We start from the raw sequence: 144179 nt of genomic DNA on the forward strand, positions 1-144179 counted from the left end.
AGTGTCCTCGTGGCGTTACAGCTGGCTTATATTCAAGAATCCAGTGTAGAAGTTGCAGTACATTGATCTAGCCTGAGAAGTTATGCACCATCATTTCTAGCATATTCTATTGGTCACCTAGGATCAAAAGGAGCAAGGATCAGGAGGGGACTGTCTTAGAACCTGGCTACCACAAACCCCTGCTTTGTCCACCTGGGATCATGGCAATGATCAAAATTTGTTATTGTAATGATAGCTGTCTGTCTTCTCTTTCAGAATTTAAGTTCCTTTACTGTCTGTGTTGTGTTACGTATTTTCTCTTTCTTAAATGCATAGGTTTTTAGAAGTCTTTTTAACTCCTTTTCATCTCTTCACTCTGAGTCTGGATTTGATGACTGCGTTAATTATTTGTTGCTGCAGAACAAACCACACCAAACCTTAGTGGTTTAAAACCACAATTGCTTGTCTGCTTATAATCATGTGGGTCAGCAATTTGTGCTGGGCTAAGTTGAGTGGTACTGTGACCATCTGTCTTGCCTGGGGTCAATCATATAACCCAAGTCATCTGACAGTTCGGATGGAGCTAGATGATCTAAGATGACCTCACTCATATGTCTGGTGTTTGGCAGGTTGTCAACTCCTTGATTCTTCATTATGTGGCCTCTCCAGCAGGTGAGCTGGAGCTCATTCTCATAGTGGTCTTAGAGTTGCAATCGCATCTGGAAGAGGCAAACCCCAGAGTGTAAACACATTTCAATTCTCTGCTTGTATTATGCTAGCAAATATTCCATTGACTAAGGGAAGTCACATGGGCAAACCCAGAGTCAAGAGATTGAGAAATTGATGTCACTTCCTGATGGGAGCATTGGCAAAGTCACATTGCAAAAGGGAGAGATACAGGATGGGAAGAATTATTATGGCCATCTGTGCAAACAGTCTGCCCAAATAGCTTTCCTCTGAGCCTTTGGGTAACCTTTCTTTATTTGTATCACCCTGTAAGCTATAAGCTCCCTGAGGCAAGGGCCATGGCTGGTTTATATTTTTCTATATATTTAGCACTTTTCCCACTGTTACATAAATATTAGTTGAATTGAAATGAATATAAAAACACTTTCAGGGAAAGAGATTGTGGAAAAGGCAAGTAGAAAATAAAATGGAAAGACTCATGCTGTATTGACAATTTTCAACTGGTTTAGTTATTTAAACAAAGCCTCAATCCAAGCATACTAAACCATTTGATTTTTAAAAATTACATTATTAGTTGTTTGCCTGAACTCACTACCTGTTTGGTCAAAAAGATTGGATAAATTGTGGGTGTGTAGATAAAATACAAGTATAGTATGCCAATCAACATCACACGTTCATATTGCTGGTTCACATTAGATGCTCAATAAAGCGCAGCTGTGACGTCTCTTGTTCAGTAATCATGGGACTGCTCCTGTTGCCAACTTTGCCTGTAGTTCACCAAAGTCAAGTTGCCCACGGTAAGATAATTTTTTTTTAAGATTATTGTTGATAGGTTCCAAAAGTGTATTAGGTGGTTAAATTCCTCATTGTTACCAATGGATTAGTGAGTCAAGCAATAAACATTAACTTATTAATGTCAGTAACACTTTTACTTTCAGTATTCAATCTAGTTTTATTTATGTTTTATCATCTGTGGCAGTAGTTTTCAAATTAAGAGTATGTAAATATTCAAAATATTTTGTTCTCAGAGTCGGGGAGGTAATCAAAAAATATTTTTGATAAGGCTGCATAGACAATCCAATATTCCCAACTTCTTTGTGTTTGACTAGAATTTTATTGACTAGAATTACAGTGTGTCAATTTGGATTATTTCGTCCTGATCAAAGTTATGGAATATCTGATTAATGAGAAAAAGAAAAGCAGATTGATGTGTATATATTGTAGCTTATTAAGTAGATCAACTCTTTCGAAGCATGAAGCCCATGGAAAGAAATAGTAAGAGGAGTTTACTGGTGAAAGCTGAGAGACTAAAGTCTGTATTAAGTTCCTTAACATCTGGGTGGTCAATATGGTTGTAAGTAATAGGTCTTATGAGAATTATGCAATTAAGATAGTTATAATGGGGACGGGTGTATTTATAATCTACTGTTATTTAAAAAATATTATCCCAAAATTTAGTGACTTAAAACAACAATAAGCATTTATTATCCTACATGATTTTTATGTGTCAGGTATTTAGACAAAGCATAATGGGATGACTTGTCTGTGCTCTATAGTGGCTGGAGCCTCAGCTGAAAGAATTAAGAGTCGGGGCTGGGAATAACTGAAGTCTTATTCATTCATGTGGTTGATGCCAGAGGATCTCTTTGGACTTGTTGGTCAGAACACTCCTACACCCTACACAGCCTCTTCCTGTGGCCTGGGCTTTCTCACAAAATGGTGGTTGGATTTCAAGGACAAAGAGAAAGAGAGAGAGATAAAGGGTGTGTGTGTGTGTGTGTGTGTGTGTGTGTGTGTTTGTGTGTGTGTGTGTGTGAGAGAGAGAGAGAGAGAGAGAGAGAGAGAGAGAGAGAGAAGCTGTATTGTTATTTATGACCTAGCTTTGGAAGTCATGCATTATCACTTCTGCTGCATTCTAACCATGTAGGCATTCATAAAGGCCAGCTCAGTTCTGGGGATGAGGAAATAGAATCAGTTTCTTGACGGAGAGTGACGAAGTGCTGGAAATGCATATGGAATTAGAAATATTATGGCCAGTTTTGGAAAATATAATCTGCACCCATGGAGCAGGAGTAATCATGATCACATTGTGTGTGATCATGAAATCTTGCTAGGGTTTCAAAAAATAATTATACGAAATTTTTGATCTGTGGTCTGAATAATGAATATGATTGGTAGTACTGAGCATAGCCAAGGATGTTGACTCCAGGGGGATGGTATTAATTAAAATATCTTTCAGATAATTCAGAAAATATAAGCAAAATGTTTTGTTATATTCATGGCATGTTTTTATTGCAGGTGACAAAAATTGAACTCAAATTGGTTCAATCAAAAAGAGTGAATTTATTAACTTGTATAACTGAAAATTTGGGGGACAATGCTAGCTGAGAGTACAAGTGGATAAAGACCTCAAATGATGTTGGCAGCAGGAATCAGTATCTCTCCGTATCTTAGCTTTGCTTTTCAGTTTTTATTGCTTAGGCAGGCTTTTCTCAATCTTGAAAAAAGAAGCCAGCAGCAATTCTAGGTTTATATTTTACCAGCTTAGCAACTCCCATTAAAAAATTGTCTCTTTTTCAATAATTCCAGCAATTGTTTGGAGTATTGAGACTGGGTAGACTCTGAAAAGGTGATTATGATTATACCAATCTTTGAGTGTTTATGACTTTGATTAGTAAAGCTTGAACCATGTAACATCCGGAGGGCTGGAGGTTGGGGTTGGCCTCATCTACTCTCATGAATCAAGAGGCATGATGTGTGTAATTGGTATATGCAGAGAATGCCTTTCACAGAAACTGTGGAAATATAATACTGACGAATTGATGTGGGCACTGGGTCCCTGACGAAAGAGCACTTTCTGGCTATGATAGACAGGATGGCTTTGGAGGTCACCCAGAAAAGACTGAAATCCCCAAGGATCAATGCTACAGGGAAGAAATTGAGAGCCTATGCTTGTTGATTGATTTAATAAGTTATATATCAATCTGACTTCAGTCTTATGTATTTATTTGACACTTAGTTGTTAAACATCTAATATGTGCCAGGAATGGAATTTTACATGTTTGGCTAGGATTGTAATTTTAGTTTAAGTGAGAATTAGAATTGTCTGGGCAGGTCTGGCAGAGGTGTGGTGTGAGTTAGTAAAAAACAATTGTATGAGGACCTCAGAGCCTCTTGGGAAGTACATTTGAGGGAAGGTGAAAGTCTTTGAAGTTGGAGGAGAGAGGCAAGTGCAGCATGGTGTCTCCCATTCAGATCAATTCCCTAGCCCAGTTAGCCTTGATTTGTGTATGAACCCCAGGGAAGGCAGTGGGATTAGAAGTCAATATTGAAGGAGCTGTAAGACAAATGGTAACACTGCACTGCAACCTCCTTCTGCAGAGAGAAACCCGAAGGAGAGAGAAACATTCTCTCACTTTGCTGCTGAATAGTCGGATGGCTTTGGTATCTTGAGAACTACAGTGTCTGGGATATGGTGGGAAAAAATAGCTCCCAGTAAACTCCTAACAGGCATAAGTTTAGGGTAGAGAGAGAGTATTTATTTATGAAGTTGTGGATGATATTCTTTGGGTTCCTTCGAGAACACGTGGGACCATTGCTTTTTTAGAATGGGAAAGTGATGGTCAGTACCATAAAATGTAGGTTTTTACAAATAAGAGGGACATTTGAGTTACATATAGTTTGGTATAGTTCAGTAATTTCCAGTACTATTGGAATATCTTATTTGTCCTTTATTAATACAAGGGGCTGTGGAGTGGACTGGACTTAAGAAGGATTAACCTTAAAAAGTCTGATTTTTGGACTGGTGCATTAAAAACTGTAATAACATCCAGGGACATGTTGGAAGTAGACACCATTATTTCTCAAATATACTGATTACATAATCTGCAATTTAAAAGAAGATGGCCATAATTATCTAATGGATTTTTGGGAGGCTATGTCAGAGATGTCTGGCCTTGTAAATGATCCCACACAGAAGATGATCAAATGCACTTCTCTCTGAACTGCTCTATTTTCAAATTTATTAAGGAAACTAAGGGAGCTTAATTAGCATAGTGGTAGGCCAGAAGACATAAAATAATAAAATGTTGAGATTACAGAATAGTGGGCTGTAATAAAAGTATGCTTAAAGTGTAACATAGAGGAATAAATGGAAATAGGCAAGTTCACAGAAGAAGACATTTGAATTTGGCTTTGAAAGATGATTTGAAGTTGACTAGATATAGAGATAATGAGGAAAGACCATCCAAGTTGGAGGAAACAGAAATGCAAACACATCAATAATCCCATGTTTGGAACAATGTGTAATCTTTTATATCTTGCTTATGAGTTTAAATTTTATCTTGTTAGACGTTAGGAGTCACAAAATGATTTAAATTGAAGAATGACATAATTTGATCTTTGTCTCAGAAAGATTGCTTTGACATAATTTTGGAGGTCTGGAGATAGAGAAGAGGAGAAAAGACTAGTTAAGCCTGTCATTCATAAGCAAGGCTAGCAAGGTCAAACTCCAAGCAAGAAATGATGAAGACTTTGATTTGGTCAGTGATGGGGAGCTGAGAGGAAGTGGTGCATTTTTGAGAAAGACTGATGAATTGTGTATTCATAAATCAGATAAGACACTGTATATTTCTATTTACCTAATTTTTATTATATGTACTTTAACATAGTTTTATACTTTAGATGGTTGGATGTGTTATAGCAAAGGACTCAAATTGTCTTAGTAGATGGTGGCTAAATATTCATCAAATAGCAATACTTTCTGTTGGGGTTTGCTCTTGAGTTTATTTCAAATTATATGAAAGGAGAGAGAATGAATGTGAAAAAGGAAATTAGTAGTCTACTGTATTTTAATATAGCATGGTTTTTATTTGAATATGCCAAGAAGATACAGAGTAATTGACAGTCTGATTTATTTATTTATTTATTTATTTATTTATTTATTTATTTATTATACTTTAAGTTCTAGGGTACATGTGTACAACGTGCAGGTTAGTTACATATGTATACATGTACCATGTTGGTGTGCTGCACCCATTAACTCGTCATTTACATTAGGTATATCTCCTAATGCTATCCCTCCCCCCTCCCCCCATCCCATGACCGGCCCTGGTGTGTGATATTTCCCATCCTGTGTCCAAGTGTTCTCATTGTTCAGTTCCCACCTATGAGTGAGAACATGCGGTGTTTGGTTTTCTGTCCTTGAGACAGTTTGCACAGAATGATGGTTTCTAGCTTCATCCATGTCCCTACAAAGGACATGAACTCATCCTTTTTTATGGCTGCATAGTATTCCATGGTGTATATGTGCCACATTTCCTTAATCCAGTCTATCATTGATGGACATTTGGGTTGGTTCCAAGTCTTTGCTATTGTGAATAGTGCCACAATAAACATACAAGTGCATGTGTCTTTATAGCAGCATGATTTATACTCCTTTGGCTATACACCCAGTAATGGGATGGCTGGGTCAAATGGTATTTTTAGTTCTAGATCCTTGAGGAATCGCCATACTCTCTTCCACAATGGCTGAACTAGTTTACAGTCCCACCAACAGTGTAGAAGTGTTCCTATTTCTCCACATCCTCTCCAGCACCTGTTGTTTCCTGGACAATCTGATTTTTTAAGAGAATGAATGAAAGCGTTCAAATAGGCTGCCCTTTGTCAGAATTTATGTAAGCATTCAGATTCTTAAGGTTGTGTTATTATACAACTAGGGAAAAATTTTCAATGTCAAAATGTGATTTAAAATATAAATATGCACTTAAAAATTTTGGAATAATTGACATATTATATGGGAAAGCCAAACTATGACAGTATTGTGACCTTCTTAGCTCTATTTCTGTAATATTTCCACTCTCGGATCAATCAAGTTCTTCAACTGAATGTTTAGTTCAAACTTAGATTCTGGAGACAGTCCTGTTTCTGATCGGAGAAAGTTAAGAAACCTGAGGAAGATAGCTTGGGAGGACCTATATTAAGTGTCTTTGGACAGGTATAGTCTGATCTAGTGTTCTTGATTTGTGAATTGGAATCCTGATACCAAACTCTAACTTGTGTCTCAGTTTCAGTGACGTGTTTTAATTTTTGTCCTATGTCTTAACCCTGCTTTGATAATTCATCTAGTATTCCTGCTACTTGAGATTATAACTCATACTTTATGTCTATCTAGAACTGAAGTCCTCAAAATCTGGGGCCATGCTATCTGTTACTACGACTCTCTGACAATCCAACTACCTTTGTCCTTGAATCAGCGGCCTCCAGGTGTCACCCTACTCTGTACACTGTCTACTGGGAGATTCACATCTATTCTATACTAGTAGCTGGATCTTATTGCTGGTCTCTTTTGACTTGTTCTGTCCATTTGCAGACTGTTCTCTGATTTCAAACCCTAACAGACCACAATCTCCTATATTTATGCTAAAATAATGGTTTTCAATTTTCCCCAAAATCTGTGGAAATGGTTCAAGTAGTCTATGTTTATATTTAATAAAATTTTACTTAACTGTATTTTTAATTATTATGAGCCCACCCCAAAGTGTCAACCCTATGGCAATAAAGCACAGATTCTGAAGTCAAGCTTCCAGGGTTTAAGTCCCAGCTCCAACATCACTCACTTGAGTGGCTTTACAGAAGTTGATTAACTTTTCATTATTTTAGTTTCCTAATCTGTGAAGTTGTTGTAATTAAATAATTTATTGTGGGGTAAAATAAGATTATTTATGTGAAGAACTCATCACAGTGCTTGAAACATTGTGTCGCAAATATTGTTATTTCCCACCTAATAACCACTCTTACTTTTTCCTTGCAAAGAGAACCCAATGTTGTTCTGGCTGCAACAGCCCCAGGAGTTAAGTCAGGATTTGATTGAGCTGAGATAGGATGCCACTTCACTTCTTCAGTGGGGGATCTAGGGTTGAGTGTATGAACAATGAACATAAGGAAAAGTCTTCTTTTCAGGAGTTTTGGGGAAAAGCATTACTCACTAATAAAATGTGAAGAGGAAAGACCTTCCTAATTTTGCTCTGCCCTCTATCTTTCTGCTTCAAATTCTGTCATTGGAAAACTTGCCAAGTAGAGCTACAGCATCCATCTTGCAACCCTGAAGCACCAAGATGGAGAATGAACATCAATGTGTTGAGGATAGTGGAAGGATGGGAAAAGCCTTTCTCTATGATGTCATTGTTGAGCCACTGAGCCAATTAAAGACATCCAAATTGTGGACATTTAGTTAAATTTACAAAAGTTATTATAGCCTAAACCAGGCATTGGCAAACTATGGCTTGTGGGCCAAATCTGGCTGTTTTTTTGTTTGTTTGTTTGTTTGTTAAATAAAATTTTATTGCAACACAGCCATGCCCATTCATTTACATGTTCTCTGTGGCAGCTTTCATGCTTCAATGGCAGAGTTGTTTAATGGCAACACAGAATGCATAGCCCACAATGAGTAAAATATCTACAATTTGGCCTTTTGCAGAAAGAGTTGTGGACACCTTGCTTAAATCAATGTTAATTATATTGTCTTCTGTTTGAGGTTGAAAGCATCATAATGGATACATTGAAAACTTTTAATAAATATTAACTATTATTGTTCTAGTAAAAAACACACGTGCAATGGAGTAACTTTCTTTTTCCCAGTTCTAGATAAATCTTCTGCCATCTCCTCTTATTTGAAGAGTATCCTGAGATGGTGAGAAAAATAGTTCATAATAAACAAAAAATTCTGTTCCCACTTTGCAGACATTCATATGTGGGAATTGAGACTTTTATTTATACCATAAAACCGAACCGAAAAAAATTAGAAAGAAATTGTATGTAAAGCTTATCTAGGGCTGCACCTGTCATATGTACTTCTGATTTCAAAATGAATGTTCACTAAAATACTTTCACTTTCGCCATTCATTATAAAAGTGGTTATAATGCATAACATTATAATGAGTATTTTATAAGGAAATACTACATACATTAACTTGTATTTACACTTTAAAATAGTCATCTATTTTACATTATAGGACACCAAGCAATATTGTACTTGAAAAAAATTGAAACAAATTCCATTCCTCAAAACACAGTTGAAAACCAAGGATGTAGAAATATTTTAGCTGCCTGTTTAACTTTGAAATCTTTAACTTTGAAATGAGGCCCTCTTATATGAAGGACCTCTTCAAGGAGAACTACAAATCACTGCTCAAGGAAATAAGAGAGGACACAAACAAATGGAAAAACATTCCATGCTCATGGATAGGAAGAATCAATATCGTGAAAAGGGCCCTACTGCCCAAAGTAATTTATAGATTCAATGCTATTCCCATTAAGTTACCACTGACTTTCTACACAGAATTAGAAAAAACTACTTTAAAGTTCATCTGGAACCAAAAAAGAGCCCATATAGCCAAGACAATCCTAAGCAAAAAGAACAAAGCTGGAGGCATCACGCTACTTGAGTTCCAACTAAACTACAAGGCCACATTAACCAAAACAGCATGGTACTGGTACCAAAACAGAGATATAGACCAACGGAACAGAACAGAGGCCTAAAAAATAACACCACACATCTACACATCCGGTCTTTGACAAACCTGACAAAAACAAGAAATGGGGAAAGGATTCCCTATTTAATAAATGGTGTTGGGAAAACTTGCTAGACATATGCAGAAAACTGAAACTGGACTCCTTCCTTACACCTTATACAAAAATTAACTCAAGGTGGATTAAAGACTTAAACATAAGACCTAAACCCATAAAACCCTAGAAGAAAACCTAGGCAATACCATTCAGGACATAAACATGGGCAAAGACTTCATGACTAAAATATCAAAAGCTGTGGCAACAAAAGCCAAAATTGACAAATGGGATCTAGTTAAACGAAAGAGCTTCTGCACAGCAAAAGAAACTATCATCAGAGTGAACAGGCAGCCTACAGAATGGGAGAAAATTTTGCAATCTATCCATCTGACAAAGGGATAATATGCAGAATCTAAAAGGAACTTCAACACATTTACAAGAAAAAAACAAAAAACCCCATCAAAAAGTGGGCAAAAGATATGAACAGACACTTCTCAAAAGAGGACATTTATGTGGCCAACGAACATTTGAAAAAAAGCTCATCATCACTGGTCATTAGAGACATGCAAATCAAAACCACCGTGAGATATCATGTCATGCCAGTTAAAATGGTGATCATTAAAAATCCAGGAAACTACAGATGGTGGAGAGGATGTGGAGAAATAGGAACGCTTTTACACTGTTGTTGGACATGTAAATTAGTTCAACCATTGTGGAAGACAGTGTGGTGATTCCTCAAGGCTCTAGAACTAGAAATACCATTTGACCTAGCAATTCGATTGCTGGGTATACACCCAAAGGATCATGAATCATTCTACTATAAAGACACATGCACACATATGTTTACAGCACTATTTACAATAGGGAAGACTCAGAACCAACCCAAATGCCCATCAATGATACACTGCACAAAAAAACGTGGCACATATACACCATGGAGTACTGTGCAGCCATAAAAAATGATGAGTTCATGTCCTTTGCCAGGACGTGGATGAAGCTGGAAACCATTATTCTCGGCAAACTAACACATGAACAGAAAACCAAACACCACATGTTCTCACTCATAAGCGGGAGTTGAACAATGAGAACATGTGGGCACAGGGAGGGGAACATCACACACCGGGGCCTGTCAGGGGGTGGGGGGCTAGGGGAGGGATAGCATTCGGAGGAATACCTAATGTAGATGACAGGCTGATGGGTACAGCAAAACATCATAGCACTTGTATACCTGTGTAATAAACCTGCACGTTCTGCACATGTATCCCAGAACTTAAAGTGTAAAAGAATAAAAAATAAGGCCCTCTTTCTTAAGATCTTTGTTTAGTGCTGGAGTGTTTTTTTTTTTTTTTTGTATCTTAAACCTATTGAAATGCTTCACAATTTACTTAAGAAAAAGGCACCTATCATTCTGGTTATCTACTCTTAAAATACCAAAAGGTATTTGTAATAGAGGAGTGGTAAGTAGTCAAGTTATCCCTACCACGAACTGCTAAGGGACCTTGGTGAATTCCCTTCAACTCTCCAATCATTTCTTTCTTATGGCAATACCTTAGCAGGTGGTGTGAGGATCAGAAGATAGTGGTTTCTTAGTAAACACTTATTATCTAATTTCATAATGGATTTGACACTACACTTATGATTTATAGCACATGTAGAGGTTTTGATGATTTTAACTGCAGATTGAAAAAAGTGGAGTCAAATAGGTTTTTTTTGTATTTGTTTTTAAAGCCTAAACTATTGAGTCTATAACAGGAAAAGAACATTATAAAATGAATACGTGATTGATCAAAAATAGCACATGTCAGTACCCCAGGTATAATAGAAGACTCTTGATTGCTTATGACAAAAAACAAACAAAAATACTAAACTTGGTTTTAGAAAAAAAATTCAATGGCAGATAAGCTAAAAAACACCTAGGGTATAGGTCTGTGAGGGCTCTGTGGCATGGTTAGATACAGGGGTCAAAAAGCACTTTTATCATCTTTCTCTCTTTTTCTCCTTTCCTTTTTCATTTCTTTGCTTGGCTTTCTATTTATTGCTTGACTTTTCTCTGTAGTAGCTTTATTCTTACCTAGGTTTTCTTCCTATAATGACGTGTGGTAAGTCCAGGATAACATCCCACCTATCTAGCAGTTCCTACAGAAGTCCCTGGTTATCATCCTCATCCTCCTACTGCTATGGACAAGGAGACCTAGTTCACATGTCCATTCCTCAAAACCAGTTGGTAGGCCTGCCCCAACCAAATTTCAAAGACTTAGAACAGAGTAAGGGCCGGCCTTGCAAAAGGAGAAGTTAGCTTCTGGCACAACAAGAAATTAGAATGCTGTGAAGATACTCATATCTCTCACTTGCTGAGTGCATGATCTTGGACAAGTTATCAATCTTTCTTCAGCTTTAGCTTCATCACTTCCTATTGATAGGAAGAGTTACTCCAGAGGTTTAGGTTGATAATTCAATGGCCTAAGGTATTAGAGAGTGTCCTAGAGTTGCTGGCATATACCCAGCTGGTAGGTACCCTTATTACATCTTTCCTTGCTTTCAGTAGCATGGAAATAAGATTTCGTGAGGAAGCCGAGTGTAAAATAGGAGCTGCTCTGAAATTCCTACCACAGGATCACTTTCCTTTTGATCTCATACATTTATACATGGAAATCATGAAAATCCGTATAATATTTCCTGTAGGTCTAGGCTACGTTAATGCAGCAAGCAAATATAACCTGGGGATAAGGTGGATAATTCAGCTCTTGTAGTCCGTTAGGAACAGTCAAATAACTCTATTTATCTTCCTGGTAGAAGATGTCTAAACCTAACTGTCATCAGGGATAAAAATGCCCGAAGGTGCTCAATACCTGTTACCTCCCACAGAATATTCGCCACCCCGGGCATAAAAGTCAAGAGGACTGTGGGACTATCAGTCAATGTGTTGATTAGTAATCTGCTACTCTCCTGTTTTGTCCTGTTAATGTGAGGACAAAAGCTGTGGTAGTATTGATACAACCTGAGGAACGCACAGCAATTTCAATGTGTCGTTCGTCGGAATGAAGCCATAGCTATGTAGCCTTACAAGTGCTAAAAGCAATTAGTTGTAACTGATCTTGACTATCAAAGAAATGCATGGGAGGCTGGTTGTGTGGTGTGGTATCCTTTTAATTCCTGATTGATTTTTGCTGTAGGTTATTTTTTGTAATTTTTCTAATAACAAACACTGGGTGACAATAGCTTTTCTTCAAGCATGTATTGTGATCTTTCGTTTCTTGGTCCTGACATAATCCATTAGTGGCTACATCACAAGCCTGGATAGAAACACAGAGCAGGTCAAGTCCCATTACAATAAAAACTTTTGTTTAACAAAATGGTTCCCAAGTCCTTCTGTGGCAGAATTAATTCAGGCAGCATGAAATAAAGTATTTTGGTATCATAAACGGTTTGGATTTTCTCTTTGAATTGCTCTTAAGTAATTATGAAATCATTCATTGCTTATTCAATAATTTAAAATATCTACTGTGTCTACTGCTTGCCACTGGGGTTCATGGCAATGAACGAAACATCTCTTCTCTGAGAGACATAATATTCTTTAGGATGGCAAAGACAATTGGATTAGTTTACTGAGACTGCCACAACAAAATGCCGCAGTCTGGGTGGATGAAACAACAGAAATTTATTTCTCACAGTTCAGGAAGCTAGAAATTCAAATTCAAGGTGTTGACAGGGTTTGTTCTCCTGAGGCCTCTTTCCTTGACATGCAGATGGCCACCTTCTCACTGCGTCCTCACACGGCCTGTGTGCACATTCCCTGCTCTCTCTCTGTATGTCCAAATTTCCTCTTATAAGGATATCAGTTAGAATGGATTAGTGCTCACCTTAGTGGCTTCATTTTGACTTAATCACCTCTTTAAAGGCCCCACCTCCAGTGTCACATTCTGAGGTACTGAGAGTCAGTGCTTCAACGTATACATCTCTGTGGGGGTGCATAAATAATCTCATAATAATGTAAATTAAACCAGTGAGTATGTATCACTTAAGCTGGTACCCCAAAACTATAAATAAAAATAAGGCAGGGTAAATGATTGGGTAGAATGCTGGGGAAATTGTTTTAAACAGGACAGTCAAGAAAATCCTGTCTATTGAAATAGCATTTGAACAGAGAAATGAAGAGAAGGAAAGAAGAATGGGAATATTTGGGGGAAAAGTGTTTTAGGCAGAGGGCATTGTGTTCAGTGTAGTAGAAAAGAGCCTAGAGGCTGATATGGCTGGAGAGGAAAGTGTCAGGACAGAGATGAGAGCAGAGGGGTAACTGGTGATCATCATGGAAAGTTGTAGAGGCCTGCTAGGAAAGGGTAACAATCTGCCGGAGACAATAGATTCCTAAACCCACAATCAAGGCTCAGTGTCTTATATGCTAGTGTAGGGCCGTGCGGGGTGTTGTGGACAGGACTGGCTACCTAATTTGTAGGGCCCAGTGCAAAATAAAAATGTGGGGCATCTTGTTGAGATGTGAAGATGGTGACATCAGGGTATTAAACCAAATATAGGATCATTCTCATCTCAGAGCTCTGTGCAACTGCACAGGCCACATGCCCTGGCTGTGGAAACATAAGAGAAAAATCTGGATTTACATACATGCTTCTTCAAAGGTAAAATGTGTGTTCAGAAGCTGGGTAGTCTTGTGGAAAGTGTGTTTCTGTGGTTTAGATTTAAAATCTCAGTTAAAATCCCAGCTTCTTTGCTTTCTACCAGTGAAACCAACTGGTTACAAATTTCTCATTTGTAACAAGACGATAGTGAACCATGTCTTATAAGGTTTGGTTTTGGTCCAATTTTGCCAAATAATGGTAAAAAATGTTGGGTAAAATACAGGATTCTCTCGTAGTCCATTTTGTGTTGCTATAACAGAATGCCTGAGACTGGATAATATATAAAGAAAAGAGGTTTATTTATCTCACGATTCTGCTGGGGGAAAGTGCTGGCATCTGCTAGGCTTCTGGTGAGAGCCACATGCTGGGTCAAAGCATGATGGAGAAGGTCAAAGGGGACAGGAACACGTGTGAAGACCCAAGTGGAGTCCTGGCTTTATAACAACCTACTCTTGCAGGAACTAGTCCAGTTTTGCAATAACTCACTCACTACTGCTAGAATGGCACCGAGTTATTTATAAGAAACCTGTCCTCATCATCCAAAAAACTTCCACTAGGCCTTTCCTTCCAACATCACCACACTGAGGATAAAATTTTAACATGCGTTTTGATGGAAACAAACAAATCATATCTAAACCATAGCATATTCCATAAAAAATCATCAAGTAATACATTTAATTTGCTTCTCTTTTACATTCTCTTTTGACATCACTTCCTTCCTATAATTCCTGAACAAGGAAAATGTTTTGTGAACTAATGGTAATGATTTACACTGGAAATGAAGATTATTCACCTTTTTATAAATGCAGGAAATCAGTCTCATTTATATGATACATTTTATTATGGGCAAGAAGCCCAGGTGTCAGATAGTGTTTGCTTTGTCCCATGACATAACCGAAAGTGTATGTTGATGGTCTTTATTACTCTGCAGTAATTATTTGGTAAAATGAGCCAATTCTAAGTGAGCCTCTGGTCTTGGCCTCATCCCTTTTGCTTCTTCCCCGCTTAGACAGTCATTTTCCTGTCCTTCTTGCCCAACTTTCTCCCCAAAAAGCAGCTGTATTTGTGTGTCTCATCCTGAGAGGGCAGGCAACTGGCTGCTATCAAAGTCACTCTGTGGCCTGGCCAGTGGGGAGCCATGAAGAACCATCTGCTGCAGAAATTGAGTGTCACCTCTGCAGTAGTCTTGTTTACAGAAAGATCATGGAGTTATTCTTAAACGAATATATGGTTTGCCAAAGAAAAGGACATAGTTTTAAGCAGTAAATAAGGAGAAAGCTGTAACCCATCTTGGTAAGCCTGCATACTTAGCTGCATGGAAATAGTTTTTCTGTAATCATGAGCAATGACAGCGGGAAGGCACACTGGAAACACACCTCCTATTGAATGCAGTCTCAAATATGAAAACATAAATGACAAGAACACCTAACTTGTGGATGAAAATCAACAAAAGTATTTGTAAAGTTTGTATTAATCATTTTAACTCTCAGAGCCTCCCTTTGTAGTATCATCCCAGTCATATCTATTGCCTCTAAGGCTCCAATTGCAGGGCGCGTTAAGGAAAAAGCATGGGCTTTGGCACCAGACTGATTTACATTCAAATCCTCACTTTACTTACTACCTGGGTTTACATGAACTTGTCAAAACCTCTTGCGATTGTTTCCTCATCTATTAAATGGGCATCATAATACCTACTTTAAAGGGTTGTTGGAAAATTTGGAGACAATCTAATGATTATCACAGGAAGAACTTGAATGTAGTAGATGATCAATAATCATTAGGTATTATAATTAGCCAATATTAAGATGATTGCTTTTCGTTATTCTTACCCATACATGAGTACAATAAACTTACTACAAGAAATATAGGCATCTGACTAAACATACAGTTTTAATGGTGGTTGACAACACGGCTTAAGTTAACTCTTACTTGAATACAATACAATGCACGTTTTTAAAGTGCCAATTATGGGAAAATCATTGTCCTTGCATTGGGAGGTACATAAACAAACCCTGAATTCAAAAGTTGGTGGAATGATCAAGACATGAAGCTACTGAACTGTTAACTATTTTGCAAAAGGACAACAGTTCATTTCTCTATAAAATACTCTTTGAATTCTTTCTGTAGGACATGTTGATATTTTAGTTAGTCATATTTCTTGATCATAGCTCCACTGAAAAACATTTCATAACTTGGTTAGGATTCAAAATTTTTATATTATTTTCTTTTTGGAAGCTGTCTCTCTGGTTGAGAACTCATTAAAAAAATGTATCACATATTCTTACCTAAAACTGAGATGTATCTTTCTTGATACTATTTCTAAATGAAAGCATGAAGATATTGAACCTAGCCTGGTGCTATAGGAAGAGAAGAACCACAGGAGGTATGAACAAAAATAAGAAAAAGACAAAGAGATAAGACTTTAAAATGTCAAGAAATGAGGAGGGAATAAAAGGAGCAGCTTTAGAAAGAAAATGATGCAAAAACTGGAAAAATATATAAGGGAAAATGAAAGGCAAAAGAAAAGTTAAGTAAAGAGAAAAGCAGGTGAAAAGGGAATTTATGTCAGAATATGTGGCCAAGTCATAAGATCTTTGTCTTACTTTTGGTCTGAAAGAGGATTTTCTTGCTTGAAAAAATATTTTTAATCCATGACATTTGTTTTTTACTTACATCTCTTAGAACATTTGAGAATCCTGGCCACTGATATATAAATCTATAGAATCAAACAAATTTTATGTAATTCTTGCTATTTTTAGAGATCTGCTGTTTGATCTCCTTTGAATATAATATTAGCAGTAGATTTCATTAATGAACACTGCCATTCACAAAACAGTCCCCTCTTCCAGTGGGGCAAAATTAAAATTGTATTCAGCTAAATGAGAACACCAGGAATCACTGCTGCTACTTTGATAAATTGTGAGACTGTTCTAATGATAAAATACTTTCTAGTTCTCTTTATAAACAGTGGGCTCTCATCCTGGAAATTCCAAGCCCTCACTGATGTCCAAAATAATAAGCACAATTGGAGGATTGGAGACCATTTTTCTCAGCATGGAGATGTACTCTTATTTCTCATCTCATGTTTTAAAGTGATTTTCGGAGGTTTTCATTTTGAGGCATAGATTCCGCAATAAAGTGTAGCACATCGTTGTTTTGACCACAGTAGAGTTGTGTTTTTTTAAATGCAGTTTGTTCCATCTTTAATTTTCTAAACAAGATTCTGAAAAAATTTCTGGGAAGTTTTCAAGGGAATGATCTTACATCTTAGCATTGTGTGGCATTTACATTTGTATAAGCCTACTATGGCTCTGAACAGAAATCTCAGTGAGTCAAAGAATAGGGTTTCTTTTAAAATGTGTTTATCAATAAAATAACTGGAAAATAAGTTTCCTTTCAAAGTTTTGAAATGACAACAACATCCTATTTGTCATGAACATGTCTGGCTGGTTAAAAACAAATAGAAAATTATTTTTATGTGTCTTCAAGATACTTTTGTAAAGATATTTTAAATTTGTATTTATTAATAAAAACCCAAAGTTAGAATACCAGTAATGCTTTTTTCTACCACCGTTATTTTCTTCTAGAAAATGCATATGATTAAAAGCAAATTTCCCTTTCTTCTCCTTAGAATACTGCTTTCCTTGATATTAATCTGACCATAAACAAAGCTATGAGACACTAAATCTGTTTCTTAGCACCAAAGATACAACACAGAAAATCATCAAGAGATCCTCAAATCAAATTTTGCTTTGGCTATCAAGATTGGAAAAGAAATGATAGGAAAAAAAGTTCAAAGCCAACAGGAAGCTCTTAGAAGTCAAGTGTTATTATTGTAGCGTTATCATCAGTCTGATTCATTGCAGTAGTAATAGTTGAAATTGTTTATAATCAAAGAGAAGAATGGAAGGACCACGTCATCGAATATTTTGTTGGGGCTCTTTAGGGCTTTTCACATGGAAGATATGTATTATATAAAATATACTAGTAAAAATTGATTTCTCACCCTTGGCACTATGTTTTTTTAAGACCTGTTAGCATATGTATTATTTTAAAAAGTAATTGGCTCCTAAGAAAGTAACAGATTTCGTTCAATAGTCTTCTTTTGAGTATTAATATCCTGATTAAACAAAAAATCTTCATAGTTCAGTCCCATGAACAAAGACTTCCCTTTAAAATGAACATTCTGTATCAACTCTAAATTAAGAACTTCTCCAGATTCAAACTCTGAATGGATTGTGTGACAGAGAATAGAACATGGACTCCTTAATCTCTATTCTTTTCCTTGTCTATTCTAATTTACTTGGTTGTATCACATTCCTAATTTCCCTCAAATCTTAGGGAAGACAGGAAAAATGGTCAAGTTAGGGAAGAAACGTGCAGACATCTTATATGGAGCCCATAGAATGGATGAAAAAATTAGAGAACAATTTTAATTTAAAATCAGTTCAGCTCCAAAAAGGAAAGGGTTAAGCCGAGAAGGGATAGGTCTTGGCATGTGAGACACGTTTGTTTGGATTTGCCGGTCATGAAGTATTTCCCTTAGTTGGTCCACATCAGTTATTTATTTCTCATAGGTTATTCTGCTATGGACATGGTCAGTGCTCTTGTAGAAATGCTAAGATTTTTGGGTGAGGCAAATGATATCCTCTCTACAAGGTCTCTATTGGTAGCAGTCTGTGGCTACTACAATGCTTTCTTTTCTAACCTGCTTTCCTTATCTTTGAATTTTGGAATGCTGCTCTGTATACTTGGTTACCAAGCTGATGTGTGTCTCTGGCCTGGATGCTTGCTTCTCCATTAATACTGCTTACCTGTTTTATTCCACAACCTTACCTTAAACTCTGATACAGTTGTGTCCTGATTCCTGATGTGGTTTTTCAATACTTTATTTTTCTCTCCACATATAACATACCTAGCTGTTGAGTGCCTGGGTTCTACCTCAACTAATAACTTCCAGGTATTATTCTGCTCTGATATTCTGTCTCAAGCTCTAGCTCTTACCATATGTTACTTGGTCTCTGTTCGTTACCTTCTCTCTGAGTTCTATTTGCCTCCTAGAGTTTCAGAACAAACATTTATGAATACGTATGGAAAGGACTTCTGGGTTCCATAAGAACACTGCTTTCCTCCTTATCAAGAAGCCTTGAACAAATTTTTCTTTGTCTTATAGCTGGTCGAAGTCTGACTGTCAATACAATCATATTTATTATAAAAGATAAGTCCCAAAGGGTAAATGTTTGGGTTTGATGCTACAGTCTTCTATTTTGTTTCTTCTAATTAATAAAACTTTGCTTCAGACATGGTGTGTGGGAACTGTGCTGAGTCTGAGGAAAAGCTGATAAATCTCTGAAAAAAATTGTGTTATAATTTTGTATAGTAGTGATATTGCTGCAGAAAAACAGGTGCCAACCAAAAAGCCTAGCTTTGAAAGAAAGCTTCATGGTTGAGTTATGAGACAGCTGGGGAGCAGCAAAATAGATATGGATCCATAAGCCCTGCAGGAAAAACAACTTTAATCAGGGCCTGACACATTTGGTGATTGTAACGAAGTCTCTTGGTATGTGTAAGCCCTGGATCAAATGGCACCAATTGGCTATTGACAAGCGTTCCATTAGTGCAAAACTGGATGAAAAACTGGCCGTTGCCCTGCACAGACTCCAATAATAAGAAATGAGGTTCTTGTACGGAAAGGGACTTAGTTTGTTTTCTAAAAACATATGTGCACTGGCCCAGGTGATACCTCTGGTGGACTGAAATTCCTCTAAGCTCAGCCTTCAGATACTACAGTGGCATTTAGTGAAATCTTTCCAAGTCTCTCCAAGTGACAGGCCTCTTTGACTCCTTAAATTGATTCCATGGTTCTGAATACCAGTAGCTAATGCTGACAGTTTGACCCAGGAGCAGGGAGCGTCGTCCTGCCCTGAGAGCCCCTCAAATGGATTTTACAAGGGAGTGGTGGATATTACGCTTCTAGGTGCGGTGAAGCGTGTTTCTAGCACTTTCCACAGATCATAAATTAATTTGAAATGAACTTCTCCCCTCCCAGAAAACACAATATCAGAGAAGGACTGTCATCATGGTTTTTCTGTAGCATAGTACCTGAGGGGGGAAAAATCATTTTCTCCTGCATTTGTTGACTGGACATGTGATTGGTGCCAAATGCTAGGCTGCCACAAATGTGTGCCATGTGTGTCCAATTCAAAATAATTTGCAGTTCGGTGTAGATTCTCCACACCGTCAGCTCTGAAACTGAAAGACTGGAAAGAGCTATGCATATTTTTTTCTAAAGATAGGTGTTATGTAAAGCCCCAAACTGATGTTTCAGGGACCCCAAATGTCCTGTCCTCACTGTTTCTGTAAGTGAGTTTAAATATAAGTGACTATTCTTGATAGTTACCTGGGAAAGATAAGAAGTAGTTTGTAGGACATGCAGTCTTATTTTATAATTATGTGTGGGCATTTGGCAAACAATTATAAAATAATATAGTATCCTCTCTAGTAGTAATGCTGCGAGGTAGAAGGCATAAAACCAATTTTGTTCTTCAGAACTTAAAATTCAGTGTTTCTTTCACTTGTGTGTAGCACCTGCTGTTTTATATATGATAAAATTTTACAGAATTGATTATATTAAACTTGGTTGATGTCATTAGTTTACTTTCATATTCTCTTTTCCTTAGTATATAGTAGGACCCATAGAAAACATATATGATTAATTGTACTATGATTGAAAGTGACTGTGAGTTAAAGAGAATAGGAAATATTGAGGTGGAAGAGAAAGGAGAAAGGAAAACAAAAGGGAGATGTGTGTTAGTAGGCAAGTATCCAGGTAATTCAATATCAACTACCTTTTTAGTGGCCTTCTTTTCTCCTGCCCAGATTTTCTCCTGATCTCTAGAACTTAACATCTAATTGTCCATGGGCTACTCTTTTAGTATGTTCCACAGGTGCCTCAAATTCAATGTCCAGACTGAACTATTCATTTTCGTACAAATATGTCATCCCTACATAGTTCCTGTCTTGAGGAATGGCACTACTATTCTACCCAGGAGTCATCTCAGATGACTTTGCCCACCTTCTTTGTCACTTAATAGTTATAAGCAGTTGTAGAGTTCATCTCCAAAATTCCCTGCACTTTTATAGCCAAGTTTCCTGCCTTAGCAGTTCTCACTGGATTACTAGGTGAATGGACTTGCTGACTCCACCACCCCACTACTTTAATTTAGCCTTTACTCTGCAGCCATAGCTTTTTAAATGCAAATTTGATTTCATCACTCCACTGATTAAAATTCTTTAACAGTCCTTTTAGCCCACAGGATAAATTTAGCACCCAATATTCTTTATGATCTAGCTGTACATGCTTCTCTAATCTGATTTCCTAACACTACAATCTGGGGTCTATTTATTATATGAAAAGCAGTTTTCAATAAATATGGTGCTGTTTCATGTTTCCATGTCATTGCATATTTGATTTTCATTGTTGGGAATGCCTTTTTGTGTTGTTTGTTTGGCACTTGGTTGGGGGTTGCACAGTTATCCATAGTGAAGTCACATTTCTTCATCTGCGAAGCCCCTCCTGGACTTATTAGTTTAAGTTATGCTTTTACTCTACTGCTCCTAGAATCATGTACATAATCCTAACATTGTGTCCATCCATGTTAGTTTAATTGCTGGTTTTTCTGTGTCCCTCATTTATTCTAAGCTCTTTGGGTTGAGAACAGTGCTTTTAACATTTTTGAGGCTCTGGTGCAGTATAGTTTCTGGTATATGATGAATACTCAATGTATATTTATTGAATGAATATACAAATGCAATGATAAAAGCACAGGTTCATTGCGATGATGGATGAATAACTCCCAGTTTGGAGAAAACATCTCTATTGTTTGGGGGCATTTGGCAATGCATAGACTTAAGAGCTGAAAGAAGATTTGATCTTAATTCACATTTGATTTGCACTTCTGGGGCATATTGATCTTGAAGAAGCCCATAGCAATTGGTGACTACTGTAAGGGAATATAGAAAAAAATGACACTCACGTGAAAAACTGAAGAGAGATTTTATTTTGTCCTTTCAGTCTTTGATGTATTGATACACTTAAATTTCCCTCGCTCTTTTCCTTTCTACCTTCTTCCCTCTCTCCCACCCTCTATAGCTTCTTCCAAAAGAAGTATAAAATAGTTGTATTAGAACATATAGGTTTATTTTAAAATTATTTATATATAAATATATGAATAAATACATATTTAGTCTTAAGTTGACTCTGTTAATATGTATGTATATGTATAAAATTTTAAAGAATTAGAATGTATTGTAATTCTATGTAATTACATATAATTCTATGCTGATGTTGGTAAGGATCAGAAAAGGAGTCTGGAACTGGAGAGGGAGAAAGGAAGTCACGTAATGGCAAAGCCAGAATATGTATTTTGAGAGCCAGTCTTAGGGGAAGTGGATGAAGCAGAGGTAAAGTGCATGGGGGAGGCAGAATGCACAGGGCCATAGAACTTCATTCCTCTGCCTGTCAAGGGGGATTTGGCTAGTGCAAGGGCAGAAAGAGCCAGGGCTGAGTGGTACACAGGGTTCCTATGTGTTCAGCCTGGAGATACCATGGACAGAGGTAAGGCCGGCTTCCTTTGTGGATTAGGAAACAAGGGACGTGAAGGACCTCTTCAAGGAGAACTACAAACCACTGCTCAATCAAATAAAAGAGGATACAAACAAACGGAAGAACATTCCATGCTCATGGGTAGGAAGAATCAATATCGTGAAAATGGCCATACTGCCCAAGGTAATTTATAGATTCAATGCCATCCCCATCAAGCTACCAATGACTTTCTTCACAGAATTGGAAAAAACTACTTCAAAGTTCATATGGAACCCAAAAAGAGCCCGCATTGCCAAGTCAATCCTAAGCCAAAAAAACAAAGCTGGAGGCATCATGCTACCTGACTTCAAGCTGTACTACAAGGCTACAGTAACCAAAACAGCATGGTACTGGTACAAAAACAGAGATATAGACCAATGGAACAGAACAGAGCCCTCAGAAATAACGCCATATGTCTACAACTATCTGATCTTTGACAAACTTGAGAAAAACAAGCAATGGGGAAAGGATTCCCTATTTAATAAATGGTGCTGGGAAAACTGGCTAGCCATATGTAGAAAGCTCAAACTGGATCCTTTCCTTACATCTTATACAAAAATCAATTCAAGAAGGATTAAAGACTTAAACGTTAGACCTAAAACCATAAAGACCCTAGAAGAAAACCTAGGCATCACCATTCAGGACATAAGCATGGGCAAGGACTTCATGTCTAAAACACCAAAAGCAATGGCAACAAAAGCCAAAATTGACAAATGGGATCTAATTAAACTAAAGAGCTTCTGCACAGCAAAAGAAACTACCATCAGAGTGAACAGGCAACCCACAAAATGGGAGAAAATTTTTCGCAACCTACTTATCTGACAAAGGGCTAATGTCCAGAATCTATAATGAACTCAAACAAATTTACAAGAAAAAAACAAACAACCCCATCAAAAAGTGGGCGAAGGATATGAACAGACACTTCTCAAAAGAAGACATTTATGCAGCCAAAAAACACATGAAAAAATGCTCACCATCACTGGCCATCAGAGAAATGCAAATCAAAACCACAATGAGATATCATCTCACACCATTTAGAATGGCAATCATTAAAAAGTCAGGAAACAACAGGTGCTGGAGAGGATGTGGAGAAATAGGAACACTTTTACACTGTTGGTGGGACTGTAAACTAGTTCAACCATTGTGGAAGTCAGTGTGGCGATTCCTCAGGGATCTAGAACTAGAAATACCATTTGACCCAGCCATCCCATTACTGGGTATATATCCAAAGGACTATGAATCATGCTGCTATAAAGACACATGCACACGTATGTTTATTGTGGCACTATTCACAATAGCAAAGACTTGGAACCAACCCAAATGTCCAACAATGATAGACTGGATTAAGAAAATGTGGCACATATACACCATGGAATACTATGCAGCCATAAAAAAAGGATGATTTCACGTCCTTTGTAGGGACATGGATGAAATTGGAAATCATCATTCTCAGTAAACTATCGCAAGAACAAAAAACCAAACACCACATATTCTCACTCATAGGTGGGAATTGAACAATGAGAACACATGGACACAGGAAGGGGAACATCACACTCTGGGGACTGTTGTGGGGTTGGGGGCAGGGGAGGGATAGCATTGGGAGATATACCTAATGCTAAATGACAAGTTAGTGGGTGCAGCACACCAGAATGGCACATGTATACATATGTAACTAACCTGCACATTGTGCACATGTACCCTAAAACTTAAAGTATAATAATAAAATAAAATAAAAAATAGGAAACACCGTGAAAAAAACTACCATTGGGTACACATGGGGAATGTCTTTTTAGCCATACCGAACTAATTATTAACATAAGAATTCCCAAAAGCTTTTTCTATCTCACCTATGCTCTGCTGATACTCTAGAGCTCTGGTAGTACTGAGAATGAGCGGTCAACATGCTAGATATCCCTTCTCTTGTAAACTCAGCTTCTTGGGTGCTCTCTTAAATTGGAGAGCATACATCTAGGGAAGAAAATGTATCCAATGCCTTCTGTGATGCCGGGTTCATGAAAACCCAACTGACACTGCTAGGGATTTGAAGGCATGTAAAGGGCTGGGTAAAGGGCTGAGTAGGATATCATTTGTAGGGTGCTTCTTACTTTGTTGTGTAAAAGGAAGTTGTTATATTAAGATTGCTTTCAAGATGTGGCTAAAAAGTAATGTATGTGCTTCAGGCAGGAAAAACAACCAATTCCTATTTCTAACCACTAGCCCAGGCACTTTAATTTACTCCTCCTAACTGCACTCTGGTATTAGTTTATCATCCTGATTTTACAATAGGAGAAGCTGGACTTCGCAGATAGTCAGTGGCAGAGCTGGGTTCAACCCGGGGTCTGGCTGACTTGAATCCTGTTCACATTCTTTTCTCCACTCTGCCTATTTGCTGTCACATCTTGGCTGGCAGCAGGAGAGTCAAACCTGACAGGGACCGTGAAAAGCCTGGAGTTTTCAGCCTGCTAGGCAAGCGGCGGTGCCATAGAGGTAAGTCCCTGTGAGCTCTGTCATTTATTTCTGTCTACTTTAAATCTCTTATCTGTAAGGCGAAAAGCATTTACGAAGCTTTCAGGAAAGTGCTTTGTGATTACCAGCACTAGCCGAGCAATGGCTTGCCTGTTTTTCACAGATAGCTGCAAAATATGTCTTTTAGGGAGAATTATCTGCTTTCTTCCACTTAGATTCATATACAAACACACCGATGAAGAAATATGTTTTGGATTCCCATAGTGCTAGGTATGAGCAGATAGTTGCTTTCTTTTTTTCTTTTTCTTTTACTTTTTTTTTTTTTTTGAGATGGAGTCTCGCTCTGTCACCCAGGCTGGAGTGCAGTGGCGCGATCTTGGCTCAGTGCAACTTTCGTCTCCTGGGTTCAAGCAATTCTTCTATCTCAGCCTCCCGAGTAGCTGGGATTACAGGCTCCTGCCACCATGCCCAGCTAATCTGTGCATTTTTAGTAGAGACAGGGTTTCACCACATTGGCCAGGCTGGTCTTGAACTCCTGACCTTGTGATCAGCCCACCTTGGCCTCCCAAAGTGCTGGGTTTACAGGCATGAGCCACTGTGTCTGGCGAGCAGATAGTTTCTATTCCAGGTTGCACTGAATCAGGTGAAAAAAGCAAGTAAACACTGAAAAACAAAAAAGTAAATATTCAGTTGTAAATAAACAAAATCCCCAAACCTACCCCGGTGACAAATTTCTGCCTTATGGTAATTGTTGTTAAGAGTAGGAAACCCAAGATGTAATTCCATTGGTATGAAATATCAGGTGGTCCCTACCAGTGAGACAAATATTTTTTAAGACCTTGAGAAAATAAGAATAGAATAGAAAGAATAGAAAAATAGAAATAGAAAAAATAGAAAAGAATAGAAAGGCTAATAGCTCTTTCTAACTTAAAAAAAAAGTGGCACTCCACATTGTGTACATATTTCAAAACATCATGCCTTACATGATAAATGATATAGTTTTTATCCTCAATTGAAATAAATAAACAAAAACAAAAATGACTAAAAGCATACCTAGCCCCTCTTTGTAGGGTCTACTTGGATGATATTTTTATCTTTGAAGAGAGAAAGAAGATGTTCGAATTGGCACCTCCCTTGGCCTGATGAGAGCTTAATCTTTAGTGTCCTTTGCGCTTTGTCCATGCATACTTCAGCTATGGGAGTAATTCTTAACAAATTGTACAGTTGACCTTCTATAAGCCAGCTCCTCCTGTATGATTAAAAGATTGAGTGTTGCATGAGAATGTGATGATTCACGAAGCCCTAGACACCTTAGACTCCTTGCTCTAATATAAGTTGTTGAAACACAGACCTGAGATCCTTGCTGCATTCTCCGGGTGGACCATGGGAGCCTTCAGACCTGGAGCCCAGGCCTTGCTGCAGCTGCTGTGCTTATACTCCTCCCGCCTAGGCTTCTGGAATCAGGGAATTCCTGAGGGAGGAAATTCTGAGTCTTCAACAAAGAGCCAGTTTTTGTATATTCCCACTGAAAAACTGAACATAACCTTTAAAGGGTAAAGAATCTCTTATTCTATGATTAAAAAAGTATATTCAAAGCCAACTGATTCTATTTGAAATAGCTCTTCCTTGCGAGGTGCATAGTTCTGGCTGGAAAAAGGCTTTAATAAGCCAGGCATGGTAGGGTGACTGCTTGGCTCTACTTTGCTTTGCTGTTGAAACATTAAGCGTAATCTGATGTGTCAATAGAGTCACCTCAGATACTCAGAATCATTTTAATTCCTCTTACCGTCAAAACATAGTGTCAATACTGACACAAATTGGCATTAAAAATATATGCGAAATCACCTGGAGAACAACACTTTTTACTGATAGGAGCTCTCTTTAAAAGCAGTTTCTGTCAAAGATTCAATTTGAACTCTTTTTTGGCTTTGAATTTTACAGAGCAGCCTAAAAAAAAAAAAAAAAAAAAAAAAAAAAAGCCCTGACCTGCTTTGCATCATTCAAACCTATCTGTGGAGGAAAGAAGCTTTTCCTTTGTATCTGACCCCATGGGAGATGCTGTCCATTCCCAACGTTGCCCTGAGACGGATGTGCAAGATGACACATAAGTGGATGACATCACTCATGGCTCATGATTAAATACTTCCCTGGGACTCACAAGATGTGTTCAGAAGAAAATGGGAAGAAGGAGTGGGTGACACTGACAACATTCTTATACATTCCACCTGGGTGCATATTTTTACTACTCTAGATAGATTTCAGGAGAGAATATGAGTGTACAAAATGAAAGAATATTGATATAAAAGCCTTAAATTTTAGTTTTGAGGGAATACAAACAAAAATATGCATATATTTGCCATATTATATTTCGTATGCTTTCTAATATATAGCACAAAATATGTAAATGTATGTGATGTGTAATTTGTAAAATATATGCAATTTGCAATATATATGTTCACTGTATATCACATATATGTAGTGTTCTAGATCCCCATGAAAATCAAAAAACTAGGACAAAATTTTATTTTTGATAAGTGACATATTTTTTGCTAAGTGGCATATTCAGATTACCTAAGTAGTATAACTACACATTCATTATTTGACTTTTTATAAATATATTGTAATGTTATACTTGATTTTTAAAAAAATATATTGTAATGTTACATTTGAAGAGGTGAAGTGTTCTTTCCGCGTTATTTAGGAAATTATTTATTTATTAAGGTGGGAAACCCATCAAATGTATGCTTATTGACATTTTGGCACACACAGTTGTTTGTTTTATTTTCTTGCTTTGCAAAAATCTTTAGGGAATAAATGACCTGTTGAACTGAAAAGTGAACATCATTGCGTTTCAATCTTTGAAAGCAATAGATTCTATCGATAGGAATGACCAGATTTTCTTTGTTGTTTGAAATTGTTGATCTGGTCATTCTTTTTCTAGTTTGCTCATGTTAGCAGGTGTTTCATGTGTATTTGTGTGTGTGTGTGTGTGTGTGTGTGTGTGTGTGTGTGTGTGTGTCTGGCAGCAAATCACTCAGCTGACCTTTTTCATAATCAACTACAATAAACGGAGTGTGTGTGTATGTGTGCGTGCCTGCACTTTTGGTGTGATGGACAGTTTGCTTAAATATATGGGAAAAGTTAATCCCTCTGCCCCTGACCTTTGGCACAGGAACCTTGTGCTTCCAGTAGAAAGTGTGGTAAATGCCAAGTCCTTTGGGCAGAGAATGTCTGCATTAATGTTTTCTATGCTGGAGCCTGAGCCATAGATTTTCTGTCAGCCATTCTTTGCACTGCGGATATGGAATAGGTTGAGCTGTATACAGAATATAGTGCCTGCTGCCATCTGTTTTGACACCCTGAATATTTTAACCCTAGGCAGTGTATTAAAGGAGAAAGTCTCCCAGTCCCTATCATGCATGTGATTGCCGTGGAGTACCGAAGGTGAAAGGAGCTGTGCGGTTTAATGTGATTGTCAAAGGGTCAGTTGTCATGTTAATTATCAAGAGCTGAGTGATTATGACACAAAGAGGGAGGAGGATGGACATGGTACATACCAACCTTGTAAATAAAGTTAACTCTTGATGTTCTTGGAAGCCCAAGGCTGCAACTCTTCAGCATCACACAGGCCTGGATGCAGCTCTGCATATGCTGATCTCTGTCTGGAATGCCTCATCACCATGAAGGTTTTGGATTACAGGGAATACGTGTTTCAAACAGGGTAAGGCAGCTTTGGCAGAAAGACCTTGCAGTAGGAGATGAAATGTTGCCAGTCTGGCATCTGAATTTAGCAGTTGAGAAGCCATTCTTGACTCCCCTACCTCCACATAGCCTCTATTGATTCAAAATGTAAACATCCCCCAGATCAATTGTTTCCGCTCCATCTGCTTTTTCATGGCCTTAGGTGCTCTCACATCTTGCCTAGATTAATTGCCAGATTATTGGAAGCTGCCTGTCCGATCCTTCTGTGTAATTTTGAAAATAATGCAAATCTGCCATGCCTTTCTGACCTGCGTGCTATTTTCACACACACCATGTCTTGCCCCTCCTGTCATTCTACATAACTCTCTCTCTCCATGTCCTATATTTAAATCCCACAGCTACGTATCATCTCCCTGGAAGCCTTTACAAGTCTGATTTAAAAGTCCTCCTTTGGGGTGTCATGGTACCACGTGCTTGTTTTGGTTATAGTTCTTCTCCTGATTTATTACAATGGTCTCTTGACAACTCCTGCCTTCCGGAACATAAGCTCCTTGAGGTGAGAGACCGTTATATTTTGTTTCGTATACCAGAGCTGGGCAAAGAGTAGTTACAAAATAAGAGTTTCTTAAATTAACTAACAAAATAACATGAATTTTAGAGTAGAATAGTACATGACAGACAGTAGTCCTGGTAGTTGGTCAGTAAAAGAGAGCATTCATTTAGGAGATGGTTGGTGACATACATTCATTCTCATAACTCTCCTCCCTGGACCTCTCTCATCCCTCACCTACACCAATCCTGACATGATCACTTGAAATTGACCTGGGTTAAATCATATAAATCTTTGTATTCCACCTTCTTGAATCAATTATAATCTTTAGTGTTGGTTGGGAGAGGAAGGCCCTTCTTCCTTCTTTCTCTGATTTCCAAGAGGGAAATGTCTTCTAATTATTCCTGGGCTTTTTTTCTTTTCTTTTCTTTTCTTTTTTTTTTTTGCCTCATCCCTTACAATTCCCCTTGGAGTGAGAAAGACGACTGGTTAGTTTGGGAATTGACTTAAGGATGCATCGTGTATCTCTTTACCCTCCTTTTTCTCTTGGAGCGTAGCTACACACAGGAGCATGCATTCTGCTCTGCTACCCCATGTCTTAAATTTTACATAACAGGCCCTCACACAGGGAAGTCTGGTGCTGCCAGTGACTGGATGAGGAGGACACTACTTCTGGTGCTCAATAACAGGGATTTAAATTTGCCAAATATACAAACCACATTCTCCAGGATTAGATTTATCAATATAAAAGGTGATATTTTGCTATTCTAACTGTCTTACTCTTTTGTTTTGTTGTATTTTGTATTTGTTTCAGAATGCAGGTGGAGAAGAGGGACGTGTTTATTGGGTGAACTTAGCTCAATGCATAGAATTTGAGAGTGAGGAGAAATCTTAGCTCTACTCCAAATATATTAATCTTTGAAAATTTCACTTCTGCTTACTAAAGAACAGTAGATCACTTTATGTTACTTAGAGTCAGTCATCATTGGAAACATTAATTAGGCTTATGTTTGAACAATGACCATGGTGGGATGAGGGCAGTGACAGGAGGTTAAGTGTAAGATGGAAGCCAGAAGGCCACAGCCTCTTTACATCCAGGTAAGCAGCAAGATTAGTACTAGCAGTGAGGGTTTGAAAGCAGAAGCAAGGAATGAAGATGTCTGTGTGTGTGGGAAGGATACAATGAGGATAAGTATGGAAATAAAGTAGGTTGTAGATACCAGTAATCCAAGCAAGAAAATATAGGTCAGAAATCCAGGGAAGAAACTTGGATAAAAGGCATACAGAGGCATAGAACATTAAGATGGTAAGATATCCTGTATGTCATCAAGTCTAAACATACATTCATTATTTGTATCATGTCTTAAATATTGTCACTGTACTATATCAGCTCTGTGTAGTATCTACCTTTTTCTCAGAGGCCCAGCCCTCACTATGTATTATCTTACTTTGTTCATTCTGTCTTTGGACCTCTCTAACTATTCTGCTTTATTTTGAGTCAAATCAATTTCTTTTGATTAATCTCTATGATATTTATCACTAACTGTGATATAGCTGAGCCATGGAATCTCATGGCTGAGAGGGACATAACATGATACTTTCTTCTGCCATAGTACCTAGAAGGATGAATATTATCCTAAGCACAGATGGCATAATTTCATTGTAAATATTGGGAGTGGCCTTAAAAGGAAACTGGTTCTGGTATCTGCCTCAGAAAATACAGCTCCATATTCACTAGGTTAAAATCCTTGTCTTTGGCAGACATTCACCAATTTGCTTGGTCAATATTAAATAACAAGTCAAGTCCTTCAGTCATCAGGGGATGACTTTTTCAGTTAACTTATCCTGGCAGGTGCCGTGGTTGTGCATTTTGTTTAGAGACAGCTGTTTTGTTGGAGCATAACTGAGCATTTTTTATGGCCACAGTAGGTGGCTGGTAAACCTCATAAGAAAGTATTTTAGACTCCTCCTCAACTGCACAACTCCACTCTCCTCCAAAAGGAAGTCCATCTATCTCATGGTCTGTGGTGGGTATTCTTGAGACTGTATCAAGCAGTCGTTCAAATGCTTGGCTTCAACAGTCCAAAGATGAGAAAAATTTTCACAAAAAGCTTAAACATATGCTCTTTCTATCTTCTCTGAGAAGTGGATGGCCCTTTGTTCTAGAGGAAATACTGATTAAATGACTAAACTTTTTAAACAGGGAAGATATCAACCACACTACCTTCTTATTTTCCAAAGCATGTGCATTTTTTCATCATATCCAATATCTTTAAATGCATTTGCCTTGTCTACTCAAACAAATGTCAGTGGCATGCAAAATTCCAGCAATTTGTAGCCTCCACTCTCTGATGTTCATTTCTATTTTCTCGTGTAAGTTTTGACAAACTTCTTCTGCTTACTCTCCTCCTTTCTATATTCTGATCTTTCAGAATACAGAATTCTTATCTTTCTTGCCTCAGGTCTCATTTTTCTCGTATCCCCTTTTGAACAAGTTTCTGCTTTAGCTCTTTGTCTCTGAGATCATTCTGCTGTTTGACTTTTGGTTCTCTGTATTGGAATCACTTATAAGGGACATGCCTACTTACTGTCCTTGCCAGAGAAAGGAATTTGACAGATAGAACCTCAATCTGTTGCAGAATCTGTTTCAGAATGCCATCACTACTGGCTTGAGAATACTTCATTTCTTACCAGATGCCTTCTTGAAAGGCGTGATATATAGGAATGTTGTATAAAGATTATACTATTGTCTACTATACTACTATATATGATTTACTTTTATTTCTCTTATATTATTAGAATACTAGGTATCTATATACTTGGAGTATACACTTGTCTATATAGTTATCTTGAATGAGTTATGCTTTAAGATTGTGCAGTCAGTTTTTTTCGAGGTTCACTAGAAGAAACAGCCTATATTGAACTTGTTTTGTTAACAGATTATTGAGGATATTGTCCACCATATCATACACTATGTTATACATAAACCTTCGGAAACATGCCTTTTAGTATTTAACAGGGGAAAATGCTATCTCTTCCCACATATGCTTTCTCCTTTTAATAATAATAAATTTACATTGCCAACAATGTAACTCATTACGTTCCCATTTATTTTGCTCCAGTTGCCAGGAAGCTCAGAACAAAATGTAATGGTTAAATGTAGCATTTGATATTCTAGTTAGTACAAATGCATTTTCCCTTTATCTGGGTTTTATATTTATATCTTATTAGGTTTTTTTTTTGTCTGTGTGCTCATTGTCTTAGTCTGTTTTGTGTTGCTGTAACAGAATATTTGAGACTGGGTAATTTATAAAGAAAAGAGGTTTATTTAGCTCATGGTTATGCAGGATGAAAAGTTCAAGGGCATGGCCCTGGCTTCTGGTGAGTTCTTCTGTGCTGTGTCATAACAAGGTAGAGAAGGTCAAAGGGGAAGTGAAAACATACAAAGAGAGAGAACCCGAGGAGCATCCTGGCTTTATAACAACCCATTCACAAGGGAAAAAATCCATTCCCTAAAGAGCTAATCCAGTCTTGCTACAGCAAGAACTCACTCATTGTCAGGAGAATGGCACCAAGCTATTCATAAGAGATGTACCCCCATGTCCCAAACACCTCCCAACGGGCCCCACCTCCCAATACCACCCTTCTGAGGATCAAATTCCAAAATGAGTTTTGGTAGAGACAAAACCAAAACAAAACAAAACAAAATAAAAAAACCATATCCAAACCATAGTACCAATAATCTCAAATTTACTTTTTAGAGTCAGGATACTATATTGACTTATAATACTTTCCCTGAACAATCCTCTTTTTTGCTTGGGAAAGATGTGATAAAGTCCTTAGAGACCTACTCTTAGAGTCTCAGAGCATCCTTGAAATATTTCATAATATAAGTCTCATTCTAACTCTTTGAGTACTTACAATGTACGTGGCATGCCACTAGATGCTATAAGTCATGCACAAACCAAAACAAACAAAACATAGCCCCTTTCCTCAGTTCTGCTGCTTTATTGCTGGGGCACAATCTTCTACAAAGTAGTAGGTTTTTAAGGACAATTGAGAAGTTGAAACAAACTATAGGAGGCTAGGAAACGTACAAATTGAGTAATGAGGGAAGGCTTTGTGGAGAAGATTTCGCTTGATCTGGGATTCAAACTGTGTATAGATTTGAGTACATGAAGCACACAAATGAGTGTAATGGCGTACTGGTAAACTGGTTTCCCCTTCCACTTCAGCAAAGCCCTGCTTTGCAGTGTTTGCCAGTTTCCATGGTGTAAATACTTCTGCTATGGCCAATTTGAAGCTATCAGTAATTTAACCACATGCTTGCAAAGTTCCTGAATATTTAAAAATTAGCTGTCATGAGCCTGTTTGAGCTGGGTTTAGCATACCACTGGATGAAGTCTTTATACGAATGTGATACTATGAGTAAGAGTTCAGATTTGTGAGGTCCCACTAAGGAACAGAAAACAGTCCTGACTGTCTGCATCTGGAGGTTCATATTGGGAAATGATGGCAAGATGTAAGAGTTAATTTGGGACAGAATTTGGAGGTTTTTGCTGTGCACTTGGGGTTTATTCTTTAGGATGTGGGAAGGTCTTGAGTACTTTTAATAGAGGAATGACAGGATAGAATTAATGTTTTAGGAAGATAGGCCTTTTATTATTTATATGCTGAGTGGTTTTAAGGGAATAGAGGGCAGCAGAGGTGAGACCTAGGAGCTTCTTGAAATGAAGTATGTATGAAGTAATAAGGGACCAGAGTTAGGACAGAAGTGGCCAGCATGGGAAGGGAAGACAGGTGAAAGGGAGGACAGTGGGGACAGTGCATCTCTGGTAGTATCGCATCAGCTGAATTGGCTTACAAGCTCTGACTGGAATCAACTGAGGGTTAACTTACATGTTTGGGGATTGATATTGGATGTTACTAGAACCTTCAGTGAGGCTGTGGAGAGAACACTTATGCAGATTCTTTACATGTGGCTGCTTGGTTTTATTACCGTATGCTGGCTGGATTCTAAAAGTAAGAGTCCAAGAGAGATAGACAGATGAAAAGCACATTGCCTTGTACAACCTGGCCTTGAGAATCATATGATGTCTTTTTCACTACATTCTATTTGTTGAATCAATCACAAAAGCACAGCTAGTTTTAAGGGAATGGAAAATGAGACCTCCACCTCTTGATGGGAGATAGCAAGGCTATAAAAGACCATGTAAGAGTGACACACAGGAGTTTTTCAATAAGTGCTTGCTATTATTATCATTATATGAGTTTAAGTGTCTCCAAGTAAACTAGTTCCCTCTGAAATACAGTGAATATTTTTAGTAACTGCCTGGTATGTTTTCTGTGTGTTCAGTAACAACCTTGAAAAGGTGGTTGTGTAGCTCTCATTAAGTGAATGATATAATTACTATTTGGTTCTATTACACAAGACTACAGACAATTTTCTTCTCTAAGAAGGGGGAACAAGATCTTACGTGTATGATGAGGTTGCTTTTATATTAATTAACTTGGACAAAGTAACATAATAATTGCAAACTCTTATTGACAGCTTCTCATGTACTAAACTCAGTAAATTATTTTTATCCATGATCTTGTTTAATCCTCACAAATAAACCTGAAGAGAGTATTATTAGCCCCATTTATGAAGGATAAAATTGAAGTTCAGAGAAGTGATGTAATTTGCCTAAGGTGACATTGTTAATTAATGAAACCTGAATTCAGTTCTAGAACTGTGTTCTTCCTCCCCTTCACGAGATGTATTGTATCACCTCTTCATGAGCTAGAATGTATCACCTCTTCATGAGGTGATATGGTTTGGCTGTGTCCCCAACCAAATCTCAACTTGAATTGTATCTCCCAGAATTCCAACGTGTTGTGGGAGGGACCCAGTGGGAGGTAATTGAATCATGGGGGCTGGTCTTTCCCATGATATTCTTGTGACGGAGAGTAAGTCTCATGAGATCTGATGGGTTTATCAAGGTTTCAACTGTTGCTCCTTCCTCATTCTCTCTTGCAGCTTCCATGCAAGAAGTGCCTTTTGCCCTCTGCCATGATTGTGAGACCTCCCCAGCCATGTGGAACTCTAAGTCAAATTAAACCTCCTTTTCTTCACAGTCTTAGGTGTGTCTTTAGCAGCAGTGTGAAAATGAACTAATATAGTAAATTGGTACCAGTAGAGTGGGGCACTGCTGAAAAGTTACCCAAAAATGTGGACATGACTTTGGAACTGGGTAACAGGCAGAGGTTGGAACAGTTGTGAAGGGCTTAGAAAAAGACAGGAAAATGTGGGAAAGTTTGGAACTCCCTGGAGAATTGTTGAATGGCTTTGCCCAAAATGCTGATAGCAATATGGACAATAAAGTCCAGGCTGAGGCGGTCTCAGATGGAAAAGAACTAGTTGGGAACTGGAGTAAAGGCGACTTTTGCTATGTTTTAGCAAAGAGACTGGCGACATTTTGCCCCTGCTCTAGAGATTTGTGGAACTTTAAAGTTGAGAGAGATGATTTAGGGTATCTGGTGGAAGAAATTTGTAAGCAGCTCAGCATTCAAGAGGTGACTTGCATGCTGTTAAAGGCATTCCATTTTATAAGGGAAGCAGAGCATAAAAGTTTGGAAAATTTGCAACCTGTCAATGCGATGAAAAAGAACATCCTATTTTCTGAGGAGAAATTTAAGTCAGCTGCAGAAATTTGCGTAAGTAACGGGAAGCCGAATATATTCCCAAGACAATGGGGAAAATGTCTCTAGGGCATGTCAGAAGTCTTCATGGCAGCCCCTCTCATCACAGGCCTGGAGGCAAAAATGGTTTCACGGGCCCAGCACAGGGTCCTGGTGTTGTGTGCAGTCTAGGGAGTTGGTGTCCTGTGTCCCAGCTGCTATAGCCATGACTACAAGGGGGCAAGGTACAGCTTAGGCTGTGGCTTCAGAGGGTGCAAGCCCCAAGCCTTGGCAGCTTCCGTGTGGTGTTGAGCCTGTGGGTGCACAGAAGTCAAGAATTGAGGTTTGGGAACCTTTGCCTAAATTTCAGAAGATGTATGGAAATGCCTGGATGTCCAGGCAGAAGTTTGCTGCAGGGGCAAGGCTCTCATGGAGAACCTCTGCTAGGGAAGGTGGAAGGGAAATGTGAGGTCAGAGCCCCTGCACAGAGTCCCTACTGGTGCACCACTTAGTGGAGATGTGAGAAGAGGACCACTGTCTTTCATACCCCAGAATGGTAGATCCACCGACAGCTTGCACTGTGTGCCTGGAAAAGCCACAGACACTCAATGCCAGTCTGTGACAGCAGCTGGGAGACAAGGCTGTACCCTGCAAAGTCACAGGCGCAGAGCAGCCCAAGACCATTGGAACCCACCTCTTGCATCAGAGTGACCTGAATGTGAGACATGGAGTCAAAGGAGATCATTTTGGAGCTTTAAGATTTGGCTGCCCTGCTAGATTTCAGACTTGCATAGGGACTGTTGGCCCCTTTGTTTTGGCCAATTTCTCCCATTTGGAATGGCTGTATTTACCCAATGCCTATACCCCAATTGTATCCAGGAAGTAACTAACTTGCTTTTGATTTTACATGCTCATAGGCAGAAGGGACTTGCCTTGTCTCAGATGAGACTTTGGACAGTGGACTTTTGAATTAATGCTGAAATGAGTTCAAACTTTGGGAGTCTGTTGGGAAGGCATTTTTGTTTTGAAATGTGAGGACATGAAATTTGAGAGGGACCAGGGGTGGAATGATATGGTTTGGCTGTGTCCCCACTCAAATTTCAACTTGAATTGTATCTCCCAGAATTCCCACATGTTGCTGAAGGGACCCAGTGGGAAGTAGATGAATCATGGGGGCTGGTCTTTCCTATGCTATTCTTGTGATAGTGAGTAAGTCTCATGAGATCTAATGGGTTTATCAGGGGTTTCCACTTTTGCTCCTTTCTCATTCTGTCTTGCAGCTGCCATGTAAGAAGTGCCTTTAGCCTTCTGTTATGATTGTGAGACCTCCCCAGCCATGTGGAATTATAAGTCAAATTCACTCTCATTTTTTTCTCAGTCTGGGGTATGTCTTTATCTGCAGCATGAAAATGGACGAATACATGAAGTATACAGTATCACTTCTCCATGAAGTAAGGAACTGGAATAGAAATAGGGCCTTAATATTGGCTGCAAAGAAATAAGTGTCTAAGAGTGGGATTGCTAATGTTGCACATGAAATGATACCAACTATGTGGAGGTGGACAGGGATTCAGAAAGTGATGGATTTAGGCAAGTACGCTGCAAGGTTTCAAGTAAGAATATAGAATGGAGTCATGCCAGAAAACCGTGAAAACATGCTTGTAGAAGAGCATAGCCATCTTCACATATCTGTTTTAGCACTAACAATATTAGACACTAAAACTCTACTAATATATCTGCTTCTCCCAGTGGTCTCTGTGCTCTTGGCAAAGTGTAGTATGTAGTAGATTTTCAATATATATCTATAAAACTAAAGAGAAAGGATTTGCACTTCATCCCTCTTTGACTCTAAGTTTATTTCCATTTTGTTTTCCAAATGTAAAGTTTCTTCAAATTTTAACATCTATTAATGTTTCTAATTGGAACCAAAATATGGGATCTCTAGAGCTCTTCTTTGCTTCTTAGTCCAGTGCATAAAGGTGAAAGAAGCACATTCTTATATACCTGTTTCCGGGTTGTAATAATCCTGATGGGAAAAGGAAGATGAACCACAGGGCAATGGAAGCAATACTCTGTTATAGTCCCTAGAGAGAGTCATAATCCTTGCCTATAATGCTGTATAGATATCCTTCTGCAATATCAGTTTGGAAAGAAGAATTCAGTAATTCATCAGAACAGTTAGAAAACTGCTAGAAACTTTACGACCTCATATTCTTTAAAGTAACCAGTTTATTGTATCGTTGTGACTTTTATTTGTTCTCCCCCTTGACATTTATGTGATGAGCACCTCTGGTGATGGCTGAAATTACACATAGACTAAGAGGACTCAGGCATAACAAAGATGTCTTTTAATTTTCCTGGAGATTAATCTCTCCATCTTAAATCTACAAAAGTAAACTTTTTATTGGTTTGATTTTGCACCCCAATATTTTTTCCAAGCTACAATTAGAGATGAAAATTAAGATAGCAATGAAAAAAAACTCTGATTTATTACTTTTGACAGGGGAAGTATTTTTCCCAGGCTGTTTCTGAATTCCTTTCTTTAGAGGAAATAGCAGGGGAAGGTGACTATTTCTCAGCTAGTAGCAGCTTCCAAAAGAAGAATTATATTTGGGAAAATATTTGAGATTAAATCACATTAGAAAAGATGCATCTCATCAAATCAAGGTATTATTCAAATAAACCCATATCCTGTTTTAAATGTTAAGTCTGTATGTTTTAAAGCTTAGAGTTTTAACAGTTTATGCTCCTTATAGATAGATGACATAACCTCTACAAACCAGAATTTCACCTAAAGATGGCACCCTCCTTTGGAAAAACACAGGGGCTGGTATTTTAATGAGCATTTGCAAGCCAAGTGCCTGATGAACTACGTGTTTGTGCTGCTTTTTAAATCGTCACAAGTCGTTGAGGAGGTATTGTTATACCTATTTTGCAGAGGAAAAAACTAAGGCTGAAATTCACTACCTTGTCTAGGGAGCTGTAAAACATAAATAGAAGAGCCAAAATGGGATGCAGATTATCCTAAACCAATGCCTCTCAAACTTTTTCTTTCTTTTTTTTTTGAAACTCAAGAGAGTGCAATGGCCACGGGCCCACTTTTCTTTCCCTGCCTAGTTGTGAAATGTTGCTTGTTATTTCTACCAACCTAAAATATTATTCCTGGCTTTTTTCTTTCTGAATTTTTAAATCAGAAAGCCAATGGGTTTCTAAAATAATTTTCAATATTGAAAAATATATTTTACCGATATTTTATTGATCTGTGATGCCATTGATTGAAAGACATACCATGGGATTATGTATGTTCTACTAAGAAAAACAAATGCTATCAACAAAACTATGACATAATGCCTTATAAAACAGTCCTGCATGATGCATGAATGAGTCACATCACCACTCATTGTCTTTCATCAATTCTAAGAAATTTAGCAATTTCTTTTGTTTTTAATTCCTCTGCATGGCAGGTGATAGGCAATCCCTTTTGTATGCATTTAATAACAAAACCTAACACAGCTTCATCTACTTCTGGGTATTTTTTTCTTAGGTTCTGTAAAACACATTGTTGTTTTGTGAGGAAATAAGGGGCTCTAGTCATCCCTAAAATGATGAATATTTGCCTCACTAAAAGGAAACACATTCCCCACTGCTCTATTTCTGTATATTTTTGTGTATATAATGACTTCTGCCTCAATGCCGAATCATGTTGCAATCTTTTAGAAGACACTTTAAATGGCAATTAAACTCAACACTTGTAGCACCAAGAATATTCAAAACTCAATGGAAGTGACGACAATGTGAATATTTATACTGAAAGCAATGTCATCCACATCAAAACTGCCACCTGGCCAGCAGTGATTATAATATGCCATTAAATCTAAGACTCTTCCTAATTTCAGAGGTATTAAAATGTGAAAAACTATACTTCTTAGAATCAATGAAATAAGTAAATATTAAATATGCTTTTTGATGGCCTCTCTTTTCTACATTTCAGATTCTGATCGGGTCCCAGCTCTTCTATTCTCGAAGCACCCCTGTCCCCTATACCTCTCATCCTGCAGAGAAATACTGCTGTACGCTGTGCCTCTTTCCAGCAAGAAAGGTTTCTTCATCTACTCTAGGCTGCATTTTAGCATTTACCCCAAGGCCTGTTACAAATGGACAGAAAATTAAATTTTTCTTTTTCCTCTTAGGAAGAGAAAACCTAACTATATTTCCAACTTATAACAGTGTATTTTCCACGTTTTCATTGTATCATGGTCATGTGTAGCCCTTTGCTGATAGACAGGGTGAGTGTAAAGGGATTTAATTTTCACTGCTTGATTGAACTCGTCACTAAACTTTTTAAACAACTTGATAGTTTGTATATAAGAATTATTTTCTGTAAGTTGTCTGTTTACTCTGTTGATAGTTTATTTTGCTGTGTAGAGGCTCTAAAGTTTAATTAGATCCCACTTAACAATTTTTGCTTTTTTTGTGATTGCATTTGATATCTTCATCATGAAATCTTTGCCCTTTCCTATGTCCAGAATCATCTTGTCTAGGTTGTCTTCCAGGATTTTTATAGATTTGTGTTTTACATATAAGTTTTTAAACCATCTTGAGTTGATTTTTGTTTATGGGGTAAGGAAGGGACCTAGCTTCAGTTTTCTGCATATGGCTAGCCAGTTATCCCAGCACCATTTATTATACAGGGAGTTTTCCCCATTGCTTGCTCTTGTTAGCTTTGTCAAAGATTAGGTGGTCATAGGTGTGCAGCCTTATTTATGAGCTCTGTATTCTGTTCCATTGGGTGGTCCATTTTTCTGTTTTTGTGCCAGTACCATGCTGTTTTGTTTACTGTAGCCCTATAGTATAGTTTGAAGTTGGGTAACATGATGCCTACAGCTTTGTACTCTTTGCTTAGTATTGCCTTGGCTATTCAGGTTCTTTATTGATTCAATAGGAATTTTAAAATAGTTTTTTTCTAGTTCTGTGAAGAATGTCATTGGTAGTTTGATAGGAATAGCATTGAATCTGTAAATTGCTTTGGGCAGTATGACCCTCTCAATGATATGAATTCTTCCTATCCATGGGCATGGGATGTTTTTTGAATTGTTTGTGTCTTCTCTGATTTCTTTGAAAAGTGTTTTGCAATTCTCATTGTAGAGATCTTTCACCTCCCTGGTTAGCTGTATTCCTAGGTATTTTATTCTTTTTTTTTGGCAAATGTGAATGAGATTGCTTTTCTAGTTTGGCTTTTGGCTTGGCTGTTGTTGGTGCATGGGAATGCTAGTACTTTTTGTACATTGATTCTGTATCCAAGTATTTGCAAACCATGCATCCGACAAAGATCTAATATCCAGCATCTATAATGAACTTAAACAAATTAACAAGAAAACAACAACTCCATTAAAAAGTGGGCAAAGGGCATGAACAGATACTTCAAAAGAAGACATATATGCAGTCAACAAGCATATGAAAGAAAGCTCAATATCACTGATCATTAGAGAACTGTAAATAAAAACCACAGTGAGAAAGCATCTCACACCTAGTCAGAATGGCCATTATTAAAAAGTCAAAAAATAACAAATGCTGGCGATATTGCAGAGGAAATGGAACACTTACACACTGTTGGTGTGAGTGTAATTTAGTTCAACAACTGCAGAAAGCAGTATGGCGATTCTTCAAAGAGTTAGAAGCAGAACTACCATTCTATCCAGCAATCCCATTACTGGACATATACCCAGAGCAATATAGATCATTTTACTGTAAAGACATACGTACGTGAATGCTCATTACGGCAGTAGTCACAATAGCAAAGACATAGCATCAACATAAATGCCCAACAATGACAGATTGGATAAAGCAAATGTGATACATGTACACCATGGAATACTATGCAGCCATGAAAAGAATGAGATCATGTCTTTTGCAGGAACATGGATGGAGCTGGAGCATGGATAATAACTGAGGAAAGGAAAACCAAAGACCACATGTTCTCACTTGCAAGTGGGAGCTAAATGATAAGAACGTACGAACACAAAGAAAGAAACAACAGACACTGGGGTCTACTTGAGGGTGGAGGGTGGGAGGAGGGAGAGGAGCACAAAAGGTAACTATTGGATATGGGCTTAATTCCTGGGTGATAAAATAATCTGTACAACAAATCCCCGTGACATGAGTTTACTGATGTAACAAACCTTCACATGTACTTCTGAACCTAAAATAAAAGTTACAAAAGAATTATTTTCTATTATTAAACATGTCCTTTGGAAACATTTTCATATATAACTTTGAATACTTTGTTGTGCCCTGAGGAAAGTATGCAGTAGCTGATTTTTGACTTTTATTGAAAATGTTTTTTGTTCTCCATTCTTCACAATTTTTCCATTGAAATGTAATGATAATACCTGCATCGTCTACCAATCCAAACAATATATAGTCAAAAGCGAAATTGATAGTCTCTCACTTTCTCTTTCTAATCCCATTTTCTAATGTAACTACTGTAAACTATGATTTCCTTTGCTGATAGAAACAAATGCCACACACACATGCGCACATATATACATATATACCCATTGAAGATTAAAAAACAAACAAACATGAGGACCTAACATGGAGCTGCTATTCTTCCCTAATGGTCTGTTGCGGACCTATTTTGAAGTCGATGCATAATGATCCACATTTTTAAATAGCTGCTTATTGTTTCATAGAATTAATATATCATGGTTTAGGAAACCATTTCCCTATATATGGATATCTAAGTCTATTCCAGCTGCAGTAACAAAATGTCATAAACTGGGTATCTTATAAATAACAGAAATTTATTTCTCACAGTTATGGGTCTGGGAGTTCCAAGATTAAGGTATCACCAGATTTGATGTCTGGTGAGGGCTTGTTCCTCATAGACAGTGTCTTCTTGCTGTATCCTCACATGGCAGAAAGGGCAGACAAACTCCTTTGGGCCTCTTTTGTAAGGGCACAAATCCCTTTCATTCTCTAAAGGCCTCATCTCTTGCTACTATTGCACTGAGGATTAGGATTCAACATATAAATTTTGAGGGAACACAAATATGCAGACTATAGCAGTGGATAGTCCAGTTATTTACAGATATTTTTATTATAAATCTTTTAGATATCTTTTTGGGTAAGACTGTTGACAGTATCAGACATTGCTGATTTTTCTTTTTTCTTTCCCCCTGATGGAATCCTAAAAATGAAGATACTCAGTGAGGGAGTGTGCGTACTATAAATTTTATATTGCTAGCTTTATTTTCCAAAATATTATAAAAATGTACATTCATCAATAATAAATGAGACTGCCTTTTTCTGTAGGTTTTCATTAGCACTGAATGTTCTCAGACTTTTACATGGTCACGTAATAGGCAAAAAAACATTGTGTTGTTTTAATTTGCAATTTTATGTTTACTGATCATGGTATATTTTCATTTTTTATTGATCATTTGCATTTCCTCTTTTGTAAACTGCCAGCTCTTATCTTTGACTCAGTTTAGACTGTCTTTTTCTAATTGGTGTGAAAGAACTCTTTATTAGAAATAATAAACAATGAGTGCTTACTCTTTAACCTGACTCTGACTCTCAGTACTTTATAAGAATGAATACGTTTAATTAATCCTCACAACAGCCTTATGAGGTAGATACAATTTTATAGGTAAGGAAACTAAGGCAGAGAAAGGTTAAATAATATGCCCAAGATCATACCGCTAGTAAGTGGCAGAGCTGGTGTTCAACCTGAGGCTGTCGGGATGTAAACTCATGTCCTAACCCCTGCGCTATGTTCCGATCAGCTGGAAGGGAAGATTTGGCGTGTGTACTGAGAACAAAGAGATATACCATCACTGGGTGCAGAGGAGCCATGGCAGGCATATTTCAGAGCATATTGGAAGACAAATATTTATGTCTAAAGTCTGATAAGAATGATACTTCTCTTAAGAAAAAATACAAAACTTACCATTTCGAAGTGAATTCTTGACACCGTAGATTGTTGTTGAAAGTGAACTGTGGGGGACGTTGGGAAAGCCGATGAGGCAGAAACTGAACAGTGAAAGCAAAGGAGCAGAGAGGAAAACCTTAGTTGCACGATGCATTGGAGGTCATAAATTCTTTAACGCAGGGAGACTGCAAAAATAATGTCACTACTACCTTCTTTGTTATTTGTAGTTTAAGTAAATTGTATGTAGTTTTCATTCCTTTAGCTACTCTGAATTAATCCCTTTGTGGTCTTTATAAAGTTCTCCGTTAAAGAAAACTGGCATCTGGGCCTTCCTTTTCCCCGAGGATTGCTACAGAACAGATAGATTTATAACTCTTATGATATTTATTTTAAAAACTTTGGATGTTCCAGAAGCACAACTTATATTTTTCTCAATACCTCTGTTTAGTTTCAATTTTGGAACCCTGAGTTTGCCTGATTGCAAAAATTAAAAATAAAATATCTTAGTCAACTTAAGATAAACTCAGGCGTCTGTTTTAAGCTCATTTAATTCTCTTAGTTATTCTTTCCTTTTTCCAATAATTTTCTAGGAGCTTTGGACCATGGGAGTTGGGAAGGTGATCTGGCTCAGGGCCATTTTTCTTACAAGTGAGTATCCACAAGATGATACAATCCTTTCTGGTCTTTGGACATGACCATACTTCTCATGGAATCTTATGGGGCATCTGTTTTGAATTGAATTGTCTTCCTCAAAAATATGTATTGAAGTTTATCAATTATATATTGACGATAAATATGAAAGTACCCCCCCATATCTCAGAATGTGACCTTATTTGGAAACAGGGTCTTTGCAGATGTAATTAGTTAAGATGAGGTCATACTGGAGCGTGATGGGCCTCTAGACAATAAGAACAGTATCTTCTTATAAGAAGACAATATATGAACGTACGAGAGGAGAAGGCCATGCTCTGAGAGAAGCAGAGGTTAGAGTTATGCATCTGTAAGCCCAGGAGTGCCAAGGATTGCTGGTGACATCAGAAGCCAAGAGAAAAGCATGGAACAGATTATCTCCCAGAGCCTTTGAAAGAACCTGGCCCTGCTGACATCTGGATTTTGGACTTAGAGCTCTCTTATGGGTGTGGGCACAGGGCAGGCTCTACACAAGTCCCACAGCCTCCAGAACAGTGAAATAATAAATTTCTGTTGTATTAAGCCATGAAGATTGTAGTACCTTGTTATAGCAGCCCTAGGAAACTAATACAGCATCCAAACTCAAGCCACTTCTAGAGTGTCCTCTTAGCCTAGAGTTCCAGGCATCCACTCCATTCTGGATCACTTGGGAAAATGGCCATTTCCAGTGTCCTGTCAAACTGCCCATCTGCTAGAGCACTTAAAAACTCTGCTTTACTCAGGGGCCAGGGTAGCTTGGATACTGCCTGTAGTGCTTGCCAGCTTCCAGGACAACAAGACAGAGACAAGGCTTCAGTACTTTCTGTTCTTCGATCCTGAAACCCTTCTGGGGGTCCTATACTCTTATGACTTAGAGCTCTCTTATGGGTGTGGGCACAGGGCAGTCTCTACACGAGTCCCATAGCAGTATGTTTTCCTGCTGCTCTTTTTGCTAAACCTTCCCCTTCTTTACCTATCACACCTCTCATATCCATATCCTCTCAAACTTGGGATTTTTGTGGGATTTTTATCTAGACTAGGTAAACAGAAAACAACTGCTTCCACAGCCTGGTCTATATGTATTTATCCCTGAATTTTTTATTTGGCATCTGGCAGGTATGAAAGTCTAGAATTTGCTATCTTTATTCTTGGGTTCCTTCATGACAAGAATGGGAGAGAGTCGCTGTGGAAAGGAATAGTACAGGAAAAACTCATTTACTAATATTTTACAAGAGAATTCTGACGAAAGTAGCCAAGGTGGATGCACAAGTCTTAGCTGAAAATTGAGGTCAAATTCTAAAGCTTAGAACAGATGCGGGTACCCAAACTGCATCTCTTACAGAATGTGACCCTTTAAGGAGTATACCTATCCATGTACAGTCATATTTAATGAAGTCGAAGGGTGGCAGTATATGCCAGTCATTGTGACTACCGCTTGATGCCTAAATATCAGTCTGTCAGTCTGCACATTAATATTGGCTAATGTTTTCATGAATTTGTTTTCTTGTCAGAAAATGTGAGTTTCTTCCTAGCGTTTTTGAGGGCTTTTGTGCATTTGTTAAGTTGTTCTGGAATCTTTCTGCTGTGACGTGGCTGTTTTTTGTTTTGTTTTGTTTTGTTTTGACTTGCCTATTCCTGATTATATTTTACCTTTGTATGATTGGGGAATCATGTAGGACCTGATATAAATAATCAAGTATTTTAATAGAGTGATACATTCTGAATAGAGCTGATCTTGACATAAAACTAAGTATTCTAATAATACGGCCGGGTGTGGTGGCTCACGCCTGTAATCCCAGCACTTTGGGAGGCTGAGGTGGGAGAATTGCTTGAGCTCAGGAATTTGAGACCAGTCTGGACAATGTAGCAAGACCCTGTCTGTACAAAAAAATTTTTTTTTAAACCCACTAAGTATTTTAATGATAGAGGAATTATTATATACCTGCTATATCCTTAACACAAAAGTGTGTGGTATGGACGGGGGTATGAGAAATTTGTAAGGCATGATATAAATCCACATGGAGCATTGCATCTACTAGAGTAGCAGGACACATACATCCATGACACACAAAACCACGAATACATACAAGTTACAGAATGCAGATTATTATATAATTAAACAGTATATAACATACTGCCTACTAAGCAGCACTCAGGGGTGAGGTAACAACTCGATCAGGATGAAATAAAACTGGCCTGGAATTACCTCCAGCTGAAGATGACTTGATTCTTGAATCTGGCCGGATTCTGTCTAGAGAGAGAATACTCCTGGGCCAGCTATGCACTGTTCTCCAAACTTGGAAAAGTGGCAATAAGTAGGAAAGAAATCCCATTTTAAGGGCACATGCACAACAGGAAGCCCTTTTTTTCTAGATAGACTCCTGGATGCAAATTCCCCAGGTTTATATTCACTTAGGCCTCAATCTCACTCAGGTTAATATATTATTTGAAGTGATTTTGCTAAGGATAGACACACAGGTCTTACTACATGCGGGCTAAATAGTTGAAGATGTCTCTATTTTCTGCTACCCTAGTGCTCTCTCTTTGTGCAGCCGCATTACTCAAACAAACAAAAGAAAATCTTCCCAGAACACTAGGAAGCCACACCTTTGGTATCAGTCTTGTATGGAAGGGTAGAAACATGTGGGCAACTTGAGACCTGAGGTCACCATCCAAACTCATCAAAGAAAATAGCACCAGTGCACAGTCAGTTATCTTTTAGAATGGTTTCTGCCAATCATTCTAATCTATTTTGTATTGCATTTTTAATTTTATTCATTGCTATATCACTTAATTCCCATATTTTATGTTGCCTTTGTGACTATTTTCTCTTGTGTGAAAGTACCTCTTAGTCATTCGCTTGTCGTAGTTGTTTGGATAGTTGCTTCAATTTTTTATTTCTATTTATTTATTTATTTTTGCTAATGGATTATCAGCATTTAATTATGATCTTTTTGCTTTTCTTGATTTTTCCCTCATTATGAAGTTCCTGGAGTGAGATTACTGAGTTAAAATGAAAGAAGTTGTGCTGTTTTCCAGAATGGCTGTAACAATTTACAATGCTGTTTGCCATGTATGAGTGTGTTAGTGTGGCAGATTCCATATTCTAATGATGGCCATAAGAATATCTTCATTCTACGTGATCTTTGCTTATGTGACCTTGACATTCCTCTCATCAAGCGGTGAGGCTCTCCCCACAACACTTGACTCTGGGTGGGCTTGTAACTTGCTTGTAACCAATAGAATGCAACCAAAGTGATGTGGCATGACTGATGAGGCTGAATAAGGAAAAGCAATGCAGCCTCCACCTTGTTTTCCAGAACATTCACGTTCGGTGCCATGAACTGCCATATAAGAAATTTGGGTGTCCTAAGACCACAATACCAGAATGCATGTACCAAGCCACATGGAAAGGCCACATATAATAAGCACCCTAAAAGTAGTTCTAGATTTCCAGTCTCCCAACTCAGGTGCCAGGGTTTGGAAGTCCTATTGACATCCCAGCATGAAAATTTACTTGGCAATTATGTATATGGACTTGCCTCTCAGGAAGAGGCTAAAGTGGAGGTCTGGATTTAAAGGTCATCAAGCAATGATGAAAATTGAAACTATGGGAGTGATTGTGATTGCCTAACGAGAGTGTATCAGTTAACCATTGCCACATCACAAGCCATCTCAAAACTTAGTGGTTTAAAACAACACTAATAAATATTTATTCATAATTCTGAAACCTGAGTTGGGCTCAGTGGGGTAGCTTGTCCCTGTTCCACATGGTATTGGCTGAGGTCGTTCATGCATTTGCAGTCAGTTGATGGCACAACTGGAGCCGGAGGATGCAATGTGGCCTTATCCACATGTCTGTCACCTGAGATAGGATTGTTGGAATGGATGGGAGCCGGTCAGATCTTTCTCTTCCCCATGGTCTCTCATCTTCCAGGGTCTGTCTCTATACATAGGCCTGTATCTTCAAGAAGGATACCCCAAACTTTCTTACATGGCATCTCTGGGTGGCAAAAAGGTGAAAGCAGATGTCTTAAAGCCCAGCTCAGAATTTGTATAGTGTCATTTCCCTTCATTCTATTGGTTCAAGCAAAAGGCCAGCCCAGTGAGTGTGGGAGGGGAATTGAATGTGAATTCAGTGATTCACTAAGGCTGTTATCTAACCATCAGTCAAAAAGGATATGGGAATGAGAATAATCTAATGCTTGGAAGAGCACGACATCTAAAGAGTGAGTGTAGAAAAAGAAGCCCATTGTGTGATATTCCCCTTCCTGTGTCCATGTGATCTCATTGTTCAATTCCCACCTATGAGTGAGAATATGCGGTGTTTGGTTTTTTGCTCTTGCGATAGTTTACTGAGAATGATGATTTCCAATTTCATCCATGTCCCTACAAAGGACATGAACTCATCATTTTTTATGGCTGCATAGTATTCCATGGTGTATATGTGCCACATTTTCTTAATCCAGTCTATCATTGTTGGACATTTGGGTTGGTTCCAAGTCTTTGCTATTGTGAATAATGCCGCAATAAACATACGTATGCATGTGTCTTTATAGCAGCAAGATTTATAGTCCTTTGGGTATATACCCAGTAATGGGATGGCTGGGTCAAATGGTATTTCTAGTTCTAGATCCCTGAGGAATCGCCACACTGACTTCCACAATGGTTGAACTAGTTTACAGTCCCGCCAACAGTGTAAAAGTGTTCCTATTTCTCCACATCCTCTCCAGCACCTGTTGTTTCCTGACTTTGTAATGATCGCCATTCTAACTGGTTTGAGATGGTATCTCATTGTGGTTTTGATTTGCATTTCTCTGATGGCCAGTGATGATGAGCATTTTTTCATGTGTTTTTCGGCTGCATAAATGTCTTCTTTTGAGAAGTGTCTGTTCACGTCCTTCGCCCACTTTTTGATGGGGTTGTTTGTTTTTTTCTTGTAAATTTGTTTGAGTTCATTGTAGATTCTGGATATTAGGCCTTTGTCAGATGAGTAGGTTGCGAAAATTTTCTCCCATTTTGTAGGTTGCCTGTTCACTCTGATGGTAGTTTCTTTTGCTGTGCAGAAGCTCTTTAGTTTTATTAGATCCCATTTGTCAATTTTGGCTTTTGTTGCCATTGCTTTTGGTGTTTTAGACATGAAGTCTTTGCCTATGCCTATGTCCTGAATGGTGATGCCTAGGTTTTCTTCTAGGGTTTTTATGGTTTTAGGTCTAACATGTAAGTCTTTAATCCATCTTGAATTGATTTTTGTATAAGGTGTAAGGAAGGGATCCAGTTTGAGCTTTCTACATATGGCTAGCCAGTTTTCCCAGCACCATTTATTAAATAGGGAATCCTTTCCCCATTGCTTGTTTTTCTCAGGTTTGTCAAAGATCAGATAGTTGTAGATATGCGGTGTTATTTCTGAGGGCTCTGTTCTGTTCCATTGAGCTATATCTCTGTTTTTGTACCAGTACCATGCTGTTTTGGTTACTGTAGCTTTGTAGTATAGTTTGAAGTCAGGTAGTGAGATGCCTCCAGCTTTGTTCTTTTGGCTTAGGATTGCCTTGGCGATGCGAGCTCTTTTTTGGTTCCATATGAACTTTAGACTGTGGTGGGGTGGGGGGAGGGGGGAGGGATAGCATTGGGAGATATACTTAATGCTAGATGACGAGTTAGTGGGTGCAGCGCACCAGCATGGCACATGTATACATATGTAACTAACCTGCACAATGTGCACATGTACCCTAAAACTTAAAGTATAATAAAAAAAAAATTAAAAAATAAAGAATAAAATTCTAGGTCATTCAGAAAACTAAATGGAAAAAAAAAGAAGAAAAAAAAGAAAAAGAAGCCCATTATGTGACTGAAGGGTGACCAGAGATACAGGAGGAAAAGCAAGTAAGAATGATATTATAGCAATTAAAAATTCCACTTCTAGAAAAATAGAACGGTTTGTTACTGCCAAAGTAAGAACATAATAATGAAACACACCTTCAGATTTAATAACAAGCAGTTATTGGTGACTTCGACAGGAAGAGATTCAGTGGAGCAGAAGGAGCTGAAGCCAGATTGCAGAAGGTTGAAGGAAGGAAGCACAGGGAGAGAGAAGGTTGCCTGTAAAAGGGCAGAGAGAACTGGGGAAATAGCCAGAATTTGACATGTTTCTATTTTAGTTTGTTAGTTTGTATATACAGGAGGAATTTGGACCAGTCAAAATGCTGAGAGGAAGGTGGAGACAAAAAGGGAAAGGTTGAAGGTATTTGAGAAACAAATATTAAGGAAATGAGTTCTAGTTTCTAGTTCTAGTTTAGCAGAAATTAAAATCAGTTTAACTGTGCAGAACAAGATTTTGTTACCTTAAGCTATTATTTTCATTCATTTTAATTTTCTAAAAAGACAATTTACTTGGAATCAAAAGGAGTAAAATCCATTAAAATGTATAAATATGTAATTTCACTTTGCTTTTTGAAGTGCCCAGTTAAGAATGATTTAATCTAAAATGAATCCATTTAAAAGTAAAAATGTTTAAAGTAAGAGGAAATATTTTGAAAGTATATTGTCTTATGAAAGTAAATAGTATATTTAAAATATGCATCCTTGCATTTGACATATTTATTCATTTTCTTCAAGATGTAAATGCTTTAACAAATGTTGCAAATGTAGAGAAATAAATTAACTTTACATCAAAGAGCAAACATCTCACAAATGGCAACAAGAGAGCAGTTGTATTTAAGATGTCTGATATTCCTTTATGTCTATATTAATAATAAATAAAATATTTCACTGTACTATTTTTCCTCATGGAAAACCCTGCTGTCCTTATTCATATACAAATCAAGCTGAAGGGGGATCTGGATGCCTGTGTACCTCCCAGAAGCTTTTTCTGGAACTGATTTGATGAGATGATTTACACTTTCTAACCATCCTTTTATACAGATAGGCTCTTCACTATTTTTACCTTTGGAGTCCTGGGTATTTTGCTGGGTTTGATAAAGTGGATCAGACACACATGTTTGCTCCAGAGAGTTTAAACATACATTATTGATTCTATCGTTTGAAGGTAAAAATGCTTTCAGAAGAAACTTGGAAAACAAGTCTAAATCAATTGAATTTAAAGACCAATAGAAATCCCTAGATATGGTTTCCACAGCAACAATTTGAATGTTTAATATTTCTTTGCACTCAAAAGGTAATTAATTGCTTCATTAATTCAATGCAAAAATTTTGCAACCTACTATGTGCTAGGTAACTGAGAAGCAAAAAGAATAAAGCCAAATGGCATCTTGTTTTTGCCCCTTCTCTCCCATCCGGTAGCCAATAGAGAGTTCACAGTCTACTCAGGATGCCAGGCAAATAAAGAGTTTTAATAATAATGTGATATGTGCCATAATGAAGGTGGGAAAAATGTACTTTGAAAGCACAGAAAGAAGTTAAATTTGTCTGTTGAGACTAAAGACAGACAGGAAAGACTCACCTGTTTAAACAGCTGAGGAGACATTTGAGTTTTATTTTCAAGAATGATACTGGTTTGTAGAATGAATTGAGGGCTTGGGAAGAGGTGGGAGGATGGACTGAGTGGTCAGGAGGAAAGAAGTGCATCCTGTTCAGAGGAAATAGCATGTGTAAAGACAAAGAACTGTTAGGACATTGTGGTTTTGGAGTGCTCCTTGCGGTTTTTTTTCTCTAGTATGACAGAAGGCATGATATGCTGAGGGAGTGAAAAGTTATTATGCTGGTAGAGTAGACAGAGATATGATAAAACATTTCTGTGACATCATAAGAAGTTTGAACTTTATTAGTGGGGAATGTTGAATGATCAATTATTTATATCAGGCATAAATATTAAGAACAGGAAAATCAGAGCAATGAATCATAGGACTTGTATGACAAGAGGTGATTAATATTTCTATTTCTCTGCCTTCAAGAAAAGCAATTGTCAAGGTATGTTTGCGGGTGACTTGTTCTTTTATGTAAAAGAGTCTGGGGGATGCCCCCTTGTTACTTGTTGTGTTATTGAATAGTTTTTATCAACAAGACTTAATTCCACACGCTGAATCTCACAGTGTGTAATTAAATCTTAGACTCTTGTTTTATCCTTAGGGACATGAAGACCTCTTTTGGCAATTTTTAATTCACTTGAAGGCAATTTTAAAGTTACTCCTTTGACTTTTCATTTTGGACTAAATAATCCTATCTCATTTTTTTCATAACTTCTATGTTACAATGCTTTAAACCATTTCAGTTGCTATTTTCTGGATTTTTCTCCTAGTTTCTTGATATATTCCTTGTAAGTGGTAAAATAAGCACCAAGCAATATAATATTTTAAAAAGATTCTGGGTGATGTTAGATCTAAGATAAAGGATTATTCCCAGCCATTTCTTATCATACATCTGTTAGGATATACCTAGTATTATGTTAGAATTTTTTAAAGGCAGCTCTGCATTGGTGAAAGATACAATTTATGTTTTGACCATTCTTTTTTCTTTTCTATTTTGCAGTTAAAAACATTTTAAAAGCAGTCTTGTAAAGTTTTTTCTTATCATTGATGGGTGATTTCTCTTGACATCTTAAATTCCATTCATATCTCAAGCAACAAGCTATAATGAAATGAGGAGATGTTTGGGAGACCCGAGTTCAAACCATGTCTCTTTAAGAAAGGTTGGAATAGAGCAATTTAAGCTAAAAAAGTCCCAGAATAATTATGGGACATTCTCAAAAGTATCCTAATTTGGATGATAACCTGCATTATCACTTTAGGCTCTTGTAATTATGAGTTTATGCTTCTCTGAATCTCAGCTTCCTCCTTGGTAAGAGGGAACAAAATATATAGCCAATACAATTGCTGGGAGATTTAAATATTTTAAAAAGTTAAAATTTTTAGCATGAAGCTTGACACAAAGCAAAGACTTTAGTTAAATAGGCCTTTTCCTCTTTTCTTGTCCCCTTTTTATAAAAATGATAATTCCTCCCTTCAAATCAGGTAGTCTCTGTATACATAAATTAGCTAAATATCTGAGATAAAAATATACCCAACGAAATAACATGTTTGTAAAGTTCAGACTTAGATTTCAGTAGGAAGCTTAAGGTGCATCCTTGCTATACCCACAATCTAGGTCATTGCTAATGACATTGCATAATACAGAAATCTATGTACAATGGCTTCAGTTATCCCTTAGCTTCATATGCAACCAATAAGAATGCTTCTATGTTCAGCTGAGCCTTCAGTTTTTAGATGAAATCTCATTAAAACAGAATTTCACCAAGTGCATTCTTAGGAACACTGTTCCCTGTAAGTAGTTAGTGGACATTATGAATGGGGAAGAAGTGCTGCGGACAAAAACAAACAAACAAACAAACAAACAAAACAAAACAATGTGGAAATGGGAAATGTTGGAATAAACAAAGTTAAAGTTACCTGTAACTTGCAGGATTTCCCAGAGCCTTTAGCATACTCATCTTTACTGTGAATCTGAAAGAGTGTAATATAGTATGCAGCATTTACAAAATAAGTAATTGAACTTGGATCCCTTTTTCCATGGAGCTCCTCAACATACCAAGTTATTGAGAGCTCAGTTTACCACAGTGTTTTCCAGTCTTGGTAGAATGTTCATTCATTTATTTAAAAAAATATTGTTGGCTTACAGCATTTATTGATTGAGTGCTTTGTGTCTAAGTGGCACTTGGCACTTCAAACCATATTATTTAACACATTATAATTTAATATGTAAAAAGTAATTAGAACTTAAAAAGTATAGTAACATGGTAAATTTGGTAAATGATTTTTTCATTCTTATTTTGTGGCAAGGATTTAGTATGTTAGCTGTTTAGTACAATGGTTTCCAAACTTTCTAAATTGTGTCCTCAGTTCTTCACAGGGCAAATATACTTATTTATTTATAAATTGTATTTGCATATTAATGGGTTAATATATAATGTAAGCATGTGCAAAATTTAGATGTTCGAAGGGATTAGATGAAAAAATAAATAGAAATAGAAATTCTAATATTTTCTTCCTGGGCTTTGATGGTTCACCTTGCCAACCTCTAGGCCACATACTTCTCTCTTTGGAGACCATTGTACTAGTAGTAAAGAAGCAAAGAAGGAAACAGAGATAACTGCTATATACTTGGAGGAAATATTGTCTTTCATTCATCATATTTGTCATCACTTATTATGGAGAAAATTGAGGTTTGACACTATTGTAAACTGTTCACAAAAAAGGATAAAGAAATAATTTTTTGATCTTAATAAGCTTATCCTGATTGAAGGAAATATATAATAACAGAGAAATATTGACTGAAGAAGACACTCATTGAAAATGGTGCGATAGGAGTCTCCAGTGCTTGCTCATTCACAGAAACATCAATTTTAATAACCATTCATGCACAAATACCTTTGCAAGAGCTAAGGAATCAAAGTGAGAATTACAGTACCTGGGTGGAACACAGAAATAAGAAAAGGCACTTTGAAGAAGGTAGAAAGGATTGTTGCATATTGCTTGCATCACTTCTCTCCCAAGCCCACACAGCACAGTATATATATATTTTATATATAATATATATATATTTTATATATAATATATATATATTTTATATATAATATATATATTTTATATATAATATATATATATTTTATATATAATATATATTTTATATATATACATATATATTATATATATATTTTATATATATAATATATATATATATATAGAGAGAGAGAGAGAGAGAGAGAGAGAGAGAGATAATCTTCAGGTTGGGAAAACAGTTACATAAGCACAAGACTTCATCATAGGCTACAGCACCAGGTCAGCCCCAGTGAACCTCAGCACCAGACTTGCCCCCACAGACCCAGGTTTTAGGCTTGTCCCAGTGCTAAGCTGGCTCTCAAAGCCTCAGTCTTCAGGCCTGCCCCTATGGACTCATGCTGTATGATAGCTACCATGGCTCCAGGCACTGGACCAGTACCCATGGACCTAGGCTTCAGGCTGGCTCCTGCAAATCTAAGCGCCAGCCCTGCCCCAGTGCCAGACCAGGCTCTGTCATCCCAGATTCCAGGCCAAATGTCACAAACCCAGGTGCCACACCTGTCTGCCCTCTGACTGAAGCATCAAGCCAGCTGTTCTGGTGACTTCAGTAGCCAGCCTGTCTATGGAACCTCAGAGCGGAGCTGCCCAGAATTTCTGGTTGAGCCAACTGGTGAAGTGTTTTTCCTTTTAAAGCCAGTCTGTAAAGACTAGAAACAGTGCCTATTTCTTTAACTGCATAGACACCAACACAAGGCCAAAACGATCATGAATAATCAGGGAAACATGACACCACCAAAGGCACAAAATAAATTGCCAGTAACTGACCCTAAATAAATAGAAGTATATGAACTGCTAGATAAAGAATTCAAAATGATTATCTTGGAGAAGCTCAGTGAACTACAAGAGAACACAGATAGGCAACTAAACAAAAATCAGATTAAAAATATATGAACAAAATGGGAAGTTCAATAGAAAAATAGAAACCATAGAAAAGAACCAAACAGAAATACTAGGGTTGAAGAACACATAATTGAACTGCAAATTTCTACAGAGAGCCTAAACAGCAGACTTGATCAAGCAGAAGAAAGAATTGGTGAGCTTAAAGATAGGTCATTTGAGAATATCTAGTCAGAGGAACAATTTTAAAACAAGAAAGACAATGGGACTATGGGGCACCATTAAGCAAACATATACATTATGAAATTTTCAGAAGGAGAAGACAAGGATGAAAGAGAGGAAAGCTTATTTAAGGAAATAATGATAGAAAACTTTCCAAAGCTGGAGAGGAAAATGAACATCCAGATCCATGAAGCCCAAAAGTAAACATGGAACATAAACGTATATTTAGATTAGACGTAAAAAGATATTCACTTAAACACATTATAATCAAATTATTAAATTAAAGACAGAATCTCTATTTTTTACAAGGCAGAATAGTTTCTATTGTGTGTGTACACACACATATATATATATATATATATATACCACATTTTCTTTATTTGTTGATGGGCATTTACATTGATTCCATAACTTGACAGTTGTGAATACTGCTGTAATATGAGATATCTGCAATCTGAGAGTGCAGATACTTCTTTGACATACTGATTTCAGATCCTTTGGAAATCCCAGAAGTGGGATTGCTGGATCATATGGTAATTCTATTTTTAGTTTTTGAGAAGCCTTCATACAGTTTTCCATAATGGCTGTACTAATTTACATTTCCACCAACAATATACAAGGGATTCCTTTTTCTGCCTATCTTTGCAAACACTGGTTATCTTTCATCTCTTTTATAATAGTCGTTCTACAAGGTATGCAGTGATATCTAATTCTGATTTTAATTTGCACTACTCTAATGATTAGTGATGTTGAACATATTTTCATATATCTGTTGGCCATTTGTATGTATGTTTGCAGCAACATGGATAAACCTGGAGGGCATTCATCTAAGTGAAACAAGCTGGGCACAGAAAAACAAATACCATATATTCTCACTTCTATATGAAATCTAAAACAACCAGACTAATGGAAGAAGCAGAATTGTGGTTTTCAGAGGCCGAGGAAGGGGGACTGGGGAGATATTGGTCAAAAGGCATAATGTTTCAGTTAGACAGTATGAATAAATGATAAATATTTAAGGTGTTGAATATGTTAATTAACTTGATTTAATCATTCCACATTCCATACATATATCATAGCATCACATTGGAGCCCATAAATACCTACAATTGTAATTTATCAATATTCAATAAAATAAAAAAAGAAGTCAAAGAGAATTTTGAAAGCAGCAAGAGAAAAGCCTTTTATCACATACAAGGGAAACTACCTTCCCTTATAAGACTATCAGCAGACTTTTTTTTTGCAGAAACCTCGCAGACCAAGGGGGAGTGGGACATAATATACACAGTGTTGGAAAGAAAACAACAAAAAACCTTTCAATCAAGAATATTATACGTGGCAAAGTTATCCTTCAGAAATGTGGGAATTATAAAGATCTTCCCAGACAAACGAAAGCTAAGGGAGTTCATCGTCACTAGATGAGCCTTACAAGAAACGGTAAAGGGAGTTCCTTCAATTGAAAAACAGTACACTAGCTAAGAACATAAAAACATATGAAAGTATAGAAATCACTGTAAAGGTAAGAATATCATCAAAGGGTCAGACTCTAGTACTATCAATAGTACTAGGGTCAGAAGACCCTAGTACTATTATGGTGGCATATAAATTACCTTTAACACTAGCATAAGAGTTAAGATACAAAATTATCAAAAATAACTTTAGCCATAACAATTTGTTAAAGAAAGCACAATATAAAAAAGATAACCTGTGATCTTAATAACATAAAAAGTGAGGAGAGGAAAAGTAAAAGTGTAGAATTTTTGTATGTAATTGAAGTTAAGTTGTTAGATTAAATAGACTATTATAACTGAAAAAGATATTTTATGTAAGCCCTGTGGTAACCACAGAGAAAATTACCTGTTACAGGTCCAGAAAAGATAAAGAAAAAGGAATCAAAGCATACCACTACCAAAAAATCATCAAGTTACAAAGGAAGACTATGAGAGGAAGAAAGGAATAAAGAAACTACAAAACAGTAAGGAAACAATGAATAAAATGGCAATAATAAGTCCTTATTATCAATAATCACTTAAAACGTAAGTGCATTAAGTTTTCCAGTAAATGACATAAAGTGGTTGAACAGCTTAAAAAAAATAAACCTTGATGTAATTCTATACTGCCTAGAATGGAGTCAGTTTTACTTTAGAAACACATACAGAATTAAAGTGAAGAGATGAGAAAAGATATTCTAGGCAAATAGTAACCAAAAAAGAGCAGGAGTGGCTATACTTATGTTGAACAAAATGGACTGTAAGTCAAAACTGTCAAAATAAACAAAGAAGGTTATTATTTAAAAATAAAAGGGTCAATTAAACAATAGGATATAGCAATTATAAATAATATTCACCCAACATCAGAGCACCTAAATATATAAAACAAATATTAATAGATCTGAAGGGAGAGATAGACAATAAAATAATAGTAGGGGACTTTAATGTACTACTTTCAACAGTGTACAGGTTGCCTAGACTGAAAATCAGTAAGGAAACAACAGACTTGAACAACACTATAGACCAAATGGACCTAACAAGTATTTATAGAACATACCAACCAATAGCAGCAGAATACACATTTTTTTTCAAGTGCACACAGATCATTTTCCAGGACAGATCACATGTGAGGCTATGAACCAAGTCTTAATAAATTTAAGAAGATTGAAATCCTATCAAATATCTTTTCTGACCACAACAGTGTGCAATTTAAAATCAACAGTGGTAGGAAAATGGAAAAATTCACAAATATTTGTAAATTAAATAATACATTCCTGAACAATCAATGGGTCAAAGATAAAATCAAAAGAACATTAAAAACCTATATATTTTAAATATATAAAATTATTTTAATAATATTAATTGATTTATTTAAATATAGAAAATAATTTTGGGTGGAAATACCCTAAACATCAAAGATAGCACCATTTTAGTATTAAGTGTGTCAATGGGGAAAAGCCTAAGATTTTGGGTCAAGACACCCAGGTTCAGACCTGAATTCTATCATTTCCCATCATGTGATCTTAAGCAAGTAACACATTTCCTCTGAGTTTCAGTTTTTCTCATCTATGAATGAAGATAATATTACTTTGTTGCATTGTTGGAATATAATCTAATATATGAAATGTATCAGAAACTTATTTTACTTGACTAGAAATAATGTTGTTAAGGCATATGTTATAGATCCCAAGCATGGGAGGTAAACCTCTATCAAAAAACAAATGTGATTAACCTACATTATATATGTGTGTGTGTATCTTTCTCTCTCTCTCTCTCTATATATATATGTATACACACACACACATTCAACAATTAACAGATCATCCAGACTGAAAATCAAAATGTCTGTCAGAGGGGGAGAGAGGGAGGGAGATTGAGAGAGAGAGAGGGAAAGAGAGAACTCCTATTTTACTTTGGTTTATTTTGAGACAGACACTCTTTTTATTAAAGTATGAATATATAAGTGTGTATATTTTTCCTGTTGATGAAGAATAATGAATAGACATTAAACATTCATCTTATTTAAAATCTTTCTATTTTTTCCTAATCAAAAGACTCCTGAAGAGTATCTTCACGTGTTAGCCTCAGAGCCTCTTCCCTTGCTGGACCCTGTGAGATGTTTGTCCACATATAGTGACTTGCTGCTTGCCTTCCATCATATTTCAGCTTTTACAGTCAACTTTCCACTTTCCTGACCACCTAAAAAGTACCCAGTAAATAACCCTTTATCGCTTTACCTTGTCTTTATCTTTTTTTTTTTTTTTTCTGAGACAGAGTCTCACTCTGTCATCAAGGCTGGAGTGCAGTGGTGTGATCTTGGCTCACTGCAACCTCTGCCCCCGGGGTTCAAGTGATTCTCGTGCCTCAGCCTCCTGAGTAGCTTGGATTTCAGGTGCCCGCCACCATGCCTGGTTAATTTTTGTATTCTGGTAGAGATGGGGTTTCACCATGTTGGCCAGGTTGGTCTCAAACTCCTGACCTCAGGTGATCCACCCACCTCGGCCTCCCAAAGTGCTGGGATTACAGGTGTGAGCCACCACGCCTGGCCGCCTTTATCTTTTACCTGTTAAGAGAGTAGATCTTCAATGTTCTCAACACACACACACACACACACACACACACACACAAAAAAAAAAAAAAAAAAAAAAAAAAAACAAACAAAAACCAGTAATTATGCGAGGTGACGGATATGTTCTTTAGCTTGATTGTGGTAATGCATATCACAAATTACATATGTCTATCAAAACATCATATATACCTTACATATATATAGACAGAAATAATTTTAATTTGCCAGTTATACTTCAATAAAGCTGGGGAAAAAACCCAGAAATATTTGTAGAACATTAATCATATACTAGGTAGTAGGCATCAGGAATACAGAAGTTATGATCTTTTGAGGAACTTTTAAATATTAAAGAGATGCCCTAAACTGGGTAGTGTTTTCAAAAAAAAAAAAAAAAAAAGGGAAGGTAACCGTGGAAAATTCCTTTTTAATATTATGCATATTTTATTTTGAGTAGGAACTCTTTCTGTGAAAGTATCATGGGGAAAGTGTTGTATTAGGCGTCAACTTGCTTGGAGGGATCCTAGGACTCTCTTGTTCATGATTCTTACTTGAGTCTTGTTCTCATGAATTCTATTTGTTTCTAGCTACTTCTCCTCTTTAGGCCTAATTTAGTGTATAAGCCTTCTGCTGTCCTCTAAGCTGTGGTTGCTAGTCATTGCTCTTCCATTCTCCTCATTACTTGCCATTTGATCTCAGTGTATCAGCCATTTAAACTTTTTCCTTTGTCAATGGCTGCCATATTATTCACTTACCAGTAGTCTCCCATTTCACCCTTTGTGATGGTTACCCCAGTATATCATTACTTTAGATACATTTTATTTCACCATGACTCTAACTTCTTGCGGATGTTCACTTATATTTTAATCACATAAAATAGTCTTCATTATTACTTAAATAAATGTGTCTTTAGAATTTTTCAAAAGGTATTTTCTATCTTAATGTTGTCATGCACTTGGATTTGTACACATAAAACCTTAGCTATTTAAGGGATGGGTATAACCTATGAAAAGATTTCTCAGGTTTCTTTTTTTTTTTTATTATACTTTAAATTTTAGGGTACATGTGCACAATGTGCCGGTTAGTTACATATGTATACATGTGCCATGCTGGTGTGCTGCACCCATTAACTCGTCATTTAGCATTAGGTATCTCTCCTAATGCTATCCCTCCCCCGTCCCCCCACACCACAACAGTCCCCAGAGTGTGATGGTCCCCTTCCTGTGTCCATGTGTTCTCATTGTTCAATTCCCATCTATGAGTGAGAACATGCGGTGTTTGGTTTTTTGTCCTTGCGATAGTTTACTGAGAATGATGATTTCCAATTTCATCCATGTCCCTACAAAGGACGTGAAATCATCCTTTTTTATGGCTGCATAGTATTCCATGGTGTATATGTGCCACATTTTCTTAATCCAGTCTATCATTGTTGGACATTTGGGTTGGTTCCAAGTCTTTGCTATTGTGAATAGTGTCACAATAAACATACGTGTGCATGTGTCTTTATAGCAGCATGATTTATAGTCGTTTGGATATATACCCAGTAATGGGATGGCTGGGTCAAATGGTATTTCTAGTTCTAGATCCCTGAGGAATCGCCACACTGACTTCCACAATGGTTGAACTAGTTTATAGTCCTGCCAACAGTGTAAAAGTGTTCCTATTTCTCCACATCCTCTCCAGCACCTGTTGTTTCCTGACTTTTTAATGATCGCCATTCTAACTGGTGTGAGATGGTATCTCATTGTGGTTTTGATTTGCATTTCTCTGATGGCCAGTGATGATGAGCATTTTTTCATGTGTCTTTCGGCTGCATAAATGTCTTCTTTTGAGAAGTGTCTGTTCATATCCTTGGCCCACTTTTTGATGTGGTTGTTTAATTTTTTTCTTGTAAATTTGTTTGAGTTCTTTGTAGATTCTGGATATTAGCCCTTTGTCAGATGAGTAGGTTGCGAAAATGTTCTCCCATTTTGTAGGTTGCCTGTTCACTCTGATGGTAGTTTCTTTTGCTGTGCAGAAGCTCTTTAGTTTAATTAGATCCCATTTGTCAATTTTGGGTTTTGTTCCCATTGCTTTTGGTGTTTTAGACATGAAGTCCTTGCCCATGCCTATGTCCTGAATGGTAATGCCTAGGTTTTCTTCTAGGGTTTTTATGGTTTTAGGTCTAACGTTTAAGTATTTAATCCATCTTGAATTAATTTTTGTATAAGGTGTAAGGAAGGGATCCAGTTTCAGCTTTCTACATATGGCTAGCCAGTTTTCCTAGTACCATTTATTAAATGGGGAGTCCTTTCCCCATAGCTTGTTTTTCTCAGGTTTGTCAAAGATCAGATAGTTGTAGATATGTGGCGTTATTTCTGAGGGCTCTGTTCTGTTCCATTGATGTATATCTCTGTTTTGGCACCAGTACCATGCTGTTTTGGTTACTGTAGCCTTGTAGTATAGTTTGAAGTCAGGTAGCGTGATGCCTCCAGCTTTGTTCTTTTGGCTTAGGATTGACTTGGCAATGCGGGCTATTTTTTGGTTCCATATGAACTTTAAAGTAGTTTTTTCTAATTCTGTGAAGAAAGGCATTGGTAGCTTGATGGGGATGGCATTGAATCTATAAATTACCTTGGGCAGTATGGCCATTTTCATGATATTGATTCTTCCTACCCAAGAGCATGGAATGTTCTTCCATTTGTTTGTATCCTCTTTTATTTGATTGAGCAGTGGTTTGTAGTTCTCCTTGAAGAGGTCCTTCACATCCCTTGTTAGTTGGATTCCTAGGTATTTTATTCTCTTTGAAGCAATTGTGAATGGGAGTTCACTCATGATTTGGCTCTCTGTTTGTCTGTTATTGGTGTATAAGAATGCTTGTGATTTTTGCACATTGATTTTGTATCCTGAGACTTTGCTGAAGTTATCAGCTTAAGGAGATTTTGGGCTGAGACAATGGGGTTTTCTAGATATACAATCATGTCGTCTGCAAACAGGGACAATTTGACTTCCTCTTTTCCTAATTGAATACCCTTTATTTCCTTCTCCTGCCTAATTGCCCTGGCCAGAACTTCCAACACTATGTTGAATAGGAGTGGTGAGAGAGGGCATCCCTGTCTTGTGCCCGTTTTCAAAGGGAATGCTTCCAGTTTTTGCCCATTCAGTATGATATTGGCTGTGGGTTTGTCACAGATAGCTCTTATTATTTTGAGATACATCCCATCAATACGTAATTTATTGAGAGTTTTTAGCATGAAGCGTTGTTGAATTTTGTCAAAGGCCTTTTCTGCATCTGTTGAGATAATCGTGTGGTTTTTGTCTTTGGTTCTGTTTTTATGCTGGATTACATTTATTGATTTGCATATATTGAACCAGCCTTGCATCCCAGGGATGAAGCCCACTTGATCATGGTGGATAAGCTTTTTGATGTGCTGCTGGATTTGGTTTACCAGTATTTTATTGAGGATTTTTGCATCAATGTTCATCAAGGATATTGGTCTAAAATTGTCTTTTTTGGTTGTGTCTCTGCCCGGCTTTGGTATCAGGATGATGCTGGCCTCATAAAATGAGTTAGGGAGGATTCCCTCTTTTTCTATTGATTGGAATAGTTTCAGAAGGAATGGTACCAGTTCCTCCTTGTACCTCTGGTAGAATTCGGCTGTGAATCCATCTGGTCCTGGACTCTTTTTGGTTGGTAAGCTATTGATTATTGCCACAATTTCAGATCCTGTTATTGGTCTATTCAGAGATTCAACTTCTTCCTTGTTTAGTCTTGGGAGAGTGTATGTGTCGAGGAATCTATCCATTTCTTCTAGATTTTCTAGTTTATTTGTGTAAAGGTGTTTGTAGTATTCTCTGATGGTAGTTTGTATTTCTGTGATTTCTGAGGTTTCTAATTTTTTTCTGAAACTTTTCACTTCAAATAGAATTTTAATTGTATTGGCTCTGAGAGAGTGCAAACCAAGTTAGTACTGAGTCAGCAGATGGAGGAATCCTTATCATTGAACAATGAAACAACTTGAATTCTTTTTTGCCCTTTTTGCCATCTGGTATCTGTGCTCATATTTGAAACATTAACCATTCAAGAAAGATTTTTTTTTTGTATCCAGTAGTCAGAATATTTCTCTGAAGACTGGTGCTTATCTTTTCAGGAAAAAAAAAAGATAAAATGTTATAAATATGAATGGAGCCCTGAACTAATATTTGACAGTGACATAAAAGCTTAAGAAAATGCAGAGTACAAAGTGAGTCTAAGGAGATGCCATTTTCAATTTATTTTCATAATCTAATTCTGTATTGCTTGTAAAGGTTAATCTAAATCCAGCAGAACCAAGGCTGTCCACTGTTTACTTGTTATAGGCACTGCTACATTATTCTAAATGCAGCAAGATGAACATGGCCCTTGTTTACAACCTAGTTGCTATTTCTTTTTGAATCATAGCAGATAAAGTTTTTTTCATGTGAACTTCAAATTATTAGTAGTCAAATAGTGTTCATAATGGTAAAATGCATCTAAGAAAACACCTAGAAAGGAATTTATAATATTCACTTTGAAAATAGTGACACAATATACATTTAACCTCCAGTTATTCAAATAACCTTGCAGATCACCTTTTTCTGGATGTCTACCTACTAGATGTCCTCAACTTCTATTTGATGAGGAAGAAAGCCAAAGGAACTCAAATAGTTTAAATATTAACTTAAATAGGAGCCTAAGGAAATATCTATTCAAAACTTTAGCCCCTAAGAGTTAAACATTACCTTATGTGGTAGTAATGGCTTCTAGATATTCTGGTGTTTTCCTTATGTATAAAACTGTTTATCTCTATTTTTCATGAGTTTTTCTAGTATAAACAAAACATAAATAATTAATGTGGTAATCATATTATGCTTGAAGCCAAATTCGTGGTCTAAGTCTAGATCTTTTAGCATGTGGGATACATATTGCCACTTTTCAAATTGGTTTGTCTTTGAGTAGAGTTTGAAGACTATTTCCTCTTGTGGTTGTGTTTTCCATTTGGGGACTTGTAAGCAATGCCTTGGTTTCTGGTGGAGTGGATCAGTTTGAGACGTTTTCTCTGTGTGAATCACTAAGAAGATTCTATTAACTATTCTTTAGATTTAGAAATAATTTGTTCACTGAATAATCAGTCTGTGATGGACAAGTTTAAGAAGATTACAAATAACACTCATTAAGTAAAAGTTAAGTGTTTTCTTGAATCAGCTTGAACCTTTATCCATTGGCTTAATCTAGCTCTTGTCTACTTATTTGGTTTTGGGACAGACCCTTTAACTTTCTCTCCTAATGGGTATTTCAGATGTTAAAGAGCTTTTGGGCACGGGGAACAGTGATGTGCTCAGCTTGGTCATGTTATGGGAAGAGGGCTGAGGTTGCTTTAAGTAGCTACAGAAGAGGCTTCAAAGAGAACCTCAGCTTCATTCCCTGTCCGTTAGTAAGCTACACTTTCCACCCAGCAGCTCTGATTACAGTGAGTCTGAAAATGTCTCCTTCAGAAACACTGCCCATTGCTCACTATTTTTGCACCCTGCCTGTTACCTAAGTCTCTCAGTTTCTTGCTCATGCTGCCAGCAAACTGTCCTCTATTGACCTTGGCCTCTGCCTACTTGGCTCCTATCACTTTAGGGACTCTTCCTCCTTAATATGGATTTTCAATTTGTACTCTCACTGACTTCTAGCTGTCTCCACATCTCACTATCACCTCTGCCACAGAGAATGTGTGGTTGCACTGATGGGTCTTCAGGTAGGAGAGAGTGCCACTGCAATCTCATGTCAGGCTTACCTCAGAGGCCACTGTTGTGTATGTGCATTAGAACAATGACAAAAACCAAAAACTCTACCAAGAACGGTATCTGTCATTTAACTCAATGTCTAGAATTCAGATTACTGCTCATCTCAGCCCTGGGAAGCAGTTATTATTCTTATCCCTGTTTTAAAGATACGGAAACAAAGACTCAGAGAAGCTAAATACTGGCAGAGCTGGGACTCAAACTTAGCTCTGTTTAACTTCAAATCCCTTGCCTTTAACCACTGTAATATGGCAGAGACCAGGTCACAGGGTCATGTTATCCACAGCCCAGAGTCCTTTGAACATGGCTGCCCTCAGAAGGGGCCTGTAGGCATGGTAGATGCCCCGAGGCTTTTCAGGAGGGGTGATTTCAGCAACAGACGCCTTCTAGCACAGATAATTTCCTGGCAGCACAATGAGGCTAGCATATCTATCCTGTTACATACAATTTCTTGGTGGATTGAAGATGTGAAGCAAAACTATGCTTTAAACTTCAAAGCACTTGTGTAATGACAGAAATGGTAGTGGGCTTGTAATAGTAGGACCTAGTACTTGTACCCTAGGCCTGGAATTTATTGACCTTTAAATTTTGGATACATCACTCAATGTCTTACTTTACTCATCTTAATAACTGGGTCAATCTTAATTTTAAAAGGACAATCATATGGACTTAATCTTCTAAAAAAAGATTAGCTTATTTTGATAAAGGGCTTGGCATTTGATAGAAATTGAGTATACTAGTAACTTTTTTTGTTTGTTTGTTTTTTCGTTTTTAATTCTCCAAAGAAAGACTATATCTGGCTGCTTAATAAAGAGAAAACCTCTCAATTGAAGTGTAACACACACAGAAAAGTGCAGAAATAAATGTTCAACTGAATTAACTATCTCAAAATAAACTCACTTGTGAAACCACTTTCTTACTCAAGAAATAGAACATGGGGCCAGCACCCTGGAAGCCATTTATGTCCACGCCTAATCACTAAACCCTCCTTTTTCCCCAGAAGTAACCACTGTTTGGATTTCTAACACTATAGAACTGTTTTGCCTACTTTTTAAAGCTTTATGTAAATGGAGTTATATGAAATGTATTCCCTTGTGCCTGGCTTCTTTTGCGAAATTATGTTTGTGAGATTCATGGATGTTATTGCACGTGGGTGTAGTTCATATTAACGGCAGTAGTGTGTTTCATTATACGAATGTACCACAATTTATTTATTTTACAGTTGATGGACATTTCAATTGCTTTCAGTTTTCACCTATTACTAATAATGTTTCTATGAATATTCTTGACCTTGTCTTTTGGTTAGTATGTATACATATTTAGTCTATACTAGGTATGAAGTTGCTGGGTCACTAGATGTGGTATCTTTAACTTGAGGAGACAATACAAAGCAGATATCCCAAATACTTTTCCATTCTGTCAATAGTGTGTGACTGCTTGTTGTTCCTAAGACTAGCCAAATCTTAGTATTTTCAGTTATTTGAATTCTGATGGGTTTGTAGTGGTATGTCTTTATCTTTCCTCGGCTACTAACGAGGTTTAATCACACCACTTTTTTTTTTTTTTTAGATGAAGTCTTGCTTTTTCACCAAGGCTGGTGTGCAGTGGTGCAATCTCGGCTCACTGCAACCTCCACCTCCCAAGTTTAAGTGATTCTCCTGCCTCAGCCTCCTGAGTAGCTGGGATTACAGGTGTGAGCAACCATGCCTGGTTAATTTTTGTATTTTTAGTAGAGACGGGGTTTTGCTATTTTGGCCAAGCTGGTCTCGAACTCCTGGCCTCAAGTGATCCACTTGCCTGGGCCTCCCAAAGTGCTGGGATTACAGATGTGAGGTACTGTGCCCAGCCAGTTTAACCCCCTTTAATATATTTGTTGGAAATTTGGATATCCTGCTTTGTAAAATCCTTTTTCAGTCTCTTGCCACCTTTTGCAAATGAGTTCTGGATTTTTCTTATTGGTAGTTTGAAGTACTTTATTCCATATTAGTCCTTTGTTGATTATATGTGTTGCAAATACTGTGGCTTCCCTTTTCACTCTCTTGTTTTTTTAATGAAAGGAACTTCTTAATTTTAATGTAGTCTAATTTATTAGTTTCTCCTTTGATTAGTGCTTTTTGTTGTTTGTTTGGAAAATATTTCTTAACCTCAAAATCATTTAGAAGATACTGACTTGCATGGTCTCTCAGGAGTTTTGTTGTTTTTATTTTCACATTTAGAGCTATAATCCTCTTGGACAGGTGATAGTTGTCTGGCTACTACATTTTTTTCTATGTTTTCATTCACCTGTGTCCTCTTTGCTTTATGGAAAAAAGTGAGACTATGGCTTGAGGAAGATGTGACTCTTTTTCTATATATCTGTACTCTTTATGACTATCTTTTTATACATTGTCACATTTCCTGAACATAACTCCCTCTCCCCCACTTTATTAAGCATATTCGAGACATAGAATGAATTTCTTAAATAATATTTTAGTACTGTTGTTTCTTAAGGAGATTAGGACAAAAACATTATGAAACACCCTTGATGAAAACAAAGAAGTAAATGCAGATATATCAAGCGGTTTATTCAGAGAGATGCAGGTTATTCTTACTTTTCATAGTTCTTCCCACCATTCTCTGCCATGCCATGGACTAGAAGGTTCTATCCTAGCATCGCTCTCAATACCTGCACTTAATCAACAATGACATCTCTTCCATTTGATAGTGAGTGATATGAATGAAGAAAGGAGGCTTCCCGGGAAAGAGGCTTCCTCATTTTATAGCAGAACTTGATGGGCATTGCGAAAACACAAGAATGATTCTAGTCTGTATGGAAAAGCATGGCTACTTCAGTGCCTGTTGGCATAATTAATTTTGTGAAAAGCTTGTACATGGCTAGCTAACATATAATCATGACTAAAGCTGAGAGATGCTCCATCATGGAACAGACATCCTTCATGTTTCTTTTGTCTTGCTATTTTACTTTCCATACCAAACACTGTTACAAACACAAACCATTGGTTTAGCATGAAAAGGCTGCAGTAAGGAACATACAGATGGTGGCTTGCAGCAAGGTCTTGCACATGTTTCTCATGGACAAAATTGGCATTTTTGCAATCTCGTGTGCCTCTGGTATGGTGATTACAAAGCTAACACTTTTATGTTCCTCTGAACTGTAGCATCTTTCTGTTTGTTAAGCATATTTTTTAAGTGTAGGTCAAAATTACAAATATCTTTTTCTTTGTCTGCTTTCTAGAGTTGACTGCAGAAAATGAAGAGGTTTCCAAGGGACAAGGCCTATGTGAGTCTGTCAGAGGCTAGACTCATCTGTGATTTACTTTCCTTTCTAACTCCTTGGGAGAACACTGTTTTCCTGTCTCTGTGCAGTTTGCAGTTTTTGAAGGACACGCTAATAAAGGCACACTTCTAAGGAAGATAGGAAAGGTCAACTAGTGCTTCTCAACTAGTTTTAGAAAACTTCTGGCTTCTACAGCTATGTGATAATTTGCGTAGATATAATTATTAAGGGCTTATCCTACAACTTAGTAAAAGTTTTGCGCTTTTTCTCTAGCACATGGCCTTTTAAAATGCCAGTAACTTTGTTAATTCCAAGCCAATTATTTTCACACTTTCCAAAGCATGATATCACACTGGTCATGTGTATCTCTGTATTGGGATACAATAAAACACACACACACAGACACACACACATTTACTTATTACTTTCATTCTCAGAGATGATGCCATTGTTCTCACTATTTTAATTTAATGTGTGCAAGCTTGGTCAGTGTTACATGTTGATGGTAAAAAGATAAATAAGATACAGATTCTGACCTTAAAGAGATTCTTACGGTAGAATATGTATACTGATCAAAAATTAAGCTATGGACTACAATATTTTTCACTTTGAATATTCAGAAAAATACCACTTAGGACCTAAAAATTATAGCTAGCCTATTTTGAAAAATTCCCCAGTTCTGACTGTTGGCCATGTGCTAGATGTAAGCAAAGAGAAGAGGTAAATAAAGAGAAGATCTCTGCTGTGAAGGTACTTACAAACCAATATGCTACACTTTCTCACTTTGCATAGATTCAAAATCAGGAAGATACTACAGCAGTGCAGACAATTGTTATTGTTATCTGGTTTTGCTTAATATCACTGGATGGCTTATTTTTTTTTTTGCTTTGTTTTATTTTATTTTATTTTAAGTTCCGGGATACATGTGCAGAACGTGCAGGTTTGTTACATAGGTATACATGTGCCACGGTTGTTTGCTGCACCTATCAAACTGTCATCTAGGTTTTTTTTTTTTTTTTTTTTTTTTGAGACGACATTTCACTCTTGTTGTCCAGGCTGGAGTGCAATGGTGTGATCTCGACTCACTGCAACCTCTGCCTCCTGGGTTCACGCGATTCTCCTGCCTCAGCCTCCCGAGTAGCTGGGATTACAGGCACCTGCAACCACGCCAAGCTAAGTTTTATATATTTAGTAGAGACGGGGTTTCACCATGTTAATCAGGCTGGTCTTGAACTTCTGACCTCAGGTGATCCACCTGCCTCGGCCTCCCAAAGTGCTGGGATTACAGGCATGAGCCACCGTGCCCAGCCATCATCTAGGTTTTAAGCCCCACATGCATTAGATATTTGTCCTAAACCTCTCCCTCCACTTGACCCCCATCCCCGGACAGGCCCCCAGTGTGTGTTGTTCCCCTCTCTGTGTCCAAAGCTTATTCTTTTCTTTCATAATTTCTCTGAATTAAAACACTATTGTATCCATAACTTTAAATATTTTATATTCTGGTATTGAGCAAGTAGATGACCTTTATTAGATTAGGGAGTGGAGTACTAAAAGATAGTCACTCTTTCATGAAAAGAATGCAAAGCAGAAAGTTCTTGCTTCTGTTGAATTTTGTATAAGGATGTCTTTGTCCAGCTAGTGAACTGTATTACATTTTGACACCATTGCATATCTGGTATGGTTTTTTGAGGTAGGAATATAAAATTAATAATTAATAATTTTGACAAAGTATAATTTTTTCTTTGTTTTTGACTGAGCAATGATCAAATGGATAGATTACTCATGCTAATATTTTGTAATATCTAGATATTTCTATAAACTAAGAATAAGCATAGACAACAGCAGATTGTCCCAGATCATCATTATTAATATAATCATCGTGGATTACTATATAAGGTCAAGATGTCAATTCTTCACAAATTAACTTATGGGCTTGATGCAATTCTGCACAAGATTATATGATTATCTGGAACTTGAGGAAATCTTATTAAAATTCACCTAGAAGAGAGAAAAAGCAAGAAGAGCTAAGAAAATATTGACAAAAAAAGTAATGGATGGAAGCCTTGTCCTATGAACTGTTAAAAACTAGAACAATTCAGTGATGAAAAACTGTATTTTAACTGTCAATTTAATGTATGTATAGGTATGTGAAATCTCAATAACATGTATATGAAAAAATATTCAAATCTAACTAAATCCTAGTCTTCAAGTATCTATCTGAAAGTCTATCTTTCATCTATGTATATTTAGAACATTTAATAAGGAAATATGCAAGGACCATATAAAAGATCTACATCATTTATTGAGTGATATAAAATTATTTTATTATGTCCCTAGATTAAAAAGACATATAGGATAATATAAATGTACAATATAAATTATCTTATATACCCTGTAGTATACTGTTCAGTACATAAAGTAAGTATTCAATGACTATTTCTTAAATAAATGAATATAAAAAGTTTGTATTGTTTTGTAATTATTGGAAGGCTTATTTCAGCATGAAATAAAATCTAAGTAAGTATTGATACATAGAAAGTAATTGTCGGGGTAATTTGGAAAAAAACATATTGTCCTAGGTACCTGATAAGAATATATATGAAGGAGGTAGGTATATTAGTTAGGAGTTTGCAGAGAAACAGAATCAATAGGGGATGTGTGTATGTGTGTGTGTGTGTGTGTGTGTGTGTGATAAATGATTTATCTTAAGGAACTGGCTTATGTAATTAGGGAGGCTGAGAAGTCCCACAATTGGGTGTCAGCAAGAGGAAGATCCAGGAGAGCTGGGGATGTAGTTCTGAGAACCAGAGTGCTTGTAGTATAAGTCTCAGTTGAGGGCAGGAGAAGACTCAGTCAGGCAGAGACTGAATTCACCCTTCTCCACATTTTTATTCTGTTTCGCCCTCAGTAGATTGGATGATTGGGTGCAGGGTGCTTTACTGAGTCCACCAATTCAAATGCTAATCTCATCTACAAACACCCTTACAGACACACCCAGAAGTAATGGTTATTCTGGGCACCCCATGTCACAGTCAAATTGACACATAAAATTAACCACCAGAATTAACAGGAACAGAAAAAAAACTTTGAAGTTTGCCAGATTACATGGTGAAACAGGATGAGTAGAAAAATACTTATCCAAAAATAGTATGTTGGAGAAAGAGAAGCAATCGCCTATATTTAGGCCCTGAATTAGATACTCTTTGTCTGATAGATAGGGCAATGTCAGCTTAGAAACATCTGGCATGTCAGGTATTATATTCAAAGCAATAGGATATTGGGAAGACATGCATATTTCTAAGGAAGAGAGAAACTTAGAGTGGGACTTAATGACTGTTCTCTCTGAGATATGATTTATTAAAATTCTTTCCAGTATAATTACTCATAAATATGGGAAATCAACTGCAATTTACTCCCAGGAATCAATCAGTGCCTTTTCTTGCTAGATCGATCCCTTGTGGGCTGCTGATCACTATTCCTGGATTTGGACCAGTGATGCAGAGTGCATTCATTATTCATTCACTTATTCCTTCAATAAATATTTGTGAAATGCCTACTCAGTGACAACATGGTGGTGGTATGGCTGCCGATTTAATAGGAAACAGCACATGGCTTCCAGTCTCTTGAGCTAAGAGAATGGGAAGTATGGGGGAAGGCAGGGGACACAAATTTGTGTGTCCAAAGAATGTGATGTAGGGTCTGTAGAGTAGCTGGCTAAATTTGTAACTGCCCAAATGGGTTCACCTTACCTGCTGCCTAGACAGAGACAAGTTATCAAGAAAGGGGAAATACAATAGAGAAAGAGTAATTCACGCAGAGCTGGCTGTGCAGGAGACCAGAGTTTTATTATTACTCAAGTCAGTATCCCGAACATTTGGGGATCAGAGTTTATTTTATTTTATTTTATTTTTTTGGGAGACGGAGTCTTGCCGTCGCACAGGCTGGAGTGCAGTGATGCAATCTCGGCTCACTGCAACCTCTGCCTCCCGGGTTCAAGCAATTCTCTTGCCTCATCCTCCCGAGTAGCTGGTACTACAGGCGCACGCTGCCACGCCTGACTAATTTTTTGTATTTTAGTAGAGACGGGGTTTCACCGTGTTGCCCAGGCTGATCTCGAACTCCTGAGCTCAGGCAATCCGCCCGCCTCTGCCTCCCAAAGTGCTAGGATTACAGGTATGAGCCGCCTGGCCCAGACGGATCAGTTTTTAAGGACAACTTGGTGGGCAGGAAGTCCCAGTGAGTGCTGGAGTGCCAGGAGTGCTGATTGGTTCAGGTCAGAGATGAAGTCATAGGGAGTGGAAGCTGTCTTTATGTGCTGAGTCAGTTCCTAAGAGCAGATGAGCCAGTTTATGGATCTGGGTGGCACCAGCTGATCTCTCAAGTGCAGGGTCTGCAAAATGTTTCACACACTTATCTTAGGAGCAGTTTAGGGAGGGTCAGAATCTTGTAGCCTCCAGCTGTATGACTCCTGCACCATAGTTTCTAATCTTGTGGAGAATTTGTTAGTCCTGCAAAGGCAGTCTAATCCCCAGGCAAAAAGGAGGTTTGTTTTAGGAAAGGGCTATTATCATTTTTGTTTTATACTATAAACTATAAACTAAGTTCCTCCCAAAGTTAGTTCAGCCTACGCCCAGGACAGCTTGGAGGTTAGAGGCAAGATGGAATTGGTTAGGTCAGATCTCTTTCACTGCTTCAGTTACAATTTTGTAACGGCGGCTTCAAGTTGTGTGTAGATCATAAAGTGTGTGTTGACTACATGAAAAGTAAACAATAATAAAGAGTTGAGACTAAATCCTAGGAGAAATACGGAGCTATTAGAAGTTTTTAAGCAAGAGGAGGACATGGTCATATTTATGTTTTAGATGGAGCACTTTGTCTGTAGTACAGACAGAGATAAAAATCAGGCAAGATTGGAAGCTGGGAGATAGGGGCTGTTGCAACAATTTAGACAGCAAAGGTTACAGATCGTGTACGTTTCATAGGTTACATATTTTGGGGCCTTTTAAAAAAATACAAAATTTTGAATGCAAAATTAGATGTGAAGCTCTAGAAGGGGTCTTAAGACTCATGAGTTTTATTCTACATCCACCTTTAGATCCAGTGAAGTAGTTTACGTGGTCTGAACTATGGTGGGGGCAGTAGGAATGAAGAAAGATGAATGAAAGGAAATCTGAAAAGGAACTTGGTGATTGGATGTGCAAGGTGAGGGGAGAGAACTATCAAGGACCATGCTTAGTTTTCTGTCTTGTGCAATCAATTGGCTCGATGAAGGAAGGGTCTGTTCATTGAGACAGGAAACACAGGAGGCAGAGTAGATTTTGGTGGCAATATGGGAAGTGAAGTTTTGCACCCAGGCAAAGTAGAAGTGATTGTGAAATATTCAGGTGTGAAGCTCAAGATAGTGAAATTATCCTACTTCTGATGAGGCTCAATTAATTTTGGCAACTTGGGTGTTCAGCATCCTGAGGATGAATGTAATGCCCCATCAAGTGTGGCTCCCAAAGTAGGTGTAGATTTAAATTTTGCATAATCCGTAGTTCAGTGATTATTGCCTTGAAGCCCTATTGCCTAGGTCTGAAAACTAATGCTGGGTTATGTAGGACTCTTACTGTTTTTCTCACCCTTACTGTGGTGCCTTTCAGGATGATTTTTTTTCCTGGTCATGTTGCACTGTAATACTGGGACATGTGCTGCTTAGCTAGCAGGTTACCCTGAAGGCTTTTAGTTCATTGGGGAGGATGAATTTTTGGTTGTATGTGTAGGGTTTCTGTAATGTAGGTCAGTGTCTGAGCTCCCTTTGATTGTTAATCCATAGTCTTCAACTGATTATGCAACCCACGGAGGACCTGATAAATATAATGTTTTAAAGTTCAGCAGCAAATTTCCTTCTCCGTTGTCCTTTGATTTGAAAATGGCTGACAAATTTTTCTTACAGTTTTTATGAAAGTGAAGACAGATATGACTACCAACGAATATAAAAATCTCCCCACCAGGAAAGTTTTAGACTGTCATCAAATGACTTAATATAGGAGATAATAATAGAGTCTGTTTTGCAACCTAAAATATAGTATTTTCTACTATGAACACTGTAATTACTATTTACAGCTAGATTATAGGGAAATCTGTGGGTGTCATGGAATTCAGTTTAAAATTATGGAAACTCTGTTTGCATAATTAAAAGGCTAGTTAATAAATTCCCTCCTATTTTCTAACCTATTTAAGCAGATCATATATGTACCAATATTTCTCTGCTAACTATGGTAGAGAAGACAACCAACTTTAAATCTTCTGTTGCTGAATAATACCCATAATAACTGTGTATAATATATGGCTCATAATTAGTGAATATGCTGAGCTTTTTCAAGAAATGCATTAGATATGGCATAGATACAAATTTCTGCTTCATTAAATGACTTTATGGACTATATTTTGCTGCTTTTGCACATGTGATCTTTTCCCCTGTTTGATAGCAAGATTACTTTACAGCTCCTTAATGAGAATATCTTTTTTTTTCTGAAACCTTTTCTGAAGTTTTATTGAAGCTCTGGGTGACCTATTTCTAACGGTTTTAGAGCTCTAACATTTTCTCTCCCTTATTTAAGTAGCTTTAACTTATGTTTGATTAGTGGTTTTAGAAGTAGATTCATAATCTAATTTTAGGATGAAAATCTTTTCTTACAGGAGAAAACAAATTTAAAAATAACCTTACATGTCACAAGGTGCCTATGGATTATGGAAATGGCTCACATTCCCGGGGCACTTATTGGGTAAAGAGGGTGAAAGCCAGAGATGACTTCTCTTAGTTGCATTTTATTCTTAGTTGCATTTCTGCAGGAAAATTTCTCTTTATTAAGAGGACTAGAAAATAAGTTCATTGATGGGTCTAAGGAATGACTGCAATACAATGTTAGGTGCTGTGATGTCATAGTAGTATAGAAGCAGAGATGAGATGCTAATACCGGGTATTTGTAGAATGGGTGGGAGGTTTCCAGGTGTCCAGGTGTCCCATATTTAAGGAAGCTTAATATTCACATTTGAATTTTGGAGCAGCTATGACTTAAATATCAAGAAATATTGTGATAAATGATTTGAGCCCTGAAAGATAAATAGGAATTTACCTACCACAGAAGATGGAAAAAGGCTGGAGCAAAAATTTAGAGGCAACAATTCATATTATAATTTTTTTAGTTAGAGTAAATTTTAATTTTAGTTCTAAAAGAAATCCACACACTTTAGCAAACTGAAACAATACAGACATATGTAATGTAAAGAGGAAATATCTACTTTATGTTGTTGCCCTCCCTATCCCCAGCCTCTATTCATGCCTCTCTCCACATGTTTAGTGTCGATTCTCTGAGAGCTTTTCCTATGAGTTTACTCATTTACATATCTGTGTGTGTGCATGCATGTGTGTATGTAATTAGTTTCATTGTTATGTAACTTGCATCACTCAATATGCCTTATCGACCATTTCCTGTTAGTGCATTTCAGTCTACTCTATACATTTTAAGAACTACCTATCAACATGGTATAAATATACCATAATTTATTTAACCATAGCCATATATAAGGTGTTTACAATTGCTATGGACTGAAAATCACCCCGTCTGTAATTTTTATGTTGAAATCTTAACCCCCAGGGTGATAGTATTAGGAGGTGGGACCTTTGGGAGGAGATCAGGTCATGAAACTGGAGCCCTGCTGAATGGGATTGGTGCCCTTATCAAAAAGTTGGCAAAGGATATGAACAGACACTTCTGAAAAGAAGACATTTATGGAACCAAAAGAATATGAAAAAATGCTCATCATCACTGGCCATCAGAGAAATGCAAATCAAAACCACAATGAGATACCATCTCACACCGGTTAGAATGGCGATCATTAAAAAGTCAGGAAACAACAGGTGCTGGAGAGGATGTGGAGAAATAGGAACACTTTTACACTGTTGGTGTGACTGTAAACTAGTTCAACCGTTGTGGAAGTCAGTGTGGCGATTCCTCAGGGATCTAGAACTAGAAATACCATTTGACCCAGCCATCCTATTACTGGGTATATACCCAAAGGATTATAAATCATGCTGCTATAAAGACACATGCACACGTATGTTTATTGTGGCACTATTTACTCTAGCAAAGACTTGGAACCAACCTGAATGTCCAACAATGATAGACTGGATTAAGAAAATGTGGCACATATACACCATGGAATACTATGCAGCCATAAAGAATGATGAGTTCATGTCCTTTGTAGGGACATGGATGAAGCTGGAAACCATCATTCTCAGCAAACTATCGCACGGACAAAAAACCAAACACTGCATGTTCTCACTCATAGATGGGAATTGAACAATGAGAACACATGGACACAGGAAGGGGAACATCACACACCGGGGCCTGTTGTGGGGTTGGGGGAGGGGGGAGGGATAGCATTAGGAGAGATACCTAATGCTAAATGACGAGTTAATGGGTGCAGCACACCAACATGGCACATGTATACATATGTAACTAACCTGCACATTGTGCACATGTACCCTAAAACTTAAAGTATAATAATAATAAAATAAAAAAAAAAGAGGACCAAGGGAGTCATTTACCCTTTCTGCCATGTGAGGACACTGTGAAAAGAAGGCTCTCTATGAACCAGGAAGGGGGCCCTCACCAGATAGTGAATCTGCGGGTGCCTTGATCCTGGAATTACCTTTCCGTACTGTGAGAAGTAAATTTATGCTGCTTATAAGCTATGCCATTTATGGTATTTTGTTATAGCAGCCTGAATGAAATAAGACAACTCTTTTTCTATATTACAAATAATTCTGCAATGAACTTCTATATCCATAATTATCTCCTAATTTATTCCTCTATTTTTCTTTCCTTTCCCTCTTTTTTCCTTCTCTATCTTCACTCACTCTCTCCATCACACTCTCACATTTATCTAAACAAAATCTTTGTGCACATTTGTATTTCTGTAGAATGGATCCTGGAAGTGGAATTGCTAGAACAATTTAAATATTGATATGTATTCCTGAATTTCCCTTCCGAAAACTCTGTACCAGCTTACACTTCCATCAAAATTTGGTCGGGTTTATTTCATCATTAATCATGGATATCTTTGCGTTTTCGATGGGAAAAAATGATAAATAGTATTTAAATCTTTTTGTTGTTTCTCCTAAAATGGTGAATTTGAATTTGAACATCTTTTCACATGTATTTTGGCCCAGTGAATTTCCTTAATTTTTCTTGTTGATTTTTACACTAAATTATTTTAAAAATGATTTTTAGAACATCTTTATTCAGTTTGGCTATTATAATTTTTTTCTGCTGTATGTTTTGCAAATATGTCCTTTAAGAAATGTTTATTTTCTATATTTTTTTTTGTGGTAGAGAAATTTTTAATTTTGATCTAGTCAAATCTGTCATTTTTTTCCTTAATTTTTTCTGTATTATTTCTTTTATGTCTCTTGCCTAAGAAGGACTTTTTCAGATCAAGATTATAAAAATATTCTTAAATTTTTTTTTGTATTTTCATAGGTTTTTTTTTTACTTTAGGTTTGAATTCACATGGAATTTAATTTTAATTTGTATATAACATAGGGTATGGCTGAGATCTAGGTAATCACCACATCGATCTCATTTTCTTTGTATGTACATAGTTAGATTTTATTTCCCAGTCTTCTGTGCAGTTGGGTGAGGCCCTATGACTAAACTGTACCATGGAATGAGAATAGAAGTAATGTATACCACTTCTAGTCTTGGCTCATAAAAATCTTTCAAGAGAGATCCTCTGTGTCTATCCTCTTCCCAAATGGTCTTGGAGGCCAGGTGTTGAAGATGATAGAGTCAAATTTGAAAGAGTTTAGATCCCAGAATTACCACTTAGAGAAGAGTCATACACCAATCAGGAATATCCATTTTTGACTCTATGTGAGCAAGAGAGAAACTTCTTTCAATAGCTTTAAGCCACTGAGATTTTAGGGTTTATCTTTCATAGCATTTACATAATCAATACACAGAGTAAGATTGTGACTTAACTTTTTCCAACTGTCAGGTCAATTGTCGTAACACACTTTATTTAATAGCTTGCCATATACTCTGTAATTTGAAATTCTACTTTTAGCATATTCTATATTTTCATAATTTTAGGAGTGATTCTAGATTCTGTTTTGTTTTATTGAGCTACGCATTTATTCCTGCAACAATGCCATGATATTTTAACCACTACGGCTTTGTAATTTTTCCTGGTATCTGGTAGCAGAATTAGCTTTTAAAATTGAGGCGTGTCTTGTTCCTTTAAAGTCTTTCTGTGACTCTTAGAATACAATAGAAAATCTCTAACATGATCTCTAAAGCCCTGCATGATTTAGCCACTGTCTGTCTTTCTAGATGTATCCCTCCTTCTCTGCTTCTCAGCTGCTTTAATTTTCTGAAAATGTAAAGTATCTTAGGACCTCTGGACCTTCACAAATGGAAGTTTCACAAATATTTTTCCATTTGCCTGAAAGAGTTGAGTGTATCCAGATAAACTCTTGCTCCCATATGACTTTGATCTGTTATGTAAAGAGAGAGAAGTCATTACTGATTCCATGTAGTCATGAAGACATTCTTAAGTATAAATAACTTAAGGACATGTGAGGTCACATGGAAAGGAAGAACTTGACTTGGAGAATTTTGAATTTTTTTCCATATCTGACCCATAGATGAATCAGTTCTCCACTGACATCACATGTTTCTCATCATGTAAATAAAAAATGATGAATATCAAAGTTTTCTTTAGAAACCCTGGAGACATTGATTGTACACTATGTTGTGTGTGGTGTAAGTATGAAATTTAATGGAACTTTTAAGTGTATGGCTTACAAATAATTAACAAATAATTTCGATGTCTAATCTTATTGCATTAACTATAGGCCTGTTCAAGAGCAAAAATAACACTGTATGTAAGTTTTACATAAAATTATAGACCTTTTCCACCTAGGGGTACCGTCTGTCTCAAGCTCCTATATATTGCTGTATAAGTGAAGGTTCTGGCAGCAAATAGCACCTCAAACAGTGTAACTGAAGAGTGTTTTATAGGAGATGACAGACAATGGTGTGGGGAGGGGAAAAAGAAATGAATAAGAGATGGTGCAGTGCTCCAGAGTTGGTACTGATGGGGTCCTGTTACCAGCCCCAAACCTGAGAGAATCAGGAGAGAGAGAAGTTACTGGAAGTTGAAGGCCAGGCCACCTGACAGGGACCATCCCTTTAGTATAGGTGCTTAACTAACCTGCGGTGACGTGGCAGAGAGAGCCATAGGAATCAATCCTTGCTCCTGTTCTCTTTCTACTCTATGGTCTTCTGCTGGAGTCTTCTGTTGGTCAAACCCAACTGGAAGCTAAAGGGGAAGGTAGCCGCATTAATAAGGGCTGTTAAGCTCTTGAGGTTCAAAGCTGGGTAACTAAGGATAGAGAAAATTTGGAGGGAGAAAAGAAAATATCCTGCACACTCTGATGTATCTTGAATTTATGTTTTTAGGATTCATATAGGATGAAGATTAATTTCACATATTTCCAAGTTCCAAATCAATACTTACAACACTATCTGTTGAGCTTGACTTTCCATATTACTTTCTGAACCCCTTCGAAATTATTATGCATAATAGAGTATGTTCTGGAGTATGTGGTCTGGGATATGTTTTTCACTGTTTTGTAGTAGTTTTATAAAATGCTTATTTGATTGGATAAGACTTTCCTATATTTTTTTCCAGATTTAAGAGTTTCTTTTAGCATTTAATATAGATCTAGATGATTAAGTGTTTTCAAACTATATAAAAAAATAACTTGTTTCTCTGCTGTGTGTTGTACTTTTACAAATATGTGGAGCATTGTATCTAGTGTGTTATAGGCATAGGTAAACAGTAAAGTATGGCTGAATAAATGAATATACATTTATTTAAGAATATATTGAAGTATATATGTTCAAAAATACTAGAATAAAGCAATGTATACTACAGTTAAGATTGGAAGACATTACATGACATTTACTTAAATAAAGACAGATTTATACACGGAAATAACAGGATGAATGGTTCTCATGTAAATAGGAAAGACCAAACAAAGTGTTTACTGATACACTTGATATTATTAAATACATCATATAAAAGATTCTTACCAGAATGTAAAAGGGGACACATGTAAATTGGATTTCATATCCAGATACAAGGGTACCTCAAGGTGTCTGGGCACTTCTGCCAGTATCAGCTCCAGAGAGAATTCAGGTACTAGGTGTCTAGTACAGGACTGCTCCAAGATGCAGAAGGGATTCTGAACTTCTCAGGGGAAGGGGGATGCCTTCAAAGCTTCTGTTTTATCTATCTAGGTCATTTCTATTACTCCCCTCAACTCCTTATCTTATTGAATTATCTCTCTTATCCACCTTTAAAAATTTAGCTTATGTTTATACCACTTAATCTTTTCTTTTACAAATTCTTTCTCAATCTGCAGTCTATGTCCTCAGTGTTCCTATAAATTCTTGGGCTGGTGGCATCACCATATCATCATCCTCCTCATCATCATCACAGTTGTGATCACCATCAGAGGCTGATATTTGTTCAAATTACTATGTACCAGGTATTTGGCTAAATAATTTATATGAGTTATCTCATTTAATTTTTACAATGAAGTAGATATTATAAGTATTCCTGATTTAGAGATACACATTGCATACTGTTTATAATCTGTTCGACTCATCTTCCTCTCTCAACAGTAAGTTCATTGAGGCCTTCAGTACATCCTTTATCTTGTATCTTTATATCCCTGGCCTTAAGAATAGTGATCAGTACATGGAGTTATACTCCAAATATTTGAATGAATGTTGGTTTAGTCTATTTTGATTTAATTTCTAGACATAGATTTTATATGATCATTTAAAAATAGAGTGACACTTTGCTTCCTATGCAAAGCCACAACATTTCTGGAACAATAATTTATTTTATTAAATCCACTAAAATATTTGTCAAATTAAAATAAAATCCCTCTTGGGTTTTAGTTCTCTGTTCTCTATGTGTATTTAATTCAAATTGGATGAAAGACTGATGATCATGGATTTCTGCTATTGAAGAAAATGGAATAAAAGACTTCTTGGCAAAACAGTCAGTTTTTTAACTTGCAAATTAAATTATAGTGTAGATTTGCTATCTTGCCCCCATTAACTTCTTGCCCTCTTTGGCTATCTGAGTCCCGTGGGGATCAGATTTCCCGTAGCCCAGTATAACATGCTATTGATCACCCCTTCTGCTTTGCCACTTTCACCTTCCAGTACAAATTGGCCTGTGTCAAGTGGAGGAGGAACGTGGAGGGGGAAGATAATTAATTTACCCTCACATTGAAATTAGATGCATTCTAAAAGGAGGCAATCATCTGGGCTTGGATCCCTGAGGATCTACCAATTTTGGGTTGTAAATTCCTCAGCTAACTTATTCTAAAGTATCAGGAGCATAAGTAAATACATTTTTCATACATCTGTGTGTACTGGGGTGAAAAGGATTGGATGGTACCCTGAAGTAGAACCTAGCAGTGACCTTTTCAAAGTTTTTACACAGTTTTAGTCACATGGTGTCTTGAAGTTGAAATTATGTACTCTCAAAATATTGGAAACTTCTTTGAAACCATGGAAACAGCATGTGAGATGGGGGATGACTGGACAGCAGAATAAGACCTTCCTATTATGACTATTGTTCTTTCACTATGAATATCTAAAAGTGTATCTTCATAAGTCACTTTCTTCTAGTTATAGCTTTGAGAACATCAGTGCTTTTAGAATCAAAGATATTGTCACAAAAGGAAGCGCAAGCCATGGAACTGTTTATAATATGATTATAAACAATTCTTTCTCTAATACTTATAGTTCTGCTTTCATGCTAAATAATGTATTTGAAGATTTGAGTCAGTAATCTTCCTAAGCAGAGTGACAGGAGCCTCCAAGGCATATATACAAGGCTGTTTCACTATTCTGCAGCATTTCAGAGTGCCTGTTATTTAACGCAATACAGATAAATTAACATGCAATAAAGCTTCCAGTAGTGATACTAATTTACAACAATGGTAGAACAAAAATGTTGTTAATAATTGTAATTCTTCCAGAGGGTTTACTTCTCATTTCACTCTATTATGGCAGTGAAAATGTGTTTAGGGAGTAACAGAGTACCGTTCTCCAGAACCCAGTAGCAGTCCTCTTAACGTTATACGTGTGGTGAATCCCTAAAATTTAAAATACTCCCTGAACTTTTCTTTTTCTTTTTTTTTTTTGTTGTTGTTGTTGCTGTTGTTGTTGTTGTTGTGTCTCTGCCAAGTTTTGGAATCAAGATGATGCTGGCCTCACAGAATGAGTTAGGGAGGAGTTTCTCCTGAATTTTTTGCAGTGCTTTCAGTAGGAATGGTATTAGCTCTTCTTTATACAGATGATAAAATTAAGTTCTGAATCCATCTGGTCCCAGGCTTTTTTTTGTTTGGCAGGCTTTTTATTACTGATTCAATTTCAGTACTCATTATTGGCCAGTTCAGGGATTCCATTGCTTCCTGGTTCAGTCTTGGGAGGTTATATGTGTCCAGGAATTAATCAATTCTTCTAGGTTTCTAGCTTGTGTCCATAGTGGTGTTCATAGTAGTTTCTGAGGGGTTTTTTTTTTTCCTGTGGGGTCAGTGGTAACATCCCGTTTGTCATTTTTGATTGCGTTTATTTTGGATCTTCTGTTTTCTTTATTAGTATAGCTAGTGGTCTATCTATCTTAATAATTTTTTTCAGAAAACAAACTCCAGGATTTGCTGATCTTTTGTATGGTTTTCACTTCTCAATTTCCTTCATTTCAGCTTTGATTTTGGTTACTTCTTGTCTTCTGCTAGCTTTGGGGTTGGTTTGCTCTTGTTTCTCTAATTCCTGTCGTTGTGATGTTACAGCGGTAATTTGAGATCTTTCTAACTTTTTGATGTGGGGGTTTAGTGTTATAAACTTCCTTCTTAACACTGCCTTAGCTGTAGGACTGGGCAAAAATTTCATGTCAAAGACAAAAACAAAGCTTGACAAATGGGACCTAATTAAACTAAGGGACTTCGGCACAGCGAAAGAAACTATCAACAGAGTAAACAGTCTACCAAATGGGAGAAAATATTTGCAAATTATGCATACAACAAACGTCTAATATCCAGAATCTATAAGGAATTTAAACAAATTCACAAGCAAAACATAAACAACCCAATTAAAAACTGGGCAAATGACATGAACAGACACTTTTCAGAAGAAGACATACACATGGTCCATAAGCATATGCAATAATGCTCAACATCACTAAGCATTAGATAAATGCAAACCAAAACCACAGTGAGATATCATCTCACACCAGTCAAAATGGCTATTACTGAAAAGTCAGAAAATAGCAGATGCTGGTGCAGTTACAGAGAAAATGGAATGCTTATACGCTGCTGGTAGGAATATAAGTTAGTTCAGCCCTTGTGGAAAGCAGTTTGGCAATTTTTGAAAGAACTTAAAACAGAATTACCATTTGATCCAGTTATCCCATGACTCAGTATATACCCAAAGAAATATAAAATGTTCTACCTTAAAGACACATGCATGCATGTGTTCACTGCAGCATTATCCACAATAGCAAAGACGTGGATCAACTTAAATGCCCATAGTTGATAGACTGGATAAAGAAAATACGGTACACATACACCGTGAAACACTATGCAGCCATAAAAAATGAATAAGATCATGTTCTTTGCAGGAATGTGGATGGAGCTTGAAGTCATTATCCTAAGTGAACTAACATTGAAAAAGAAAACCAACTACTGCATGTCCTCACTTGTATGTGGGAGCTAAACATTGAGTACATATGCATGCAAAGAAGGGAACAAGAGACATCAAGGCCTACCTGGTGGTGGAGGGTGGGAGGAGGATGAGGACGGAAAAACTGCCTTATCAGTTACTGGGTTTATTACCTGGGTGACGAAATAATCTTTACCTCAAACCCCTGAGACATGCAACTTACCTGTGTAACAAACCTGCACATGTACCCCTGAAGCTAAAATAAAAGTTAAAGATAAAAAATAAAAAAAGAAAATACTCCTTGAGAATGATGTGGGCAGTAGGGAAAAAATTTGGGTTCGTTATTGAAAAGCAATAATTTATGCATAAGGAGACCCCAATTGTTTTGATCTTGTATCTAAGTTATGTTTATCTCAGTGAATTCTTGGCCTAATGACCTTTCTATTCCTCAATTAACACATTTAGTAAGGATTATAGTATTGGTCAACCTCTCCATTTGGAAGAAAGTGGAATGCATAGATGAATTTGTCTTAGATGAGCAGCTTATTAATTTAGAGTAAAAGATATGTCACAACCAATTCTAGGACTAGGACATTTTCATTGCTGTCACTCATAGGTTATTTAAAAGGTGCTAAAAAACTTTGAAAAGTGAAGCAACTTGTATTAAAATCTGAATTAGTTCAGGTGACCTTCAGAAACCAATCACTTTAAATCACATTTCTACCTTGCTGTGATAAAAAAATCTGCATGTAATGGGAAAATTTAATCACTAATAACAGATATTTTTAGCTATATAAATCAGTTCAAAGAGCAATAATTGAGCATTGCTGTGTACCAGGCATATTGAAGGTAATCAAAATAAAGAAAACTTAGTGTCTGATCTTAGGCATTATTATTTAAGTAAACAAGCTGGATAAATCTTACTTCAAGGAGAGGACTCTAGGAAAGCCTTTTTTTTTTTTTTTTTTTTTTTTCAAATAAATGGAGTATGACTGGCTTTCTGGCTGCCAGAGAGGAGGATAGTAAATGGAGATTTTGCTCAGTGTTCCTATGATAGGTTAGTTGGGTTTGTGTGGGCTAACATATACCTCCAAAATACTGGGGAGCACATTCTGATCAGTCCAATAGTCAGCAATGTTACACAGAGAGGTCCTTCTGCTTGATGTGATGATTCCTTCTTTTTCAAACCATTGTCAACTTTTCTCTGGGGCCAACATAGCCTGGCGACAGGAAACAGCATACTAAATCCTGCCACTGTGACTGAACGTGGAGATAGAGAAATGCTTCGTAGGAAACCCAGATGCAAAGGTGTTTGCTTTCACAATTTCTAGAGGAAGAAGTTGACTGATCAACTGAAACTACCCAATTTGCTTAATCTTTTGAATTTTGTTCTTCTTATGCTTTCGATAACTACATTAAACAAGGTTAAACATCTCTAACCACCTGAGTATGAAAATGAGAAGGGGCTGGGTGCAGTGGCTAACGCCTATAATCCCAGCACTTTGGGAGGCCTAGGCAGGTGGGTCTCCTAAGGTCAGGAGTTCGAGACCAGCCTAGCCAACATGGTGAAACCTCATCTCTACTAAAAATACAAAAATTAGACAGGCATGGTGGCAGGTGCCTGTAATCCCAGCTTCTCAGGAGGCTGAGGCAGGAGAATTGCTTGAATCTGGGAGGTGGAGGTCGCAGTGAGCCAAGATTGCACCACTGCACTCCAGCCTGGGCACCAGAGTGATACTCTGTTTCAAAAAAAAAAAAAAAAAAGGAAAGAAAATGAGAAGGATGGGAACTTTGTCATATCTCTCTTTATCACCAGTGTTTGGCAAAGTGCCTGGCCCATAGCAGTGTTCAGTAAATGTATGATAAAAGTATGAAAGAAAGAATAAATGAATGAATGAATGAAGCCTGATTTGATCTAAGCCCCTTTAAATTCCATGTATAAATAAGATTAGCTTTTTTTACCTCCTTCAGCAGAAAAGACCAATGAATACAATCACTAATTGAAGTTCTCTTTGTTTGCCAACTTTTTAATTAATTGAAATTAGTATGACTCCTTGTCCTCTCAGTATCTTGAACAATTGTTGGCATATAATAGTGCTAATTGCTTGCATAAATAGATGAATGCTCTGGTGAAAGTAGACACTTTCATCATTTCCAATCCCTACACTCTAAATCCTGACCTATTATTTATATTTAAGTCCCTTATTTTCTATGAAGGCTCACCTCATCTCATTCTTTAACACAGTGGTTCTCCTTCCCTTGGACCTTGTGTAAACTATCTTTTTTATATTTTTTATTGGCATCTAGAAATGACGGTGATTTACCTTTTCTGCTTCTGGGAATTTATCATTAAGGCAAATTTTAAAATACTGGGCAAGTTCTTTTGAAAGATGTTTATTGCATTGTTATTTTTAAGAGTGAAGCTGCTATACCTTGCTTCAATAGCTTAAGAGTACAAAGTAAGATAAAATCTTTTAACTTCACATCCAACGCATCTGAGCTGCTATCCTGCTTTCTCTTCCCAGAGTTCCTCTTCCAAGTTGAGGACAAGGTGTCCAGGCATATTTATTGAGCCCATAAAAGTTGTTATTATAACTTCATGGAAAAAGATCTGTAAAATCTATTCACTTCATCAAAAGACTTGTTCTCTGTAGCTGTTAGTGTTGTCACCATGATACGGAATTACTTCTGAAAAAAGGAAGTTCAAAATTATGGCCTTGACCATTGCTGGAATCACCATGGTAAACAAGGAACCCAGCTGTTACCAACTTGGCAATTGTTTCTTTGTGTGCAGGGCCAGAAGATACTTTTCCTTCCCAGGTGACATTATTGTATGCTTGCTTCATACCAAAATATACATGGGCTCCCAAATGTTACAATTGTTAGTGACTAGCTCATTCAGTGCATGCACCTGGCTCTTTTTCCCAAGGCACACCATAGTGGCTGCATACTGAGGGGCTTCAGCCTCAGCCAAATGTTGCATAAACAGCTCTTTCTTACAAAATTCTAGAGCTCGAGGTTGGTCCAAAGTTTACATATTTTTTCAAATGAGTTTTCTCTTAGGGGCGCCTGTTTCTTTCCCATGATCTGGCTTCACATAGATTCTGATAGAGTTAAGCATCCTAAGGAAAAGGCTCTTCTTCTTTTAGAAATTTCCTTGACTGTATATAACTCTTTAGGGCAGCTGGCTTTGTGGGAGAGGAGCATTGCTTAATTCCATCAACTACCTGTATTTTAGGTCCTAGACACTTATATATTAAAAAAAATCTGCAATAGTCTTAGATAGATGCATGCTGCTTTATGTTGTAAACTGAAGCGTCATTCATTTTACCCTCTCCAAACCAAGGTTCTTTCCAAGGTAACTGATATCTTTACCAGGAAACTACTAACAACTTTTACACAATATTTTCCTCACTGAAATGTTGTAGGTAGCCTCACTTGGGACATTGCTACACTAGTATACAAAATGGAAACAATTCAAAGGTCCAAAAATAGGATCTTAAGCATGTAAAGTGGTTGGTACACTTATTCAATTTGATATTATGCAAGCATTAAAATTAAAGTTATGAAGACTTTATAATGATATTAAAAATGCTATGAGTTACTAAGTGATAGAAGCAGAGGTTAAGTCACAAATCTGTATACATTTCACTATCTATTCCAAGATACATAATGTAACCACTTTGACGTATTTTTAATTTTTGGAAGTCCATTACTAGAAAGTCCTGGATTGATCAAATGCACACACAAAATCTAGAGAATGACGTAATACAGTTCCTGGCTTTTCACCTCAAATCACTTTTAGGTCCATTATGAGTCCGTTTGGATGGAGATCAAGAAGTCTTTTCTGTCTTGGGCTGCTCTGTTTTCCTGTTCCCTTAATGTCCCATTATCTTCACTCTTTGGCTATTCAGGGTTAAACTTCTTGTTCCTCTTGGCTCACTGAAGTGCTGTTTAGTTTGCCATTTTTCTAAAAGCTGGTGCACGTATGTGTGTGTGTGTGTGTGTGTGTGTGTTTATCTCAAAGACACATCTCACTCCTGCCTTATGGACAAGCATCCATAATACAAACACATTTTTAAATACTAAGATAATCAACTTCTTAGAATGTCATTGTTCTCTTTGTTTTGCTTCTATTTTGCTAACGTGGTTGGGGTCTTTATGGACCCTTACATTTCTACAAAAACTAATGAGATAAGAAGGAAGCCCCATCTTCCCATATTTAGTAGGGGTGGGATCAGAAAGGAATCTTACCAGAATATTTATAGTACTTTTATTAGATAGCAAATTGCATTTCATTTTTCCATTTTTCCCTGATTTCCAAAGTGTATTTATGTTTTATATTACTTTCACGTCAAAGAAAAACATGCAAGAGGAAATTATGGAAACTTAGAGAATGAAAAAACTTTTTTTTTTTTATTGATAAGGAAGTTGAATTCCAGGTCAATTAAAAGAGGTATCCAAGGTAAGTGTTGATGACAAAACCTAAATTCTTAAAACAGCTCCACCATTTTCTAGCTTTATTACATAGAGAACTCTGTTTTCCTTTCCGCACCTCAGTTTTCTCATTTACGAAATGAGGCTAACTGGTTAGGTTGTGGTTTCTATGCAGTTTACCCATGATATGGCACATGTAAAGTGTTTAGCACCAATTCTGTCACATAATGGGTAATGGATACATGCTATTTCCCTTCCCTCCTGGTTGTATAAATTCCTGGTGCAGAGCCTTACCAGCATACCAGCAAGAATCCCCTCTTGAGTCACTGTAATTACTCTGCTTTATTAAACTTATATACAGTGTCTTCTGTTATGGGCTAAATTGTATCCACCCAAAATTTATATATTCAAGCCCTAACTCCCAGTACCTCAGAATGTGACATTGGAGGTAAGGCCTTTAAAAGGTAATGAGGGGCCTGACATGGTGGCTCATGCCTGTAATCCCTGCACTTTGGGAGGCCGAGGTGGGCGGATCTCTGGAAGCAAGAGTTCAAGACAAGCCTTGCCAACGTGGTGAAGTCCTGTTGAGAGGTGACAGCCTGCTGGCAGTCCTCACAGCCCTCGCTCGCTCTCGGCACCTCCTCTGCCTGGGCTCCCACTTTGGCGGCACTTGAGGAGCCCTTCAGCCCACCGCTGCACTGTGGGAGCCCCTTTCTGGGCTGGCCAAGGCCGAAGCCGGCTCCCTCAGCTTGCAGGGAGGTGTGGAGGGGGAGGCGCGAGCAGGAACCGGGGCTGCGTGCAGCGCTTGTGGGCCAGCTGGAGTTCCAGATGGGCGTGGGCTTGGCGGGCCCGCACTCAGAGCAGCGGGCCGCAACTAGGGGCTTAGCACCCGGGCCACCGGCTGCGGAGGATGTACTGGGTCCCCCAGCAGTGCCGGCCCACCGGTGCTGCGCTCGATTTCTCACCGGGCCTTAGCTGCCTTCCCGCGGGTAGGGCTCGGGACCTGCAGCCCGCCATGCTTGAGCCTCCCACCCCCTCCATGAGCTGTGTGTGGCCCGAGCCTCCACGATGAGCACCGCCCCCTGCTCCACAGCGCCCAGTCCCATCGACCACCCAGGGGCTGAGGAGTATGGGCGCATGGCACGGGACTGGCAGGCAGCTCCACCTGCAGCCCCGGTGCAGGACCCACTGGGTGAAGCCAGCTGGACTCCTGAGTCTGGTGGGGAGGTGGAGGACCTTTATGTATAGCTCAGGGATTGTAAATACACCAGTGGGCACTCTGTATCTAGCTCAAGGTTTGTAAACACACCAATCAGAACCCTGTGTCTAGCTCAGGGTTTGTGAATGCACCAATCCACACTCTGTATCTAGCTACTCTGGTGGGGCCTTGGAGTACCTTTGTGTGGACACTCTGTATCTAGCTAATCTGGTGGGGAGGTGGAGAACCTTTGTGTCTAGCTCAGGGATTGTAAACGCACCAATCAGCGCCCTGTCAAAACAGACCTCTGGGCTCTACCAATCAGCAGGATGTGGGTGGGGCCAGATAAGAGAATAAAATCAGGCTGCCCGAGCCAGCAGTGGCAACCCGCTTGGGTCTCCTTCCAGACTGTGGAAGCTTTGTTCTTTCTCTCTTTGCAATAAATCTTGCTGCTGCTCACTCTTTGGGTCCACACTGCCTTTATGAGCTGTAACACGCACCGCGAAGGTCTGCAGCTTCACTCCTGAAGCCAGGGAGACCAGGAGCCCACCGGGAGGAACGAACAATTCCAGACGCGCCACCTTAAGAGCTGTAACACTCACCGCGAAGGTCTGCACCTTCACTCCTGAGCCAGCGAGACCACGAACCCACCAGAAGGAAGAAACTCTGATCGCATCTGAACATCAGGAGGAACAAACTCCGGACACGCCGTCTTCAAGAACTGTAACACTCACCGCGAGGGTCCTCGGCTTCATTCTTGAAGTCAGTGAGACCAAGAACCCCCCAATTCCGGACACACTGTCTCTACTAAAAATATGGAATTAACCAGGCATGGTGGTGCACCTCTGTAGTCCCAGCTACTCGGGAGGCTGAGGCACAAGAATCCCTTGAACTGGGGAGGCGGAGGTTGCGGTGAACCGAGATTGTGCCACTGCTTTCCAGAGTGAGACTCCATCTCAAAAATAAAATAAAGTAAAATATTAAAAAATAAAATAAAAGGTGATTAGGTTAAAATGAAGGCATTAGGGTGGACACTAATACATTCTGACTGGTGCCCTTATAAAAGCAGAAAATTTGGTCACAGGGAGAGATACCAGGTAGTATGCACAGAGCAGAGACTATAGGAGACCACAGTGAGAAGGGGTCCAAAAAGAGATTTCTCAGGAGAAACTAGACCTACTGACACCCTCATCTTGGACTTCCAGCCTTCAGAGCTGAAAAATAAAGTTTTGGTGTTTAAGCCACCCAGTTCATGGTATTTTTGTAATGGCAGCCCAGGCAAACTAATACACCTTTCATCTTTAAATAAAAGTTAGACTGCTTAAAGGAAAATACTGCATTATACTCATTTGTAATGATAGCAAATGATCAATAATTTCCTGAAAAAACTGATTTTTATTAAGTGTGGAAACATTGTTTTATATTTCTTTGAGTTCTCCCATGGAGACCTAGCTATTGAGGTTATTGGCAACTATAATGTGATAATGAGGATTATCAGTAATCTTTTTTTTTCCTTTTGCAAAAAGTGAGTAGAATTGTGCTTTTTATGAAGTCATAGGAGTAAATTCATTTAGAGCTGAAAAGATTATTCCTTATTGCCTGTACAGACATAGGTAGAGATAATTAAATCTGTAAATGTAATTTCTAAAATTAAGATTAATGACCAGGAATGTATGATTCCCTCATATGCTGATGACCTCATGTTGTCTGAGGCTAAATGTTAGGGCTTCTCAATATCTTTGTATTAATGACTATGATTGAGTTATTTTAAATGTAGTCAGGATACAAGATTAACTTGTCTATGTTGGAAGTTTGTCTTGTATTTTTCAGAGGATCAAAAATAGGCAATCATAAAACGATAAAGTCAAAGGATTTTTTTACTGAGCTTTAAAAATTGCATTTGATTCTCATTTTTTGAATTGTGGGAAATGTGGGAAAAACTGAGTTATCTTAATTAATTTATGGAAGGGACATCAAGAGATGAAAAAGTTTTGCAAGGTTTTCAACATTTGCCAAGCCTAAAGCTCAAATGCAAAGTTAGCGTAAATGAGAAATGCTCTGAACAGTAGGTTATCAAGTTTATTAATGAGAAAAATGCAGAAAATAGTGCTTAAATAAGTGAGAAGGCTACTTCTTTCTGAGCAGAAATGTTGTTTGTATATCCTTTCAACAATGCAGGTACGTATATATGCATATATACAAGGAATATTTTTCTAATGTCTCATTATCTTAACTTGCTGAATAACCTTTGAATGTTAATTAAAACCTCAGAATCTCATTCACACATCTATAAATAAAAGATATTAAATAATCTTCAACATACCTTCTAACTCTAGAATTTTATAGTTTTATTGTATCCAGGGTTATGAATAAAAGAGGACAACAGATGCAGTGTCACTTAGGGAGGCTACTTGTCACACACATTCTGCTGGCACCTTAATGACAATCTCTGCAGAAGGGGCAGTGACTAACTTATGAGTTTGAACACCAAACCTATCCTTCAAATGGTGGGAGTTCTATTTCCTGCTGAATCTTCAGGACTAGAAGAATACTTGCAACACGGAAGACATCCAATACATTTGTCGGATAAAGGAACAGATTAATATTTCGAGTGCTTTTTGGATTGTTATACTCTATTGTGGTGTAATTTCCCATATTTTTAAGGGTCATGTTTACATATGTCTAGTCAATTATATTTCGCTAGAGAGCTAGAGAATTAGAGAAACATGATCACTTGTTGCTGCTAAACTAAACTAAATGATCTGAAACATCAGCAACATTTTAAAGAATCTTTTGTGGTGTTCCTCTCATATAGAAAACCAGAAAACTTTGTCTTGTCTTTCAATTTCTTCCTTCATATCTTCTATTTTCTTCTCTTATTTTTACCCAACTCTACTGTTGCTAGGGAAAGTATGTATTGTCTGAATGTAAACTCTATGAAGGCAGAGGCACTGGCTGTCTTTTGAATACACCTAGGACATTGCCTAGCAATGATGATACTAAAAGATATTTGTTTAATGAATGAATGGTAACATTTATAACCACAGAAAGATAAAATAATGTCTGGCTCACTTTTTACTAGTAATGGGGAAGGGTAGCCTGGAAGGAAGGGAGTCATGTATGTATGTACATTTATAATACATCAAGAGAGATATACTGTAATTTCCATTTTTTTTTTCAAAAAACAAGAACTCTTTGTGTCTCATTATTTTCTTGGTCAAGTTATAGTGAGAATGTTCATGAGAAAAAAAGGCCAAAATTTAAACTGCTCAAATTTCTAGCCATTCTTTTAAAAAGCTTGATTTCAAAAGGGTATATTGTAAATTTTAGCCATATGGAAAATAAGAATTGAAGACAACAGAATTATCCTCAGTATGAGTTGCCTCAGACATGGTTCTTCTAGAGGGTAGCTTAGCAATGGCCTTCCCCTCAGGTAATTATCACAACATTTCTGTGCATGTCTGAGTGTGGTGCACGCTTTCTGTAACTTAGGAGCCTGAGATAGCTGAAAAGCTATGCAAGTACAATAATCAGAATGGGAACCAGCCAGGCATTCTGACTCAAGAGGGATAAAAAGGAAATCAGCTGCCTAATGAGGCTCTTTCTTTACCCCCTGCCCTTGTGAAAAATAGAGGCTACAGTATTTCATTATGAATCTGTGTGCTTCGTTTCTCACCCTACCTTGGTTTGGGAATCAAAGGACATTTCTGTTAGGTCTCACCCTTGGAGCTCTCGTCCTTACTCATGCCTTGAACTATTATTACCTCTATGCAGGTGTCTTCCCAAATCTGTGTTTCAAGTCACATCTTCCTCAGCCCTTGTCGTCACTGTCCTGCATTCCAACTAAACAATTTTTATTTTTATATATTGCCTATTTTGACGTATAGGTGCAGACTTTAAAAGAGTCAAAATTATATACAATATTTCATTTTTTTCTCAAAAAGTAAATTATTAAACTTAATGAACTGGACTTTTATATTTTTCTTCTTAGCAGATGTGTTGCAAAAGATCAAACTTTTTTGTTTTTTTAGAAGTAGGGAGTGTCAGAGCAACTTGCTGGCTTTCTTTTTTTATTTCCTAAATAAAAGCACTGAGTAAGTGTGGCATGTACATCACTTTAATGTTGAGACTGCAGAGTCATATTGAAGAGATTTATTCTCTCCTTGAATTCGACTCTGAAAATAGCTTGTACTAACATCAGGAACTTTGCATCCTCATCTTCGTAATCATATGGTTCCTACAGTCAGATTTAAGACAGAGAGTTTATTGCAGCTGAAAAAATTATTTTAAAATGTGAAAGACTAGTTGTTTACTAAGACTTTTCCATAATACACGTGAAGTTTATATCCAAGAAGCATGTTTTTGATCAAGTATATCTAGGCATTATTTATATGTTTCAGAAATTCTTAAATATTTGTGTATATATGTCTCAGAAATTCTTAACTTTTATAAACTGCAACTTAGTCATTCTGGTTTTATATCAAGTCTTGCTGAGATATTTCCTTTACCTGCCCAAATCCTAGATTTAAATGAGTTTGAAATATATTTAATTTACACCCATCTATGTTATAAAAATATTTGAAAGGTATATGATCCATGGTGTTGAAACTTTACTTCTGCAGGGAATAATGTCCTTCTGGAGGGACTTTCTCACTTACAAGGTGATTTTCTCCACCACGGCTATCAATCCTTCCTTACCATGGTAGTAATGGTGGCAAAGGGAGGAGCTGAGTTTGTCTTTTTGGCCTTAGATTATCTAGATATGCATTTCTTCTTCTACAGCTATAGAAAGGAGATCATCTCCATTGCCATTTCTATACTGTAAGCATTCAAGACTCTGGACTTATTTTTGCCTAATTACATGGTTCCTCTCTACCTCAGTATGGTTGATTATGTATTCTATTTCCTTATGTAGTATGTCACACTGGCATCTCTCCATGAGGTAAGTGCTTTTCATCTACATAAAATGAGTCCCTTTTGCCATGGAGTTTCACCAGAAACTGACAACACTTGCCTATGGTTTAGCTGAACAACGTATATATTTTTATCATAAAAGATATCTTTTAAAAGTACTATATATTGAAATAGGAATCATTAAAATTTATTAAAAGAGATTTTAGAAGAGTTCCATGAAGATATTTGACAAGAATGTTTGACAGTATACTTTGGGAGAGACCGAAGTAAAGAATTCCTCTACATAAGTTTCTTGGGAACCTGAGGTTTTCTCTCCTGTGCTATATTTAGATGTGTGGCATGTCTAATTTTCTGCTTCCATGCCTCACTGTTCTTCTAGTGCTTATCGTAATCCAGCTAAAGTGTCAGGCCGAAGTGTGGAGAAAACATTCTGTCCTGAGTAAGCCAACTTGCAGCTGTATGAGGACCCTCTGTGCCAGTCACCGTCATCCTACCATTCACCCATGCATTCCTGACATTCTAAACAGAAGTCGATAAATGTTTTCTCAGTAAAGTAATTCTGAAAACTTAATTCTAAATGTTGTATTAACTTAGCAAGACTTGAAGTGCCTGGAATGCTGGCCATGTAACTTGGTTGATCAGAGGGTACCAGCTACCAGTTCAATTTAAATAAATGCAGTTCAGTTCAAGTCAGGCCAATTTGGTTCAATTAAACTCAATTCAATACACACCTATTGAGCACCTGCATGGCCAAATACTGTGTTATGTTCTCAGTATATGGAGACGAATAAAATACATTTGATGTCTGCAATCTAACAAGCAGCGTAAGCAAACAAATAAAATAAACTGAATGTGGTTTAATAAGTAGAATAATAGAATTATCTACACAATGCTGAAGTAACCAGTGTATGAAGTAATTAATTTTTTTAAGGGGGAAAAATGCCACGGTGGACCTCTATTAACTTCAGTAGGGATGACACCAGGTTCAAGAGGCTGAAGAAGAGACCCAGAGCCAGCAAATGGGACATAGAGTTGAAGTGAAATTACATACAACGTGGTAACCAGTGATGGCAGGCTAGACAGAAGAACTGCATTGCATCCAGAAATGGTCCAGTGGCAGGGGCTGGGCAGGAGAACCACAGCTGCTTGCGAAAGGCATGCGGTTTATACAGCGTTTTCACTTAGCATCCTCCTCCTAACAACCTACATTTAGCAACCTTCATTTAACCCAAAACAAAAGGCGTCACTCTCCTGTACAGCCTGTGTTCCATGGGATGGTTCAGGGGTTCAGGTGTTCCTCATAGATAAGGAATGGGTTTTGGGTTGGCCACTCCTGAACTCCTTAGCTAGGAACTCTGAACACACATTCAGGTATATCTCCCATACAGGGTCATTCTCAGGGTATGCTTAAATTTAGTTATTGCTATCAGGTGTGTCTACCATACAGGGCACTATGGTGAAGGGCATCTCAACAAATGTTTCCTGAAAGAAATTAGAAATTATACACAAATACGATTTTGAAAGATGACCAAAAATGTGCTGAGTTTTAGGGTGTGGTCAAGTTTAGACAAAGGGAAGAACACTGAATACACTCCTCCATGGTGATGGATAGACTCGTATGCACATGATACTAATCTTGGCTATTTTAATACAGTTACTTATTCACTGATTATTTTCAGGTGCACACATTGTTTCATCCATACCATGGCAAACACGTACTAGATCAAGCGAAGTAAAGAAATGGATTAAGGTATCACATAGCCAAGATACTTGATATTTGATATAGCGGTGTAGTTTTTTCAAAGAGAAGTCATTTAAAAATCTCATGTTTTAGCCTCAGCTGCTTTTCTCTCTTTCATGACCTTTCAATTCTGCCTAATTATTAGCACTGACACAGTGCTACCTGACTAGTCAGCACACTTGCTGATAAAGGTGCATTTCTTACACATTTTTTTTTTTTTTTGCATTTCACTTCACAGGCCAAGATTTATTAACCAGCGTCTTTAGGGAGGAGTCTCATATGAAGACTTCAATGCTTTTATAAGGACATACTGTACTACATTTATAAAAAAAAGTACTATAAATAATATTACAAGAGGCAGTACAGCTCAGGTGGCTCTAAAATAAGCTGAGTGCAGAGTCTGTATGATCTAAGATATATGTCGCTCCACCACACTCAGTACAACCTAGAGGTTTTCTGCCTTTATTTCATTCTCTTTATCCATCAATTCAGGGTCAGTTTCACAAAAGCTTAAAATCCTTCACTTTTCAGTAAAAGATACAAGAAAGGGCACCTCTGGCTGGCATGGGGAAGGACCTTTCCATTTTATTTGATGACATATGATTATTACTTTATTAAGGGATTGTTAGAAATGATGATACAGATGTCTGATTGATATCCTAGGAAGATTGGGAAATTAAAAATTGGACACATATAGATTTAAAGCTCAGCTCGTCACTCAATAGCTGTGACTTTGGGTGATAAGGTTACTTTCTCTGGGCCTGGCACAGTGGCTCAAGCCTGTAATCCCAGCACTTTGGGAGGCCGAGGCGGGCCGATCACAAGGTCGGGAGATTGAGACCATCCTGGCGAACATGGTGAAACCCCGTCTCTACTAAAAATACAAAAATTAGCCAGGCCTGGTGGAGGGTACCTGTAGTCCCAGCTACTAGGGAGGCTGAGGCAGGAGAATGGTGTGAACCTGGGAGGTGGAGCTTGCAGTGAGCTGAGATCATGCCACTGCACTCCAGCCTGGGCGACAGAGGGAGACTCCGTCTCAAAAAAAAAAAAAAAAAAAAAAAGAAAAAAAAGATTACTTTCTCTGATACTTGGTTTTCCCATCTATAAGATGAGACTAAGAATAACCTCAGGGCAGGATGTTGTGAAGATACACTGAAATAATATGTGTGTGTAAAGAGCTGAACAATATCTGTTGCACAAAATACATGCTCATTAAATGGAGGCTATCATAAAAATAAAAAAGTGGGAGCAAAATGTCACACACAAAGTTCCAGTCACATCAGTGAATGTTCTGTTTCCCAAGCAAATGAATGTAGCATACTTTCTGGGGAGTCAAATTCTCATTTCCAAATGGGTGGCATTTCAACTCTCAATCCTGTGTGTTAAATTGACAGTAAAAGTAGAGCAAAACTTGACTTTTTTAGAAAAAATATCTGTGAAAGGATTTTTTTTTCAGTAAAACAGAATGTGGCAAAAGTTTTTGGTTGTTATATGAAAGGTAACTACTAAGAGAAGGCAGGAAGATTTATAAGACATAAGTAACAATCTTTCAGAACAGTAATAGTATGTTACAAACACAAATAAGAGAAGCCATTACAAAAATGGAAAAGGATGTTACTTTTCATGTCTGGGGCATGTTTTTAGGGGAACATGTTGGTATGAGTGTTCAGCATGAATATCTGTGATTATATGAGTATGCTGTGATTACCTGACTGATAGTAAGCCTGCTAATGCAGTTGATGGGAGTGGAGAGTGCTGGTGTGGAGAGGTGGGGGATGAAATTGCAGCCTCCGAGACAATATGTTTTTATCCTGCTGTACATTTCCACAAAGTCAAATAACTGGTGATATTGGACTCTGGAAAAAGAACCAGTGACTTTCTAAGCCAACAATCCCAACTTCAGGCTTACAAAATTGTATGTAGTCCTTGGAACAGCCATCAAAGTCATTCCATGAATAAAAGGGGCTCCCATTGCCAATAAGTTTGGAAATGCTGAATATTATGTCTCAACACACTACATGTTGGCATATTAAACACTCTGAGAAGTCCTGCCATAGAAAGGAACTAATTAGCGAATAGTTTTTCATTTTTTTTCTTCTGAGACAGGGTCTAGCTCTGTTGCCCTGGCTGGTGTATAATGGCATGATCGTGGCTCACTGCAGCCTTGACCTCCCAGTCTAAAGTAATCCTCCCACCTCAGCCTCCTGAGTAGTCAAGATTACAGGTGCACACCACCATACATGGATAATTTTTTATTTGTAGAGATGGGGATCTTACCATATTGCCCAGGTTGGCTGGTCTTGAATTCCTGGCCTCGAGCAATCCTTCCACCTTAGCCTCCCAAAATGCTGGTATTACAAGTGTGAGCCACTGGGCCTGGCCTTTAACAAATAGTTTGATGATTTCCTAATTGTAACACTGTATCCCTTTATCAAGAAACTTTTACAAACATCTTTTTGAGCTAGTGACCTAGAAAGCACACTTTGAAAAATCCTGAATTTGGCAACCAGGAAAAAATATAGAATTATACATATGGTAATATACAGTGAGCTGTTTTGGGGAGATGAACATTTATAATTTTATATCTCCTAAAATGTACACCTTATGCTGTGAAGGATGTAGTGGAATCTTTTGGTTCTAGCTTACGACTAGCTGAAAAAAAATTTTTGTACTATCACATTAAGCAAGAACCAGTTATTTCATAGTTTTATTTTGCACATTAAGGCACAGGAGATAAATCTTACTGTCTGACGAAATCCTTTTCAAGTTTTGTTCTACAGTTTCCAAGTCCTGATGCAGCTTTCTTCTTAAGTAAAACTATTTCCTTAATTTGAGCAATTCGCCAGGTTGAAGAAAACTTGTAAGCACTGTTAGTACTTGTCAGGAGTAAATGGGACTCTAGAGAGTTCTTTGAAATAGGAAACATTTGAACAGAATATCATCTTGCTTTCAGCTGTTTGTATAGATGCAATTTCTGCAATTCTATACCTCACAGCTCTAATTTTTCTTCTTCTGTGTCTCAGGCTTCCATCAATAATCCTTCCACTGAAACACACTTGACAAGAGAGGTAGAGTAGACGCCCTTGCAATATCTTCTGAATGTCACTCAGCAGTGATTTGTAATCGGGTTTATATATTTTAAGGAGAAAAATGTAAAACTAAATAGAAGATTCAATCCATATGAATCCAGATTGGACAAGGGTACTCTTAGTAAAATTTTATAAAATCACCTTTTGATTGGACAGTGGAAATTTTGTAAAACAGAAAAAAAAATCAGTGATTTTGGATTCCTATTGTGGATCTATATCTACAAAATAAAATCGTCTGGTAATACACCTTATTGTATGAATGAATGGGCTGTTTTGAGGACCAGTTACATCCACCTTGTACTGTGATTTTTAATACATGTTTCTAAGCTAGAACCTCTATAATACAGTTGTTACCTTGTCTCGTAACATCAGTATTAGAATAAAGGTCCTACTCTGTGTGTATACTTTAGGTAAGCAACAAGATTCCTCCTGCTGCTCTTCTGAAATTCAGGGATATCTGGACTAGAGCCTAAAGTCCTTTGTTATTTGAAAATTAAGTTTGAAAACCCAATAAAAATATTCTTTCTGGACAGCAAAAAATATTACATTAATTTCATTTGATTTGGATCTTTCTGTTTACTTAGTGAAAGCTCTTAAAAGCCTATTCTGATTATTTTGGAACAAAATTTTAAAAAATTAAGTACATTTTTAAAGTGATGCCATATAGTTCTCTCTCAGTTTATACAGGGACTATATACTCATATTAAGTTTTCATCATTTGTTTATGGAATAGCATTAGAACTTTCTGGGAAAAAATATATATCCTGGACCGTGTATCTCAATTTCAATATATTTATGTGTCCTGTGTGTGTTTAGTCACACAATGAAAGAATAGCCTATGTAAAGCATTGTCTGGAAGAAGGGGTGATGAGTTTATAATAATAGCCTTTGACTAAATATAAGGATTAGATGAGTTTGGTATGTGACCATAGGCTATCGTTCTACTTTCTCTGGAGCAAATTGCACTGTTTGAGGAATTCCTGTAAGCTCATAATTATAGTAGATAAGCATTTTACAATTTCACATGAAGATCTAAATTGACTAATTGAAAGAGGTTACTTTAAAAGTGGTGAAAGTGATGAGACCTATACGCCCATTTAACATGAACTCTAATTTCCCTCTGTTGAATTTGTGAATTTACAGTCATTCTTCTCCCTTTCATTCAACTCTTCAGGGGTCAAAGATTTCTACCCTGTTGGAAGAAGCCACTGTTGAAGTGTGAAAGGCTACTCTGCTTTCTGCGTCCATTTAACCTTTGGCCTGCCCTAAAGAGCCAGCCAAGTGTCAATCAGGGCTGATTGGGCACCTGTGCCTGGAAACAAGACAGAGAAATTTAGCTCTTCCAGGTCATCAAACCATCTCCAGATGGCAAAGAACTTCTGAAGTTATGAACCTAACTTGCTTGTGATGCAAATTAGTGACCTAGGGTGAGATGCTTCATTAATGCTTACTCCTGTGAGCCTCCAAGGTGTCAGAAGTTGGACTGCTTACTCTCACATTTTTTTTTTGCTGTGTAATGTGCATTAAAATAATTTATATTCATAGAGATGGTCCAATAAATTGCATATGGCTAGTTAATAAGCTGCTAAAGCAGAGAAGAAAATTAGATTTCATTTAGAAGAAAACAATATTTGGCTTTCCCCATGGAAATATGTGAAAAAGCTTTAGAAAATTCTGTTAACATTGAGGTCTCAGAAGAGACTGTGATTAAAAATAATAAAAAGAAAAAAATATGAATTTCTATCCAGATCACTATTTTTTTATCCAAGTGATGAGAAAAATTATGCAAACCCATGCATTTGCCCTGAGTTATGATTGTATTATATTAACCTCAGCTGACAATATCCTATGCTAGCTTTGGCTTACTTAGAATTCTGCCTCTTGGGTATAAACACACATCTGAAATTGACTCAGCTCATTTCTTTCTTGCTGGGGTCACTTTACTGGTTACTCCCAACTACTGAACTTATTTTATGTGTTTTCTTTTTTACAATATTACATTCTAAAATTTTTATCACCTAAGAATTCCTCTCTGATGATTTTATTACTCAATTCAAGATCTATAATTACGACCAAATCTCACAGATAACAAGATGCTAAGATGGGCTAATAAGGTTTTGCTTCTTTTACTTTATTCAAGGTAAAGTACTGGTTAGAGTGAACACTGCCCAGTCATTTGCAAGCAATGTTGGGACTATCAGGAGTGGCTTGTATTTTCCCATAAACTATCCTAGTGCAGTAGAAATGCCTGACAGTACTTGATGGCTGGTATCTTTGGATCTGAGTAGTTCAGATAGAAAAAGCAATTATCTTAGCAATGTCTGAGAAAGATGTTTTTGAAATTTCATTACTAAAAATAACAGGTGCTAATAATAAATATAAAACAGTAAATATTTGAGTATCTACTTTGTGTTCAATGCCATGTGGATCATTTTTTCAGTAGTATTGCTTTTCAGCAGAACACATTAGGTCATTTGGTACCAGAGTGTGTAACCATGGAGTCTATTTTCTATAAAATAGGAGAAAGCTTACTCTCTGCTCAAATTGACTGAAAAGCTACTGCCAGTGGATATTTGACTCTTGTAGAATTATTCTTTATAGTGCATCAGGTGGACAAAAAAGAAAGGATTCACAGAGAAAAGGTATGAATTATTACATGAGTTTTAGTGCAGTATAACTGTTGGATGATTCTTTATTCTAGTTATGGGTAGTGCTTTGAAAGATTAATTTAAGACTAGTCCTCTCCAGAAGTTCATGATAGTAGAAGATTAGGCTAGATTCTATAAATAAATTTTTTATATAATTATAAAAATTAACATTTATACTTTAGAAATTATAAAAATAATTTAATTTGAATCCATGAGTGAATTCAATATGTTATCAGATACATGTTTCTTTTCATTTTTCCTGATATAATAATTATAAGTAGGGTATTCTCTAATTGTTATGACTGAACTATCTGATTCTGATGCTGATGCAATTTCTACATTAATGTAATCAAATAGATGTACCAAACTAAGTGGAACTTTCGGTATACTGGAATGCTTATTGTATTGTCAGACATTTTGGTATTAAACCATTTTTTATCTATGATGAAATACTACTTGGCCATGGTGCTATTCTCTCAAGTTCATTCTCACTTACTTGTCATACTTTCCTTCATGTCCTTCAATAATATGAGCTATCTGAGAGGGCATCCCGTGTAGTCACATTACTTTATGTAATTGCCTCACCTTTTTCTTCAGATTACAACAAAGCATTTGCCGTGCTTTATCGCTAAAGTCATAATTATTTTCCATGTCATAGATCTTTATTATTCTCCAAAGTCCACTTTTTCTGTTTTAAATGAAACCAAATCTTTCCAAAAATTTATGCTTATAGAAATTCTTCAGAATGTATATTCTGTAATTTGATTTAAAGTATACAAAAATTCAGATTATCTATATATTTAATTCAAACTTTTAAAATTCTGATTGTCTGTCTGCTTCCAGTAAAAGTGTTTCTTCAGCTGTCATAATCCAGAAATATGGCAATGTTCACCAATCTATAGAGAAATTAAAAGTATCTGAGCATTCATTGTTGTTTTAATTTTCATTTTCCTGATGACATATGATGTGGAGCATCCTTTTATATGCTTATTTGTTATCTGTATATCTTATTTTAGTGAGGTGTCTCCTAAGGTTTTTGGCACATTTTAAAATCAGATTGTTTGTGTCCTTATTGTTGAGTGTTAAGATTATTTGTATATTTTCGATAACAATCCTTTGTTTGATAAGTGTTTTGCAAATATTTCTCCCAGTCAATGGCTTATCTTTCCATTCCCTTGACAGTGTCTTTCACAAATTTATACTTTAATGAAGTTCAGCTTATCAGTTTTTTTTTCATAGATCATGCCTTTAGTGTTGCAACTAAAAAAATCAATGCCAAACCCAAGGTCATCTACATTTTCTCCTGTGTTCTGGAAGTTTTATAGTTTTTCAGTTTACATGTAGGTAGAGGATCTATTTTGACTTAATTTCTGTGAAAGGTGTAAAGTTTCTGTCTAGTTTTATTGTTTTTACATGTGGATGTCCTGTCCAGCACCATTTGTTGAAAAGATAATCCATTGTATTGCCTTTCCTCCTTTGTCAAAGATCATTTGACTATGTTTATGTGGATTTATTTCTGGACTCTCTATAATGTTCTGTGGATCTATTTATCTATTCTTTTGCCATTGCCATACTTTTTTGATTATTGAAACTTTCTAGTACATCTCAAAGTCAGGTAGTGTTAGTCTTTCAACTTTGTTATTTTCCTTCAACATTGTATTGGCTATTCTGGGCATTTTGTCTTTCCATAGAAACTATAGAACCAGTTTGTCAATATACAAAAATGACTTTCTGTGATTTTTATTTGAATTGTATTGAATCTATAGATAAGATTGAGTTGATATCTTCACAATATTGAGTCTTTCTGTCAATGGACATGGAATATCTCTTCATTTATTTAATTCTTTGATCTCTTTAATAAGAATTTGTGGTTTTCCTCACATAGATCTTATAAATATTTTGTTGATTTATTCCTACATATTTTATTTTCTGGGATGATAGTGTAAGTAGTATTCAGTTTTTTATTTAAAATTCCACTTGCTCATTGCTAGTATATAGAAAAATGCTTGGCCTTTATGTATTAACCTGTTTATCCTGCAACCTTGTTATAGTCACTTTGTCAGTTCCAGTATTTTCTTTCTGGATTCTTTCAATTTTTCTACATAGATGGTTATGTTATCTATGATTAAAGACAGTTTTCTTTCTTTTTTTTCAATCTGTGTACCTTTTTTTCCTTTTCCTGTCTTATTGCATAAGATAGGACTTCCAGTACCTTGCTGAAAAGTGGTGATGAGAGGAGAAATCCTTGCCTTATCTCTGATGTTAGTGAGAAAGGAGTTTCTCACTGTTAAATGTGATGTTAGTGTGTAATGTAGAAATAGGTGTCAGATGCTTTTTCTGTATCTATTAATTTGATCAGGTGATTTTTCTTTTTTAACCTGTTGATATGACAGATTGTATTAATTGATTTCCAAATGTAAGCAGTCTTGAATACCTGCAAAGTGGTGGTAGTGTGTAATTATTTTTGTACATTGTTGGATTACATTTGGTAATATTTTGTTGAGAATTTTTGCATCTTTTTTCATGAAAGATCTTGGTCTGTAGTTTTCTTGTACTGTCCTCATCTGCTATTAGGGTAATATTGGCTTAATGGAATGAGTTAGAAAGTATTCTCTCTGGTTATATCTTCTGAAAGAGATTGTAGAGAACTGACATAATTTTTTCCTTAAATCCTTGGCTGAATTCACCGTGGACCCATCTGGGTCGGGGGCTATCTATTGGAAGGATATTAATTATTGATTTAATTTCTTTCTTTCTTTCTCTTTCTTTCTTTCTTTCTTTCTTTCTTTCTTTCTTTCTTTCTTTCTTTCTTTCTTTCTATTTTTTTTTTTTTTTTTGAGCTGGAGTTTCACTCTTGTAGGCCAGGCTGGAGTGCAATGGTGCAATCTCTGCTCACCTCAACTTCCACCTCCCAGGTTTAAGCGATTCTCCTGCCTTAGCCTCCAGAGTAGCTGGGACTACAGGTGCCCACCACCATGCCTGGCTAATTTTTGTAATTTTTTTTTTGGTAGAGATGGGGTTTCACCATGTTGACCAGGCTGGTCTAGAACTGCTGGCCTCAAGTGATCTGCCTGCCTCGGTCTCTCAAAGTGCTGGGATTACAAGTGTGAGCCACTGTGCCTGGCTGAGTTTTCTTTATAAAGATAGACCTATTCGGATTGCCTATCTCTTCTTGTGGGAGTTTTGGCAGATTGTCTCTTTCAAGAAATTGACTCATTTCATCTAGGTTATCAAGTTTGTGGGTGTAGAATTTTTCATAGTATTCCGTTATTATCCTTTTGATGTCCATGGGATGTGTAATGATGTCTCTTCTTTCATTTCTGACATTATTATAATAGTAATTTTCGTCCTCTCTTTTTCTTTTGTTAGTTAGCCTAGGTAGAGGCTTATCCATTTTACTGATCTTTTAAAAAGACCAAACTTTTTGAGTTTTGTTGATTTTTTTGATTTTCTGTTTTTAATTATATTTATTTCTGTTCTAATTTTCATTATTTCTCTTATTCCGTTTGCTTTGGATTTAATTTGCTCTTCTTTTTCTAGTTTCTAAAGTGGAAGCTCAGGTGACTGGTTTTATATTCTTCCTATTGTATGCTTTTGGTGCTATACATTTCTCTCTAACGAAGCACTGGTGGCTCATGCGTGTAATCCTACCATTTTGAGAGGGTGAGGCAGGAGGATTACTTGAAGACAGGAATTCAAGAGCAGCCTTGGTAACAAAGCAACACACCATCTCTACAAAGAAAAAAAAAATAATAATAAAAATTAGCCATTCCTGGCATGGTGGTGCACATCTCTAGTGTTCCTGCTACTCAGGAGGGTGAGATGGGAGGATCCCTTAAGCCCAGGAGATGAATGTTGCAGTGAGTTATGATCAGGCCACTGCAACCTACCTTGGCTGACAGGGTGAGACCATCTCAAGAAAAAAAAAAAAGATTTCATCTAATCACTGCTTTTCTTGTATGCTAGAAATTTTGATAAGCTGCATTTGTTTTTTTTGTTTGTTTGTTTTCAGTTAGGTGCATTTAAAATTCTCCCTTGTTATTTCTTCTTTGGTCCATATGTTACTTAGAAGCATGTTGTTTAATCTCTGAGTATTTTGGGATTTTTCAGCTATCTTTCTGTTATTGATTTCTAGTTAATTCCATTGTGATCTGAGAGAAGGCATTGTATTATTTTATTTATTCTTCTTAATTTCTTAAAGTGTGTTTTAAGGCCCAGAACATGGTTTATTTTGGTGAACGTTCCGTGTAAGCCTCAGAAAAATATATATTCTATTGTTGTATGAAGTAGTCTATAGGTGTCAATTATACGCAGTTGATTTATAATGTTGTTAATTTCAGCTATGTTCTTACTGATATCCTTCCTGCTGGATCCATCCATTTCTCAGGGAGGGGTGTTTAAGGTCACTTATATATAAAATTTTACCAGATATAGATTGCTCAAACAAGGAAGTTAATTAATGCACTGAATCATTGAATCAAGATAAAGAAATATAACAATGGTTTGTGATGATTGGATGAAAATAGCAGCCTCAAATGTAATGGCAATAAACATAATCCTGATTTTTCAGAAGAATTAGCATGGCAACATTTTACCTAAAAAATTATGAACATTTTATTGGCCTACAACATTGTTTAATGTAAGGGCCAGAATTGTGAGTCCATTTCTCAATATATGTAGTCAACTTTATAGTGTTTAGATCAGTGCATTATTAATTCCATTATTTTATAGATAATTTGAATCTCATTAATTTCTTCAGTTTTTCAAAAATATTAATTAGGCACCTGGTAGGGACAAAATAAAGTCTTTAAGTCCTTGAATGCTTTAAAGATATGACAAACAGCCTATCCTAAACAAAATTACTTTCTAGCAGGAGCTACTATACCTCACTCAAAATACATATAATAGCAGATTAATAAGTTTTGAGTCTATGAAAAGACATAAAGATATAGAAAAGCTGCTGTTGCCTTTTACATGAAGGAGAGATTACTTCCAGCTATATGCATCAGAGATGACTTTTATCAGAAAAGCAGCATTTTACTTTGTGTTGAAAATTTTAAAAATTGGATATGAGGGATGGAAGGCAGGACATTCTAGACAACATGGTGGAATAATAAAGGATATGCTTCAGAATCAGAAAGATGCCTTGCCAAAGTCTTGGTGTCATTAACCAGCTGGCAGTCATTATTTGACTCAGATTTTAAGAACACGTCTTAAATCACCATCACTTAATCCTATCGTTCCACATTATTTCTTTACATCTAAAATCAATGAGAATCTTTAGAAGGAAGAACCTATAAACTCTAAGTATAATGTAGTGTTTTAAAAAACTGTAAAAACCTTTATTTCTAAGTTTGATTTAGTAATCATCTTGCTTTCTGTTTAGAAAAGCTAGAAACATCACTACCTTCTTTATAGATGACAATGATATATCTTATGTGGTTAAACATTACCAAGTAGTTGCCTTAATCTTGGAGAGGAATAAAGGTAATTAAAAAATTAATAAAGCTGTCAAATTTTTGTAATGAGAACCCCTCTATTTTTTAATGTCTCCTGTATTATTACAAGATGATCATATATTTTACTGGGGATTAGAGAAATAATTATTTTCTGCCTTATTAATCCTGCATAGTTGGATGTAATCGTGATGTAATAAATACGTTAAAGGAGGTTCTCCCAGTTTCTTTTCTATAAAGTTATCTTAGTTACAAATGCTTTTTGACATTTGCATTATTATAGCATCTTTTTTCCTAATACAGGCTTTTTTATTAGGGAGGGGGAAATTTTAAATTTCCTTTATAAAATCTCTCTGTCCTCAATGTGAGATGCCCACAGTAAGCAAACATACCTTATATCCACATTGGCTTCGTGAAACATGAGTCACGGTTATAGCAAAACTCGCTAAAAATGGAGCCTATAAATTTATAGGCTATATAAATTGGAGCCTATATATATTAAAATGGAGCCTATAAATTTATCCTTTATAAATTTAAATTAGGAATATATTTTCTCTGGCTTAAACAGGGAGGAAGAAGAAAAGAGGGTAAAACTCAGTGCTGTCCATGCATGAAGTTAGCTTTGGTAATTGACTTTTGTGGTACTAAGATACTAAACTACATAGCTTCACTAAATGTGAGGCTGGAATGAGAAGGGTATGCAGTAATTAGTTACTTTGACTTTTTTTCACATAGCTTAGCATTTATTACTGTTTCTCTCATTGCTCTGACCTAAATCAATGACCTTTAAAATGAAATATATTTCATTGAGTCTGGTATAACCCCTACCCTTTCTATGATTATTATACATAATTTTTTTTTAAATTAAGTGACTCAAAATATGGAAGACGCCCATCCATGGAAGAGGGGCTGTTTTTAACTTTACTGAAACATCAAGAAGTAGTCATTATGATAAAATGTGTGCCTCATTTAACTTAAGAAATCAAATGTGACATTTATGATCAAGGCGAGAGTAAAAAACTCATTTATTATACATTTAGTTAGATATAATTTATTATTTAACCAAAGTTTTTGGGCGGATGGTCAAATAAACTAAAAGAAAAAATGAAAACTCTGAGAGGAAAGGAAAAAAAAAAGATTCTTCCAGTAGAAATGATCTTTTGCTCTCATGTTGCCATAAGACATTTAGGTTTGGAACAGGTTGGTTTTTAAAAAGCAGTTGTTACAGATGAAGATCAACCTGTAGTCATTTTAAAATCATCTTTACAGGCTATATCAGCTAAAGTGCACTTCAGTTGTTTCCCCCCTCAATGGTTTAATGCTAGACTTACAAAATCCGAATCCTTGAAAATTAGGTCCCAGGATTTTTAACATCATCCTCAGTATATTAAAAAACTCAGAAATTTTAAAAACCACTGATTTAAATGGATTATTTTTTCTTAAGGAAAAAATCTTATTGGTTTTATTTTACACAGGATAATGAGGTCTTTTATGTTTTATATTTAATTCTTGAATGCTTTTATATAATGAGAACACGGAGAACTTTTACTAGAATTTTTGTGTGTGAACATCAAATAGATGCATAAATTCAAGTTATCATATGTTCCTACCTGCTCAAAACTGTAGCCATGAAAATAATGAATAACAATGGAAAAGCAAGTGGACCTAGAAGATTTCAAACTTAAGATAAATATTGCTGAGAACAAGAAAAAAAAAAATAGAAGAGTTACAACATGAATGGGGCCAAAGCCATAGAGATTCTGGTCTCTTGATCCCATATAGACAGTGGCAGTAGGAAGTGTGATACATTTAGGGTAAAGGGGACTAAAAGTTCTCTACACAGGAAGGAAGGAAGAAAAGAGGCACATGAGAAATAAGTTTACTGCTTGAAATTAAGGCCTGGGATGGGAATTTCTTTCAGGTAAAGGAAACTAAAACAAAGCAAAGCTCATGTCAGATCATTGCTTGCAGCTACAGCATTTAGCAAGCTGTTTTTCCGGTAGGGAGGATTTATGTACATACCACTTCAAGATGAGAAACTAAAAACAATTCCAAAGGTGGATGACTGAATCTGTGATATTCTCAGCTCACCAGGGACAGAAGGATGTTGTTAAATGTCATTATAAGACCTGGTTTCAGACCTGAGGTTGGGGCTGGGAAGAAGCAATTACAAAGTTACTGGAGAGGAAGGGATGAACACAGAGGGCAAAGGAAGAGATAGATGGATAGATTATTGAGAATGCATTCACAAGTCTCCCACAATAGTCCAGATCACATGAAGATGGCTAATGCTAAAACACAATCAGAATTAAATGTTGAATTTGTTCTACATGAAATTAATTTTATGGAACAGTCTGAGGAAAAGTTTAAAATAGACGTAAAATGACAATGAGCTCAAAACACCTTCCATTTTAAAAGGGTACTAAATTATAAAGCAAAATGTAGAAATAAAAACAAAAATAGGTGAATATTAGAAAGAACCAATTACAAATCTTGGGTATTAAAAAATCAGTAAAATATTAATTAAAAAATTTAATAGATGGGATAAATTCAAAAATGTCTATATATATATATATATTTAGTGAATTGAAAGTGGTACTGAGGAAAACATTCAGAATTCAGGAGAAAAACAAGTAGTGGAAAGTTTGAAAAAACGCTGTACAAACGCTGTCATATTGGATTAGGGTCACCCTAATGACCTTGCTTTAACTTCATTACTACTGTAAAAACCCTCCCTATCTCCAAATATAGTTCTCAGGTACTAGGGTTGTGGATTTTAACATGAATTTTTGGGAGACACAATTCAGCCTATAACAGCATGGAAAATATTTAAAATGCTGTAAGGATACACAGAAATGAGAATTTTTAGTACAGTGGTCATTAGAAATGCTAACTGGCAAAGCCATGTTGGAGAGCAATTTGAAAATAATATGTAAATTTAATGATGTATTTATCTTTCATCCAGTAATTCTACTTTTAGATATTTATAAAAAGTTTTGCACATGGGCACAAGTTAGTATGTATAAGAATGTTCTTTAAGATGGAGGGATATACTACATCACTCAACAAAAACAAAGCTGTTATACAAAAACATAATGCTAGCTGAAAAGGTAAGTTGCAGTGTTATAAACATATTATAATATCCATATAACAAATTTTAAAACATGACAAGGCACAGTGGTTCATGCCTGTAATGCTAACACTTTGGGAGGGCAAAGCACGAGGATTGCTTGAGCCCAGGAGTTCGAGACCAGCCTGGGCAATATAGCAAGACTTCACCTACAGTAAAAATTAAAAAAAAAAATTTAGCCAGGCATGATGGTGCACACCTGTAGTCCTGGCTACCTGGGAGGCTGAGGTTGGAGGATAGCTTGAGCCTGAGAGGTTGAGGCTGCAGTGAGCCATGATCACACCACTGCACTCTAGCCTGGGTGACAAGAGTGAGACCGTATTAAAAAAAAATTAAAAATATGTTACTTTCTCTATTGTTATTCTACAAGTATGTAGAATAGCTCAAAATATGCATACTTTTGCAAATACTAAGTTCAAGGTATTATTTGCATCCTAAGATGAAAGAGGTGAGGGAATTTGAATCATGGATGAATACCAGTTGTGGTAGGGAGAATAATGGACTCCCATATATCAACTATGTGCCCATTCTAACCGCCAGAACCTGTGGCTGTCACGTTACATAGCAAAGGGAAATAAAGTTGGCAAATGAAATTAAGGTTGCTAATTAACTGACCTTAAGATGAAGAGATTATCCTGGAGTATTTCAGTAGGCATAACATAATTAACAAAGGTCCTTAAAAGTGAAAGGGGGAGGCAGAAGAGTCAGCATCAATCAGAGTGACACAATGTGTAAAAGACTTGACTGGCCATTGCTGGCTTTGAAAAGGAAAGGGGCCTTGAGCCAGGGAATGCAGGCAGTCTCTGGAAGTTGGGTAAGGTAAGAAAACAGATTATCCCCTGGAGTCTTCAGAAGGAACACAGCCGCACGGAGACCTTGATTTTAGGCAAGTTAGATGCTTCTCTGATTTCTGTGTTATTTTGGGCCATGAAGTTTTAGATAATTCGTTACAGCAACAATAGAAAACTAATAGGAGTTCATTTGTTTCTGTAACACTTTATTACTTAAAAAAATACAACTTCATCATATAAATCTTATGTTTTCTTTCCTATTACATCAGCTTGCACAATGTCATTTTCTTATTAATCTCCAATTTATAGGGGCTTCATAGTGACAGCTAGAAGTTGGAGTAAGATGACCAGCTGGCCCTGTGGAACATCCAATGCCTGGGGTGTTTGAAATCTTGTGGATACTTTGGATAGTGTCCAGACAAATAGCAGTTATGATTACATCCTTACACTGTTAAATGTTCAGTGCCACAGCTTGCTTTGGTCTCCGAAGGGATCAACAATTTTCTTATGTGGCAAATTATTATTATTTTATTTAGCATATTTCTACAATTACGTTCGGCTACAAAATATTCATCATTAGGGGCAGATATGATAAAGCTATTAACTGCTGTCAAGAAACATGGATAGTTTTCTTAGGAAAGAAAAAAGAACGATAAAGATGTTCACAAATTGGTTCTTTCCGTTCTGCTGCAACTCCTGTCTTTGTGAACGCCAAATATAGCTAATGGTCCACCACATATTGCTTAGGCACTAACATCTAATTTCTGGTTATGCTTTATTTCCCATAATACTTTATATTTCCAATACCACTTTGTTTTTCTTCCTTCAACTCTCTGCCATCCAAGTCTTCTACTTGAATAATTTTCAAGAAATTTTGGGTTGTAAACAATTGGTAGTTTCTTCCATAATTATCTTTCCCGTAACCAAATGTATTTTAAATTGCTTTCAGGATAAGTTTATTTATGTTTTCATCTTAATGTACTCTTGTGGACCCTGTTAACCTTAAACATTTGCTTGACATCTGGCATTTTTTTAAGTCTCTAAGTATTTACCTCTTAATCTTTGCCTTTTGCTATGAATATATATGTCTGAGCCTTCATATTATAATACTCAGCGGGTTCTTTATCTGATCCTGTTGAGGACACAGGCAATTTTTTCCAATGAGGAAAAAGGGCACAATGAAATCTCATGACTTTCTTTTTACTGAAGGAGAGAATATTTTGTTCTGTATTACCAGAAAATGAAAAGAAGGAAACTTGAAAAGACCACTCCTAGTATTTTCCTAATTTTACTCATAGTAAGTTGGAGAATGGGGACAATATTTTTAAAGAAGATAGTTGAGAAACATTATTTGGTAAGTGCTCTAACATGAAATTAAGACGACTGCTTCTTTTATTCGGTGAAAATTCCTGTAGAGCGTAGAATAGTGCTGTAAATTTCCCCCTCCTTCCCTTTCTCTCTTCCTTCCTTTCTCCTTTTCTTCTTCCTCTCTTCCCCTCTCCCTCCTCCCCTCCTGCTCTCCTTTCCTTCTTCTTCCTTCCTCCTTTCTCTCTCCCTCCTTATTTCTTTTCCTCTCCCTCTTTATATTTTCTTCCTTCTTTCCTTCCTGCCTTCCTGCCTTCTTTCCTCACTTTCCCTTTTAATTTTCTTTCTCATCTCTTTCAGACCATTTCCCTTTTTCACACATGCCCTTTGTTTCTTAAATCTCTTAAGTCCACCTTTATTTTTCTTCTGTTTAGCAATCTCTCCCATTCTTTTTGCTATCTTGTTTCTGTACTCACATACTTTTCCTTATAACCTTCATATGATTTATTTCCAGGCTATTTCTACGGTAACAATACTGGTTCAGGCCTAAAGCACTACAGAGGCACAGTGAAGTGGTTTATGTCATCCTTTATAATGCAAATCCAGATATAACAGAGTTGTTGATTGCCTACCATCTTCCCCCCAGCCCTCCACCTCCTCTATCTATGAGTATGGGGCAAAGTCATATCTTTCCAAATGGGGTAGAGGTGGGGGTGGTGTTTGTAGGTCAAGAGGGCGAGCTTCAGGCAACATATTTAGGGTAGTGGGAGAACAGGGGATGAGTCCCCTCCAGATCTAGAATTCTTTTGTCCCAATCTTCCTGGTAAAGCTGACAAAAGGGCAGCAACAAAGTGGGAGATTCCTGGAATAATTGTCCCTGTCCTGGAAGTCGTAGGCAGTCTCCAGGACCCGGAATCATCTCCAATGTTACTTAAACTAGAGGGATAATAATGGTTGATGACTGAATTAACTTTAATATTTTCTGATCATGTCCTGTCTTCACTCATAACCTTACATAGTTTTCAAAATTTTGCTTTCAAAGATCTCCAAGTATTTGCACTCTTCCCTATAATCTATTATTTCTCTAGTCCAACTATCCTTTCTAACCCAATAAAAACCCAATTAATACTATTTTTGTATAAATAATTTTGGAACTTCCTATGCTTATCATACACACACACACACACACACACACACACACACACGTAGAAAGAGAGGTTCTCACTCTGTCATGCAGTGTGGAGTGCCATGGTGACATCATAACTCATTGCAGCCTCCAACTCCTGGGCTCAAGAGATCCTTCTGCCTCAGTGTCCTGAGTAGCTGAGACTACAGGCATGCACCACCATGCCCAACTAATTTTAAAATCCTTTTATAGAGACAGAGTCTTGTTGTGTTGCCCAGGCTAGTCTTGAACTCTTGGCTCAAATGATCCTCCCACCTCAGCCTCCCAAAGTGTTGGGATTACAGGAGTGAGCCACCGCATGCTTCCCAGGGCGTATTTTTGAATCGAGCACATATCTTCCTTTATCTCATCCTGCTTAATCATTTAACCTATTCTAATTTCATAGCTTTCTCTTATATTCATGAAAGTTGTATCTTCTTACATGCTGCCCAAAGGATTGCTCAAAGTTTCCTGTAATAAATCAAATAGTAACATGCCTTTCCTCTGACAGTCTTGGGTGAGGTTCCCTTTATATAGTGCAGTATTTTTGAAATTTTCTTTTCCATGTTCTTCTGTTTATTGATCTTTAGGTGATGAGACAGCCTATTCTGATCTAGTATTTGCTGGCAAATGGGTAGGGAACTTGTCAGCTGCTTTTGGAGCTCCATTTAACTGCTGGAGAAATTGCCTTCTCAGATTACCAGGGTTCGAGTTGATCTGGTTGTTTCTGTGCCAGGATTTCACAGACTTTTACTAAGTGCACCCTTTAGCTTAACAGAGATGGAACCTTCTGAACCTTGCTTTAATTTTTAACTTAAAAAAATACAATTATTTACATTATTAAAATTATTATTTTAGTTAATTTTTATTCAGGCATAACTCATATAAAGTTCTAAACTTTAAGGATGTAACTCAATGACTTTTTGCATATGTATAAACAAATACAACTAACTGTCTTCCATGTCAGGATATGGAACACTTAGAGCATCACATACAGCTCCCTAGGACATTTTTCTAGTCAATAACATCCCCTCTCATCTGTGGAGGTAAACACCCTTTTAGCATCTATCACCATTAATTTATTTTTCTATTCTTGAACTTTCTATAGAATCATGCATTATTGCCTCTTTTGTATCTGCCTTGTTGCATGTAGTGACAGTTCTTTTTTAAATTATTTATATGTATTATCCCGTGTCTTAACATATCACAATCTATGTTTTCATTTTACTGTTAATAGTTATTTTTGTTGTTTATAGCATTTGGTTGTAATAAATAAAGTAGTTTTGAACATTCTTGACCATTTCTTTTGGTGTACAAATACACTAATTTTTCTTGACTGGACCTAGGAGTGGAATTGCTGGGTCATAAAATAGCATATGTTTAACTTTGGTCAATACTCTAGGTTTACAAGGTAGTTTTATCAAACTACACTCCAATTTGCAGCATATAAAAATTTCAGTTGCTCTATATTTTTCCCAACATTTATTATGTTAAATAATTTTTCATGTTAGTCATTGTGATTGATGTGCAGGAAAGATCTTGTTTTAACTTCATTTCTTTAATGATTACATTGATGTTTTTATCACACTGTATTAGTCCATTTTCACACTGCTGTAAAGAAATACCCAAGAGTGGGTAATTTATAATGGAAAGAGGTTTGACTCACAGTCCCGCGTGGCGGAAAGACCTTAGGAAACTTATACTCATGGCAGAAGGCGAAGGGGAAGCAGGCACCTTCCTCACAAGTTGGCAGGAGGGAGAAGTGAGAGCACAGGAAAAAAAAAACCAAAAACCTGCCACTTTTAAAACCATCAGACCTAGTGAGAATTCACTCACTCTTAGGAGAACAGCATGGGAGAAACTGCCCCCATGATCCAATTACCTTCCTCCCTTCACACGTGGAGATTACAGGTTCCTCCCTCGACATGCAGGGATTATAATTTGAGATGAGATTTGGGTTGGGACACAGAGCCAAACCATATCACACACAAAATACACACATACACAGTATCACTTTATCACTTTTGCTCATTAAAAAATTGGGGTGCCCATCTTTTCATGATTTGTAGTAGTTTTTTACGTTCTCCTGATGTGAGCCCTTTTATCAGTTTTCTTTCTTTGTGTGACTTTCATTTTTATTCTTAATTATGTTTTGGATGGTCAGAATGTCTTTAATGAAACTGAATTTCCCATTTTTTTAAAATTTAAATATATATATATATATATATATATTTTGAGACAAGGTCTCACTCTGCCACCCAGGCTGGAGTGCAATGGTGCGATCTTGTCTCACTGCAGCCTCTGCCTCCCCGGCTCAAGCGATTCTCCTGCCTCAGCCTTCAGAGTAGCTGGGATTACAGGCACCGCCACAATGCCTGGCTAATTATTGTATTTTTAGTACAGATAGGGTTTTGCCATGTTAGCCAGGCTGGTCTCAAACTCTTGAGCTCAGGTGACTCACCTGCCTTGGCCTCACAAAGTCCTGGGATTATAGGTGTGAGCCACCGCACCAGCCTCTTGATCATTCCCATAGTCATGAAGATAGTTTCCTGTTTTCTTAGAAAATTTATTATTTAACATTTAGGTCTATGATCCATATAAAATTAATTTCTGTCTATGGTGTGAAGTAGCAATGGTTCATGCTTCTCAATTTATATATCCAATTGTTCTGAAACCATTTATTGAAAAGACTGTCCTTTCTTTATTAAAACATACAGGTATCTTTAAAGTAAATCAGGCAACCAATTATATGTGAATCTGTTTCTAGACTTTAATCTGTTTAATTGGTATATTTGTCTATCTTTTTGAAAATACCATATTATCTTAATAACAGTCACTTAATATAAGTCTTGAATTCTGCTAATGTAAGATCTCAGTTTCTATTCTTTCAGGATTACCTTGGCTATTTTAAGTCCTTTAAATTTTTATATCAATTTTAGAATCAACTTGTCATTTTACTGTCACACAATAAACATGCTGATATTTTGATTAGGATTGCACTGACACTGCAGATCAGTTTGAAGAGAATTGACATTTTAACAACATCCAATATTTTTGTCCACAAATATTGCATATATCTGCATTTACTTAAGTCTCTTAAAATTTCTTTCGATAATATTTTATTGCTTTCCTTTGTAGAGGCTTCATATAGATTTTATTAGATTTACTGTTATATTTGATATTTTTGATGCTAGGTAATTACCATTCTTTTTAAAATTATAGTTTCCATTTTTTTCTTGCTAGTGTATAAAAATATTTTTGTATCCATAAACCATTAATTCACTGTGTCTATTAATTTACTTTTAATCCTTATTGTAGGTTTTTAAATATTTTTTACATATACCATCATTTTTCTTTCTTTTCTGTTTTCAAACCTAAAAGGAAGATCACAAGCCAATACATCTTAAAAACATAGATGTAATTTATAAACATAAATTACTGATAAAATAGAATATTTTCTTCTTACCAGTAAGGTGCTAATTGTAAAATTTTTGTGGCTAAATTTATCAGATTTAGATAGTTCCTTTCCATTACTAGTATGCTAAGAGCTTTTATCATGAGCAGATTTTAGATTTTCTGAAATGATTTTGTGCATATATCGAGATGATAAACTTTAAAATTCTGTTAAAATAATGAATTACACTGATTGATTTTCACATGTTAATTCAACCTTGCACTCCTTCTTGGTAATGATATATACTTTATATATTGTTGAATTCAACTCATAAATATCCATTTAGGGTTTTACGTCTATGGTTTTAAGAGGTATTGGCTTGTGATTTTCCTTTTATGTAATGTTGTTTCCAGATTTTGATATCAGAGATATATTGATATTATGGGCAGTGGGAAGTGTTTTCTCTTTTTATATTCTTTGGAAGAGTGTGTGTGAAATTTGTATTTTTTTCTTTAAATGTTTGATAGAATTTACTATGGAAGCCATCTGGGCCTGGAGTATTCTTTGTGAGAATTTTTAAAAAGCTTTATTGAGCTATAATTGACATTTAATACATTACAGAAATTGCAAAACAATTTTTTAAGTTTTGAGATACATACATACTTGTGGAGCTATCACTACAATCCAGATAATGAACATACCCATCATCTTTAAAATTCCTCCCTCCACTTCTCTGATCCCAGTAAAGACATTTATTCTGTCACTATATATTAATATGCATTTTTATAATTTTTTTGTAAGTGAAATTACACAGTACATACTCTTTATTCCTGGCTTCTTTCATCCAACATAACCATTTAAATATTCATTCAGGTTGTGTGTATCAGTATCAGTAGTTTTTTCCTTTTTGTCAATGAGTAGTATTCCATTGTACAGGTATAACACAGTTTATCTATTTACCTCCTTTGCATTGTTTCTTTAAACACTGTTTTTTTACCTATTTACCTCTTTTTGGGTTGACTCCAGTTTTTGCCTATTACAAATAAATCTGCTATGAATATTCATGTACAAGTATTTGAATGGTCATTTGCTTTCATTTTTTCTTGGGTGAGCATGACTAGATCAAATGGTTGGTGTATATATAAACTTTAAGAAAGTGTAAACTGTTTTCTGAAAATGTTGTACCATTTTATATTCTTACCAGCTGTATATAAGAGTTTCAGTTCTTCCACATCCTTATCAACACCTGGTATGATCAGTCTTTTAAATTTTAGCCCTTCTAATAGTGATATTATAGTATCTCATCCTGATTTTGTGTTTCCCTGATATCTAATGATGTTAAGAATCTTGTCATGTGCTCTGTAGCCTTTGTCATACTTATGTATATATGTATGTATCTATCTATTTAATTTGCTATTTTTTTCCTACTAGTCTGACTTTTCTGCTCATTGTACATATATTGTGCTGCTGGAAGTTGTAAAGGAGTTTGGTGATTCTCTCTGTTCATTTTCTTAAAAATCCTCTGTTCTTTCTGTTTTGTTTTTGATATTTTCTATTGCTATACTTTAAAACCTTCCCATAATTTCATCTATTGCATTTTTAAATTCTATAAAATTATGGTTTTCATCTCTGGAAGTTTCAATTTGATTCTTTTTTATATGTTCTATATCGCTAATTAACTTTTTGAATATATGGAATACAGTTATCCTTAATGTTTTAATTTCATCTGTTAATTTTAACATCTGTCAGTTTTAGTTTGGTTTCAATTGATTGTTTTTTGGTTTCCATTTATTGCTTTGTTCTTTGTTATGGATTATATTACCCTGCTTTTTTGCATAACTGGTTATCTTTCATTGGATGTCAGATATTGCAAATTTTACCTTTATTGGTACTATTTTTCTATTATAAATATTCTTGAGCTTTTGTCCCAGATGCAGTTAAATTACCTGGAAACAGTTTGATTCTTCTGGCTATTACTTTCAAGATTTGTTAGTTTGGACCAGAACCATACTCATTTAGGGTTAATTATTTCTCACTACTGAGATAAAACACTTGAGTGTGCTCTACTCATTGTCCACGAATCATGATTTTTTCCAGTTTTGCTGGAGAAAAGAGACACTATTCCGGGTCCTATGTAAGCATCAGACATTGTTATCTCTAACCCTTTTAGCTTTTCTCCTTGGCCTCAGGCAATTTCTTCAATCAATTTCCTGATCAGACTCAGCTGAGTACTCTGAAGTTCTCCGAATTTCCTTCTCTGTTGCTTTCTACACTCTGGTACTCTTTCTAGAAAACTCTAGTTGCTTTGGTGTCCCCAGACTTTCAGCACTGTCTCCTCAACTCAAGGAGTCCCCTGGGCTCTGCCAGGATTTCCCCTCTGCACTGCTGCCTGGAAACTCTCTAAAGGTAGTAAGCTGGGGCAAGAGTGGGTCTCATCCCATTTGTTTTGTATCTCCCAGTGCAAAACAAATGTTTTGATGTCAGGCCTCATGTCAAGTTTCATTTTTGAATAAAACTCTTGTTCCAAATATTATGTTATTTTATTGGTTGATTAAAGTGGAAGGTAAGTGATATGGTTTGGCTGTGTCCCCACCCAAAATCTCATCTTGAGTTGTAACCTTTATAATCGCCGCGAGTCGAGAGAGATCAGGTGGAGGTAATTGAATCATAGAGTGGTTTCCCCCCATGCTGTTCTCGTGGTAGTGAGTGGGTTCTCACAAGATCTGATGATTTTATAAGTGTTTGGTAGTTCTTCCTGTGTTCATTCTCCTTCCTGTAGCCTAGTGAAGAAGGTGCCTTGCTTCCCCTTTGCCTTCCATCGTGATTGTAAGTTTCCTGAGCCACCCGCTACCCAGCCATGCTGAACTGTGAGTCAATTACATCTCTTTCCTTTATAAATTGCCCAGTCTTGGGCAGTTCTTTATAGCAGTGTGAAAACAGACTAATAGAGTAGGTAATGGTCGTCTGTGAAAAAGGTTTTAATTACAAGCTAAATTTAGTTTGTCTTAGTTTTAAAAATATTTATTTTTATTTTTGAAAATTAATTTTAATTGACAAAAATTATATATATTGTATACCATATGATGTTTTGAAATATGTGTATACATTGTAAAATGGCTAAATTGAGGTAATTAACATGCATTATTTTCTATACTTTTTGTGGTGAAAACACTTCATATTTACTCTTAATGATTTTCAAGAATACAATACATTGTTATTAATGGTAGTCACCATATGGTTCAGTAGATCACTTGAAATTATTCCTTTGATTTAGCTGAAATTTTTTGCCCTTTGACCATCATCTATCCAACCCCCTACCCCCACTCTCTGTCCCTGTTAACCATCATTCTACTGTCGCTTTTTTGAATTCAACTTTTAAAAATTCCACACGTAAGTGAGATCATGTGGTATTTGTCTTTCTGTCCCTGGCTTATTTGGCTTAACATAATGCCTTCCAGGTTATCCATGTTGTCACAACTGACAGGATTTCCCTCTTTTTAATGGCTGAAAAATATTCCATTGTGTGTACATACCACATTTTATTTATCTATTCATCAGTCAATGAACATTTAGGTTGCTTCTGTGTCTTGGCTATTGTGAATAATGCTGCAATGAACATGGGAATGCAGATATCTGTTTTACATATTGATTTCATTTTCTTTAGATGTATACCCAGAAGCTAATTGTTGGATCACATGATAGTTTTATTTTTAACTTTTTGAGGAACCACGATACTACTTCCCATAATGTCTCTTATATTCCTACCAACAGTGTGCAAGAGTTCTCTTTTATCCACATCCTTGCCAACTCTTATTATTTGTCTTTTTGATAACAGCCATTCTAATAGGTGTGAGATGATATCTCATGTGGTTTTGATTTGCATTTCCCTGACGATTAGTGATGTTGAGTGTATACTGGTTGGTCATATGTTTCCTTCTGAGAAATGTCTGTAAAATTTATTCACCTATTATTAAATCAGGTTATTTGTTTTCTTGCTATTGAATTACGTTCCTTATATATCTTAGTTATTACCCCCTTATCAGATGTATGGTTTGAAATTTTTTTTCTCCCATTCTAGGTCATCTCCTTACTCTGTTTGTTTCCTTTGCTGTGCAGAAGCTTTTAAGTTTGATGCAATCCTATTTGTCTATTTTGCTTTTGTTGCCTGTGCTTTTAGGGTCATATCCAAAAAATAATTGCTTAGACCAATGTCATGGAGGTTTTCCCTTATATTTTCTTCTAGTAGTTCTAGTTTCAGGTCTTAAAATCTTTAATCTACTTTGAGTTGATTTTTTATATGGTGTGGGGGTACGGGTGCAGTTTCATTTTTCTGCGTGTGAATATCCAGTTGTCCCGACACCATTTATTGAAGAGATTGTCTTTTCTCCATTGTGCGTTCTTGGCACCTTTTTTTGAAAATCAGTTGACTGTAAATGTGTCTGGGCTTTCTATTCCATTCCATTGGTCTATGTGTCTGTTCTGATTCCAGCACTCTTTATGCTCTTTTGATTGTAATAGCTTTGTGGTATATTTTAAGGTCAGGTAGTTTGATGTCTACAGCTTTTTTCTTTCTGCTCAACATTGCTTTGCCTATTTGGGATCTTTTGTAGTTCCATATGAATTTTAGATAGTTTTTTCTATTTCTGTGGAAAATGTCACTGAAATTTTGATAAAGATTGTATTAAATCTGTAGGTCACTTTGGGCCAGAATAAAAATTTTAGCAATATTAATTATTTCAATTTATAAGCCCTAGATTTCAATTTATTAACCCTAGATTTCAATTTGTTTGTGTTTGTTTTCAATTTATTTCATCAGTATTTTATAGTTTCCAGTGCACAAATCTTTCATGTCCTTGATTAAACTTATTTCTAAGTATTTTTTTATAGCTAGTATAAATGGCATTGTTTTCTTAATTTCTTTTTTCAGGAGGTTCTCTGTTAGCATATAGAAATGCTACTAATTTTTGTATGTGGATTTTGTATGCTGAAACTTCACTGAATTTGTTTAATAGTTCTAACAGGTTTTTGGTGGACTTTTTGAGTTTTCCATATATAAGATCATGCTGTTTGTAAACACGGCTAATTTAACTTCTTTCTTTCCAACTTGAATGCCTTTTATTTTCTTTTGCCTAATTGCTCTGGCTAGAACTTTCAGTGTTATATTGAATAAAAGTGACAAGAGTGGTCATTGTTGTATTGTTCCTGATCTTAGACGACAATTTTTCAACTGTGTTGAATATTATGTTTGCCATGGGTTTGTCATATATGGCTTTTATTGTGTTTAGGTACTTTTTTTCTATACCTACTTTGTTGAGAGTTTTTATCATGAAAGCATGTTGAATTTCATCAAATGCCTTTTCTGCATCTGTTGAGATGATCATATGATTTTTATCTTTCATTCTGTCAACATGGTGTGTTACATTTATAGGACTGGGTATTTTCATCCATCTTCATATTCCAGGGGATACATCTCCATTGATCATGGTGAATGATACTTTTAATATGCTGTTGAACTTGGTATGCTAGCATTTTGTTGAGAAGTTTTACAAATATGTTAATTAAGTGTATTGGCCTGTAATTTTCTTTTCTTGTATTTTCGCCTGGCTTTGATATCAGGATAATGCTGGCCTTTTAAAATGAGTTTGGAAATGCTCCCTTTTCTTGAATTTTTGTTGTTGTTGTTGCTGCTGTTTGAGACAGAGTTTCACTCTGCCACCGAGGCTGGAGTGCAGTGGTGTGATCTTGACTCACTACAACCTCCACCTTCTGGGTTCAAGTGATTCTCCTTCCTCAGCCTCCTGAGTAGCTAGGATTACAGGTGTGCACCACCATGCCCAGCTAATTTTTGTATTTTTAGTAGAGATGGGATTTCACCATGTTGGCCAGGCTGGTTTAGAACTCATGTCCTCAGGTGATCCGCCATTCTTGGCCTCCCAAAGTGCTGGGATTACAGGCGTGAGCCATCCCGCCCAGTCTTCTTGAATATTTTGAAAGAGTGAGAAAGATTGGTATTAGTTCTTTCAATGTTGGTGGATTTTTGTAAAGAAGCTTTCAGTCCCTGAGCTTTTCTTTATGAGTGACTTTTCTTGTTGGTTCAATCTTCTTACCCATTATTGGTCTGTTCAGATTTTTATTTATTCATAATTCAGTCTTTATAGGTGGTATGTGTCTAGAAATTTATGTATTTCTTCTATGTTATTCAATTCTTGGTGTATAATTATTCATAATATTCTTTTATAATCCTTTGTATCTCTGTGGTATTGCTTGAAATGTCTCTTCTTTCATTTCTGATTACATTTATTTGAGTCTTCTCTCTTTCTTAGTCTAGTTAAAGGCTTGCCAGTTTTATCTTTTCAAAAATCCAACTCTTAGTTTTATTAATCTTTTCTATTGTTTTTCTAGTCTCTACCTCATATATTTCTCTCTGATCTTTATTATTTCTTTCTTTCTACTGATTTTTTCTTTTAGTTTGTTCTTTTTCTAGTTGTTTGAAGTGTAATCTTGGGTGATTTATTCAGTCTTTCTTCTTTTTTGATGTAGATGTTTATTGCTATAAACTTTCCTCTCAGAACTACTTTTTCTGCATTCTATAAGTTTCATTATATTGTGTATCCATTTTCACTTATATCAAGATATTTTTTATTTTTTTCTTTGACCCATTGGTTGGTCTGAATTATGTTGTTTAATTTTCATGTAGCACATTAAATTTAATTGATAAATGACTATTCAGAGATGTTTTCCTTATGTCAGCTGCTATTTTATAAGTTTCAAGGAGTTCTTCCATTTCATCCAATTTTCACATTTATTTGCATGATATTTTTTATTATATTTTCTTATTTATTAACAATTTTTCATAATGTTCCCTTTTTATCCTAATTTGATAACATTGGATATAGCTGCCAATTGCTTCTTTATACAGTTCATGCAGCTACTGCCAAGCTATTTGAGTTTGCCTTGTCATAGAGTATTACTCGCCACTCCAGTGTAGTTAAAAAAAAAAAAAAAGCCCACTGAACTAGGTATCTAAAAACATGGGATAAAATAAGGCTTTGACAGATCATAATTTTGAACTTATTATGTAAATTTTGTAGACCTTTGTTTCCTTACCTGTAGAATGAAAATAATCGTGGCTATGTGGTTTAGAAAACTGTCTTAATCTATTGGGGCTGCTATAGCAAATACTTTAGATTGGGTGGCTTATAAACAACAGAAATTTACTTCTCACATTTCCGGAGGCTGAGAAGTCAAGGTGCTATCAGAATTGGTGTCTGCCGAGGTTTTATTCCCTACTTTATCGATGGTGCCTTTTTGTTGTTTCCTCTCATGATGGAAGGGGCAAACAAGCTCTCTTAAGGTTCCTTTATAAGGGCACAAATCACATTCATGAGGATTCTGCCATCATAACCTAATCACCTCCTAAATGACCCACCTGTTAATTAATTGCAGTGGTGATTAGGTTTCAATGTATGAATTTTGTGGGGACACGAACTTTCAGACCATAGCAAGAACCAAATAAGAGTAGAAGGGCATGCTAAATAATGAAGAGAGTTATGAGTAAAGGATCCTGGTTACAAGTCCTGGATCTCACCCTTATAAACTAGAGCTTGGACAAGTTGGTAAATATCATGAAGACAGCATCTGCATATATTTTGTTTTTCTCTCTATCCACAGAATAGCACCTATATAGTAAGTATGCAAATGGTAATTATTGAATTAAATGCTTTGCCAAATAAGGGGATTTTAGAAGATTATACGTAATGTCTCTTTAAGTTATATATTCTGTAATTCTAGGTAATATATGTAAAAGTGCTTTGAAGATTGAACAGTACAATTGTAAGAAATTATTTTTAAAATCCTGGTTACATAATTGTAAAGCTGCTAAAGCAGAAGTAAGACATTTTTGATATTATTGCCAGATAACTGGTGGCAGGCTTGGATTCTTCAATAGGGAGTAGACAGAGTATGGACTATAAAGTTCTGCTGGACTAAATGATAATTATTACATATCAATATTAGATGGGCCACTGGCATCCCCTGAGTTTTCAGTTTATTCTATAAGTGCTTGCATAATACTTTTAAGATATACTTGGCACCTGTATCTAACAATTATAATACATTGAGCCTTTCCTCCCAATTTCCTTTTGAATATTAGTAAGGCTATATAGTTGGCTCCTACCTAGTAAGAAATACTCCCTTGCTGCTACATTTTTGAAATGGTGTGGCCAAAATTGGTATCCAGTAAACAAACACTTATTTATATACCACTGAGTGTGGGTAATAATGAGCTTAAATAATGCATGTATGTGGGTCATTTGTTCTAGAACATTGTGGTTTTAAACCTATTGCAGATAGACCAAGTTAATTCTCAGGCTTCTTTATTTTCTAAAACGTCAGACCAGTAAATAGAATATTTTATGACATGTAAGTTCTGCTGTCATTTTGGATCTTAAATCTACATCTTAAAAAATGATATAGCATAATAATGATAGTGGTAACCTGAAGCAATTTTTAAAGCTTGTTTTCTGTTAATGGGGGACATTACCTATTTTCTTTTTGACTGTGAAAGATTCAGGTCAGCAAAGATCTAGCAAAATGCATGTCATTGCAGATTTCCTTCATTGTCACCTGTTGCTTGGGCATCGTCACATGTGAAAGAGAAAATGATTTCTTCTTTTCTCTTTTCTTTGTTTCCTGTCTTTTTAAATGTTCTGACTGCCTGGTGTGTGTCCAGGACAAAATGTTTTTTGTGGGGTGTGTGTGTGTGTGTGTGTGTGTGTGTGTGTGTTTGTGTGTGTGTGGCAGGGGGAGGGGAGTGGGGAGGCATGTATAAGAGGCACAAAGAAGAGATAAAATCAAAAAGTACATAATATGTCTTTTACTTTCCTCAGGCAAAAATTGTTTTTCTATTTGGTCTTAGTTCGGCTTAGTGTTAACTGCCAGCTCTAAGTCATGCCTTCCTTTGGAAGACATTTTCAATCAGAATGTACGCTAGAACATCCTGTTAGACTGTTCTGATTTTATGGACTAATGTCTTCTGTCTTTCTGTCTTCAGGAGTTTCTGGGCTTGTAGACTTTTGGACACGTGGAAACTGTTATATGCAAAACCACAGGTGCTTCTATCTATGTGTTCAGTTTTTATTCCTGCATACAACTGTACAATAAATATAATCTTTGTTCTTTAGAAAACAACAATTGTTCTTTTGCAGTTTGAACTTTGAGCCTCACATTTTGATAGAATATTAGAGTGGTAATGACTTCCAAGATAATTTGTGTAGCACTTTGCTTTTACAGATCAGAGAATTTGGGATGATAGCAAGTGAATGATTGTTAAAGATCCCACTGCTCTTTGTCAGATGAGTAGGTTGCGAAAATTTTCTCCCATTTTGTAGGTTGCCTGTTCACTCTGATGGTAGTTTCTTTTGCTGTGCAGGAGCCCTTTAGTTTAATTAGATCCCATTTGTCAATTTTGGCTTTGGTTGCCATTGCTTTTGGTGTTTTAGACATGAAGTCCTTGCCCACGCCTATGTCCTGAATGGTAATGCCTAGGTTTTCTTCTAGGGTTTTTATGGTTTTAGGTCTAACATTTAAGTCTTTAATCCATCTTGAAATGATTTTTGTATAAGGTGTAAGGAAGGGATCCAGTTTCAGCTTTCTACATATGGCTAGCCAGTTTTCCCAGCACCATTTATTAAATAGGGAATCCTTTCCCCATTTCTTGTTTTTCTCAGGTTTGTCAAAGATCAGATAGTTGTAGATATGCGGCGTTATTTCTGAGGGCTCTGTTCTGTTCCATTGATCCATATCTCTGTTTTGGTACCAGTACCATGCTGTTTTGGTTACTGTAGCCTTGTAGTATAGTTTGAAGTCAGGTAGCGTGATGCCTCTAGCTTTGTTCTTTTGGCTTAGGATTGACTTGGCAATGCGGGCTATTTTTTGGTTCCATGTGAACTTTAAAGTAGTTTTTTCCAATTCTGTGAAGAAAGTCATTGGTAGCTTGATGGGGATGGCATTGAATCTGTAAATTACCTTGGGCAGTATGGCCATTTTCACGATATTGATTCTTCCTACCCATGAGCATGGAATGTTCTTCCATTTGTTTGTATCCTCTTTTATTTCGTTGAGCAGTGGTTTGTAGTTCTCCTTGAAGAGGTCCTTCACATCCCTTGTAAGTTGGATTCCTAGGTATTTTATTCTCTTTGAAGCAATTGTGAATGGGCGTTCACTCATGATTTGGCTCTCTGTTTGTCTGTTTTTGGTGTATAAGAATGCATGTGATTTTTGTACATTGATTTTGTATCCTGAGATTTTGCTGAAGTTGCTTATCAGCTTAAGGAGATTTTGGGCTGAGACAATGGGGTTTTCTAGATATACAATCATGTCATCTGCAAACAGGGACAATTTGACTTCCTCTTTTCCTAATTGAATACCCTTTATTTCCTTGTCCTTCCTAATTGCCCTGGCCAGAACTTCCAACACTATGTTGAATAGGAGTGGTGAGACAGGGCATCCCTGTCTTGTGCCCATTTTCAAAGGGAATGCTTCCAGTTTCTGCCCATTCAGTATGATATTGGCTGTTGGTTTGTCATGGATAGCTCTTATTATTTTGAGATACGTCCCATCAATACCTAATTTATGGAGAGTTTTTAGCATGAAGCGTTGTTGAATTTTGTCAAAGGCCTTTTCTGCATCTATTGAGATAATCATGTGGTTTTTGTCTTTGGTTCTGTTTATATGCTGGATTACATTTATTGATTTGTGTATATTGAACCAGCCTTGCATCCCAGAGATGAAGCCCACTTGATCATGGTGGATAAGCTTTTTGATGTGCTGCTGGATTCGGTTTGCCAGTGTTTTATTGAGGATTTTTGCATCGATGTTCATCAAGGATACTGGTCTAAAATTCTCTTTTTTGGTTGTATCACTGCCTGGCTTTGGTATCAGGATGATGCTGGCCTCATAAAATGAGTTAGGGAGGATTCCCTCTTTTTCTATTGATTGGAATAGTTTCAGAAGGAATGGTACCAGTTCCTCCTTATACCTCTGGTAGAATTCGGCTGTGAATCCATCTGGTCCTGGACTCTTTTTGGTTAGTAAGCTATTGATTATTGCCACAATTTCAGCTCCTGTTATTGGTCTATTCAGAGATTCAACTTCTTCCTGGTTTGATGCAGCCATCCCATTACTGAGTATATACCCAAAGGACTGTAAATCATGCTGCTATAAAGACACATGCACACGTATGTTTATTGCGGCATAATTCACAGTAGCAAAGACTTGGAACCAACCCAAATGTCCAACAATGATAGACTGGATTAAGAAAATGTGGCACATATACACCATGGAATACTATGCAGCCTTAAAAAATGATGAGTTCATGTCCTTTATAGGGACATGGATGAAATTGGAATCATCATTCTCAGTAAACTATCGCAAGAACAAAAAACCGAACACCACATATTCTCACTCGTAGGTGGGAATTGAACAATGAGAACACATGGACACAGGAAGGGGAACATCACACTCTGGGGACTGTTGTGGGGTGGGGGGAGGGGGGAGGGATAGGATTGGGAGATATACCTAATGCTAGATGACGAGTAAGTGGGTGCAGCGCACCAGCATGGCACATGTATACATATGTAACTAACCTCCACATTGTGCACATGTACCCTAAAACTTTAAGTATAATAATAATAAATAAAATAAAATAAAAAAGGAAAAAGAAAAAAAAAAAAGAAAGATCCCACTGCTTTGGTAGTGACAAGACCCCTATGAAATACTAGGTGTAGAATTTCATGGCCCATTCCGTTTTTCTGCTGTACCACACACAGCCTCATAACATTTCAATAACCATCTTCAGAAATGAGCCTTATGTCATCCTCTCCCTGTCAGCCCCCACATGATATCGTAGCATGAAGGTTTCCTGAGTTTGGTAGTCTGAAACAATCTCTCTTCTCCCTCCATGATGCAGTGGAAAGAGCATGGAATTGGAATAATTCACTCAACTATATTTATTGAATGCCTTCTCTATGCCAAGAATGTGACCAGGACCTAGGAATACAAAAGTGAGTGAAGGACGTTATCCTGGTTTTTACAGTCTATTTGGACTTGAATCTTGCAACTTATCACTTGTATATCTCAGACAAATCATTTTGCCTCTCTGATACCCCATTCTCTGATCTTTAAAATAAGGGTAAATTCAATTTTTTAAAGTCCTAAGAATTAATTAATGTATAAAAATGTAAATCTTCTGGCACATTTCTGACAAACAGCAGGCATTCGCTCAATAAACGTTAATATCTTCCCTCTAACTTCTAAGGATTATTGTGAAAATCAAGTAAGATAATGGATATAAAATTGTGTTGTGAATTGGAAGCATATGTTATAGTTACAGATGAAGTTGGAGTTTTAGAGGGTCTACAACTTTCCTCACCTTTCAAGTTCAATTCTAATGAGAAGAGGAAGACACCTCAGGATTAAAGTAGCTATTTAGTTACTGATAAAAGCTGGTTTAGAAGTTGATTTTGATGTGCTTCCCATTCCTTTACTTCAGAGTGCAACTTCCCTGCTCAGGCACAGGCATACTGGAATAGCTACAAGTTTTACCCACTGGAACAGGTAATTTATTTCAAGGCAGAGAGCAAAGAGAATAAATGTTTTCTGCAGGGAAGTGGAGAAGCTGTGAAGGGGTAGAGCTACCCATGGCTAATTCTGTTTTCAAACTCACCTATCAAGTAAATTGCTTGACCTCATGTGGAAGAGAAACTGCAAATGCTAATTTTTGAAAACTTCTCTGCATGGAAAGGAAATAGAAGGCCAAAAAAATATATGTTTCTCCAACAGATACATACATATTCCTGTGAAAAAACCTCAAATCAGCCTCCTTCCTCCAACTTCTCATTCTTTTTTTTTTAACTTCTATTTTAAATTCAGGGTTACATGTGCAGGTTTGTTACATAGGGAAACTTGTGTTATGGAGATTAGTTGTACAGATAATTTCATCCCCCATGTATAAGGCCTAGCACCCATTAGTTATTTTTCCTGATCCTCTCCCTCCTCCCATCCTCCACCCTCTGATAATCCTCAGTATGTATTGTTCCCCTTTATGTGTTCATGTGTTCTCATCATTTAGCTGTCAATTGTGAGTGAGAACATGTGATTTTTGGTTTTCTGTTCTTGTATTAGTTTGCTAAGGAGACTCCAGCTCCACTAATGTCCCTGCAAAGGACCTGATCTCATTCTTTTTAATGGCTGCATAGTATTCCCCTGTGTGCATTTGCCACATTTTCTTTATTGAGTCTATCATTGATGGATATTTAGGTTGATTCCATGTCTTTGCTATTATGAATACTGCTGCAATTAACATACCTGTGCATGAATCTTCATAAGAGAACAATTATATTCCTTTGGGTATATACCCGGTAATGGGATTGCTGGGTTGAATGGTAGTTCTGTCTTTAGGTCTTTGAAGAATCACCACACTGTCTTCCACAATGGTTGAACTAATTTACATTCCCACCAACAATGTGTAAGTGTTCTTTTTTTTCTCCACAACCTTGCCAGCATGTTATTTTTTGACTTTTTGATAGTACCCACTGTGACTGGTGTGAGATGGTATATCTCATTGTGGTTTTCATTTGCATTTCTCTCAGTGATGTTGAGCTTTTTTTTCATACGATTGTTGGCTGCATGCATGTCTTCTTTTGAAAAGTGTCTGTTTATGTCCTTTGCCCACTTTTTAACGGTGTTATTTTTTTTCCTTATAACTTTTTTTTTTAAGTTCCTTATAGATGCTGGATATTAGACCATTGGATGCATAGTTTGCAAAAATTCTTTAGGTTGTCTTTTTACTCTGTTGATAATTTCTTTTGCTGTGCAGAAGCTCTTTAATTAGATCCCATTTGTCAATTTTTTTTTTTTTTTGAGACAGAGTCTCGCTCTGTCATCAGGCTGGAGTGCAGTGTCATGATCTTGGCTCACTGCAACCTCCGCCTCCCATGTTCAAGCAATTCTCCTGCCTCAGTCTCCTGAGTAGGTAGAACTACAGGCGCACGCCACCATACCCAGCTAATGTTTGTATTTTTAGTAGAGACGGGGTTTCACCATATTGGCTAGGATGGTCTTCATCTCTTGACCTTGTGATCCACCCGCTTTGGACTGCCAAAGTGCTGGGATTACAGGTGTGAGCCACCATGCCTGGCCCCCATTTGTCAGTTTTTGCTTTTGTTGCAATTGCTTTCAGTATATTTGTCATCAAATCTTTGCTTGTGCTTGTGCCTAGGTTGTCTTCCAGGGTTTTTATAGTTATAGGTTTTACATTTAAGTCTTTAATTCACCTTGAGTTAACTTGTATATATGGTGTAAGAAAGGGGTCCAGTTTTAATCTTCTGCATTTGGCTAACCAGTTATCCCAGCACCATTTATTGAATAAGTAATCCTTTCCCCATTGCTGGTTTTTGTCAGGTTTGTCAAAGCTCAGATAGTTATGGGTGTTCAATCTTATTTTTTGGTTCTCTATTCTGTTCCAATGACCTATGTGTCTGTTTTTTTCTATCAATACCATGCTGTTTTGATTACTGTAGTCCTGTAGTATGGTTTGAAGTTGGGTAGCATGATGCCTTTAGCTTTGTTCTTTATGCTTAGGATTGGCTATTCTGGCTCTTTTTTTTTGTTCCATATGAATTTAAAATTTTTTTTTCTAGTTCTGTGAAGAATCTTGATGGTAGTTTTATAGACATAGCATTGAAACTATAAATTGCTTTGGACAGTATGGCCGTTTTAATGATGTTGATTCTTCCTATCCATGAGCATGGAATGTTTTTACATTTGTTTGTGTCATCTCTGATTTCTTTGAGCAGTGGTTTGTAATTCTTCTTGTAGAGATCTTTCACCTCCCTAGTTAGCTATATTTTTAGGTATTTTATTCTTTTTGCAGCAGTTGTTAATGGGAGTTTGATCCTGATTTGGCTCTTGGCTTGACTGTTGTTGGTGTATAGGGCTAGTGATTTTTGCACATTGATTTTGTATCCTGAGACATTGCTGAAGTTGTTTATCAGCTTAAGTAGCTTTTGGGCTAGGACTATAGGGTTTTCTACATAAAGGATCATGTCGGCTGCAAACAGGGATAATTTCATTTCTGGTCTTTCTGTTTGGATGCCTTTTATTTCTTTAGCTTGCTTGATTGCCCTGGATAGAACTTACAATAGTATTAGAACAGGAGTGGTGAGAGAAAGCAGCCTTCTCTTGTGCCAATTTTCAAGGGGAAGGCTTCCAGCTTTTGCCCATTCAATATGATGTTGACTGTGCATTTGTTGTAGATAGCTCTTACTGTTTTGAAGTATGATCATTCAATACCTAGTTTATTGAATGTTTTTAACACAAATGGATGTTGAATTTTATTGAAAGCCTTTTTTGCACCTATTGAGATAATCATGTGGTTTTTCCCTTTAGTTCTGTTTATGTGATGATTCACATTAATTGATTTGCATATGTTGAACCAACCTTGCATCCCCGGGATGAAGCCTACTCGATCATGGTGGATAAACTTTTTGATGTGCTGCTGGATTTGGTTTGCCAGTATTTTGTTGAGGATTTTTGCATCTATGTTCATCTAGGATATTGGCCTAAAGTTTTCTTTTCTTTGGTTGTATCTATGCCAGGTTTTTGTATCAGGATGATGCTGGCCTCATAGAATAAGTTAGGGAGAAGTCCCTCCTCCTCAATTTTTTGGAATAGTTTTCAGTCAGAATGGTATCAGCTTTTCTTTGTACATCTGATAAAATTCAGCTGTGAATCTGTCTGGTCCTGAGGTTTTTTTGGTCGGTAGGCTGTTTATTATTACAGCAATTTCAGAGCTTGTTACTGGTCTATTCAGGGATTCAGTTTCTTCCTAATTTAGTCTTAGGAGGGTGTATGTGTCCAGTAATTTATCCATTTCCTTTAGGTTTTCTAGTTTATATGCATACTGATATTTATAATATTCTCTGATGGTTGTTTGTATTTCTGTGGCGTCAGAAGCAATATCCCTCTTGTTTCTGATTGTGTTTTTCTGAATCTTCTCTTTTTTCTTCTTTATTAGTATAGGAAGCAGTCTATCTATCTTATTAGTTTTTTCAAAAAACTAGCTCCTGGATTCGTTGATCTTTTAAGTGGTTTTTTTTGTGTGTCTCAATTTCCTTTAGTTCAGCTCTGATTTTGGTTATTTCTTGTCTTCTGCTAACTTAGGGATTTGTTTGTTCTTGGTTCTCTAGTTCTTTTGGTTATAATGTTAGGTTGTTAATTTGAGATCTTTCTAACTTTTTGATGTGGTCATTTAGTGCAGTGCCATAAATTTCCCTCTTAACCCTGCCTGTATTAGTCCATTTTCATGTTGCTGAGAAAGACATACCTAAGACTGGGTAATTTATAAAGAAAAAGAGGTTTAAGGGACTCACAATTCTGTGTGGCTGGGGAGGCTTCACAATCATGGTGGAAGGTGAAAGGCATGTCTTATATGGTGGCAGGCAAGAGAGAATGAGAACCAAGTGAAAGTGGTTTCCCCTTATAAAAGCTTCAGATCTTGTGAGACTTATTCACTACCTTGAGAATAGTATGGGGGAACTGCCCCTATGATTCAATTATCTCCCACCAGTTACCTCTCACAACACTTGGGAATTATAGGAGCTACAATTCAAGATGAGATTTGGGTGGGGACACAGTCAAACTGTATCATTCTTTCCCTGACTCCTCCCAAATCTCATGTCCTCACATTTCAAAACCAGTCATGCCTTCTCAACAGTCCCCCAAAGTCTTAGCTCATTTCAGCATTAACTCAAAAGTTCACTGTCCAAAGTCTCATCTGAGACAAGGCAAGTCCCTTCGGCCTATGAGCCTTTAAAATCAAAAGCAAGTTAGTTACTTCCTAGATATAATTGGAGTACAGGCAATGGGTAAATACAGCCATTCCAAATTGGAGAAACTGGCCAAAACTAAGGGGCCACAGGCCCTATGCAATTCCAAAATCCAGCAGGGCAATCAAATCTTAAAACTCCAAAATAATTTTCTTTTACCCCATGTCTCACATTCAGGTTATGCAGATGCAAGTGGTGGGTTCCCACGGTCTTGGTCTGCTCTGCCCCTGTGGCTTTGCAGGGTACAGCCCCTCTCCTGGCCACTTTCACAGGCTGGTGTTGAGTGTCCATGGCTTTTCCAGGTGTGCGGCGCAAGCTATCAGTGGATTTACCATTCTGGGGTCTGGAGGATGATGGCCCTCTTCTCACAACTTCATTAGGCAGTGCCCCAGCGGGAACTCTGTGTAGGGGCTTCAACTGCACACTTCCATTCTGCACTGCCCTAGGAGAGGTTCTCCATGAGGCCCTGCCCCTACAGCAAACTCCTGCCTGGACATCTAGGCATTTCCATACATCCTCTGAAATCAAGGCAAAGGTTCCCAAACCTCAGTTGTTGACTTCTGTGCACCTGCATATTCAACACCACATGGAAGCTGCCAAGGCTTGGGGCTTGCACCCTCTGAAGCCATGGCCTGAGCTGTACTTTGGTCCATTTTAGTCATGGCTAGGGCATCTCAGATGCAGGGCATCCAGCCCCTAGGCTTCACACATCAGGGGGACCTGGGCCTGGCCCAAGAAACCATTTTTTCCTCCTAGGCCTCCAGGCCTGTGATGGGAGGAATTGCAGTGAAGGTTTCTGACATGCCCTGGAGATATTTTCCCCATTGTCTTGGTGATTAACATTTGGCTCCTCGATACTTATATGGGTAATAAGGAACTGGCTTGAATTTCTCCTCAGAAAATAGTTTTTTCCTTTTTGTTGCATTGTCAGGCTGCAAATTTTTTGAACCTTTATGTTCTGCTTCCCCTTTAAACTTAAGTTCCAATTCCAAACCATATCTTTGTGAATGAATAAAACTGGATGCTTTTAATAATACGGAAGTCACCTCTTGAACGTTTTGCTGCTTAGAAATTTCTTCCACCAGATGGCCTAAATCATCTCTCTCAAGTTCAAAGTTCTATAAATATCTAGGGCAGGGGAAAAATGCTGCAAGTCTCTTTGCTGAAACATAGCAAGAGTCACCTTTACTCTAGTTCCCAACAAGTTTTCAATCTCCATCTGAGACTACCTCAACCTGGACTTCATTGTCCATATGAGCATTTTGGTCAAAACCATTCAACAAGCCTCAAATTCCAAACATTCCCACATTCTATAATTCAAAATGAGATTTGGACGGGGACACAGCCAAATGCTATCACTGCTTTTTCTGTGTTCCAGAGATTCTGGTATGTTGTATCTTTGTTCTCATTAGTTTGAAAGAACATATTGTTTTCTGTCTTAATTTCATTATTTACCCAAAAGTTATTCAGGAATTGGAAAGGAAAAATTATATTAAAATATTCACTCTAATCACTTTTGGGTATGATTTCCAGTGATTATTATTATCATGTTTTTTGTACATTTTAGAATTTATTAATAATGTGTTTTTTAAAAACTCAACCCCCTCTCCCGCTGCCAAAAAACAAAACCCAAATACTAAAAATGGGCACAAACAAAAGCCTAACCTAGCCAAAAGTTTCTTCTTCTCTAATTCTGACAAAGTTTTCTAATGTCTTCTTTTCAGTTACATTCAGTATGAGTGATCCAAGAGACTCACTTCATGCCTTGAACATTAATGGAAGGGCGAATTACAAATATTATATGTGACCCTAAAACCCCATCTTTTCCATTATTTGTGAATAATGATAAGCCCTGGAAGTAAGGTGAAAAGTTCTAACATCTTTTCCTTCATTAGTGTCTTTTCACTTGTTTAAAAGCCATCTGTAGTTATGATTCTGTCAAATGTATGTTCATTGTCTTTGCCTGTGTTTTCTGTTTTTTGACATTATTGTTAACATGTAAAAGCTTTTTGTATATTAGAAAAATGACTTTATTTTCTGTAATGTGAATTACAAATATCTTCTCACTTCTTGATTTTGTTGATAGTCTTGATAGAACATTTTTGGAAATAGAGACTTTATTTTTAAAATTAGGTTCAATTTATTTATCTTTTCTTTGAACTTCTTTGTTTTTTATACTGAGAAAGGCCTCCACTTCCAGGTTATAAAAGTTTTCTGCATTTTTTCTTCTGAGCTATTATGGTTTTATTTTTACATTTAAATATTTATATTTTAGAATGTTTACTGGTGTAAAGGTTGAGGTGTGAGAAATTATTTTCCCCCAGATGACTCTCCAGTCTTATAATACCATTTATGGAATAATCCGTGATTGCCTCATCTTTATCATATTCTAAGTTTCTACATGCATTTGCATTTATTTCTTGGCTTCTAATTTGTGTCAAGATTCCATTTATTTTTTCAGAGAGCACCACATTTTAAAATTAGGTTGCTATGTTATGTATTTTAAAATATGGTTAGTAAAATACCATCTCTTTGTTCCCATAATACAGCATAAAAGTGAACTCAGGAGGTGGTTCTCTGTTGGAGAGATTACACATATATTTATCATTTTTTATTACAATAACTTCAGTTTTTTTAAATCAATATCACAGCTTTTGCTATTTTGGAAGGGTGCCTCTTGAAATGACATTTAGGCAAGCCTATGATTCAATTGGTGTCTCAACTATTAGCATTCTAGGATGCAGTTGTATTTCAAGGAGGAATAATCTGGGACTGGCAATTTCACTATAAAAAACTGGTTATCATAGGCAAGCAGTGTAGCACAAGGCATTTAGGAGAAACATATATCTTTGTTCTGTATGTTTTGCTGAGACATCTTCCCAGTATCTCTTTGGACTGAGAAATATGCTGTTTTCTCAAATAGAAAAACCTAGTGATTGTGCCATCTTAGACATTTGGAATGACATGCCAACTTTGTGTGTGTAGGTGTATTGTGCCAGGTACTCAAAATAGATTATTTCAAATACTCGAGGGGCTCAAAAAATCTATTTGACAAGATAAATAATTAACATTTCTGATTCCTTTTACTGAATTCAAGAAATAACTCCAATCTAATTTGTGATATGACAATATTTTTGGTCCATTGCTAATTTTTAGCAGTATTTATATAGCTTTTCAAAGAGTGCTGTAACTACGGCTAGAAAAAATATCTCTGAAAAGTAAGCACCTAGAGTATGTATGTGCTTTCTGCCTTTAGTTCATATGATTCACCCCGACTTAATTTATCTTTGGGAATTTATTCCCAGGAAATAATGCAAACTATAGAAAAAAATGTATATATGCAATTTTTATTGTCATACTACTTAAGAATTAACTAAATTGAAAATAACTGAAATGCTCCCATTTAGGGGAATTTTTATATAACATAGTATTTACAGGTATGGAACATTTGTCTTAAAATAATGCTTACAAGGAGGTTTTATGGTGTGGGATTATGCTGTTGATGAAAAGTCAGGTATTAAAAACTAAGGCTATGGAGGGTAGTCTCAGCTATTAACATTACATTGTACTGTAAAAATGTTAGAAGGGGTTCTCTGAGAGCTGGGATTATGGGTAGTTGCTTATTAGGCTTCTCTAATCTTTGTGGCTTTTGTGAATTTTTTACAAAGTATGCAAAAATGCAATTGCTTTTAAAATATGTTTACAACACTTTCTCTTGACTTTAATCTAGCATTTCTAATATCATCCATTAATTTTCTTTAATATATCTTTTTACTGAGGTACAAGTTGAATATAAAAATATAAATAAGTGAAAATTATTAAGATATTTTATATGGATAAACATCTATGTAACTACTATTCAGATTAGTATAATAGAACATTTCCACTGCCCCATAATGCTCTCTCATGCCTCATTCCAATCAATACTGCTATATGTAACTAACCACTATTTTAACTTAATTTCTCTACAATTCATGATTGATCATATATGCATATTTGAACTTCATATAAATTGAAAAATGTAATATGTATTCTTTTGTATCTTGGTTTTTCATTAAACATTATGTTTTAAAGAGCCATCTTTACTGTTGCATGTAATAACAGCTTTTTCATTTTAATTGTTGTGCATGCTCTATATTAATAAACACATATTTTCAGTAGATCAAAATGCTTTCTCAAAGTGGCTGTACCAATTTCTATTTTCATCAGCAATGTATAAGAGTTCTAGTTGGTCCACTTCCTTGAGTTCTAGTTGTTCCACTTTTATCACATCTTTGGCATTGTTGGCTGTTTTAAGTTTAGCCATTCTATGTAAGAGATACAATGGATTGGGAGAAACAGCAGTTGAGAAGTTGTATCCAAGGAATCTCATCTACTTAATATTTTCTCTTAGATCACTGATGCTAATTTTTTTACTATATCTTCTTCAATTTGAGTAAGTCCTATTAATTTCTTCTTGTCATTGGTTATTACTTTTACAGATTATGTTTTGTTAAGATCCTCCAATGAATTTTTTACATCATGCATTGCAATTTTCAGTTCTATAATTTCCATTTGCTCTTTAAGAATATTTATTACTCTCCTGAAATATGCCATGGCCTCATTCATTATATATGTCTTTTCCTATAAACATACTTATAATAGTTTTTTTAAAGCCTTTGATTACTAATTTTCATAACTGTGTCATCTCTGTGTTTGCTTTTATTGACTCTCTTTTATCTTGATTATAGGTCATATCTGGGCTATTCTTCATTTTCTTAATATGCTAGTCTTGATACTATGTACAAATGAATGCAGAGATTAAAGTATGAATTTTGTTCTCTTTATTTCTCAGAGAGTACAAAACCTCTTTTCTGTTGGGTGGTTAGGATGAGGGGCTGATCACTCATATTTCTTTTAGAGTTAAATTGATTTGGAGCTGAGATGTAATTTCAAATAGATTTACTTCAGTTACGATTGGCCCAAATCCCAAATTCCTGTCACTGTCTTTTTACTCTTGTCAATATTTAGCTCAAATATGTTGGGATGTACTTTCAAGTGTTTGGGTTCATATTTGTAGTCAACTCTAGTAACATCTTAAAAGTCAAGCACCACAAAATTTTTGCATTATAAAGTAAATTCTCTCTCAATTTTAATCCATTTCTAATGTCACATTCTTGTATTATGTCTAGATAAGATCAACATTGCAGCTGGAGAGAGAACTTTCAACCTGAATAATGTGTTTTTGTGTTTGAGCCTCTTCCTAATTCCTAACAGTGGTTTATTTCATGAACCCACTCTTTTTTTCTAAAGCTTGCCTGATTTCTCATTGTCTCTCCAAAGACTGAAGTTCTGCTCCATGCTATACCTCTACACAGCTCAGGCACAAACCTCTAGATATGAAAGTTCTCTGCTCTCTCTAATCGTATTTAAAGGGCTTGTTTTATTGGATTAGTATTTTCATGTTATATACTTTCTCATGCTTTACCTTTCAACCTTTCTTTACCACTATATTTTAGAAGTGCTTCCTTTAAACTGCATGTAATCGAGTTTTAAAAATCTAGTCTGACATCTTTTGTTCATTAACCTGAACATTTAATCCATTACAATTAATGTATGTGCAGATCCATTTGGGTTGAAATTGTCTTATTTTATCTTTTCTAATTGTCCTGCCTGTATGGTGTTTATTTTTTAGTTCTTTCATGCCTTTTTTTGTATTGAGTGTGTATACTATTTATTTATATCTTTTCAAGTATGGCATTTATCATTCTATTTTTATTCATTTAGTGGTTAATAACCCTTATAAAATAATAACATATTTTTCTTCTACTGGATAATAAAAATACATAGGTATGTAAGTCCATTCACCCCTTCCTCTTTCAGTTTTTATGCCATTATTTTCCTAACACCACAAGGTACTTTTCTTTGGATTTGCTTTAATAAATATATTAGTTCTTAGGGCTGCTGTAAGAAAGTACCACAAACTGGATGGCTTAAGATGAAAGAAATTTATTATTTCATAGTTCTAGAAGCTAGAAATCTGAAATTAAGATGTTATTAGGGCCATGTTCTCTCTGAAGCCTCTATGGGAGGATTTTTTCTTGCCTCTTGTAGCTTCTGGTATCCCCAGGCATTTCTTGGCTTGTGGTGGCAGAGCTCCAATATTTGCCTCCAACTTCACATAGCTGTCTTTCTTCTGTTTGTGTGAATCTATCTCTTTGTGTCTCCTCTTTTCCTATAAGGATTTCGGTCATATTGGATTAGGGGCCCACTCTTCTCCAGCATTACCTAATCTCAATTAATTACATTGGTCATGACCTTATTTCCAAATAAGGTAACATTTGAGGTACTGTGGGGTTAGTTCTCCAACATATGTTTTGAGGGAACACAATTCAATATAACAATGAATTAATGTTTATTTAGATTTACCTATATGTTTAATATTTATGTTGATTTTTATTTTTTCTTACATCTCCTAACTTCTACCTGGGATCATTTTCTTCTGATTGGAGTACACCTTTAAATATGGATATGCTGGTTGAAAACTCTCATTTTTGTCCACAATTGTTTGTATTTCATTTATATTCTTGAATACTGTTTTTTCTGTGTATGGAATACAAGCTTGTCAGATATGTCTTTTAGAATATTGATGATATTGTTCAACTACCTCCTGGTCTCCATTGTTGTGATTGAGAAATTAACTGTTAATTGGAAACTCTTTGGGCGATTTTATTTTTTCTGGCTTCTTTTAAGACTATGCCTTTATTTCTTTCTCCTGCCTGATCTTCCTTACACCTTATACAAAAATTAATTCAAGATGGATTAAAGACTTCAATGTCAGACCTAAAACCGTAAAAACCCTAGAAGAAAACCTAGGCAATACCATTCAGGGCATAGGCAAGGGCAAGGACTTCATGACTAAAACACCAAAAGCAATGGCAACAAAAGCCAGAATTGACAAATGGGATCTAATTAAACTAAAGAGCTTCTGCACAGCAAAAGAAACTACCATCAGAATGAACAGGCAACCTACAGAATGGGAGAAAATTTTTACAATCTACCCATCTGACAAAGGGCTAATATCCAGAATCTACAAAGAACTCAAACAAATTTACAAGAAAAAAATCAAACAACCCCATCAAAAAGTGGGCCGAGGATATGAACAGACACTTCTCAAAAGAAGACATTTATGCAGCCAACAGACACATGAAAAAATGCTCATCATCACTGGCCATCAGAGAAATGCAAATCAAAACCGCAATGAGATACCATCTCACACCAGTTAGAATGGCGATCATTAAGAAGTCAGGAAACAACAGGTAATGGAGAGGATGTGGAGAAATAGGAACACTTTTACACTGTTGGTGGGACTGTAAACTAGTTCAACCATTGTGGAAGACAGTGTGGAAATTCCTCAAGGATCTAGAACTAGAAATACCATTTGACCCAGCCATCCCATTACTGGGTATATACCCAAAGGAGTATAAATCATGCTGCTATGAAGAAATATACACACGTATGTTTATTGCGGCACTCTTCACAATAGCAAAGACTTGGAACCAACCCAAATGTCCATCAGTGATAGACTGGATTAAGAAAATGTGGCACATATACACCATGGAATACTATGAAGCCATAAAAAAGGATGAGTTCCTGTCCTTTGTAGGGACATGGATGAAGCTGGAAACCATCATTCTCAGCAAACTATATCAAGGACAGAAAACCAAACACTGTATGTTCTCACTCATAAGTGGGAATTGAACAATGAGAACACCTGGACACAGGGTGGGGAACATCACACACTGGGGCCTGTCGTGGGATGGGGAAGGGATAGCATTAGGAGATATACCTAATGTAAATTACGAGTTAATGGGTGTAGCACACCAACATGGCACATGTATACATATGTAACAAGGCTGCACATCGTGCACATGTACCCTAGAACTTAAAGTATAATAAAAAATATTTATTTTAAAAAAAGACTACGCCTTTGACTTTGGTTTTTGGCAGTCTTGCTTTGATGTTCCTGTATATGGATTTTTAGTGTATGTATGTATGTATATATGTATTAATTGTTTATTCATTCATTTGTGTGTTTCAGATCCTTTGGGGTCCTTGAACCTGTAGACTGCTGCTTTTCATGAGTGGCATATTTATGAGGAAATTCTCTAAAATCAAAACAGTGAGAAATGTGGGGTTGTGGGGGATATAGTTGGGAGATAATTTTCCTTGGGTCTCTCATGTTTCTATTTCTGCACATATATAACAGTTTTTGTTTCAAACTATCTTGGAATACAGATTTGAAAAATAGTACCTATCTGGGTGGAAGGCAGATTTTTTTGCTATCCAAAATAATAAATGTAATGTTCCCCTTTGATGCAAAAGTGGGGTAGTTTTGTTAGCAATCTCCTTATGAGATGGGATTTCCTGAAATCATGGTTCCTTAGCTGTGACATAAAACCTACTATATGTGCAACATCTACCAGAGCTCACCTTTGAATCATCTTTTGGGACTTGGGGTCAAAAAGAAGTTATGTAAACAGGAAGGTCATGCTGCCTGCAGTGTGGTAAGAAAGTGTTTTATGACACAGAGGTATATGTCTTCTTTCGACATCTAGGAAACTGTGGAAGGATAACTTCTTAGGTTATAAAAAGGATAAAATCTCAGACCCTTCATAGTTGCTTAAAATAATGTCTTTTTTCGGCCAGATGCGGTGGCTCATGCCTGTAATCCCAGCACTTTGGGAGGCCGAGGCAGGTCATCACCTGAGGTCAGGAGTTCGAGACCAGCCTGGCCAATATGGTGAAATCCTGTCTCTACTAAAAATATAAAAATTAGCCAGGTGTGGTGGTGGGTGCCTGTAATTCCAGCTACTTGGGAGGCTGAGGCAGGAGAATTGCTTTAACCCAGGAGGCAGAGGTTGCAGTGAGCTGACACGGTGCCACTGCACTCCAGCCAGGATGACAGAGTGAGACTCTGTCTCAAAAAAATAAATAAATAATAAATAAT

At 36.7% G+C, this 144179-nt stretch overlaps 1 long non-coding RNA gene across 3 annotated transcripts; it reads left to right on the forward strand.

Moving 5' to 3' along the window:
• Positions 1-1368: 1368 nt before the first annotated feature.
• On the forward strand, positions 1369-102152 carry LOC124902327 (uncharacterized). Of its 3 annotated transcripts, none has more exons than XR_007061897.1 (2): positions 1369-1463; positions 101590-102152. It is a non-coding gene; the product is annotated as an uncharacterized LOC124902327 (long non-coding RNA). The 3 variants fall into 3 exon arrangements; XR_007061898.1 differs by lacking the exon at positions 1369-1463 and adding an exon at positions 69208-69242; XR_007061896.1 differs by lacking the exon at positions 1369-1463 and adding an exon at positions 81580-81843.
• The last annotated feature ends 42027 nt before the right edge of the window (positions 102153-144179 follow it).

The sequence above is a fragment of the Homo sapiens genome, chromosome 9 (assembly GCF_000001405.40).
Source record: "Homo sapiens chromosome 9, GRCh38.p14 Primary Assembly".
Taxonomy (NCBI): Eukaryota; Metazoa; Chordata; class Mammalia; order Primates; family Hominidae; genus Homo; species Homo sapiens.